General features: G+C 43.7%; 5 protein-coding genes across 8 annotated transcripts; 2 read left to right on the plus strand and 3 right to left on the minus strand.

Annotated features, from left to right (window-relative positions):
• Nucleotides 1-5,202: 5,202 nt before the first annotated feature.
• LOC140908828 (putative deoxyribonuclease tatdn3-A) lies at nt 5,203-29,463 on the minus strand. Its single transcript, XM_078851975.1, has 10 exons — nt 29,404-29,463; nt 24,060-24,092; nt 22,573-22,646; nt 20,465-20,546; nt 17,423-17,485; nt 16,760-16,869; nt 14,369-14,424; nt 13,165-13,277; nt 7,876-7,956; nt 5,203-5,445 (listed from the first exon to the last, which is right to left on the minus strand). The coding sequence occupies exons 1-10, from the start codon at nt 29,461-29,463 to the stop codon at nt 5,302-5,304; spliced, it is 816 nt and encodes a 271-aa protein (XP_078708101.1). The 3' UTR covers nt 5,203-5,301.
• A 6,842-nt stretch (nt 29,464-36,305) lies between these two features.
• Nucleotides 36,306-51,719, minus strand: LOC140909506 (deoxyribonuclease TATDN3). 4 transcript variants are annotated; one of them, XM_073338943.2, is made up of 10 exons: nt 51,580-51,719; nt 47,932-47,964; nt 44,081-44,154; nt 43,110-43,194; nt 42,388-42,450; nt 40,174-40,283; nt 39,719-39,774; nt 38,514-38,626; nt 36,918-36,995; nt 36,306-36,529 (listed from the first exon to the last, which is right to left on the minus strand). In XM_073338943.2, the coding sequence occupies exons 1-10, from the start codon at nt 51,637-51,639 to the stop codon at nt 36,386-36,388; spliced, it is 816 nt and encodes a 271-aa protein (XP_073195044.1). In that variant the 5' UTR covers nt 51,640-51,719; the 3' UTR covers nt 36,306-36,385. The 4 variants fall into 4 exon arrangements, with proteins under 4 accessions (XP_073195044.1, XP_078708398.1, XP_073195042.1 ...); XM_078852272.1 differs by having other exon boundaries at nt 36,918-36,992; nt 51,580-51,713; XM_073338941.2 differs by having other exon boundaries at nt 36,918-36,998; nt 51,580-51,713.
• On the plus strand, nt 51,711-68,533 carry NSL1 (NSL1 component of MIS12 kinetochore complex). Its single transcript, XM_073338939.2, has 6 exons — nt 51,711-51,984; nt 54,353-54,437; nt 59,970-60,100; nt 61,663-61,717; nt 65,660-65,727; nt 66,421-68,533. Exons 1-6 carry the CDS (start codon nt 51,760-51,762, stop codon nt 66,694-66,696), a joined length of 840 nt encoding a protein of 279 aa, XP_073195040.1. The 5' UTR covers nt 51,711-51,759; the 3' UTR covers nt 66,697-68,533.
• A 19,371-nt stretch (nt 68,534-87,904) lies between these two features.
• On the plus strand, nt 87,905-93,949 carry BATF3 (basic leucine zipper ATF-like transcription factor 3). Its single transcript, XM_073335287.2, has 3 exons — nt 87,905-88,304; nt 90,699-90,803; nt 93,295-93,949. Exons 1-3 carry the CDS (start codon nt 88,233-88,235, stop codon nt 93,478-93,480), a joined length of 363 nt encoding a protein of 120 aa, XP_073191388.1. The 5' UTR covers nt 87,905-88,232; the 3' UTR covers nt 93,481-93,949.
• Nucleotides 93,950-125,775: 31,826 nt separating this feature from the next.
• ATF3 (activating transcription factor 3) lies at nt 125,776-137,354 on the minus strand. The gene is made up of 4 exons (XM_073338944.2): nt 137,046-137,354; nt 131,999-132,242; nt 130,545-130,652; nt 125,776-129,032 (listed from the first exon to the last, which is right to left on the minus strand). The coding sequence occupies exons 2-4, from the start codon at nt 132,236-132,238 to the stop codon at nt 128,835-128,837; spliced, it is 546 nt and encodes a 181-aa protein (XP_073195045.1). The 5' UTR covers nt 132,239-132,242; nt 137,046-137,354; the 3' UTR covers nt 125,776-128,834.
• Between the last annotated feature and the right edge of the window lie 6,825 nt (nt 137,355-144,179).

Below are 144,179 nucleotides of genomic sequence, written 5' to 3' on the forward strand. Positions count from 1 at the left end.
GGGTAAATGTTTCAAACGTGCCTAAGTGACTTAGGAGTGTAAGCCCCATTTTCAAATCTAAGACACTTTTGCCAGTATAAGCTGTGTCCACATTGGGAGTGCTTTCCTGGTATACCATACTAGTATACCTTCATCTGCAAAGAACTCATAGGCAATATCTGCACTACAGACCCTATGTCATTATAGCTATGCCAACATAGCCTCCTAGTGTAGATGCAGCATATACTGACAGAAGGCCTTAGGCCTTGTCTTCACTTGCAAGCTATTACAGCAAATGCTTCTAGTGGAGACGTAGCTTACATAGCCAAAAGCGGGCTTTTGCCAATACAGCTTATACCAGTTCCCTGAATAAAATAAGCTATACTGGCAAATGGACATTTTTACTGGTATAACTGCATCTGCAGTAAGGCATTTGGTGGCATAGTGATGTCTGTCAGGGTATGATTTTTTACCACACTAGTAACAGACATTGCTATGCCAGCAAAACTTTTAAGTGTAGACCAAGCCATAGGCTCCTAAATCACTTAAATTCATGAACATTTTCTCACAGATTTTAATCTGATTTAGCCAAATTCTGCCCTTGAATTTGTGTGTGTGGTTCTCATTGAAGTTTGGGGAGTCCCCTATGTTCATCAGAAGACACAATCTTTAAAGCTGAAGAAAATACAAGACCTGATTCTGCTCTGATTGGCTTTTCACCATTGTTACTCCACTGACTTCAGACTTACTCCCGATTTCCACCAGCAAAGCAAAGTCAGAATCAGGCTGTTTGTCACTGTGGACACATCTTAAATTTCACTTCCATGGCAAGCAGACAGAGCCAAAGATTCTGTTTACATGAGGATTTGTTTGCTTTTTTACTAGGAATTCTGCTTATAAGAGACACCCACCTAGATACAATGGGTGACGCAGAGAAAAAGCGCCTGATTGAACTGAACATGACAAGGGACCCCTTGTGTATGGTGGAAGGAAAAAGTGACTCAACCTGGCTCAGACCTCAGAGGAGACACTTCCCTCAAAGTAATCGAAGTTCACTAGAGAACTACAGAGAAAAAGAGCCTGCGCTTGACACTGGCAGGAGCTCCTGGACAGCACTCACTCCTCTTCACCACAAGGAGAGAAGGCACTTTCCAGAAAGAAGTAAGTTATATGCATTACAGAGAAGAAACATGTGGGGCCAAATTCATCCCTGGTGTAGCTCCATTGACCTCAGTGAATTTAGACCAGAGATTAATTTGGCCCACTATGACCACTGGAATATGAGGTTACAGGATAAATGTCTTCAGCTGCCACAATGGTACAGGATGAACCTCTCTAATCCAGCACTCCCTGGTCGGCAACATTCTTGGTCCGGCATAGGCACTGACTCAGTGGGTAGTCAGGGGCTGGAGCACCCATGGGGGAAAATGAGTGGGTGCGCTGCATCCACTGGTGCCAAGCTCCCCCCCTCTGCCCCCTTCTCCCCGTGCCTCTCGCGCGCCGGCAGCTCCGTGCTTACAAACTCTTCCTCCTCCCTCCCAGCACTTCCAGAGCACCACAAACAGCTGATTCATGGCATTCAAGCTCCGGGAGGGAGGGGGAGGACCTGGGGCCGGCAGCTGGGACCCTGGGCGAGGGGCTGGGATCTTGGGTTGGCATCAGAGCCCCGGGGCGGGGGCCACGCTACACTACGTACAGTAACTTTATAAAGTGCTTTGAGATTCTTTGGGATGAAATGGGTGTTGTTCCATAAATGATTACACCACAAATAATATTTTCCTTTTCTGGGATGGAGGAGAACAAAACCTATTGGTTATTCACTGCCCGTACATTTCATTAACACGGAGTTGAGATTGACTGACAGCGTCTCATACTCTTCTAGAACAATCAAGGGGACCTATACTTAAATCTCTGAAAACCAGGAAATAAAGAGGTATGGTACACACCAACCCCACCCGCAATCTTACCTCTGTCTTCAAGCAATGCCCCAACACACCAGTAACACACACACTAGCATTCTACCCTTACAGGTGCTCAAGAACGCTTTGGGAACAACAGTATACAACAGAGCACTATAAAACAGAGACAAACACCTTTTTGTTAAGGCAAAACTCAAGTTAGGTCTCGTTTAGCAAACAGGAGTTCCCTGTACTTGGTCTATATCCAAATACTAAGTCTACTCTACACAGATGACCCCAGACTTGCAGAATGTTACTATCGGTTCACCCTTGCCTAAGGCTTCCTTGTGAGACATTGCCTTCGCTTACCCCTCACTAAGACCCAGAGACTGCTGACATGCATGCCACCAGACTGCTGACAGTCTCCATGGCAAGGAGACATTTTGTGCACTTCTACCAATACAACCTACACAACTGAGCACTGAAATGTAGCATGCTTGATCCTTCAAGATACAGGTAAGGGTACAAGGTACTCCTCATATCAGTGACAGCTCTGGCAACCTGCTCCAACTAATCTTTCTGCCATTCTGTACAGCTACAGCTAACAGTGAATGGCGGTTGGAATGCATGCAGATAAATGATGCAGTGAAAATCTGTGGAACACAAGACAATGGCACATTCTTTTAGTCATGCCTCATGTCTACTTTAGTTCTGGTAACACCCTTTACTGAATCATTCCCAGCAGCTATTGTCAGCTCAGGAACACAAGGTGGAATGATAACCACTTATATTAATACTACAAATTCTGCTTTCACTTGCTCATTAGTCAGGCAGTTCTTATTAACACTATTCAACTGCAGACAATGTAAGACTAGAACTCATGGTCTCCTAGTTCTTAGGGCACTTTCTCCAAGGACAAAGTGGATTTTGATGGGGTGGGAGGAAACATGGATCCTCCTTCTCCTTTTGTCTGTGTCCCATCTGGAGGTTCAGTTGTGTGTGGGGCTCTGTTTCAGAACAAGAAAGGAGGCTAGGTTGGAGTTAGGAGCATGTGAAGTGCATTTGGAGCGTTCAGGGTTTGAAGGGATAAGAGCTAAACAAGTTCCAGCGTACATGTTCAAGCAGCTTTTTCCCCCCTAATGCTTATAAGTTGGCCACATTCCAATGGATTTTCATTGGGACAGCAAAAGGCACCTCTAACCTCGGAACTAGCCCTCTGCTACATGTCAGGTTCCTGTTCCAAACCACAAGTACCAGAGATGTTTGGAAAAAAATCAAAAAATTAACACTTTAAAACAACCTATTTTTTGCTGAACTGTTTTTGCTCAAGCTTAAAAAATCCCAAACAACAACTGAATCTCAATCCAAGACCAAACACTGAAATTTTAACTCCAGACAGTTCAAGTTTGCCAGAGTTATAAAGCAACTGAAACGGCAACCTTATACATTCTGCTACTGCTCCTCCTCCTATAATATAAATATATATTACTAAGAGAGGAATCGATTTTCATAACTATTTTCAAACTTTACTTTTATCCTGCAGATAATGCCATTTTTGGATGAAGCACCACTTAAAAGCGGCCTTCTTGTTTGAGCTCAGGACATTTCACAAAATAAGGAGAAACTCAATATTACAGGGCTGCTTTTAAAATGCGTTTGGATATCTAACACTGGCAGTTAAGCTGTTTCAACAGTAGCTCAGTTCCCAATTAAACTCATTACTAACACTCTAAAGTACATTTTAAAAACAACATAATGTACTTTTCTTTCTCTTCATGAAACTTGAACCTCAGGACAAGACTCAGAAACGAACAAAAGTTGATTCACTGGAACTGTCTAAGACTCTACAATTTTGACCATGAAACCTACTGTTTATTTCTAAACTGAATTAAAATGATAACTTTTATGCATGGTATGCAGATAGGATTTCCAGTTTATTTTATGTGTATTTCAAGCTGTACATTTCAGTCATTAGAGGTTAAATTTTAAAATTAATTTCCAAAGCATGTTAGTCCAAATTTAACTCCCTGTTACAGTTCTCAGTGCAAAGGAAAAATCTAAGCAGCAAAAATGGATTGGACAGCTAGTTCCCTCTATCTCTAAGTGATTTTTTAAAATTTAACAACAAATTTGGGCAACATAATAGCTTTAAAACAAAACCCCTTAAATTTCATATTAGCTAAAAAAATCAGTTTTCTTCCTTGCTTATTTAAAAAAAAAGTGACAAAAATGTAGTGAAGAGCCACAGTATTTGTAGAATCCTGGACTAAGGGTGGGTGAGGAACAGATTGCTGACTGATGTAACCCTCCCTCTTCCTCCCACTCCCTCCCTGATCAGGACGTTGATTGCCCAGCCCCCACACTACTCATCTGGTCACATATCACTTCCCACCTCCGTGGAGGGGTGTTTGGAGTATAAGTCATTGAATGGGGGGAATGAGCAAGTGTTGGGGGTTTCAGGCAATTGTCTGATCCATGAGGTGTAGAGCGAGGTAATCACTGGGGAGGTGGGGGGGAGTTGTCAGCCAGTTATCTCTAAAACTACTTAGTTTGTATGTAGCACGTCATCCATAGATAAGTATCATTATCCCATTTTACAAATTGGGAACTGGAGATACAGAAACATGAAGTGACTTGCCCCAGGTCACCCAGCTGGTCAGTGGCAGAGCTGGGAATAGCATCCACCTCTCCTCCCAGTCCACTGCCAGACCCACTGGGCTGCACTACCTCCAAAAGGCACGAATTATAAAAATACTGCCGTCTTCTGATTGACCCAGTGGTCCACCTGCAGCTCAGGGGAAGCATCTACATTACAGTGGTACAGCTGCAGGGTAGATGTGGCCTGGTACAAAATTGATGGGAGGTCAGAAATTAGGCCTATTGCATTTTCTTATCAACACTAATTGGCAAACAAATATTTCTGAAAGCAATCCTCTGTGGCTCTGGAAAACACCAGCTAGGGGAATGCTGTGGTCTCAATATGCCAATATGATGCAAAAGTTTGGCTCAAATAGCAGAGAAAGGTGCAGAATTATAAGACGTGAGAGTCCAGGTTCAGAAGATTCCTCTTTAAATACCAATGGAAATAAACATTACTGGATTTTTTGATCTATATAAAAGGCATGGAAAGCTGCAGTCTTGTGGCTCTCTTATTTTCCATCAGCCTGCTCTCAAATTATTAATCGTAACTGATTTTCACCTCATCAACAGTAAAATAGCCTACCTGTATAAATACAATAGGTAAAACTTTATTGGGCCTTTATTCTTTAAGATGTCATTTTGGTCATACAAAAATTCCACGTAGCATGAAATATGTATATGTACACTGTAAAAAAAAAGTAATATAAAATAAAGCCCCAAACCACAAACTACAGAGCAGAGCTGTGTTTCGGATGCTCTCATTTTATTGTTGTTTGGCAAGTGTTCATTCTTTCAACCGCTGATGAACTTTGGGGAACAGCTTCAGGGCATTACATGTTGTTACTTCACAGACTGTTTCTACTGATAATCCTTTCACTGCAGCAATGTACTGACAAGCAATCCTGATCTTCTCTGGTTCATTTCTCTCCTAAAAGAGAATTGCCAACAAGGTTACACTATACAAGAAACCAAGTGAGATCAGCCTAGCTTACCCAGGGCCCATAGGACTGAGTCCCTCCCTTCCGTTAATTACTTCAAAAAGGTCACCACTGGCATTTACAAATCTTAAATCACAACTAGGCTCTATGATAAGTTAGATGGAAGAGTCAGCCTGATACTGTGCAGTTTTGGATCTGACACGACCATAGTTCTATGGCAATTTCATTATATTTTAAAGACAACAGCTGGATCAAGCTCAAGAAATTCTACTTCTTTTGTTGCTGAGAAAGAATAAATATTCAGCAACAGTTTCAAGTTCCTGAAACTTCTCTGTGGAGATTATCAGCAGGAAGAAAGCTGTGTTCTTTGAAGTTCTATATATATCAGCCTTGATCCTGCAAGATGTCGAGTGCTTAACTAAAACCCATGTGACTTATTTATTTATTTATTTAAAGTAATAAAAACAATACCTAACCAAGGCTTGAGGCACTCTGACATCACTGATGCTACAATAAAATCCCAGCAGCATTAAGAAATCATTTCACAGGAACTCAGGCAGCCAGAGTCCAGAAACTCCTTTCCACTCTTTTATTGCTGCGGGAACCAAAACCTCAACCCTCTCCAAAAACCTTATCAAAAAACACCTGTTTGAAGAATGGCCAGAACGTCACCAAATTTGGACTATTTAGGGGAGTTAGTTCCAGAGTCCTGGAGCTCTCAGACAGATGCTCTTTCTTTTATAATGAGGGGAGATCCACCTCAAATGTCCCTGCTCACCACAGCTGTTGCAGTGTGGCACAGGGAAAGAGCCAATCCTCCAAGCAGGCCTGTCCCAGGCCATTAATGGCTTTATAGGTCATAACAAAAACCTTAAACTCCACCCGGAGACTAACAGACAGCCAGTGCAGATCCTGGAGTCATATGCTTCTGGTAAGATGCCCCATGCAGTACCTAACATCTCAACTGCCACCGAAGTCAACATGGACTCACAACACACAACATGTTCAAGCATTGCTCAGCACCTTGCGGGCTCTAATCTATTAAAGAGACATTTTCATGTTGATTTCAAAAATTAAAAAAAAAAACAAAACTAAAATGTGGGTTTTGTTTGCGTGTAAATGTTCCTGTGCAGTTTGGTATCCTGAACACTGGCTCTCATGCATTAGCACAAAATGGCAGAACGAGAAACTGACTAGTCTGTTTTCCAAGCTAAATGTAGTGCCAAATGTACACAGACAGCATTAGTGATGACAAATTAGATTTCTAAAATTTGTAGTGTTAATTACCTGTGATGGTGGTAACAATACAAAGGAAACAATTATTTTAATGATCTGATTTCACATGACAGTGCCCCTTTGAGCTCAGAGGCGCCCGGGGGTGGTGTTTGAGATCTAGGTTAAACTATGTATTTCTTAGTGTGTGTCAATGGAGTGACAGCAGTGTAAACCCAGTGAGATAGCAAAATTAACCCTACAGTACAGTGGTTTTCAAACTTTTTTTCTGGGGACCCAGTTGAAGAAAATTGTTGATGCCCATGACCCTATGGAGCTGGGGATGAGGGATTTGGGGTGTGGGAGGAGCTCAGAGCTGGGGCAGAGGGTTGGGGTGCAGGAGGGGGTCAGGGCTCTAGGCTGGGGATGCAGGTTCTGGGGTGAGGAAGGGATGAGGGGCTTGGGGTGCAGGAAAGGGGTTCCAGGTTTGGGGGGGCTCAGGGCTGGGGATTGGGGCACAGGGTTGGGGCGCAGACTTACCTCTGGCGGCTCCTAGTCAGTGGCACAGCCGGGTACAGAGGCAGACTTCTCGCCTGTCCTAGCACCACGGACGGCACTGCACCCCAGAAGCATCTAGCAACAGGTCCGGCTCCTAGGCAGAGGTTTGCGAGCGGCTTCGCGCAACTCTCACCCACAGGTACCGCCCCCCCACCACCCCAGCTCTCATTGGCCGGAAACCAGCCAATGGGAGTGCAAAGCCGGTGCTCGGGGTGGGGGCAGTTTGCAGAGCCCCGTGGCCCCCCTGCTGGCCGCTTCTGGGGCACAGCGCAGTGTCAGAAAAGGTAGGCACTATGCTGCCTTAGTTGGGAAGCACCGTCGACAGGACTGTTAATATCCTGGTCGGCAGTGCTGACCAGAGCTACCCAGCACCTTACGTGCCGTGACCCATGGTTTGAAAAACATTGCTGTAGTATATGCACCAAGAAATATTTTTCTCTCCTGACATTCTTTTGGCTTTTCTTTTTTAATGTGAGGGAAGGGACCTCTCTTTGCATCTTGCATATGGCTAGTAGTCAGGGCATTAGAGAGCATGAACCCCAAATGCATTAGAGTGCATGAACCCTAACAGTCAGTCACTTCATTTCTAAAATGCAGGTTGGAAGGGTTTAGGATTTAAACTAGTAAGCTACATACTTTACTTACTGTACCTCTTTCTTTGGGCCAAGAGAGGGTGAGTCGGTCTCCAAGCAAATGTTCTCTAGTGGAATCTGTCTTATTAACTTTGCTCGCTTGTAAAGACAGGAGAATAAAACAAGAAACAACACAGGTAAGAGTCCGTTCTCGTCGCACTAATCAATATAGAAAGGAGCACACGATACATTTACACACACAAAATCAGTTAATGGCTAACAAGTCTGACTTATTGGCATTTAATAGGCTGTTTAAGCCACTGGGGATAATCCTATGCCTCCAGTGAGCTGCAAACACAAAGGTTAAGCAGAGTATACTTGCCCATCAGAGCCTCTACCACACTACAAGGATTGTGAATATTCATCCCCCTCAAATGTCTGTTAATCTTTTCTAAATGCAAGCTGTCTTTAACATTCTATTAAGTACATCCACTCACCGAATGACACGTTACTGTGGTTGGGAAAGACAGTACAACAGCCAGCCAGGTGCTGGGCTGGTGTTGTAGGAGACCCACAGTCAAGAACATCCTGTGGACTCCTGTTCTCCTAACCATTAAACTAATGACTTCAGGTAGATGGGGTGGGTTGTGGTTTTCTCTCTTTGTCTAGGCAGTTACAGCATGCTCACTGCCATGGTATCCGAGCCCCTCTCAGGGCTGGTGTGAAAAATAAAGGGATTCACTCCACCAGAAGATCAGAGAAAGGACAATGGGGCAGATGGTAGCTTGGACGTGGGAGGGCTCAGTGTCTCGGCACAAGAATTGGTCATTTGGTGTAGGAATCAATAAGTTAACAGCCTTGTGATTCCTTGGATGCTTGGGCCCAATCTTCCAGCTGAGAGGCACCGGCATGACTCATTCAGTTAACACTGTGATCAGCCAGAAGGAGCATGGTTGTGAGCAAGTCAAGGCACTCTCCTCTCACCAAGTAGTTAGTTGTGCTATCTCAGCAGCACTTTGAGCCCAAGTCAGCAGTGCAGCAAGGGACAAGGATAAATTCAGCTGGCACTACGTAGCAGGCCTGGGTATGAACAGGAAGAGATCTGGAAAACCCGTTGTACAGAAATGAAAGATTAACTGCTTTACCGCTGCTGTACTAGGTGTATGGGGAGGAGGGGAATGAACCTCAAATCCTGCCTCAGGTACTTGACACAAGAAGGTAGGAATGAGCCATGCCAAGAGTAACTCCACTGGAGTGTCTTTGATGTAGAATATGTTTAAGTGAGATCAGAATGAGGCCCCTAGATGACAGCCTGCAAAGTCTGAGATTCTTTAGATAGGGTATGAATGTGATCCCACTTCCTGACCTTCAGCGTCCTGCCCCGCTCCGCCTCCCGAGGGGCTCTATGTTCTTAGACCCAGATCCACAAAGGTACATAAGCACCTAACCCCCTGACGTAGGCACCTCAGTCCCAATTTTATGCTCCATAAGACTCCCACCACACCCTGTGGGCACCTAAACTCAGGGAGGTGCACATCAAACTATCCCATAGTTCAGGGGTTAAAGCACTCTCCTGAGTGGTGAGGAGACCTCTGTTCAAATCCTTTCTCCCCTCTAGCAGAGGAGGGAATTAAACCCAGGTGTCCCACAACCCAAATGGGCGCTTTAACCACTGGGCTAAAAGTTATAAAGTGGGCCTGGGGGTGCCCTGGATTTTGCAAGGATTGAGCCAGGCACCTAACTCATTCTTACAAGAAATGACTTGCTGTAAGCATAGGCGCCAACTTCCGCTGGTGCCGGTGGGTGCTTGACCCCCCTCTGCCCCTGGTTCTGCCCCGACTCCACTCCTGCCCCACCCCCATTCCAACCCCTTCCCCAAAGTCCCTGCCCCAATTCCACCCCCTCCCTGCCCATTGGACTCCTTCCCCAAATCCCCACCCTGGCCCCACTTCTTCCCCGCCTCCTCTCCTGAGCGCACTGCATTCCCGCTCCACCCCCCCTCCCTCCCAGTGTTTGTTTAGGTGGCAAGTGCTGGGAGCTAGGGGAAGAAATGGGGATGCAGCGCGCTCAGGGGAGGAGGCGGAGGTGAGGTGAGGCGGGGGGTGGGGAAGGGAGCTTGGCTGCCAGTGGGTACAGAGCACCCACTAATTTTTCTCCGTGGGTGCTCCAGCCCTGGGGCACCCACGGAGTTGGCGCCTTTGGCTGTCAGCACCTAAGTCATCAGCTGGCACCCCGGTGGCAGGGCATGGTGTATCAGGCTCTCATGCTTCAATGGCCCTAGCTGACAACCAGTCTGGTTCTGCAGTAGTCTGCGTCTTCTTGCTGGAGGGCTGAGTCACCTAGACTCCCATCCCTTCTGGAGTAAGCCAATAGTCCCTCAAAACAGGAAAGCACAAAGTCTCATGGCTTCTATGCCAGGCCCTCGGCCCCCGTGTTGGACTCATCATTCCCGTCTCTTCCAATCTTCAAGCCTGTACTTCCCCTCTCAGTCTTGTGGGAGAGATAGGGGAATCCAGGCCCAGCCTCTCCTCTGGCTTCCTGCCCAGGGACCCTGTTTAGGTGGTTATGGGCTTGTTGTTCAATCCCTCGCCACTACCTTGGGTTGCCCCTACCTTTCCCTACTTGTCAGCACCTTCCATAGATATGGGAATACTGCCATGAATTTGTGGCTCCCCACAGCTTCTTCCCAGCTAGCTACTGAGGAGCTTCCTCAAAGTTGCTCCCAGCCTGTGAAATACAGCCCAGCTGCTGCTAAACAGTCCTTCCCATTTACCTCTTTCTGACAGGAGTCCCCCCAGCTCTCCTTCTTGGAGCTGGATTTGTGCTTAAGCCCACTGCAGGGCCTCAGCCACCTTCTCCTTCAGCTAGCTTCTTTTCCCCAGTTAGTCCCAGGCTCAGAGGATCCAGCAGGCCAGCCTTCTCCTACTGATCTGCTCTCCTTCCTAGTCAGCCCCCAACTGAGCCATGTTCAGGCCTTTTAACTCCTCCCTCCAGGCTTGACACCTTTTGCAGGAGTAGTGGGGTAAGGCTGATGGCATCGGCTCTCATTAACCTCTTCAGCTCCAGTGTGAGTTTGTTACACCCTCTCACAGGCCCTAAGCCACCTGACTCCAGGAGAGAGGTTGCCAGTTGTGGATGGCTAGCAGAGATAGGCGCATCCCTGCAGGCTGGACTTAGGTGCCTATCCCTGTGAGAGGAGCAAGTCTTAGGACACATCCCTCTCATTAGCATCCCCCATTGGCTATCTTAGGCAGCTCCCCACTTTGTGTGCTGGCTTTTGTGGATCCCATTCTAAGGCACTTGTCTCTCCCCAGTCAGTGTATAGGGAGTTGAGGCACCTAACTCAACTTTGTGAATTGCAGTGTTGTTCCTGTGATTTACTAGGCACCTAAGAGTTAGGCATTGCAATGCTCAGCCTCACAATGCCTAAGTCCTTTTGTGGATCCAAGCCTTAGGCCCTATCTATGCCAGAGTAATTCTCTGAAAATCTCCCACTGATGTTAACAGTGGTTCAGTTCCACTGGTGTTAGCAACACTGAGTGCCCTAGTGTAAATGGGCCACCAGATACTCAGCAGAGTCATATGACCATGTTAAAAACAGCATTGCTGGGACTGGTAACACTGGTAGAGCTCAACTGATCTTAGCAGCAAGTGCTACAGACCAGGCCTTTGACTGTAAAACTCCTGGCAGCAGGGACTGTCTCCCCCTATGTATTTGTATAGCGCTTATGTAACCCACACACCTTCTGGGTGTGGTGTTCTGTCCCATCTAGTGGCACCAAGACCACTTAGAGAGAAAGTGAGTTTGCTCTACAGCCTTAGCTAACAGCCAGTTGGCTTTTAGCTCATGAGGTAGAGGCTCATGCACTGAACTCCAGAGGCCCCAGGTTCGATCCCGCCCACCAACAACCAGGGTCTGTCGGCATTACACCTACCAGAACAAAGCCTCTAACTGGTGCTTAGGAGCATTACTGCAGCACAAACACCACCACTACCAATTTAGCTCACTTTGATTCTGCCTTTGGGCCAGATTTTGATCTCCCTTACACTGGCTGCACACTCATGCACCTTCACTGGTTTCAATGGACTCACTCCTGATTTACATCCTTGTAAGCAAGAGGGGAATTGTCTTTGTCTTCTTCTTGGAGAAGCAGCTTTTCACATTTTCTCTTGCCATCCTCCATCCCTGACCCTGTCCATGCACCATGCCACATCGCTTTCCTCCTTATTCTAACCCTTCTTCCAAACTCACAACAGTTAGTTAACCAAACCCAAATGTCAGGGATTTAAAACATCAGTGTGTAAAGATCGTTAATGCCATTAACCCCAAAAGCATTTGTTAGGAACGCCAGCTCTAGCTCCATCATCATGTTCCAACCATCGTTCCCCAGCTAAGTGTTCTTCTATAGCCGTAGCCCCATCATTGCTCCACGCTGCAATATATTAAGTTAATTAATCCTCATTTTAAAAAACCCAACAAGAACTAAAAGGCCACATATGTTCCTCCCCGCATCCCTTGCTGAGCTATGGGTGATTTAGACTGTAAGCTTCCTGGAGCAGAGACTTGCCATTCTTCATTTGACTTTAATTCTGTCCTGATTATATATAAACAAACAGAGAAAGTGTCTCTGAGGAAGTATGGGTATCACATGTGCCTATGACACACACTGGGCCCGATTCTCTTTTACACGAAGGCCCATCTACACGGGGTGACAGTGGGCCAGTACAGGCTGGTATGGTGTACCGGTAAGAAGCCAGTGCCCGACTGTACACAGCCCACGTTAAAGAGTTGTGGCAGCAGTGCTTTCACATGGCTGCCCCTTCCCCGTCCGCAGCCCTGCCGGTAGGGACCGCCAACAGGGAAGGCAGAAGGGGCAACGACATTAAAGCAGCGGCCAGAGCCCTGGGCCCTTTTAAATCGCCACCAGAGCCCCGGGAGGTGGGAGCCAGGCAGCGCGGATGGGGCTGGCTGGGAGAGACTGACCCACAGCCCCGCCCCTTCTGCCCGAGACCCCGCACCCTTCAGGGGCCAGAGCCGGCCCCCGTACTGGTAAGAATTTAATATTACTTTCACCCCTTCATCTACATTGCTCTGGAGGAGTAAATGTGCCCTAAAGGGGGTATAAATGTAGTTTACAGATGTTATGTACAAAGGCAATTTACTGCCAGAGTGGCATAAAGGGGCCTTGGTGGGCATGAGAATTCATGTTATTGTATGCATGTCCCCAGGGTCATCCTTGCCCTCTGCCTCACCCTACCCTCCCAAATACCATCCCCCAATACCTGAGCCAATGCAGAACGTCATTTCTCGCGCAGTCCAATTAAAACTATACTGAATCAGAGTCCATGAACTTTCCAGGGACTTACCTGATCATTCCTTGTGACAGCTGGAGGAAAAGAAAAACAAAAGCCAGCTTGTACTCCTTCCAGGGCAACAGAGGGTCTGCCAGCAAAGTTGTGAAGCAGTGCGTTCCAAATACCTGCACCACATAGAAGAAACCCCAAAAGCCTCAAGACACTAAAGCTAGGCTGTACGAGTTTAACAGCACCACAGTAAAGATTTGTATCATGAACATTTTTTTTCTGTTTTAATTGTAAGAGACTTTAGTGCTGGCTCTCAGTCCTGAAGTCCTTTATTTATCCACAGGCAAAATATTCATCAACCATGGCTTTGTAGGATCCCTCCCTGACGAGTGAGAACATAATTGATTTCACCTGTGACCTCTCTGCTGGGCCTGCCAACAAAGGTGCAGACTCTGATTCCCATGTATCCACTGGGAACCGGACCAAGACCACCAAATTCACTTCATATCAACACCAGAGAGCTGTCAGTGGTAACAATTTTCAGTTGGCATCTGCCGGGGCCAAACTGGAACCTGTAATTAGAGGTGAAAGGCTCCACAGTCAATTACCTACCTCTGCAGCCTTTCTGTCCCTCAGCAGCTTATTTCTGTCCTGCTATCATTAATTGTGTTTGTAATATGCACAGAGATGTAGATAAGTAAATATTTTAAACATAGTCTAATTGTATCTTTCTTCACAACATAGGCCAAATTTCAATCTACAGATTTGCTGGAAACAAATCATAAAGAGAAATAAAGCTATCTGGACACCGTACTCTTCTTGCTTCCATTCAAAGAGTGTAGTGGAAGCTGATGCTGAGACAAAGGCTGCTTTGATTCACTCACCAAAAAAGTTACAATAAAAAAAAGAAACAATTCTGTTTCATCAGAGGTTTTCCACTCTGCAGAAACTGTCACTCCTTGAGCATAATACGTAAACTTGGCAGCTCCACAGCATCTTCCACTCATAGTTTCCAAACTTTAATGAATGGAGTTCTAGGACACACACGTGAGGTAGGGAAGCATTATTAGCTCCATTTTACAAACAGGTAAACTGAGGTAAAGGACTCACTTTTCTTCCCAGTTACAAAGGTAAATCAATTGAATTACACCAGCATCTAACTGGTGTAAGAGCAGAAACAGGCCCAGAGAGCAGTTAAGGATTTCTTCGTGCAACAACAATCAGTACTGGTTATAAGGGTTTGATCAGAATGGAAAGCGAGACTTACCTAGCTCCTTAAGAAAAGCAATAGTTTGTCTCCCAGCCGAACGAGAATGCACGTTTCTGGTCATTACAAAAAACATACTTTAGAGAAGCAGAGACACACTGGTGGTTTTTTTTAATATAAAGTGATTTCTTTTTAGAAAATAAGCTCTCTCTCTTAAGGAGAAAACATTACTGTTCAGGAAAACAAGAGTTACAACTGGCACTGCTGGCAAAGTGAAGAGATTTGGTTCTATTCTGAAAAAACAGCTATAGAAAAACGGCACCTTCTTCCTCACCAGGTCTGCACCTCGTGTGTATTTAGAGTCAGATCTGCTGAATTTAGTGACAAAAATAAGGTGTTACTCTTGTTTGCCATGCAGAGCCAACACAGCTAAGGGAGAGCAAGCTGGATTCCTTTCCTCCTACTGCATCATCATCAGAACTATTTACTTAGTACCAACCAGTTTCACTGACATAAACTGAATGAAGACAATGACACTTCACAGTCACTGAGGGCTTCATGTGACCTTCAGAACGTTTATTACTGGCGCTGATGCAAAGAAGAAAAGAACCCAGCTTGGTTTTCAAGTCAAGGGTTGAATCTGAGGGCTGGCAGCTGGGGGGGGGGGGGAAATCTTTTCACTGGTAAACTAAACACATTTGTTCTGGAAATCACTGGGAGACAATAAACACGGCACCCTACCACACAAAAGTTACTTTCATTGAAACAAAGAAAGAATTACAAACCAAGAGATTTTGTTCTCCATCCCCACTTTTTAAAGTTCCTACCATTTGGGCGCAAAATGGGGTGAGGGGTACAGGTGGTTTAAAGTTCTCCTTTGCACTGCCCCAGTGCTGGTGCTGCTCTGTCCAGGCCATTATCCCTAAGCTGAAAAGCTAAAAGGGGCCAGAAACAGTAGTCCAGGATAATCATGGCACAGAGGCATTCTAGCGTCTCTCCCCACTCCTTTCTCCAGCCATGCCCCCTTTTATCTTCTAAGTCAGCTGCAAGGGGATCAAGTACAACAAGTTGGTATTACACCACCCGAGGGCCCCCCCCCCCCGGCACTTGACGAGCCTCCCTGGGCCATTTAAACTGGCTTTATGACCACATTATGCTGGCGGTGCAGTGCAAAGTGGCCATGTTGCACCAAAGGATATGGTCTTTTACTTTTTGAAATATTTTCTTTTAAATTATCACTGCTGACCACGTTTTTTCCAACCCCTTCTTCCTGTCCTCATTTCCCCTCCTCTGTCTGACTTTTAAGAACCAATTGTTTTGATCGGATTTGTCTGTATTCTCCTGTACAGTGCCCCAAGCACCTTGGGAGAGGTACTTGATACATATAATTATCCCCCTCTCCTCCTCGGATGTGGGGTTTGCATGTTGAATACCTGTTGATAGTTAGGAGAATTACACATATAGGGAGAAGAGAATAAAGTAATACGGTCTTTGTCTTCCTGTTTCCTGATGCTGAACTCGATATCATCAAATTAAATATAAAAATCTCAGTTTATTTTAATAATACTCTTATTTCCCCCCTAAATGTTCACTTATCAAGTACAGTGGAAAACCACCTATCTCATGGAATAGAGAGTTCTGGGAGAGATGCTGATTTCATTCATGCCAGTGTAACTCCTCTGACACCGCTGGAATTACACCCACATAACAGAGATCAGAATCTGAGCCATGGTCGTTATTCCAATAAAAGCTCTGGATTAGGGGGCGAGTTTTCCAATGTAAATGACATACATAGAGGCATGAAACCTAAATTTGGACAACAAGGAGTTTAAATAAGAGGGTCTCTCTCTGCTGTGGTGGGTGCATGTGCCGAATCCTGCTCCCATCGAAGTCTGTGGCAAATCTCTCTCTGGTTGAAATCCTGGCCCTAATGAATTGTGGGGGAGCTTTGCCATTCATTTCAAGGGAACAGAATGTCATCCTGTGACTTAATTTGTGCAGAAGTGGGACATAAAATGATGCCTTGAAATAATACAAGTCTAACCCCCATCGAGTTTTATTTGGGGAGCATAGCTCAGTTCTTATCCAAAAGATGAAAAGTGTACACATGGAAAATACACCTCCTTTCAAAAACAATTCTTTCAGAAGAAATGCCAGCAAGTCTCCCACATTTTTAATGATGACTTAGCTAGAGAGGAACATTCATCAGCCCTAATCTCTTGACACAGGCTCTGGCTTCCCAGGTGTAAGCCACCTTTTATTATTGTTATTTTTCTTTTTAACCTTAAACTATTGAATATTTTGACTAAAAATAATCCAAACAACCCATCATTATCAATATGCTTTACCGCCCCTCCTGCACTCCAGGAGCTGTGACTTAGGAAACAGGTGCTGAGCTTAGTTAAGATTTGATATATGAGGAAGACTTTGCTTGGAGGTGTTCTGACTCACACTGGCAGGTCCAGCTGTTTAGCTATATCCAGCTGTAACGCAAAGACCTTCTGCTGCTCCTCACGTTGCTGGGATGTGGACACAAACCATGGAGTGAAGTCTAGACCAATCTGCAATGAGAATCAGTTAAGGGATGATACAAAGTTTATGAAATCTTAAGTAAACTTCAAAATGCATGGAGAATTAATGCTTTCAGTACATTAAACTTCAAATGCTGTAGGCTACTATGAGAAACCACTGTAACTAAGACAAGATTAGAAGGCACTACAATCTCTATATAAGATCTTGTACCTGGGGGTACAGTAGTACATGAATGCAGAATAAACTATATTATATATAAGATAACACAAAAACGCTTTGCTAGGAAAAAATCTATAGCAGCTCAGCTAGTCTCCCTACCACTGTCCTAGCTGCAGGATTCTAGCATATATTTGCGGACCATCTCCAATACTTATTCATAAAATGATCATGTGGGGCCTGATTCTAGTCTCACAACAAGAGAGGAGTTTGGGGTTTGTTGAATCTCAGCAAATATAATTTCTGTCTATAAAAAGAAATGTAAGCACCACAAACCACAGATTGCAATATATTGCACAGGCCTACCAGAGCAATGGCTGAGTCAAGAAAACCCTGATACTAATGAAATCAAATAAAGCACTCTACCTCTCCAATAGCCACCAGCTTATCTTTGTGCTTCTCAAAGAATGGAAGGGCAGGTTCCAAGTCCTGTAATAAACCAGCTACAGCTCACATGCTTCGTTAAAATACCAGTGGGGTAAAAGAGGTCCTGGCATGTCAATGAAATTGCAAAACAGGCATTAGTAGACCATGGTGAGAACAGAAATATAAGGCAGGTATTAAAATTATATACTGAATTGTCTACCAGCTACTGAATGTTTTAAGTACCCATTCTTTAAATAAGACTATAATTAAAAATTAAAAGAAAGCCCAGTCATTCTGCTGGGCTGCCCAGAGCCAGCCAGCCACACAGCCACACTACGGTGGAAAGTACAGGCTTGGGCTGGGGCTTGGCCATAATAGCCAGAAGATGTGTTGATTCAGCATATCTTCAAGGCAGCCTCAGATGGCAGGGCTCCTCTGGAAGTCCTGGGGGAAGTGTAAAGCTGCCCTCCACTGATGGAATCCCCAACAGGGACAGCAGTGGGAATAGCATGGGTCCTCCCCTGAGGATGAATGCCCCAGTATGCAACCTCTCCTGCTGCAATTTGCATCCCATGGGCCAGCAGAGATTAGTCAAGGCCACAGTTTGCAAAGTGCAAAAGCAGCTATATAAATAAAAGGCATCATTATTATCCCATAGGGCTTGCCTACATGGAAGTTAGTGCCCATAAGCTCGGGTCTGAATTTACCAGGGTGGATAAAATCAACGATTTAACTTAAAAAAAAAATCAGATTTTTTTGATAAAAGGTTTTTTCCCCAAAAAGCATGTCTAAAGATAGTTTTAATTAAGACACATTATAGTTCAAAGATATCTCATCATGGAATAGGGATTATAAATTCTAATTCTATAGTGTGAGACAATATATTCATGTAATGTTTAAAAAAAGTTTTGTAAATGAGTTCCAATAGTTCATGGATTAGGGACCCAATCTGATGGGGTTCCAGGGACTTCTGTATAGATTATTTAGGTTAATCTTTCTATCTACCCAATGGGACTCAGTGCTCAGTCTAGAAGATACCACCAGAGATGAGTAGTTTTGCAGTTCTCAAACTGTGGATTTGTGTCTCTGGAGGTAACATGCTTGTTAACAGCAAAAATGTTTTTAAATAAATAAATATATAGAGAGAGGTGAGAAATAAGACCTCAGCTCTATTGTCCCTCTTCAAATTTGTGTACACAGAGTCAATCCCTTACCTCTCTCTAAAAGTGCAAAGTTTCAAAAAGTTCAATGAATAGAAGATTGTTGGAGCGGAATAGATCTGGACAAGGAGAAGAAGTCCGGGGATAAATGTGAGAAGCGAGGGACAGATGCTTGTTTTGTTAAAATATGTGTTTGCTGTTGAAAAAAAAAATCCAGAATACTTAATGTTGTTGTTTTAGTTAAATAAAACAATTTAAATGTCTGTTTGGTGATGTTCTCCTTCTAATACAACATGGCAAGAAAATCCTCCAAATACTAATGATTAACCTGTTGAATTGGAGACAGTTCAATGACTTCATAAATATCTGCTTCAATTACCTTTGGTAAATGAAATAACCAAACAATCATTCATTTTCTGATATAGCTGTGAAACTCATCTGAAAAGTTTTCAAAATAAATCAGTTTAAAAATGTATAGTGGGTACCTTCTAAAAATGAAACCTACATCTATCTCTGAGTTGTGAAGAATATGTATTACAGTTCTAACAACCAACAAGATTGCACTTTTATGTAGAAACCCATGATTAAATCGAGTCTTCCTGACTATTTTTTAAATCAAATCCGGCCTGGACTTTACAGTGCACTAGCTGCTCCACAGTAACTTCCCATATGGACACACTGTGCACTACAGTACCTTTGTGCACTTCAGCTTTTTTTGGTCCAGTAAAAGGTATTCCCCACCTTGCCCCTCTAATATCCTAGGACCGGCACAGCTCAGACTGCACTGCACAGGGAACTATGGCCATCATGATCACACAGCACCCTCTGGAGGCCAGTGAAGGAACTGCCTTCATGTCTATTGACAAGGTGCTGTGGTGATGGCTTATGCAAAAGGCTAAGATTTTGTCACAGTTATTTTTAGTAAAAGTTGCAAGCAGGTCACAGGCTTCTGTGGATTTTTGTTTACTGCTCGTGACCTGTCCCTGACTTTTACTAAGAATAACTGACAAAATGGGTAGGAAGGAGGGTCTAGCATCAACCACTTCTGGCGCTCCAAGGTTCTCCCTGCTGCCTTGTGCCTCAGAGCTGTAGGGGAGCCTGTCACCAGCAGCAGCTGAGAGCTGTGGGGAGCTGCAGGGCCCCTGCCGGCTGACAGCTCCAGCCCCGCTGCTGAAGTGGAAAATGTCACGGAGGTTTCTGGAAGTCACTGATTCAGTGACTTCTGTGACCTCCATGACAAAATCTTAGCCGTACTAAGTTATGCATCAAGGAAGAAAAACAGGATAAAAATCATAAAATAAATGGGCCCTTGCTTGAAGTCTCCTTAAAGAGCTTTTATCATCTGCTTCAAATCCTGCACCTAACCTATTTCCAAGATCTCACCACATTTGCTAATTTTTTTACTTGTTGCTTCATCTCCAAAAAAGGCAAAAAACCTGTAATAACTCCGAGGCCAGCCACGACTTCATAGCTGTCACCAGGTTGCACAGCAAGGGCACTCCGAACTTCACAGGAAAGGAACTCAGACCTTCCTGCTCTGAAAGCACAGACCCTTACTCCTTAAAGGAGAGCTCCCTCCAGTTGTTAACTAAGTAGGGCCTATGCACATATCTGATGCCATCTAACAGAGAGCAGTATCAGACATACACACTAGCCAGTTTTCCCCCCAATAAATTGGTGATAATTACATTATCTTTATTAGAGTTAGGCACAGAAGAGAAGTGTCCATATTCACCCATGTGACAGCTGTAGGCACAACTGCTACCATGGCAGATTTCTGCTCTAAAGACTTGAAGAGCTACATAAGTGGAGTTACAAATACCCATATGAAGAAATTCATTTGATTTAGCAAAATACAGGCATAGGAATCTCGACAAGTCACCTGAACAGTAACACTGCGATGTCCATTTGCACTGCTCTGAATCGGATGAATCCCAAAACATGCCATGACAGACTCTGGATACCTTTAGGAGGGGGAAAACATGTCAATGGGATTAAAACATCTAGCTCAGCAGTGAAAGTAACATCATCCAGTGGCTGTTTGGTGGCCTGTAGGCAATAAGTTAGCGGTCACAGCCAAGTTTCTAGCAGAGAGGTGTCCTCACTCAGGGAACACCCATCACAATCAGCACTGAGTTGTCATTCTTAGCAGAAACACCAAGGACTGAAGAGATTGGGAAGATTGAAATAGCCTTTCACCACTAGAGATGGGATGGTCTCTCAAAGGCCTGTCTACACACATTTTTGTACTAGTATAACTATGTGAGTTAGGAGTGTGATTAGTTAGTGATACCACTATGCCAGTACCACCCCTACTGTGGTCACAGCTACACGGATATAAAAGTGCCTTATACCAGTAGAGCTTATTCCCCTTCACATGTGTGAACGGCTACAGTGATATAAAGCTCCTTCATTCCTACACAAATACATCCACCCTCGTGGAGCTGCACCACTTTAACTCTAGCAGTATAATCAGAATGGTACAACTTGTGTGTGTAGACAAGGTGGGGCTGAGGCACTTTGATGAGGCAGAGGACATCTGCAATGCCACCCCCATGCTTTGTCCATTCTTAGGAGAAAGAGATGTCTCCAGGACTGCTCCTTTGCACACTCAGTTCATACATATGCAGGTGATCAATAATGTTTAACAATGAATACTTAACTTGATCTCTTGATATTTCTATGTTTTACATTTTGCTTTTTTAAAAAAACAAAGAAAAATACAATCTCTCTCTCCCACACACATGCACATACATTATTTTTATAAAAGCAAAAGATACTCTTTGTTAGCCTGTTCCAGTTCTCCAGCTCTCTGCCATGGTGAGTCAAAAACAACCCTCAGGCTCATTTGTATGCAATCACCCTGTTTAAAGAGGCCATATTGCAGTCCATTCTCCCTTAGAATTAGAAGAGGAGAGAATTAAGACATGTTACTTCCCCTCTCCACAAAGCACTCATGGAAGAATAAATATATCTTGATTTTAGGTTCTCACCTCTGTAGGATATATGGTCCATTCCCCTGCCTTACAACAGAAACAGCTTGCTATTCAGCATGTACCCCTCCAATTAAAGGCAAAATCCTGCTCTTATATTCATATGTTCAGCCCATGGAAAGCCCTGTACAGTATAGTCTTAATTTCAAGTATATAGTCAACTTTGCCTTAAACTCCTTTATGCCATCACCTCACTCATCATATGGCTGACGTCCACACTTCAGCAACTCTATGTGATGAAACCCTTCATAATATCTAGACCAAATGTTACAACTTCGAAACAAGCTGCTACCTTGGAGGGGTGAAGAGGTTATCTCCCGCATCCTCATTCACTTTTAGACACCTGAAGATCATTACAATATCACCTCTTTGTTTCTTCTTTTTCAGGCTAAACATGTTTACATTTTTGTCAGCTGACACACATGCAAGGCCAAGATTCTGTCTCATTGCCTTCCCCAGTACTCACCCTGTAATCTGGATATCCTTTTTTAAATGAGATGCACAAAAGTTGCACATGATTCTAAGGACACCATTCGCAAGACTTTATGTGGCGAGATCCCTATAACCCAGTTGCTAGGGCACAGGACTGCGAGTTGCGCATGGGGTTTATCCTTGGCTCTGAGATGCAATCACTAGTCCTGATTCCCCACTACCCTAGCTCCCTGTGTTGTCATTTACACGTGCACCAAGTGGGTGTGAAATGCTACCAGATCAGAACAGTAGATTTACCCTGACCATGCACAGATATAAATGACTATGCAGAGTCCGAGGCAGTGGAGAACCAGGCCCAACAGCATGATCGTGGCCAATTCAATTAATCTCTCTGTGTTTCAGTTTTTCTATCAGTAAAGTGAGGATAATGAGACCCATTCACCTCTGTCCAGAATCTGGAGAGCTAGATAAGACACGTGCTATGGCAAGTGTTAAGTAGAGCGTTATTTCTTTGATCTAAAAGATGTCTTTTTACTGACACAAGGCATGCAGTGAGATAACAAACCTTTCTGCTAGATCAATAACTTCCTCAAATTCACTTTGCTGCTCTGTAACAGAAACAAAGGCTCGAACTCCAGCCTGGATTGAAGAAAAACAAACAAACAAAAACCCCTGTATTTGTTACTGGTGAAAGTTACACTTCCCTCCTGTTTTATGTATGTGTTTCCATTTATAAACGACTTAGCTAGGAACTGCTTTAGGAGCACATTCACTAAACTCACTTCAGTTAAATACATCATTAAATGAGTGGAGGAAAAAAAAATAAAGTAGTACCAAAATAAATGACTTCTCACCTATCCAACCATGCAGGATTGAACAATATATTAGCCACACTGCCTCTCTGCCCCTCCTAGTCCAACCCCATCTCAAAATCCTGAGGGAAGAGCTAATCCTTAATTTGCCCTAAAGTTCCACAGATTCAGGGCTTGTCTAGACTACCGCTTAAGTCGATGTAAATTACATTTGTAGGGGTGTGAAAAAACCACCCCTGAGCGACATAACTTACATTGACTTAAAGCCGTGTCTACGCTACGCTATGTTGATGGGAGATGCTCTTCCGTTGACTTAACGCATCTTCACCAGATGCGCTAAATTGACCTTGCTGCATCGATGCAGTGATGGCCAATTTAACGTTGTAGTGAAGACAAACCCCAAAGCTCTGTTGGGCCAAGGAAGAAAGCAAGCTCCAGAGACTAGGGCCCCTTAATGAAAACACCCTGACGGTAGGCGCCTCTACCAAACCCTGACAGAATAAAGCATTCTTGATTGCTGTTCCTGCGCCCAGAATTTGGGGAGCCCAAATGATCTATGCTAATCCTTCCAGTTGCTTCACACGCACCCCTCCCAAGCCTTTCAGTTGCTTCACCACTCAGTATTACTGCAGTCTTGTCCAATTTGAGTCAGGCAACCAAACTGGCCAGCTGGATGGGATGCAATTCCTGAAGATAATGACAGTCAGCCAAGACACTGCAATTCAAACGTCCTCCCTAGCCCTTCTAATGGCCCTTTCTGCCCATTAAGTAGAGGAGTGGCAAGACAGAATAAAGTTCAGTGGGTATTTCATATTTGGCTCCACTAATAAATAAACAGATCAAAAAACCTCTACCACTTACAAACTGTGCCCACAAATAGTCTAACATGCTCAGGTTAGTGCTACCCCGTCCTCATGCCATCACCTGCGTGTTTGCTTTACCCACAAGTTACATCTTGTCTTGATCTAGGGTCCTGCTCCTGCTACATCTGCAGCCCTCTGTGCCTGTGTAGAATCCCATTGACTATACTGCAGGATCGAGGCCTACAACTGTAAGCTGTTTGGCACAGGAGCGGTCTTTTAATACATGCTTGTCTAGAACCTAGCACAATGGGGCAACAATCTAGTTGAGGCTTCAAAGTGCTCCTGTAATACATAATAAATAAATCCTAATAATGTCCTGAGTAATGAATAAGGGATTCTGGTGCAGAAAAAGTAATAATTTAAAATAAGTCACTAACCTTTCTTGATTTTTCAATCACATCATTTATGTCCTGCAAGACACAAATGATCAGTTATCATGCAAAGCACTGAGAGACCTGATTTTGTTACATTTAAGCGAGGGATGTGTAATAGGTTCCCCCCCGGGGTGCCACCTGGAACTGAGGTATCACTGAGCCCCCCGACCAGGGCTGGCTCCAGCGTTTTTGCCGCCCCAAGCAGTGAAAAAAACTCGCCGCCGAATTGCCGCCGTGGAAGGCAGGAGAGAGAAGCTGCCGCTGAATTACCGCCACAGAAACTCTGCCATCCCTTTCTGACTGCCGCCGAATTGCTGCCGCTGCGGAAACTCTGCCGCCCCTTTCTGACTGCTGCCCCAAGCAACTGCTTGGAACGCTGGTGGCTGGAGCCGGCCCTGCCCCTGACCCACCAGCCTTGGCTCCCTTTACACTGTACTGCTGTGGCCAGCCAGCACTTTCACCAGCACACATACAGATAGGGACACACCCAGCTGCAGTTATATGCAGATGCTGAGATCAGCTCTGCATAGGAAGGCTCTAGCTAAGGAACTTTCCAGCTACGCAGGCACGCACTCCACTCTGGGGTGTAAACCCAAAATTATACCATCTTTCGCTGCACAGGGAACTGTACAGCGTAAGCTCATAAAATTCGCCCCCTCCCTTAATGTGGAGAGGAATATACAAGAGCTTTCTGCCCCGAGTTATGACTCCCACACAAAGCAAAACCAACTTTAACAACTTCAAAAAATAGATTTTAAGTGATTATAAGGCATAGCAAACAGATCACCTAGCAAATAAACAAAACTGCAATCTAAGCTTAATAAACTATATAGATCAGATATGAATAGCAAATCCTCACCCTAAGTGATGATACAAGAAGGCTGCAGACTCTTAAGGAGCAAGCTGCACTTGCTTACAGTTCTGAATCCCCCAGGCTAAAGGGAGTTTAGCCTGCGTCCAGCACTTCCCCCAGTTCAGTCTTTGTTCCTCAGGTGTTTCCAGGTGTCTCTTTGGGTGGGGAGTCAGTGAAAAACCTCGATGATGTCACTCCCCTGTCTTAAATAGCCTTTGCATATGGCGGGAACCCTTTGTTTCAAAACTTGGTTCCCACGCCAGTCAATGGAAAAACACTGGTTTCAGAGTAACAGAGGTGCCACAAGTACTCCTTTTCTTTTTGGAAAAACACTGATATCCCAAGATGGAGTCCAGCACCAGGTGACCTGGTCACATGTCCCTGTAGTGTCACTGAAGCCATGAGTTGGAGGCTGTCTACAGCATCCTCAGGAAGGCTCCCCAACGGGAGATAAGCTTCTTCTAAGGCCTATTGTTTTCTCCTAATGGCTCATTAACCTGAATGGACCCTTCCCAGCCAGCCATCTAGACTGAGAGCCTTTTGCCTAGTGGGCGTTCCCCAAGTGTAAACACATTTGTAATACAGATACATAGTCAATATTCCTAACTTCAGATACAAAAATGATACATGCAGACAAATAGGATAATCATACTCAGTAGATCATAACTTTTCCAATGACACCTCACTTGACTTATCTTGCATAAAACACATTATGTCATCATAATCATGTCATAACAACACTGCTGTGAAGAATGGGGCGGGGGGAGGCCGTGTCACAGGATGGTCTTGTGTTTAAGCTACCAGGCTGGGACTCAGGTCATCTAAGGTTCATTAGTGGCTCTGTCACAGACTTCCTGCATCACTTTGGGTAAGTTGTTTAACATTGTCCTTTCCATTTTATGTATGGGAAACCGAGTCCATGGCAAAGTTTGCCTAGCTGATGGGGGGGTTGTAAAACTAAATTATAAAATATTTTTCAAGTCCTGGGGTGAAAGGTGCTTGATAAGCGCAAAGTAGCATCATTATTATTTTACAAGAATTTGGTGGCATAGCCAGGAAGAGAAGCCAGGTCTTCTGACAGCACAGACATCCTCCCTTCCTCTCCCAACCGTCTTGAAAGCTAAACGTGGAACCCAACTACATCTGTGCTGACCCCTGATCCCCAGTCCTTCTCTTGACACTTTTGTGTATTACCTTGCTCAGATGCGGGGGCATTTCAAATCCTAATCTCACACAAGAAGGAGTCTGAGGCAGCCAAGACACCAATGGGTAACACTGAGTGCAGAAATTCAAATGGAGGTACTGGAGCCGACTTCAGCCCAGATTCAGCTACAGAGAACATCAACTATTGCGGGGTGACACTTTGTACCCCAAAGCAACACTCTAGCACCCCCATATTTAACATGGTGATACAATTATGATATATTTTGTACAAAGTATGCCTTGTGAGGTATCATTTTAAAAGACTTGATCTTTTGAACATCAATATCAAGTTGGATTGGGTGTGCTGTCATTGTATGTGAAGTTATGAAGTTTGCCATGCATGTTACTGAAGTATGTTGTAAGGTTGGGAATACACACAACCAGCCTTTCAGGTACAACAATGGGGCAGCCAGATACTGATGATGGCCCATGAAGGGGAATACACACTCACAAGGACTACCCCAGGAACTGTATACAGTGAAGACCTCTCAGAGGGAGCACAAAAAAAATGGATACTACTTGACTCACCATAGCAAAAGATCTTTCCAGAAAGCTGGAAGAACTTATAAAGGAGGGGAAGTGACATCATCATTTGTCTTCACTTCCCCCACAACTCAACACCTAGAAACATGTTTGGAGAACAAAGACTGAACTGGGTCCCAGGCTGAAGGGGATTTCCAGCCTGTGTGTGGAAGATCTAAGACCTACTTGTATTGTCGATCAGGGTGAGACACTGCTTGATTCAAATCCTGTCTAGTTTACAGAACTCAGATTGCAATTTTTCTTTTTATTTCTTAGGTAACCAACTTTGATCTGTGCACTTACTACTTATAATCACTTAAAATTTATCTTTCTGTAGTTAATAAACCTGTTTTACCCTTTCCCTAAACAATGTGTTTTTGTTGAAGTACTTGGGGAATCTGCTCAGGAACAAAAACTGGTGCATGTCCTCTCCACCCTGAGGGAGGGGCAGACTGGGTAATAAACTTACACTGGCCAGGTTTCTGACCAGGGCAAGACAGTACAGCTCTGGGGTCCTAGGCTGGAGAGCTGTGGGGAATTGGCTGGAGTCTCGCTATTGTTGGTTCATGAGCGGCTGGCAAAAGCATTCATGTAACCCAGCTGGTTTGTCCCTGCCTGTGGATATCTGTGTTAAGTGCAGTATCTGGAGCGGTTTGCAGCTAATCACAGCATCACAGTGTGAGAGGGAGCCCAGGCTGGTAAGACAGAGGGCTCAGTGGTACACCAGTTCCAGGTTGCATGCCGTCACAGTGGGTGTATGGTTTCATGAGATTTGCTTACCTGACTTGTTTAAAGAACACTATTTCTTCAAGGAACACCCACCTCAATAACTTCAGCCTTCTGAAGCAAGAGCCCTGATGTTAGTAGCGTCACTGACAAGCAAATGAAGGAGAAGCCCAGATTCTCCCTCTATTTGGTTAACTCTGTAGCCACGTAGGCAGTGATAGTGATCCTTTTAATAGAGGGACACAGCAGTGACTACCAAACCACAGCACGTTCTATCTTGGTGTCACACACACACTTCCTTCCATTTGCCTCTAATGCCAGCAGCAATTTTCAGGTTAACACAACTGCTTTTTCAGAGTTAAATATAATTGCACAATGACAGAACATTCATGTTAGCTCACCAAGTTCATCCCCTGCAAACACAGACTGTGGTCCCCAATAGAGGACGTAGCAGACATGAGAAACAGACCAAAAAGATTATTAACTAAAAGGCTAGGTGTAATCATTTCTTCCTAATCATACTTCTATTTCAATGGGACCTAGATTGAACAATGGATGCATCACATTTGTATTTACTTTGTCCTTGGGGGCGTCAGGTCATTCATGCCATGACACAGAGTTTTTAATATTCGGGTCATTGGGGAGAATTACGATTGGCAGGTTATTTTGTTCTTCATCAGATGCACAGCTAATTGCATCTGCTACATTCGTTATCAGACCTTGTGTATTGGCACAGAGTAGAAACTCAGAGTTACGAACACCAGACCTATGAATGGACCGGTCAACCACACACCTCATTTGAAACCGGAAGTACACAATCAGGCAGCAGCAGAGACCAAACATGTTTTTAAAAAGTCAAGTACCACACACTACTGTGTTAAACGTAAGCTACTACAAATATAAAGGGAAAGTTTAAAAAAAAATTTGACAAGGTAAGGAAACTTTCTGTGCTTGTTTCATTTAAATTAAGATAGTTAAAAACAGCAATTTTCTTCTGCGTAGTAAGGTTTCAAAACTGTATTAAGCCAATGTTCAGTTGTAAACTTTTGAAAGACCAACCATAACATTTTGTTCAGAGTTACGAACAATCTCCATTGGCAAGGTGTTTGTAACTCTGAGGTCCTACTGTATGTACCTTGGGAGACTGCACTTGTGTAACAAGTTTACAAATGTCTGGTTGCAGCTGTTTGTATCTAATGTTAACCTAGAGAGGCATGTCTACCCTTCTTATCTTACCCCAGCCTGGGTGGCTCTTTTTGGGTTTATCACACGACATGTCCCACATTCTACAGGACTGTCTGGATTTAATTAGGGCCACACAGCCCCCTAGAAGCAACTGCACCATCCCGCGAGTTATTTCAGAGTCCTAATGTGTCATCGTCTTGCAATCACAACAGTGTTATGACACAAGCAAGACCTGAGGAAGAGCTCTGTGTAGCTTGAAAGTTTGTCTCGCTCACCAAGGGAACAGAGTAGCAGCCGTGTTAGTCTGTATTCGCAAAAAGAAAAGGAGTACTTGTGGCACCTTAGAGACTAACCAATTTATTTGAGCATAAGCTTTTGTGAGCTACATGATGAAGTGATGATGATGAAGTGAGCTGTCGCTCACGAAAGCTTATGCTCAAATAAACTGGTTAGTCTCTAAGGTGCCACTAGTACTCCTTTTCTTTTCACCAGGGGAAGTTAGTCCAATAAAAGCTATTACCTCACCCACCTTGTCTCACAAACCAGTTTGTAAATTACAGAGCAGAGCAAAAGGAACCCTGCTCCTAATCCACCAAAAAGCTCCCTGAAGTGTATCCACCACGTCCGTGCTATAAATGGGGGTTCTGCCACGGACTCTAATGGGATCAGGAGCTTCTACAGAACATACACCAGGCTCAGTGACTACAAGCAGGTAGAGGGAATTCCATCACTAGCCTGGAAACAGCTGTTGTTGCAATCATACTTCGCATACCCAGGGCTGCAAACCCAGTAACAGCAGCCCCACAGCATAGGGCCTGTGTACAGAGTGCATCCGCTGCCTGCAGTCTTCAGTCCTACCTGCCTGAACTCCTCGGCCGTGAGGTGGCAATGACAATCGATGAACCAGCACGTCTCCATGTGCCAAGGCTGCTGAAGGCACCCTGAGCAGGCAAGGCCTGGGCTCCGCCTCTTGCGACTCTGACAGACAGCCGAAAGAGGCTGTGGCTCTTCCCAGGGCAGCGACTGCAACCCCTCCCACTCGCCCTATGGCGAGCAGCCCAGCCTAGCCCGGGCACACAGCCGCCTAGCTATGGGGCAGAGGGAGCTCGCGTCTGGTGAGCTCTTCCTCCGCACACAGGTGCGGGCAGTTTTGCAGCATGGAGGCAGGAGTTCCAGCCCCAGCTCTGCACTACAGGAGTATTTACAAAGAGTACGTTTGAGTTTCCGGGGGGGAGAGCGAACCCTGTTGTGTCTCCCCCTGGAGTCTCTTTCCAAATGATTACCATTTACTGAAGCTTCAGCAAAATGTAGCTGCAGGGACACTGGCATTTTAGAAATCACGTTTCTTACAATAATCAGTTTCGATGAGGCCAGGAACGTCCAGAAGCCTCGAATCTTGTTGTCGTCTTCTCAGTCAAACCATAGAAGCTGAAGATTTTGAGTAGATGACACGCTTCTTTTTTATACCCACACTTGTAGAATTAGCAATTTCTTCTGTGTTTTATAGGGGATAATAATTACGGCCTTAGTCCTGAAGAAGTGGTGTTTTACCCACAAAAGCTTATGCCCAAATAAACCTGTTAGTCTTTAAGGTGCCACCAGACTCCTTGTTGTTTTTGTGGATACGGACTAACAGGGCTACCCCCTGAGCCTTAGTCCTGCAAACCCTAAGCATGTGCATACCTATGCTCATGGGATGAGGCCCATTGACATTAGGGACACCACTGATGAGTATTTACAGACATGCTGAAGCCTTTGCAGGACCAGGGCCCTGCATGTGTAATTTGATGTCATGCTATGTTTTCAGTATTGCCTACAGCGACACCATTAATTGTAAAAAGAAAAGGAGGACTTGTGGCACCTTAGAGACTAACCAATTTATTTGAGCATAAGCTTTCATGAGCTACAGCTCACTTCATCGGAGCTCACGAAAACTTATGCTCAAATAAATTGGTTAGTCTCTAAGGTGCCACAAGTACTCCTTTTCTTTTTGCGAATACAGACTAACACGGCTGTTACTCTGAAACCTACCATTAATTGTGTTGAGTGTTTTATTCTTTGTTTATATGTAACTTTACTTTTTTTTTTTTTAATAAAATCTTTCTTAGAATCATAGAATATCAGGGTTGGAAGAGACCTCAGGAGGTCTTCTAGTCCAACCCCCTGCTCAAAAGCAGGACCAATCCCCAATTTTTGCCCCCGCTCCCTAAATGGCCCCCTCAAGGATTCAGCTCACAACCGTGGGTTTAGCAGGCCAATGCTCAAACCACTGAACTATCCCTCCCCGTCAAACTCCTTGTTAGAATACAGCCTCTTGGACACAGTTTTTATATCATGGCCCTTTGAATAAATTTTCTTTTTAACCAGAATAGTTTAATTGGTGCAATCCTTATTGTGGCTGCAATTACACAAGGTGCATTTTACCAGTATGGCTTATTCCTCTTGCCATACACATTAGGCACTTTTATACCGGTATAGCTGCATGCACACTGAGGGGGAGTTATATCACTTTAACTATACTGCATCATTACAACTTGCGTGTGTAGACACAGCTCACTACTTATTGCAATTACTTCAAAATGTCATAACATTTTTAAAAATCCTTTTTATATGACTAAAAATAACACGAGCTAATCAACCTGGATGAATTTTAAAATGTAATTTATCAGTCCTTAACTAAGATGTTTTTCTGTATTGCTCTCTGCGTAGACACTGATAACAGACTTTTCAGTATATTTTTAGTTTATTGTCAATGTTCCATTCCTGGTTCGTCTGTATTGCCTGTGTCATTGTAAGTGTAACGAATTCTGAAGTTAGCTATCTCAGAACACGTAGGGCCCACTCCTTCACTTACTGAAATTTGTTTGCAACATTGGACTGTAATGACATCAAATGTAGGATATTTGTCATGTGTGTTAGTGCATACAGCACAAGGTGAATTAAATGGTGGGTCTCCGCCCTCACCCACATGCTTACATATCTATAGGAAAACATACAAAGACGGGGGGGCTGTTGTTCTTACAATTACCTCCAGAACATGTGTTTTGTTTAAAATGTTAAAGGAAATTTCATCCCATTAAGGATGGTTTAAAAAATTATTAGTAACTTCTAAAGTCTTGTTCTCAGATGCTCCATTAATAAAGGGCCCAATCGTTAGGCCCTCGACCTCCATGGAGTTCAATGGAAGTTGAGGAGGCTCACCATTGCCCAGGGTCAGTTTCAATGGCAATGGTCTGTAGGTACCTGATGGGGCACCCTCAACTTAAATGTAGCTAACTTAAAAATAAATAAATCGTATTTGTACCAGTTGCAAGTACAACCCCTGCCCTCAAGGCCTTGTGTCAGTCTGGGGTTTTGCAGTCACCTATATCGACAAAGAGGATAATCTATGTTCTTCCACTCAGCAAGAGGGGAGAGACCCATACAAATAGCAGAAGTAAGTGACTAATGTCTTAATCCTGAAATAAGAGCCTCAATAGCAGACCCCAGCACCTGCATGTGGCTCCACCTGAAGCCAATGATGCTCCATGCAGACCAAGAGGCACCTGTGTGAACTTGTTTGTGGGATCGGGAGTCTAACTGACTAGATGAGGGAAATTGACTATCCATAGAATGCTGTCAAACTAACAAAATAAACACACTGGAAAAAATAGAGAAAAAATATGTCTCTAATCTTTTCAAGTTATCATCTTAGGCATTACTTGTAATAATGGGAGATAAAACATTTGCACACTGAGGCATGACTTTTAAGTTGAGGGTTTACTCTTAACCATTAAGCAGGTCTAAGTCCATAGGCTGAAAAGAAGAAAAAATGGAAGCTGACAGTAGGGGTGTAGCGTGCACCCATTTCAAAGTTCTCTAGATGTATCTTGAGCTATACACTACCCTTGATCCATGCCCAGAAAATTCTGATAATGATACAGTGGAAGCTGTGCATGCAGGTGGCTCTGTCATTAATTATCCTTAATCAGGGTTCCCACTTAGACCCAAATGTTTACCTATTTGCAGTTCTTCTGTCTATTTCCTGTCTTTTAAAACAATAATACACATTGCAATTTATATATGAATGATTCAAATTCAGAAAAAGACAGACATTTTCTTAACTTGATAAGCTAATTAGGTGCAACTTATCTTAACACAGCCACTATCTGAGGAACAAGTAAAGCCAGCCTCCTCCAATGGTGATGCAGAAAAGTAATCATAGGGATGAAAATGTGAGGGAAAACAAGCACTTAAGGTGGACAGCAGTTACCTTCCATGTGACCTGGAAATAGGCTGCTTACATTTTACCTTACTTAGGGCTCGATCCTTCTCCCATTGAACAACAAACAGCAAAACTCCTACGGACTTCAAAGGCAACAGGCTGTCCCTGCTCTGTTGGCACCATGACTACAATTTGTCAGTCAGACATCCATCGGTGGTTCACAAAAAGCCAAGGATGTCAAACAGGAGTTCAGAACAGTGTTTTGTAAAAGATCTTCCAGAATAAAAAAAAAAAAAAAAGCAGCAGTTAAAAAAACTGTATCCATTAAGGGAGACAAGATTTGACTTGTCTACAGAGTGCGTTAGTCCACATTAGAGGGGTGTAAATTCTAATGCACATACGAGCATGTCATACATTAACTGGCCCATGTGGACCCTGCTGGCATATGCTAAAAAAATCCCCTACTGTGTGTTAATGTCTCATATGAAGGAGAGAGGCAATTCTTGATTTAGTCCTGACTGGAGTGCAGTATCTGGTCCAAGAGGTAACTATAACAGGACCGCTTGAAAATAGTGACCACAATATAACAACATTTAACATTCCTGTGATGGAAAGAAAACCTCAGCAGCCCAACACTGTGGCATTTAATTTCAGAAAGGGGAACTATGCAAAAATGAGGAGGTTAGTGAAACAGAAATTAAAAAGGTACAGTGACTAGAGTGAAATCCCTGCAAGCTGCATGGACACTTTTCAAAGACCCCATAATAGAGGTCCAACTTAAATGTGTACCCAAATTAAAAAACACAGTAAAAGAACTAAAAAAGAGCCACCGTGGCTTAACAACCGTGTCAAAGAAGCAGTGAGAGATAAAAAGACATCTTTTAAAAAGTGGAAGTCAAATACTAGTGAGGTAAATAGAAAGGAGCATAAACACTGCCAAATTAAGTGTAAAAATGTAATAAGAAAAGCCAAAAAGGAGTTGAAGAACAGCTAGCCAAAACTCAAAAGGTGGTAATAAAATGTTTTTTAAGTACATCAGAAGCAGGAAGCCTGCTAAACAACCAGTGAGGCCACTGGACGATTGAGATACAAAAGGAGCACTTAAAGATGATAAAGTCATTATGGAGAAACTAAATGAATTCTTTGCTTCAGTCTTCATGGCTAAGGATGTTAGGGAGATTCCCAAACCTGAGCTGTCCTTTGTAGGTGACAAATCTGAGGAATTGTCACAGATTGAAGTGTCATTAGAGGAGGTTTTGGAATTAATTGATAAACTTAACAGTAACAAGTCACCGGGACCAGATGGCATTCACCCAAGAGTTCTGAAAGAACTCAAATGTGAAATTGTGGAACTATTAACTATGGTTTGTAACCTGTCCTTTAAATCAGCTTCTGTACCCACTGACTGGAAGATAGCTAATGTAACGCCAATATTTAAAAAGGGCTCTAGAGGTGATCCTGGCAATTACAGACTGGTAAGTCTAACGTCAGTACCGAGCAAATTAGTTGAAACAACAGTAAAGAATAAAATTGTAAGACGTATAGAAGAACATAAATTGTCGGGAAAAAGTCAACATGGTTTCTGTAAAGGGAGATCATGTCTTACTAATCTATTAGAGTTCTTTGAGGAGGGTCAACAAACGTGGACAAGGGGGATCCAGTGGACATAGTGTACTTAGATTTCCAGAAAGCCTTTGACAAGTTCCCTCACCAAAGGCTCTTACATAAATTAAGTTGTCATGGGATAAGAGGGAAGATCGTTCCATGGATTGAGAACTGGTTAAAAGACAGAGAACAAAGGGTAGGAATAAATGGTAAATTTTCAGAATGGAGAGGAGTAACTAGTGGTGTTCCCCAAGGGTCAATCCTAGGACCAATCCTATTCAACTTATTCATAAAAGATCTGGAGAAAGGGGTAAACAGTGAGGTGGCAACGTTTGCAGATGATACTAAACTGCTCAAGATAGTTAAGACCAAAGCAGACTGTGAAGAACTTCAAAAAGATCTCACAAAACTAAGTGATTGGGCAACAAAATGGCAAATGAAATTTAATGAGGTTAAATGTAAAGTAATGCACATTGGAAAAAATAACCCCAACTATACATACAATATGATGGGGGGCTAATTTAGCTACAACTAATCAGGAGAAAGATCTTGGAGTCATTGTGGATAGTTCTCTGAAGGTGTCCACACAGTGTGCAGAGGCAGTCAAAAAAGCAAACAGGATGTTAGGAATCATTTAAAAACGGGATAGATAAGATGGAGAATATCTTATTGCCCTTATATAAATCCATGGTACGCCCACATCTTGAATGGCATACAGATGTGGTTTCCTCATCTAAAAAAAGATATACTGGCATTGGAAAAGGTTCAGAGAAGGGCAACTGAAATGATTAGGGGTTTGGAACGGGTCCCATATGAGGAGAGATTAAAGAGGCTAGGACTTTTGAGCTTGGAAAAGAGGAGACTGAAGGGGGATATGATAGAGGTATATAAAATCATGAGTAGTGTAGAGAAAGTCAATAAGGAAAAGTTATTTACTTGTTCCCATAATATAAAAACTAGGGGCCACCAAATGAAATTAACGGGCAGCAGGTTTAAAACAAATAAAAGGAAGTTCTTCAGTCAGCGCACAGTCACCCTGTGGAACTCCTTGCCTGAGGAGGTTGTGAAGGCTAGGACTATAACAAGGTTTAAAAGAGAACTAGATAAATTCATGGAGGTTAAGTCCATTAATGGCTATTAGCTAGGATGGGTAAGGAATGGTGTCCCTAGCCTCTGTTTGTCAGAGGGTGGAGATGGATGGCAGGAGAGAGATCACTTGATCATTACCTGTTAGGTTCACTCCCCCTGGGGCACCTGGCATTGGCCACTGTCGACAGACAGGATACTGGGTTGGATGGACCTTTGGTCTGACTCAGTATGGCCATTCTTATGTTCTTATGAAACGGACACACCCTATAGACAAGTCTTAGGTTTTAAAACACATACAAACATTTGATACATGGAAGACATGGGCCCAGACCACAACGCTGGGATGCAGATTTGAACTTGCCAGAGTTTGGAGCGTTCGGACACAGGGTTTTGGTTCAGGTCAGGTCCAGCTCTGGTGTAGAAGTGTAGAGTGGCCATCGTCTGGGAAAGGAGAACAGATTTTCTCTCGCTGTCCTGTTTTAACACAGTAACTCCACAGAGACCCCACATTCTGCCCCCTTACTCAGCTGGGCCCTAGGAGTAACAATTAGGGTACTATGAAGATAATATCTCTGACTATTGGGATGATATCCTGAGCCTGTTGAAGTTGATGGGAGTTTGGCCATTGACTTCAATAGGGCCAGGATTTTACTTAGTGTTTAGTTAAGTCAGGCAGCCATAGTATTAATTCACCGATATAAGAGAGACCCTTCTTCCATATTTATTTAGTCAACTAATATGAATCTATATCTGGACCAGATATCAGAAGGATGAGTGTGTAACAAGATATAAGAGAGATCCATCATACTCATAACTTTCATTTAAATAACATGTATATTTTCTGAATTATTTGACAGCAAAATTATGCAGGACAGACAGATTTTTTTATTGCACGTTAGCTGTTGGGGCATAATGTAATTGAAAATTTTAAATATTTTTGGTCTATTTCAAGAGACATTTCTGAAGTTTGGGAAACACTTTCAGTGCATTCTGCGTCGTCACTTCTATAACTTCTTCCACTGGGATTCCTTTCATTTTGGCAATATACTCTGCAGCAATGAAAATATTCTTTGGTTCATTTCTCACCTGCAATATACAAAAACAGAGAATAAATTAAAGAATCTGCAATGACAGTGTCAGATTCAATTTATCTTCAGAACCAGTTGTTACAAACAGTTTCAAATATACCATTGATAGGGCTTTAAATGTAATTTCTCTGTTATATTTGTTCATCCTCCACCAGTCCCCTCTCAATCTATTCCTGCAATTGGCAAGAGCCTTCTCCTGTGTAGTCCCTGCCTTTTGGAACTGGCTCCTTGTATCACTCTGCCTTATCAACCTGCTTTCTCTTTTCCAATTTCATTTGACAATGTCTTTCCTTCCTTGACTCTGCCTATTTAATTTTTGCTCTCTGTTACTGTTCTCAGTAAGCTACATTTTTAGAAATGCAGATCTGGAAAAACCAACAATTTACCTGTTTTTCAGGACCTAGTGCAGGAGAGTCGGTTTCTAAGCACATACATTCTAAGGGCAACTGTTTCACAAGCTTCTGCTTCTTAAAGGAAACAAGAAATCTATTAAATGGCTCATTCACTCAACTAGGAAAAAAAGCAGAGAGAGAGAGAGAGAGGGAGGGAGGGAGGGAGGGAGGGAGGGAGGTATGTTTCATGTTAATGGCATGGCAGTAATACACGTGGGGATCTTGTAAATATATTTTTGCTAATTGCACAATTAGGAAGTAATAAAAATGGTCAAGAATATATGAACTACTTTATAATGAAGTCTCCATAAAATACATGATGCCACCCTTACTGAAGCACTCAGCCCATTATTATCTATTAAATCAAGTAATATTATTGCACATTTAAAAAAAAAAACTACATTAGGGTTACAAAGTAAAGCACTCAAAAGCTCAGATATACCAGAATCAAAGTTGCCTTTGCAACCCTAATTCATCCTCTTGTGCAGATGTCTTACGATACAATATTTAATTACATGCTTGCAAACTATTTTTTTCTCCTCCAGTCTTGTCCCACCTCCCATCCCCAGGGTTCTTGTCCCAATCTATTCCCGCATCCTAGTCTGGCTCTTGTCCTTTCTGCATTCAAATCAGGCAGCTGCTTCCTCCTCCAACTGCCTGGGCCCAGTGGGGGGTTACTAGAGCACAGGAGAGACAGGCTCCCTGCTCTCATTTCAGGTGACCAAACCCAGCACAACCTCCAGCGATCCAGGGAAAGTCCTGCTTGGCCTGGGGCTGGAGTGTGCCTAGTGTGGATAGGATCTCTGAAGAATAAAATCTAAAGTCTCTGCTGAGCATGTGCAAACTGCAGTTCTTCATGGACACATAAGTTGGCCAAATTAGGGTGGATTTTCACAGGAACAGCATAAGGCTCATTCCTGGCACACAAGTCTCCCCTTGCCAAATTCTGAGTCCCTACTCCACAGCAAGGGAGCACTAGAGCTTTCCAAAGAAAAGGTCACCAGAAGTTAACATGGGTGAAACTACATATTATAGGGCAGTAGTCGGCAAACTTTGAGAAGTGGCGTGCCAAGTCTTCATTAATTTAAGGTTTCGCATGCCAGTAATAAATTTTACATTTACAGGGCCCCCCCCGACGGAATCCTGTTCCGGCAGCAGGCTGAGCAGTGCCGGTGGCTGGGACCCCAGCTGGCAGGGGCCGGCAGACAGAACCCCAGACAGGCAGCGCAGGTGGCAGATGGAACCCAAGACCAGCAGCACACGGAGCCTCTCAGCCCACTGCCAGTCTGAGGTTCTGGCCGCCAGCCCTGCTTAGCCCACTGCTGGCCCGGGGTTCTGTCCATCCAGGCCGGCAGCGGGTTGAGCAGGGCCGGTGGCCGGGACCCTGGCTGGCAGCAGAGTGCCACTAAAATCAGCTCGGGTGTCGCCCTTGGCACACGTGCCACAGGTTGTCGACTCCTGTTATAGCGGTTTTATTAAACAAAACAAAAAATCAGCATAACAGAAAGTAATAGTTTCTTTGTGATAAACTGAGGGTTACAGGCTGCAATCCCCAAATACTGAGATAGGACTAGCCCCTTTGAACTTTACCTGTTCACTTCTTATAATGGAAGGAGGAATGGAGAAGAAATATCCAGCCTTCACTCCTTCCATCGCCACAGATGGCCTCCCGTCAAATGCATGGAGCAACACCTTTTCAGCGCCTACAGAGAGCCAAACCAATGAGGAAGTAACTATATTCATGGTAGGACTAGGATGTCACCTCCTAGTACTAGAACCCATGGTCTCACTGTACTCTAGGATTACAGTGCTTTGAAGAGGAGCAGAGTCAGAACTGCTGCTGGGATGCCAGCATAGCTGGTGCTTACGGTGTCAGACAGTTTATAGAATAGGTCAGGTGGAGGGGCGGATGTGGAGAAGAAGAGCCAGTTACAAGAGGAGCCATGTGGGGAGATATGATTGGGATTGCAAGCAGAGACAGCCGAGGGAGGGAGGGAGATAGCACCATGGGAACAATTCTAATCTCTTTCTCTTGAAAGCATTGTAGTTTGAGGAAAGCACAGTTGGACCAAGGAGTTTCTGTCAGGAGCGGACATCATCATTCTAACATAATAGAGGCAAACAGAAATTACATTCACTTTCCCTCCTTTCTTATTTTTACAGGTTTCCCCCCATAAGTAAGGCAAATAGAGCAATAATGAAGAGATGAAAAAGAAGACCTATTAAATCACCGTAGTCCATTCCCCTACCAGTGCAGGATACCATCCCCCAGGAGTGTGAATATTTGATATTAAACTGATACAACACTTGATCTTAGTTCAAAACACAAGAGATACCAGAGCCTTAATTTTTTTATCAATCTGTTTTAATAATGCCATGATTCCACTTCATGAGCTCCAAGACTTAAGCTGTAGAAGTATCATATCAGTTAATTGCCTGTAACACTATTTGAGATGTATTTAAAATTTCCACCTTTTAAAAATAAAGTAAAATGTTAATGCCAACCTGGAGAGTTTGATGTTCTGAGCAGATGCTGAGCATGGATATGGATCTGTCAGAAGGTGTATCTGAACTGACAAACTGCTAGTCGCTAAGGCAATCTGAACTGTTCTTCAAACAAACAGTAAATCCCATAAATCAAAATTACAGTACTTTGAGAAGGACCTCCATAACTGTACCCATCCAACTTTGTGTACGCAAACTGACATGCATGATAAGGAGATATGGTAAAACCAAAGAAAGGCTGCTGAAAAAAACCTGAATTTTTAATAGCATGAAGTGACCCAAAAAAGTACCTTGTTCTTTTAGGAGGTTAATGGTTGGTCTTCCAGCTGAACGAGAATGGACGTTTCTAGTGAAGAAAAGAAAAGCTAGTATGAGGAAATTAAGCAGAGTATTTTTTTAAAATAAGATTAACTGATTTGACAGCAATTTTTATAGCACCATTCACCAAGAAAGATTCCCTAAGAACTTTACAAACTTATATAAAGAAATTACTTCAGCCATCATGAAAATACAGTAGCAACAGTCTAGGACAAGAAGAGAAGAAGACTACTATATACAATTGAAACTACAGGGGGTATCCCAAGTAGGCAGAATGTAATTACCATGTTGTAATTTGGCCAAGACAATAAAGTCAATACCTTACTTTTCTAAGTGCTGTGGGCTCTTTAATAACTACAGATATGGAGGAATTTGATTTTAGGTCTCCTCTGAAACACAATAACCTGTCAATATAAACAAGACCTACAAAGGCAAATCCAGTCTTTTCGCTAATTGAATCTGTTTGGTCAAGACTTGTCTTTGTTCTTGCTTCTGTTCATCCGTGCTGGCAAATCTGGGAGTGAAATCTAGTCCAACCTACAGCACAAGAGGAGACATAAGAAAATTTCACCAACCTGGTTCCTTTACATACTAGTCTGCAGTTCAGTAAAGAAACTGTTTTTCAGTCCTGCCAGTCAATTTTAAATGTATACATTTGGGAGAGATTGCCATTAAAATGAGCTCTATAGGAAACGGTCTTATCAACTTAGCTTCAACATTCAATTTATTTTCAACTCTGAAGGTGTTTGAGAGACCCAAGAACTTTATTCAACATTTTAACCTATATATGATTTTTGTGCAGCTATAACCATTGTTTAACAATGATTTCCAAACTAAAGCCCCATATCCAGAGTCCTCTGAATTCCAAGGGAAGTTTGGATTCAGATCTGAACCTGTAGCTCAAGCGCATTTCTAGTGAAGTCAGCCAGCTGTATAGTATTGGAATTAAATATTTGAAGTTGATTTTTAAGTTTGTGAAAGGTTCACAGCTGTACCAGCCGAAGTCCTTGACTTATCTACAGAACAGGTGCATCATGACAAATTTACCTATACTGACATGTCAGTGTGACTCAACTCTGTACAGGGTCAGAGGGTAAACCAAAGGGCATCCAGGTATAAGAGGATCCTTCATACTTATTTAATTCTCTCTGCTAAGACTGCAGGCAAGATTGTCATTTGTTGTGGTGGTTTTGAGATATGACCATGTGTCTGAGCCCACTTCCTGCAGGCTCAGATATGACCAATCACCTGTCACACAAGCCACTGTACAGCTATTCTCCTTCATGTCCTGTAATAAACTGTCATGTAGCATTACCTGTGCTCTCATGTTGCTCTGCTGCATTCCACCCTGAATTTCAGTGGCGATTCAAGTGAACACTATGAATTCCCTATCTATTACACTGTGTTTTGAGGGTCAGTAAATTGACATTTTTAGTTTTATTTCAATACATTCCTACATACATGATTTCTGAAGCACTGTGGAATCCACTGAGAGGAAGTAATAACAGCTTTACTTACATTAATTAAGCAAGCCTCAAACCACAACAGCATATAAAACCACACTACAGTTTAGGACAGGAAGTAAAGGAGAATCCCAGCCAAACAAAACTGCTGAGGCAAATTAGGAAAGCAGAATGCAAGTACCTCAGTGGGAATTTGGCCAGGACACTGAGGTGGACACCTGTAATCTGATGAAACGTGCAATGGGATCTTTAATGAACCAAGTTCGTCAGGACCTTGGTTTTATATCTCATCCTAAAAACAGCAGCTTCAGCAGCAGTGTCCCTGCACCATACCTCAGTTCAGTACTGAGTCACAGGTAAGATATCAGCAACTGAACCATGGACACTGCTTTCCATAGTCCCTAAATGGTCAGTGGAGATCTCCCATCCAAGAACTGACCCAGCTTGATCACACTTTGCTCTCAAAATCACCACACAAGTTGGCAGGGCTGCAAGTGAAAGGTAGTATGTATATTTAAGATATTTCATACCAAGTCCACACTATTAACTAAATATAAAATAAGAAGTAGCTAATAGCTTTTAAAATGTCCTCCTTTTCAGTCAACCTTTACTGTCAAGTTCCATTGGCGCTTTCCTATTGGGCTGAAATCAAAATCTTGAGTTATTCTTAGCAGGAAAAGGCAGCTGCAAGGAGCAGGATGGGTCAGGAAACTCTAAAAATGAGAAGTACAATTGAAAAATCTTGAGAGAAAAAGTGGGGGAACGGGAAAGACTGGGGGCAGAAGAGAAGGATGATAAAAATGCTATTACTGTATTTTTCTTCTATTTTTTTCAGGCTATTCCCTTACTGCTGTGTGAATGGTAATTCCCTTCGCCAATTTATTTATTTGAAGGGCATTAATGGCAGATTCAGAGGTAGACAAAAAAATTTCCCGTTCAGATGAAAAATTAGCACTGCAGAGTAAATGGAAGCTGGGGGAGCAGGGAGCTGCATCAGTGAAGTATATAAAGGAAAACATTTTCAGTGCTGGAATGACAGGTCAGGTTCTCCAGCTGCTCAGATTATTAGTATCACTTTTTGTTTCTACAGAATTGATGATGTGCTAAGTGCTTGTAACTCAGAGGACCTATGCTGGCAAAAAAAGAGGATTTAAACAAACCACAGAACTTCTACTTACCTCTCCAACTGCCAACAATCTATCTTTATAGAGTTCTATAAGTGGCAATGCAGCATCCAGGTCCTGCAAGAAGAAAAACAAAGAAATTAAAGAAACAACCCTCTATCCTTGCAAAGCAAGATCAGGATGAATTCAGTTCCACTGTGATATAGAACCACGTAATCTGTTGCCTGTGTACCTTGAAACATGCTCCTACAGTAGGCTGGGGGGGGAGGGAAGGAACAGGCTGTCAGGTTTTAAGATCCTGCAAGGCCATTGTGCCTTAAAGTTTATTTTTTAGATGAGTGGAACATGTAATTATCTCTTCAAGACAAGATCTATTAATATCCTGAACATGCCAGCTGTTAGTCTGAGTGCAAACAGTCACCAAATATGGTCAGGGCATGGACACAGATGTATACATCTCTCTTTAGTCTTCCACTCCCCATGGAAGTGGAGGGACAGCTAAATGTGCATGTTCATTATGTTGATTGTAAGCAGATCATCCACTCCACTGGAACCCTCTGCAAAACAGAGAGCCAAATGATTTCAGTAGCATTTTGCTTGAGTATTAACAGAATCAAAGACGAGTAAGGACCTTGGGATTTGATCCACAGTGTTTTCTGTATTATGGCAACTTGTACAGTTTAGGTTGGATTTATTTTAAATGTTAAATGAGTCAATTCTGAATGCCTGCTGCTTGGCCCAATCTGGACATGTGGCAATTAAGAGTTTATTTATACCTTTAAAGTAACACTGCATTGTTCCTCTGGGGGAATACCTTGAACTGGATGAACTCCCAGACATGGCAAGACGAACGCTGGGTACCTAGAAATGAGAAATACATTAACAGTGGGAAAGATCACAAAGCATGCTACATCATGACTATTGTAAAGAACTAGAGAAAAAAATATTAACTAATCAATTAAGGCTACAGTACATTCCTTGTCATTCCAATAACCAGCAATCCACTTGAGCAGCAGCACATCTTATGCCTCGTGCCAGAGAATGAAAGTCAGAGCACCTGGGTTCTATTCTTGCCTCTGACTGGACTTGCTCTCTGACATTGAGCAAGTCACAGCCAGGCTTTCAAAAGTCTTCTCTGATTTTTGGATGTCCAATTTGACACATGTAGTGCCTGATTTTCTAAGGTTTGGGTGCTGAGCACCTCTGAAAATCAGACCACGAGTGTTGGATCCGAAGAAATTGAAGAAACTGAAATCAGTAGTCTCTCTGAAAATTTTAGCCTCAACATCTCTGGGTGTCAATTTCCCTCCCTCTGTAAAATGTGGGAAAATAGCTCCTTCACAAGGATGTTGTGAAGTTTAATTAAAGTTTATAAAGAACTTTGAGATCCTCAGTTGAAAGGAACTACAGAAAAGCACATAGGAGCTTCAGTCACAGACCTGGACCCCATTGTGTTAGGCATTGTTCGAACACAGAACCAGAAGACAGTCCCTGCCCCAAGGAACTTACAGTCTAAATAAGGCTTTGCTGCATCCCATGAACAGCCCTTAATCCTGCTCTGTCCTTTGGGTACTGCTCATGTACAGTCGCAACCTGTGTTTTCTTTTTCTCCCTTTCCATAGGACGTGCTTTCCTTGATGTTTTGAATCCCACAGACCGACCTTATCTAACTGCTCTGCAGTCATTTAAAAATAACTATTGTTTTAATCACATGCAAAGACGACAAAGTCGTTGGAATAAACAATACCTTTCTGAAAGATGGATAATTTTTTCAAATTCTCCTGAGTGTTCAGCAACTGCCACAAGGGCCAAAACTTTAGCCTGAAACAATAGGAAATAAAATCTCTGTAGCATAGAGGAGCAAATGGAAATCCTAGATTAACTTCCTCACTTGACAGAACTTCCAGGCTCTCTCATAGTCTGCATTTAATTGATAAAAATTAGGTGGGGATATTTCATGTAAAATGAACCCTTCTCAGGAAAGCTTAGTGCTGGGGTGGGATTTGGGAGAGAAGGTTTAAATTCCATGTGTTCCTAGCAACCAGCCCTGTGCCACCTACTGGTACAAGTACTGAAAACAAAAATCAGAATAGTTTTGAAAAATGTCCATGAATTCAGAATTTTTTAAAGACAACAGGGTATTTTTAAAGAATAGGGTAGGTTAGGTATTTAAGAGTCCAAAACAAATTAATGAGCCCTGTGCTTTTTGGCACATCTAATGTAGGTTAAACAGGGGGAACATGACATCTCAGGGTTTTGGTAATGAGCTATGGAACATTTCAACTCGAGACCACTATCTCAAATACAACTAGATGGAAGCAAAAGCATGCCCGTAAAATCAATGAAAAGACTCCAGTTAATGTCAATAAGAGCTAGGTCAGTAATAAGTGAAAGTTTATTCTATCTGATGGCTGTCATGGTGGTCTAGGTAATAGCCAAATGGTAAACCAACACATTTATTACTTATTGATAGCCTTGTGGCAATCTCAGCACCAAGGACTGAATAGCCATGGAAACTGAAGTACCCAATTGCTCCTAGAATTGGCAGCTCTAAAGTCAGGATGAGAAATGCCAGCATCATACCACAGGGAAGTTTGCATGAGTGCTGCTCCTATTGTAACTCTTCTGTGATAAAGGATTTCAGTTTACTACACTGGCACTAAAGCAACCTGTACCAACATTTATATGAATGATATTAGAAAACCATTACTACATGAAACACACTCAATTTTGACTAATAAGTAAGACAACGAAATAAGAAAAAATAGGTGAATTAGAAAGAAACCCTGCCCTCCTAATAAGGATTTTTCCATAGGATCTATGAAGAAACAGAAATGACAGTTGATTTTCCTGTCCATATAATGCTAGCAAAAGCATCTTAACCATAAATAGTTCCTTTAAGAATGACATGCTACATACAAAGTCATGGCTTCAGAAAAATATAATGCATTCAACAAGATTTGTCTTTCTCAAAATATAACCCCAACTATTTGCCTGCAAAAGACTAGACCTTGATCCTGCAAGTTACTCCATGTAGAGAAACCACTGCACCTGCCCAGAGTCGGTTAACTTCACTGGGGCCGGGTACAAACTGGGTGGTCCTTTAAGGCAAGCTGGGCTCAGCTTTGCCTCTAACCAGACAACTATCCTCAAGCTGAGTGTGATGGAGACTTAATTATGACTAACCCCAGCTGCAAGGAAGGAGGGGAATCAGAGAGAGGACTCCTTAAACAGATCTGGGAACTCAGTCTGGAGAGGAGGAAAAGGGGTTTCCGTTCTATGGAAATCAAGCTGGAAAAGATCTACAGGAAGTAGGTCAGGCTCCTGTGAGGGTGAGCGGAGGCCCTTGGATAGGGCCTGTAAAGAGCAGGGAGATTCCTGAGATGTGCTGGTGCTGCCAGAGTATCTAGCAAGGCAAGGCAGTGGCGGGGAAGCCTGCTGAGGAGATGTAACATAGGAGAAACTCTGTAGGGCCCAGAAATAGGGGCAAAAAGGCAGAGAACTTCAGTGTAGCCTAAGAGGTGCAAAGTATTATTAGTGTAAATATTTATTTGGACTTAGTTGGACCTCTTGTTACCCCAAAAGGGGACTGAATTTTTCAGTGTTCTGGAGGACCCAACCAGACAGGCCCTGGTGGGGCTAAGGAAGTGATCACTAGAGGGGCTAGAAATGAAGACCCCTGCCACCCATCATCCAGGCATGAGGGGGAAACCTTGAGGTGAAGACATGCAATTACAGGGTTCCATTCAGGCATGAGTTGGCCCACAAAGAATGGTAGAGAAGTCAGTGGGGCTCTATGGGAAGTCAGTTGGCCTGGCTGTGCAGAGCAGTTTGCAGGATCAGTCCCCAAGTCACTAAAGTTCCTGGACAAAGCACAGCCAGTGGAGGCTTTTACTTTATTACTAATAGACCCTAAGCCGGGCTGTTGTCTAGCTTGTCCTTCTTCTCAGATGAAATAAACACAGTTGTAACACTCCAGGCCCCCCCCAGGGGGTCCCCATGGGGGAGGCAGATTAGCATTGTATATGCACTGTCTATTGCTAATGCTGTTGCAAGCATTGCAGGGCAATTTGGGAAGGGTTAAAGGTGGGAGTGGAAAATTCTTTTGCAGGCTGCAAAAGGTTAAAGAGGAAAAAAAGAGAGGGCAAAAAACGGGTTAACTTAACACTGCAGCTAGCAAGCTTAGTCCAACAATAAGACTCTGGCCCCAGTCCAAGGTCACAGCGCTAGACAAAAAATTATTTTACCCAGCTACAGCCAGCCATAAAAAAAGAAAAAATACACCGAACCAGGGCTGCAGAAATGGAAAACACTGGCGAGACGATGAAGGGGGAGCAGAGCTTTGCGTCCCTGGAGCCATTGTGTTTTGGGAGAAGCGGAGAAGACCACAAAAAGCTGGTTTGAACTGGCACAAAAAGCACCAGAAACAGAAGTCCCTGACCAAGATGCCCCCAAAGAACCCTAAGGTTTAAAACCCTCCCGAGAGCTAAAGCAAACTGGAGATCACAGCGGACTCTGGACAACCTGTGCGCACAGGACAAAACTCCCGTCCACTCCTCCCTCTCTTCTTCTTCTGTTACACCCAGGCCTGGCCAGCCTCGGGTAGTGCGGGTGTGAGTATTAAAGTAGGTTAGGACTTGGGGCACTAACGCTTTCTTCCTTCCTCTGAGTGATGTGAGGAACGCCCCTCCCGCTCCCCAGCACTCTCCGCTGTTATTTTATCAATAAAGCTTTAAAACTCAGTTACGTGGTATGCTCCGTCATCTCCTCCCTAAAAATCATGCGGCCTCAGCCTGATCACCTGACACCCCAGGCAGATTGGTAACTTAAATCTGTCACAGTTTTGGTGGAGAATATGGTCACTGTCACAGATGACTTGAGATCTGTAAATCAAAATCTCCCAAATTCTAATCTCAGCTCTGACATGGACTCCTATTGTGAAGCTGAATTCCTCACTTCACTTCTCTACCTCAGTTTCCTCCATCTATACAATGGGAATAATAATGAATACTGTGAAGATTACTTCATGTTTGTATAGAGCAGTGGTTCTCAAACTTTTGCACTGGTGATCCCTTTCAAATAGCAAGTCTCTGGGTGTGACCCCCCCTTATAAATTAAAAACACTTTTTTTATATATTTAACATCATTATAAATGCTGGATGCAAAGCAGGGTTTGGGGTGGAGGCTGACAGCTCGTGACCCCCCCATGTAATAACCTTGTGACCCCCTGAGGGGTCCCGACCCCCCAGTTTGAGAACCCCTGGTATAGTCTGGAAGTGCTGAATATTCAGACTTCATTAGGCTTCCTATAAATTCCACCTTTAACCAAATGTTGTGTTGCTAGCCATCCTGTATTTTAAAATATAAAACTTTGTGCTCAGCTAACAGGAAACGTGCAATGTTGGTATAAGGCCCAGATCCTGCAAACACACAAGCTCATGCATAACTCTAGAAATGTGGGTAGCATTATTGACCTCAATGAGGCCACTCATATGCCTAAACTTAAGCATGTGTGTAAGTGTTGACAGGAGCAAGACCCATGTTTAGTAAATAGCAAATACTTTGCAACTATGGAAAAATGCCAGTATAGTTACCCACCTTCTTTGCTTCTTCCAATATGTCCTCAATATCCTGAAAGAGATTATAATGTTTTATTGGAAACCTGAATCAGAGGGGGCAACAAAATTTTTAAAATGACAAGTGTCTACTCTTTTAAGGGCTCTGCAAATAGAGCGAGAGCTGAAGGGCTACAGTGGAAAAGTCATGGATGATGCCACAGGGCTGGAAAACACCCATCTGTGAGATGCAAACCTTCCACTTGGGGGAAAAGCAGCCCCAGCAATCCCTGAGCAGCCCCTCACACACCAAAGCAAGGGCCCCTGATGCAAAGCATTGGGGGTGGGGAGCAAGGTGGAAGGGGTGAGCAAGGGGCAGGAGGGGGTGAAATCCAAATGGGAGGGTTAAGAGTGTAGATAGGCTGGGGGGGGAGAACCTGATAGGGTAGGGAGGGGTAATCAGGGGCAGAAGGGGGTCCCAGTGGGGCAGACCAAGGGGCAGGACAGGGGGACTGGTTGGGCAAGGTCCCAATAGGGTACAAAGGGAAGTTGCCAAGAGGCAAGAGGGGGGTGCTGGTGGAGTGGGGAAGGGGGTGACCAAGGGGCAGGGTCCCGAGGGGGGTGACGGAGGGGCGGGACGGGGGTGCTGGTGGAGTGGGGCGGGGGTGACCAAGGGGCAGGGTCCCGAGGGGGGGTAACGGAGGGGCGGGAGAGGGGTGCTGGTGGAGTGGGGCGGGGGTGACCAAGGGGCAGGGTCCCGAGGGGGTGTGACGTAGGGGCGGGAGAGGGGTGCTGGTGGAGTGGGGAGGAGGGTGACCAAGGGGCAAGGTCCAATGGGGCACGGAGGGGGGTGACCAAGGGGCAGGGTCCCGAGGAGGGGTGACATAGGGGCGGGAGGGGGGTGCTGGTGGAGTGGGGCGGGAGTGACCAAAGGGCAGGGTCCCGACGGGGGGTGACGTAGGGGCGGGAGAGGGGTGCTGGTGGAGTGGGGAGGGGGGTGACCAAGGGGCAAGGTCCAATGGGGCACGGAGGGGGGTGACCAAGGGGCAGGGTCCCGAGGAGGGGTGACATAGAGGTGGGAGGGGGGTGCTGGTGGAGTGGGGCGGGGGTGACCAAGGGGCAGGGTCCCGAGGAGGGGTGACATAGGGGCGGGAGGGGGGTGCTGGTGGAGTGGGGCGGGGGTGACCAAGGGGCAGGGTCCCGAGGGGGGGTGACGTAGGGGCAGGAGAGGGGTGCTGGTGGAGTGGGGCAGGAGTGACCAAGGGGCAGGGTCCCGAGGAGGGGTGACATAGGGGCGGGAGGGGGGTGCTGGTGGAGTGGGGCGGGAGTGACCAAAGGGCAGGGTCCCGAGGGGGGGTGACGTAGGGGCGGGAGAGGGGTGCTGGTGGAGTGGGGAGGGGGGTGACCAAGGGGCAAGGTCCAATGGGGCACGGAGGGGGGTGACCAAGGGGCAGGGTCCCGAGGAGGGGTGACATAGGGGCGGGAGGGGGGTGCTGGTGGAGTGGGGCGGGGGTGACCAAGGGGCAGGGTCCCGAGGGGGTGTGACGTAGGGGCGGGAGGGGGGTGCTGGTGGAGTGGGGAGGGGGGTGACCAAGGGGCAAGGTCCAATGGGGCACGGAGGGGGGTGACCAAGGCGCAGGGTCCCGAGGAGGGGTGACATAGGGGCGGGAGGGGGGTGCTGGTGGAGTGGGGTGGGGGTGACCAAGGGGCAGGGTCCCGAGGGGGGGTGACATAGGGGCGGGAGGGGGGTGCTGGTGGAGTGGGGCGGGGGTGACCAAGGGGCAGGGTCCCGAGGAGGTGTGACGTAGGAGGGGGTTGGTGGAGTGGGGCGGGGGTGACCAAGGGGCAGGGTCCAATGGGGCACGGAGGGGGGTGACCAAGGGGCAGAGTCCCGAGGGGGGGTGATGGAGGGGCGGGAGGGGGGGGCTGGTGGAGTGGGGAGGGGGGTGACCAAGGGGCAGAGTCCCGAGGAGGGGTGACATAGGGGCGGGAGGGGGGTGCTGGTGGAGTGGGGCGGGGGTGACCAAGGGGCAGGGTCCCGAGGGGGGGTGACGGAGGGGCGGGAGGGGGGTGCTGGTGGAGTGGGGCGGGGGTGACCAAGGGGCAGGGTCCCGAGGGGGGGTGACGGAGGGGCGGGAGGGGGGGGGCTGGTGGAGTGGGGCGGGGGTGACCAAGGGGCAGGGTCCAATGGGGCACGGAGGGGGGTGACCAAGGGGCAGGGTCCCGAGGGGGGGTGACGTAGGGGCGGGAGGGGGATGCTGGTGGAGTGGGGAGGGGGGGTGACCAAGGGGCAGGGTCCCGAGGGGGGGTGACGGAGGGGCGGGAGGGGGGTGCTGGTGGAGTGGGGCGGAGGTGACCAAGGGGCAGGGTCCCGAGGGGGGGTGACGTAGGGGTGGGAGGGGGGGGCTGGTGGAGTGGGGCGGGGGTGACCAAGGGGCAGGGTCCCGAGGGGGGGTGACGGAGGGGCGGGAGGGGGGGCTGGTGGAGTGGGGCGGGGGTGACCAAGGGGCAGGGTCCAATGGGGCACGGAGGGGGGGTGACCAAGGGGCAGGGTCCCGAGGGGGGGTGACGTAGGGGCGGGAGGGGGATGCTGGTGGAGTGGGGCGGAGGTGACCAAGGGGCAGGGTCCCGAGGGGGGGTGACGTAGGGGTGGGAGGGGGGGGCTGGTGGAGTGGGGCGGGGGTGACCAAGGGGCAGGGTCCCGAGGGGGGGTGACGGAGGGGCGGGAGGGGGGGCTGGTGGAGTGGGGCGGGGGTGACCAAGGGGCAGGGTCCAATGGGGCACGGAGGGGGGTGACCAAGGGGCAGGGTCCCGAGGGGGGGTGACGTAGGGGCGGGAGGGGGATGCTGGTGGAGTGGGGAGGGGGGTGACCAAGGGGCAGGGTCCCGAGGGGGGGTGACGGAGGGGCGGGAGGGGGGGCTGGTGGAGTGGGGCGGGGGTGACCAAGGGGCAGGGTCCAATGGGGCACGGAGGGGGGTGACCAAGGGGCAGGGTCCCGAGGGGGGGTGACGTAGGGGTGGGAGGGGGGGGCTGGTGGAGTGGGGCGGGGGTGACCAAGGGGCAGGGTCCCCAGGGGGGGTGACGTAGGGGTGGGAGGGGGGGGCTGGTGGAGTGGGGCGGGGGTGACCAAGGGGCAGGGTCCCCAGGGGGGGTGACGTAGGGGCGGGAGGGGGGTGCTGGTGGAGTGGGGCGGGGGTGACCAAGGGGCAGGGTCTCGAGGGGGGGTGACGTAGGGGTGGGAGGGGGGGGCTGGTGGAGTGGGGCGGGGGTGACCAAGGGGCAGGGTCTCGAGGGGGGGTGACGGAGGGGTGGGAGGGGGGGGCTGGTGGAGTGGGGCGGGGGTGACCAAGGGGCAGGGTCTCGAGGGGGGGTGACGGAGGGGTGGGGGGGGGCTGGTGGAGTGGGGCGGGGGTGACCAAGGGGCAGGGTCCCGAGGGGGGGTGACGGAGGGGTGGGGGGGGGGCTGGTGGAGTGGGGCGGGGGTGACCAAGGGGCAGGGTCCCCAGGGGGGTGACGGAGGGGCGGGAGGGGGGGCTGGTGGAGTGGGGCGGGGGTGACCAAGGGGCAGGGTCCCCAGGGGGGTGACGGAGGGGCGGGAGGGGGGTGCTGGTGGAGTGGGGCGGGGGTGACCAAGGGGCAGGGTCCCGATGGGCAGGGGGTGAGCAAAGGCCGCCCCCGGGCTGCTCCGCACCCGCTCAAAGTCCGGCGCCGCGAGGTGGCAGTGACAATCCACCGGTCCCGCGGCCCCCATCCCGAGCGCCCCAGGCCGGAACGGCTGAGGGGTGCCAGGTTTCCACCCGGACAGGTGACCTGAGGCGCCGGTGCACGAAGGGCGGGCTGGTTCCGCTTCCGGCGGTTTGGAAAGCGGGAAATGGCGGCAAGCCCAGCCCGGCCGGGAGTGATGGAGGCGGCGGCGAAGGGGCCGGAGCCGCCGCCTTCCCCGGCCCTCCGGGAAATGCGCGTCCGCTGCTGCTCGAAGCGCTGGGTGGGCGAGGTGCTGGGGCTCTGCGCCCCCTACGTGCGGGCGCTGGCCGACGGGCAGCCCGGCGAGCTCGGGGCCCAGAGCCGGGAGCGGGCGCTGCGGGACGCGCTGTGGGTAAGAGCCACCGCCGCGGGGGTGAACGGGAGCCGCATGCTGCTCCCGCTCGCCTGGGGGAGGCTGGGCCCCGTCCCCGTGGCGGAGAGACGAGAGCACCGCCCCGCCCCCTAGGGCAAAGCGCCGAGGCGGGCAGGTGCCCCTGGTGAGGCCGAGGCACCCCAAAATATTAGCCTTTATTTGCAACTACATGACATTGTTGACTCTCGTTCAGTTAGTGATCTGCTATGACCCCCAGGTCCTTTATAGCAGAGCCACCACCTATTCCAAATTTATAGTTGTGCATTTGATTTTTTCTTTCTTTCTAAGTGTAGTACTTCGTACTTGTCTTTACTATTTCATCTTGTTGATTTTGGACCAAATCTTAAATTTGTGAACTCCATTTTGAATTCTAATCTAAGAACGGTGATAATATTAGACACTGCTGCCCTGCTTTACATCCCTTGATCTCAGCTGCTTCTAAAGTCTGGAGGGGGAAATGTCTCTGTGTTTCAGCCTTTGTCTTGTACATTTTAGTGTGTTTTGTGTATAGTCAGTGTCATTGTTATTCCTGTGCAGTCAATTAGGCCCTGATCCGGCCATCCAACCAGTTGTGTGCACACAGAGCACCATTGACTTCTTTGGGGCTCCAAACTTGCTCAGGAATCTGCCTGTGTGGCTCACATTTCAGGATTGGGGATTGGTCTTGTTTCCCCTATTGCTTGTATGGGTCTTTCATGCAGGGACAGGAAAAGAACAAATACAATCACATTCTCCTTTTTTGTAAGTCCATAAAAACTTGTCAGAAGAACTCAAGGAAACATCTAGTACCTGAAACTAATTTAACTCACTTTTTTTTTTAAACTCTAGTCCACGTTGTTGGTATCCCCTTAAATAGGTTAATGAAACAGGAAAACCATCCTTTTTTTATTTTTGTGGTTTTCATGTTCTGAGAAGTGTCATAGACCAGGGGTTCTCAGATGTTTTCTTTCTGAGATCCCCCCCCCCCACCCCAACATGCTATTAAAAACTCCAGGGCCCAGGGGGAGCAAGGGTGGACGAAGGGCTCTGGGCCGGGGTGGGACCCTTGGGCATAGATGTTGTTTGACTTCTATTTTGAGGAGGCAAGGGCCGGCAGGGCTTCGGCCAGCTCCGCACAGCAAGGTCCAGGGAGGGAGCGCCACCTCCACACCCGGACTCTCCTCAGCAGGCCACTCACCTGTCTGGAGCTGTGTGTTGGTGTCTGCTCCCTGAGGGCTCTGCCGGCCCCGGAGCCAGCTCCCTGCCTGGGCAGCTCTGACCAGCTGCATGAGCAGTCAAAGGGGGCTGGGAGCTGAGGAGCAGCCGCAACCCTGGGCACCAGCAGCAGATGGGGGAATGCCATGGCTGCCCACTCCATGGCACCACCAGCCAGAGAAGCAGCTGCCCCGCACTGCCTGGCTCCGGCTTCCCACCCAGGATCTGGGCAGAGAGTGGGGGTGAGTTGCCGTGGGGACTGCCCCACTATGGGTAAGGAACTACAGTTTTGGGGAGAGGGGAGCAACACCCTTGTGCCCCCTCAACTCTGCCCATGGGCTCAGGGCTTCAGCCCTGCTGCTCCCAACCTCAGCAGGGGAGAGGGTGGAGCTCGGAGTTTCAGCCCACCCATCCCCCCGCCGCTCCCGGCTTCGGGATGGAGCTCGGAGTTTCAGCCCACCCCCCCGCCACTCCCGGCTTTGGGAGAGAGCTCGGAGTTTCAGCCCCCCGCCGCTCCCAGCTTCAACCCTGGGGGGGGGGGTGCCCCTGGCTTCAGTGGGGCGGGCCCCTCTGCCCTTCTGAAAGGGCTCATGGACCACCAGGAGGTCATAGACCCTGGTTGAGAACCACTGTCATAGACCATAAAGAAGTGGCCAGTACCCAACCTCCACAAGAGAAGTAATCTTCTTTAGAGGTGAGAATTTGTAAACTATAGACAAAGGTAGCTGCATGGCTTCCCTCCTTATCCTCACTAACTCCTCCTGGTGCCAAGTCCGGGAGAGGAGGCCAGCGCTTCTCCTTACTCTGCAGCAGTTTCTATTTCTGCCAGACAGGGGGATGGGCTACAGCATGCTCTCATAATTCTACTTTCTTTCAGTTTTTTCTTGCCAGTCCCGTCTTCCTGGATGTGTAGAACAAATGATGCTCCTAAATAAAGAGACCACATTCATGTGTTTTAAACTTGAGTCGAGGTACCACATGGGTCACAGAAGGAAAAGGGGAAAAAAAAAAACCTCAAGGGAACGTGGACGGAATCCTTGCCTGAATGAAAATGCTGAACAAGTTCTTTAAATTCAGTTGTTAGCTGTGTTATATTACATTGTTAGGTTAGTAAGCATAATATTTCAAACATTTTGATCTGAATTTCTTACAGAACTTTGAAACAGCAGTTCAGGAGAATATTACCATTAATGGACACCAATGGCAGGAAACTTCAGATGATGCTGAGCTTCAGAATGGTGTGTGTTTGGTTTTTAATAATGTCTTCACTTTAGTCTAAGCACTTAGCATATTAATCAAGCAATTGTTCCTCCTGTTGTTGCTAATATATGTGATGCTGTGGGAAAAGATCAGACTGAACCCAAGCTTATGTGTGTTCAGATTAATGAGTTACACACACCTTTTCAATAAAACCTTTCCCCTAAAACAACCTCCCTATATAAAAAGAGGAAAAATAATCCATGAACATGTAAATTCCTGTATCCCTGTGACCTGGAAACAAATGGGGTGGGGGAGAGAACTCAGTTTGTTCTGAACATTTCAGTTTTGTTTAATACTCAGTTATCAAGATGATGGGTGATTTATAAATAATAGGTAAATCGCATTTCAAAATAAAGAAGTTTAAGTTTATATAACCAATGTCCAGGGTAATTATCCTGCAAAAGGGTTCATAACAAAAGGACTAATGCAATATTTACAAAATAAGATTTAGTTTGAAAAAATAATCCTCATTTTACATGATCGCTTGTTTTACAGTCCCATTCACTTAGTCTTGTTTCTTCTTATTTTTTACTATCTAAATTGAATAGGACAAATGGAAGGGATGTTATTTTTTAAGCTTTAATGCAAAATAAATCAGATTTAACAAAAAAATGAAACTAATGTTCTTCCTAGTAAACTCTCAACCTTTTTTTACTTTGCAATTTTTTTAAATCATGGCACCCCAGCCTATGATGTAACTCCCTCACATTGATCGTAAGAGAAATACAGTAACAGTTAACATATAATAGAGCAGGGGTTCTGAAACTGGGGGTCGGGACCCCTCAGGGGGTCACGAGGTTATTACATGGGGGGTCGCAAGCTGTCAGCCTCCACCCCAAACCCCACTTTGCCTCCAGCATTTATAATGGTGATAAATATACAAAAAAGTATTTTTAATTTATAAGGGGGTCGCACTTAGAGGCTTGCTGTGTGAAAGGGGTCACTAGTATCAAAGTTTGAGAGTTTCCAATGGATGCAAAGTAATGAAAGTCCCACCCCTGCAAAACCACCAGCCAAAGATTAATGACAAGCTAAATTCCTTGTGCATCCTAAGGGAGCAAAATTGATGTTAGGTAATACTACTGTAATTTCCTATACTATCTTGATGGTTGTTTGGTGGTATCTCAAGCCAGTTCTTGTGAGAAAAGTCTGTTTACATCACAGAGATTGGCATCCTTGATTATATCCAGAGACACAAAAGTGGGTGTAATGAATAGATGAATGGGAAAAATGTTTATTTTGCAGTGTAACGGTGCTGCACTCACCTCTTGCGAGCACCCCCTGGCTGAGTGCATATGCCTATGCTCTCTCGGTTTGTGGTGGGTCTTTGCTGACTCAGCCCTCCGGCCAAGTCATCTGTGAGATAAAAGCAACTTGAACCCATTTTGGGGTACAAGTCCAACAGGGGCTTCTCTCAGTGCCCTCTGATGTCTCTGTTTGTCCCTGCTCCGGAATAGAGCAGTGGCTCAGGGCTCCTTCCCTGGAGGCAGTGTCTTCACCCTCTTGGGGCTTCCTGGCTACAGGTCTCCAGCTGGGCCACTATAGTTCAGTTCCCTCCTTCGGGATGTCTCACTGTCCACGCCGCTTCCCCCAGTGGCTGTTGGTAGGGTTGGGGGAGGACCGGGCCTGTCCACTACTCCAGGTCCCAGCCCAGGGATCATGTAGATAGCTATCAGCCTTAGATAAAGGGACACAGCAATGTCTACACTACCGCAGTAAGTCAGCCTATGCTACGCAACTCCAGCTACATGAATAACGTAGCTGGAGTCGATGTACCTTAAGTCAAGTTACCATGGGGGGTCTGCAGGAGAAACTCTCCCGTCGACTTACCTTACTCTTCTCGTCACGGGTAGAGTACAGGGGTCAACTGGAGGGCGATCTGCTGTCAATTTGGCAGGTCTTCACTAGACCTGCTAAATTGACCACCGGTGGATCAATCTCAGAGCGTCGATCCTGGCTGTAGTGTAGTCCTGCCCTACCTAAGTCATGTTGCTGCTCTAATTCCTTGAGCCACTTCACCACAGCCCTGTGCTGTCTTCACCCTTACGTCAGGACCTTGTCCTGATGGAGTCCCCGCAATCAACTCAGGGCTCCTTCTCACTCTGCCTGGCTTCTGGCAGCACGACCTCATCCGAGGTCCTATAGCTCTGTCAGCCACCCACACACCATGCACATTCCTACAACTCCAGCAAGGAACTGAACTTGTTCTGGCTCTGCAGGTCTTCTTATACTGACCTGTTGGGCCCTGAGTGTCTGCTTCCCACACAGCCACTCTAGGCAGCGTGGAGGACCCCTCTGCTGCCCTTTTCTGGAGTGGGGTGTGGCAGGATCACAAGGCCTCCAGCAGGGGGCCTCAGGGCCTAGTCCACCCAGTCACATGCAGTTACTGCTTTTAATATCTTTTAATTTGTAATAATGGGGATTCTTAGCATCCTCTAGTGTTCACAGAAAACAGTCAGTATGGTTCAGTTGCATATACCTGTTAGTGAGTGTCAGGTATTCTTCCTCACATGCAACTTAATGGTTGAGTGAAATTGGAAACACAGGTATGGACTTGAATGTGGAGGAAGAGTTCCCTGAGCTGCTACTTGGTCAGCAAGCTCTAAAAACGCTGCAACTGATGACCTAGGCTGAGGAGACAGCAAGCTATGTTCTGGAATCACTTCCTCTTGGCTGAAAGTTTGGATTTGAAGAAATGGATTCTGTTTTAGAGAGTCTTGACTTAAACCATTGTAAAAATAGTGTTTTTCAAGTTTGCATCATCTTGGAAACTTTCTTTATGGAAGGATATTTTTGTTTCTATTTTAATGTGGATCAGTTTTTATTGGAATACATTTTTCTTTATGGAAGACTTTTTCCCCCTGTTTTTAAAAAAAAATCAAACAAAAAAGGTTTGAATTTAAAAAAAAAAAATCTGAAAATTCTTACAAGTAGGTAGAGAAGATTCACCCTAACCCACTTTGGATCATTTTGAATTAATGTCAGTGCTAGTTTCTTATTGGAATATCAGTGGAAACATGCCAGAAATGCTCAAGTCAGCATTTAAGTTTGCAGTTAATACAGTTGTAGGAGAAATATTTATTTTAACATGTAAACTATTGATTTTCATTACAGTAGTGCAAAATCTGTTACAAAAATTCTTATTTTATAAGTCTTGTGAATTTTGTGTGTGTGTGTATAAATAACCCACTTATTTTGATGGGAAACAAGGTTGGAGCACAACATTGGTTGTTTGCTCTCAACAAATCAAAACTTCAGGGTCGGATTTAGAGCTATTCCACTTTGTATAAATAAGTACATATTTATTGGACCAGAGACAAACTGATTTATGTAGCCAAAGTAGAACAGTTCCAACAGGAAAGATTGAAAGAGGAATTCCCTCCTCTACCCCAAATAGTCGTCAGCCTGGTGGTCAGAGCACTCGCCTGAGAGGGAGGTGTCTGTTATTTTGTGAAAATGTTTGGAAGGACTTGGTTTTGTCCCAGTGCAGAACAGGAAATGTTTTGAAATCTCATAAATTTTCATGGGATGGGAAAACAGTTTCCCACCCTCTCTATTGTTTTGCTTATTGACATTTCTTCCACATCCACTGATGCTGCACAGATTGATCAGTAGAGGGTGCTGAATATCCATCTTTCCCTAATACACTAACATCTAAAATGTGCTCAGCCTTTGGATCACATGCATTCTAGGATACAGGAATGGAACTGTTACAAAACAGAAGGAAATGGGGTTAGGGTAACTCTAGTTTTCATAGTCTGTAATGATAGAGGATATGACTTTAAATAACATAGGCAGCTGGTTAAAGTTTGTCTGAAGCCTCAGACAAATCTAATAGTATTTAGCTTTAAAAATTGTCAATTGCAATATTTGAGAAGCTAAGAACTTATTTTGGACACTAATACTGCAAACACTACTCACATAATACTTCTCTCCGTACTTTACAGCCAAAGGAAAAATGCCTTGCATATTTTGTCTGATACTTTTAAGAATTTGCTCTTAGAAAAAAAATTTTGTATTACAGAAAGATCAACTCGTAAGTGTGTGGTGTCTGTATAAGTACAGAGATAAAATATAATTTTTCTATATTTCATTGCATAGCTCAGTGTCAAGATTACCACCCTTCATCTCCTCAGAAAATTTAATTATTTTTTTTAAATGTAGTGAAGAATAGCCGCCATTACTGCTGGAAGAAGAGCATTGTCTTAAAAATAGCCAGCCTTTGTTCTGAGTCACAGTATAGTTACAGCACACCTTGTAATAATTCTCAAGGAGTACAAAATTTGTCTGAAGTCTAGCATGTGTCTTCAGGCTGAATACATGTCTGAAAGGGCTGCCACAAATATCAAAGTAATGGGGTTTAATAGATCTGACAAAATACTTGTCAAGCTTGAGGTCCTGATTCAATGCCCATCGAAGTCCATGGGAGTTTTTCCATTGAGTTTAATGGGCTTTGGATCAGTAATCACTTCTAATAGCTAGTTGCTCCAATGTATACTATCTTTGCTGAAGGGAGCTGTTTCTTTCATGAGAACTAGCCTCTTAGAACTTGTCTACTCACAGAAGTTGAATTGCGTTAACTATACTAGTATAGTTATAGCAGAACAATCCCCCTAGTGTGGATGCAATTATAGTGGTATAAAGGAGCTTATACTGGTATATCTTACTCGCAAAAGGGAATAACTAAGGGCTGCCTTGCTATAATTACTTTGGAATAAAATCCCACCCCTGACCGAAATAGTTATACCGGTATAAAACTACAAGATGTGTAGCCCATCTCTTAGCAACAACCAATGCTCTCATAAATCTGAAGCTTCTCAGAAGGATTCAAGGCATCCAGGAAATTAGTATCGTGTAAGATCTTGTCTATACGCAGTTATAATATTAAGCTGACTTTCAGTGTTAGAGTTCTAGAAAGCAGTTACTTTTGGGCAGTCCCACGTCATGTTTGCCTGTGAATCAGTCTCTATTTATATTATATTCAGTGTGGAATCTGAGCATTTAGCACATGTACCTTTAGCAGCTTTACACTGCCAGCATGGCTTCGCTGTATTGTATACATTTATGAGGGGATGGGGCATCCCTCTTATAGGCTCACTTTACGTGATTTAGACTAATGGATGCTAACTTCTCCAAAAAACATGAAACACAAACCTGACCCCACCCTCTGTAGCTAACTAAATTTACTTAGATTGTAAGCAGTTCAGGATAGAGATCATCTTTTCATTTTACATTTGTACAGTGCCTAGCGCAGTGGGGCCTGATCCCTGATTGGGCTCTCTAAGCATTGTTCCAGTACAAATAACACTTGTTGAGCCAGCTACCCTGAAACGGGATAACAGTAAGGAGACTAAATGCCATGAGAAATTTCAATGCCTGCTGTTAGGGGGAAGGACTGAGCAACATTTTGCTTTATTTTTCTTTAGTTTCCTGTAATAATTTTAGTATTTTTTTTAAAGACACTTAAAATAACTATGTACTGTGTCACCTTGTTTTTCTTGTGAATTTAGGTTCTGACATCAAAATCCTCGAAGATCAGTTTGATGAACTTATAGTAGAGACAGCTACGAAGCGTAAGCAGTGTCCCAGAAAGATATTAGTACATGTAATCAAAACCATGAAAGCAGAGCAAGAAATGTTGGTAAGTATCTTTATTTTGCACTTTGTAAAGATGAAGTCTTAGTAATAAGACTTTATCGCACTCTACTATTAAATCTTTGCTGAGATGCAGCAAGACTGTTAAGTTTTTTGGGGGTTTTTTGCAATAGTTAATGTTTTCAGGTTACAAAGTTAATGTTAATTATGATTTACGGTAGTCCTCAAGTAATTTCCCCAAAGAGACCTCTCCTCTTACTTTTGTAACTGGTGGTCCTTTCAGATTTTGCAGTAATACTAATTAAATTATTCTGTTCTACCTAAATTTTTCAGCAAAAATTACGAAGTTGTTAAAATGTGGCATCACTATACATCACTTTCAACCACTTTTGAGCAATAGTTTTTTATATTTTCCTCATCTTTGGCTGTAAGGCATCCTCATGGGCAGCACAACTCCCGCTACCGCCACTGTCTCAAGATATGTGTCTCGAGGCAGTGGCTTCATATAATAGCCCATAGCAATGGAGATTCAGGGCTTCCTTACACTTTTCTCCAAAAACACTCCTCCTGAAGAACAGCTAAACCTGCTCTGCACAAGTTTCAATCTCCTACATCTGCTAAAGGGAGGCTGCCTTCTTTAAGGCTCTTCAAGTCAATCCATTAAAAATGCTTGAGCAGTGCAAGTTTTATACTTCCCTCAGTTGGGACTGTTGCCTTCTGTATTTCCAGACTTGCTAACAAAGTGTGTGAGCCACAAGAATTTTGTTCCAATAGTGACTAATGACACAAAGAAGTGACTCTCTTATCCTGATCTGCTCACAATTTTGAGAGGTGACTTGTAGTGGGGAAAATATTGTATGGGTCAGACTTGAATATAAATGTTATTCACCTTTCCCTTGTATTATAAAAACGAAAAACATTTTCTAACTGTTGAAGATGTTAGTATTGAAATAAGTTTGTTTCCTCCCTCATAGCCTCATCACTCAACCTGAAGTAAAATCCTAATGCTGAATCTACTGTTACATTCATTTCTGCTACAACTGTTTGATGTCAGATCACAAGATTCATGGCAGGGTCAAATAGCAGGAGAACCTGAGTTTTGAGGGAGAATGTTCTTATTCATACACAAATACCTGCAAAGATAGAACAGTGGAAACTGACACTGATTGGCCATATTAATAGCTTTCTGTATAAATGTTCCCTTTGTTCCAAGTTTATCCAGGCTCCATGAAGGGTTACCTAAGAGTTGCTCTGCAGTTCTATTTCCTAAATCATGTAGAAGATGGCAATGCTTCTCCCAAAATACCTAGATTTCAGCTAAAAATCTTGCTTTCCTCTGCACTAACAACTGAGTTTAGAGTTTGGCAAAATAAAGCTTAATATGGTGACTGTGTACATTTAAATAAGAAATGGACTGACAAAGCTAATTAGATCACTGTTTCTAGCAGTTCTCTGTATTGGATGTAGAGCACTAATCCCACTAACCATTTTTATTACAGTAGTAACTTGTTGTGCTAGGTACTGTGAAAGACATAGATTAAGACACTACTTAAACCAAGGAAATATTTCAGAGTGAAAAATATTTTGAATATATTTTTGTGTATGCAGAAGCTCTACCAGCCTGTTGTAAAGCAACAAGAGATAAAACCTGAGCCTTCTCAAGGTAAGTGTTTGTCATGACAATGCAAATGTATAGAGATAACACTACCTAGCACAGGGGTTCTCAAACTGGGGGTTGGGACCCCTCAAGGGGTCATGAGGTATTACATGGGGGTTTGCAAGCTGTCAACCTCCACCCCAAACCCTGCTTGCCTCCAGCATTTATAGTGGTGTTAAATGTATTAAAAAGTGTGTTTAATTTATTAGGGGGGGTCGCACTGAGAGTCTTGCTGTGTGAAAGGGGTCACCAGTAAAAAAGTTGGAGACCCACTGACCTAGCAGAATCACCAAATGCAATTTTTTAAATAAACACCAATAAAATTACTCTCTTTCAAGTGTGACTTTCAGACAAAGTTCATTCTGTTGGCATAGTTATACAAGTGAGAACTTGGTTATTTGAATACACTTCTATTCTGGATGTAACTGTGCAGACAAAGAAGCTTGTAGTAGCTGAGCATACTACTACATTGCTTTATTAGCACACATCTAGTTCTCTTGTCCTGAACCTTCATGCTATTACGGGCAGGACTTTAGGGCAAAAATCAGCCACTAAGAAATTATGGGGGTTTGGCAAATATTTTCTGTGGGTCAGATTATCCAATAACTGTGGCAGAGTTCCTTGCATCTTCCTCTGTCCACTGTTGTAGACAAGATACCAAACTCAATGAATCACTGGCTTCATCCATATACGGCAATTGCTGTGTTCCTATTCATGTCTTGTGAGACTACCACTTGGTTCTCAACATCAGTCAGTAGGCAAGCAATTGCTAAGAACTGGCTGACCTGGTAAAGAAGCATAAAGTACACATGTTTGGACATGCTTTTATTATTCAGTACTGAGTGGCATAGAGTGGATTTTCTTCTTAAAAATTATAACACTCAAGTCACCTTTTAAAAGTATAACATCAGTGGGACACATATGATATATAAATTGTAACTGTTAAAGCAGAAATTAATTGTTTAATCAGTGTCCTAAGTTTACTAGGTACAGTACTTTTGTAAACAGGACACTGTCCCTGCCCTAAGGAACTTACAGTTAAGAACAAATAAAACATTAAGGGCCATGAGTAGGATGAGTCTTTCAAGGCTTGTCTTTATAAGCTGGATTATCTTCACTACCCTATTTTAAAAGGGTATTGGTTTATTTCTAGCATTTTGAATGCAGTAAATCATACTCTGTGGTTACAAGGTCTTCAGTGTGTTTTGGCGGCACAATGTCATTCACACAATATAAAAATATTTAAACAAATTGAAACATTAACTAGAACTGAGGTAAAGTTTTGATAGAAGCTTTCAATTCTCAAATTGCTGATCTGACTTTACTTTAGGCAATGTTTCCTTTTTGTAACTGAGAGGAGATTGCTCTCAGAAATGCCAGCTTTTGTAGCTAAGGTGACAGCAGAAGCTGTAAAGAACTTCACTTCATAGTTGAGGGTTTTTTTCAGTGGTGGGGTTAGTGTCCACATCTACAGGTTTAAGCATGGATTAACTTTTTGAACAATAGGCAGTTTTTATTTTGTTGCCCTTTTTAAACAAAGCAACAGCAAGTTATTAACAAAAAGCATGTAGTTTGTGCTGAATCTTAGTATTTGCATAGTTGCTGGGAAGTTAATGCATCCCAGTTTACTAAGTGCAGTGGCCAGAAACCAAAAATGTTTAGATTACTCAATACCTTTCATATCCTTTTTTCATTTCCCTGTGTTTTGGAAAGCCTAGAACAATGAGGAATATAATACTCTCCTTGTAAACCTAACCTTTAACCAATAGTGACATGTTAAATGTACTCAATGTGCCATTGTTCCTGATTACCTAGAGGGGTCTCAAGTAACTGCTTTTGTCTTCTCCCTCACAATTTGGGGGAGTCCTTACTTTGTTCAGCCTTCCATCACTCTGTATCCTGTCATCAAAACTTCCTATCACAGATATACCAGCCTTTTGGATGAGTGTCCATTCATAGTCCACTGCTCTTTCTTTAGTTAGAGGGGTTGCTGTGCAAATACTTTCCCTCCCAAGGTCTGAATAATCCTGCCTTTTGAACATCCTTTGCCATTCCTGAATTATGCAGCCTGACACCTGGATAGGGAATCAGATTAGGTCTCCACTAGTAATACTCTTCCCAGGACAGAGTGCTCATTTTCCTGCTATAGCAGACAAGAGTCCAGAATTGCTTTTGGTAGACTGATGAGGAGCTTGATAGGTCTATTATTCTAGCTTGCAAATTATTCCAAATTTTTTATTTTCCTACTTGTCAGAGTGATCACAAGAACTAATTTTGCATAGAGACTTTCATCCTGTTTTTGCCACAGTATGGTAAAATGAAAACGTTTCCTGCATTCTTCATCTACTGTGCAACTTCATTTCTTCCAAACTTCTCTCATCTTTCCAAATTTATCTAATAGAACACCTTCCCATTTTGTTTATAGTGAGTTCTTAATTTTTCTGGAGTAACACTTATCACTCCAGTTTTGCTGAGTGGAAAAGGATAACTGTAACTCTGAATTCTGAGGGCAGCAATTCCAGTTGTATAGCAACAACGAAACCTTTCCTCAAACCTGCTACTTTTGTCTAACTTTCCATTACTGATCTCTTCACATTTGTTGTCTTCTGCCCTACCTTATTGTCTAATATAATGCAATCTTTTAAGCTTCATAAACATGTCACAACAAATAAAACCTAGAAACTGTCTTCCTTCCTTCACAACCTTGTGTTGTCATTGTTTCCTGTGTTTGTCTAATTTAGGTTGCAGACCTCTGGGGCAGGGGCCTTGTATCTTGCTTTTCCTGTCTGCTCCTTGGTGAGGCCTTCAGGCAACATAAATGAGTAGGAGTAATAATGGCAACATATAAAACTTAGCACAGAGAGTTATAATTTTAGAGGTGGAAGTTGGTAAATGACCATCCACATCCAGGTTTTTAGTATTTGCATAGTCGCTGGGAAGTTAATGCATCCCAGTTTACTGAGATGTAAGACCTATGCTATAGGTGAGTTTAAAGACATTTATGCAAGGCCATACTATATTTTCAGTTAGTAGCTCTAACTTTATACAAGTTGCTTACAAGTATTGTGGTGCATGTATGGTAAACAGCAGCCTATCTATACTGGTGGATAAGAAACAATAGAGAGTGCCTCTGGACTTCCTTTGTGGTTTCATGGAGCACATTTACTTACACATGTTTATCAAGAAATCCTAAGATACATACCATTACTTAGCCTTCTCTGGTCTCTCAAAAAATGTTTAAGAGGCTTCAGTCAAGGAGACTTTGAGAACATGGGGTGTGTTGGTTATTTCTCATAAGGTAGCATAAAAGGTGAACAGATAAAAGTAATAAGTGTGAAAGTAAATAGCAAAATATTTCTCATTTTGTAGGCTCATATTCGAAGACCCTAGAACCATAGCCCTTAAAAATCTTTAGTTCAGTTCAAAATTAGTTCAGTTACAACATCTGCAAATGTATATAACTAACAGCTCCTGGGTTTGATGTCAGTGAGGGAAGATTACTTGTAAACATTTCTTGTATATTTTTCCTAAGTGAATAACGCTGTGACTGGCTTGTGGCAACCCTCTGAATGTGGAAACAATATTCTTCTCTAAACACTAAATGAGAAAAATGGGTTGTACAATATGACATGAAGCAGTACTGGCTTTAAGTGACGGGAAATCTGAGGGCTGCATATTTTTTTTTCCTGCTACTGGATAACCTATCAAACTATTATTAATGGGATCACTAAATTTACAAAGCAGTTTATTCTTTCAGTTCCCTGTTATATAAAATACTGAATCACAAAATGCCTTAGAAAGCAACAAAGCAGATGTTTAATAATTTTTAGAAGTATTTTTACAGTTCCCCTTGGAGATATTCTCCTGCTCTTTTTTTTTTTTTTTTTTTTGGGTCACTTCATGATTCTGGGGGAATATAAAATTTTTGATGTTTGTGTTTCTTTGCAGCTTCTCACATGGCAAATCTTAGGCAGGTAACAGGGGTCACATCCAAGCAGATTAGTGAAGCAATGAAGGTAAGATTTCTGTGTGCCTGTTGGGAAGAAATCTTTCATTTAGATTTTTGTCATTTAACATTTTCCATCAATGCTGTAAAACGGCCTGATGAAGCAGAAATTCTAACTAGCCAATATATCCTTTTTTTTTGCCATCTCTATTTGCAAAATTACTGACTCTACATCTTTATCAGTCGTAAGTGCAGTAGAACCCTTGCTTTGGACTAGGTTTCCTTTAAGACTCTCTCAGTGAAAGACCTGTAGAAGTATTCTTGTAATTTGGAATATCCACAGTGTTGGAAAGATTTAAAGATTTCTGTGACTGCAGTGTTTGGAACATTTAAACCATCATTTTAGAATAATGGTATTGCCTCTATCTACTAAATAGCATTTTATCACTTTGGTAAGAAATTTGAAATGAGCGATAGTATTTCCACCTTATTTATTCTTGATAAACTGTTCATATGTTCTTCTCTTTAGTCTTTAAACTTGCACTGAAATTTCCTTACATGAGCTGCTAATGCAGACTCTTGCTATTATTGCTGTATGAATTAGTGTTGGTAACTCACAACTATAATTCCAAAAGATTGTGTTAGGTGGGGATTTTATGGATGTCAAATTCTAGTTAACATGTTTTTTCTACCCATAATTAATAATGTTAGTTTAATTATGTAACTTGGGATTGGAGATGCTTTGTTGTTTTTTTCTTTGTAGTCCCTACCAGCATTGATAGAAAGAGCAGAGGGATTTTCCCAAGCGTTAACTTTGCAGCCCATCTTAGAACTATGCAAGCTTCGCCAAGAAGTCTTTGCTGGCTGTGAGGCTAAGGAAGAAAATAAAATCCAAAGCTTTATAACACAAGTGGAAGTCACACCAGCAGAGGCTGCTGCCAGTAAAAATTCTAATCTTATCCTGAAAAGAAAGAGAACCGCAGATTCGCCACAGTTGAAATACTACCCATTGAGACGAAGAATTACGTTGAATACGTGAAAGTTTTTCTTACACTTACTTTCAAGCTTGAAAATCTACTCTCCCCATTTCCACAGTATAGTTTAACTCTGTTCTTTTCTGACAGTGAATTACAGGTTTTTCAACAAGAGAATTCTTAGTGGCTGTGTAGCATTTAATGTTTTTCTATATTTTCTCTCTTTACTGTTACATCCTAGTCATGTGAAAATGTGTACATTAGCAGTGATGTTCATCAGAGTGCACTCATATTCCTACAAATTTTTCTCTGTCCTTCAAAATAGTAAACTCTATAGATTAGCCTATAATTCTTTCTATATTCTTTTATTGTAGGGATAAACTCTGGTCTTGATCCTTCAGTTGCTTGCACAAGTGCATAACTTTATGCATGTGAGTAGACCTATTGTGTTCAATTGGATTATTCATGCATAAAGCATGTGTATAAAAGGATTGGAGGATGAACCTATTGTATTGCTCCTTAAATATAGCTAGCTAGATAGCTGTTGATTTCTTTAATTGTTGAGGAAAAGTAATTTTAAAACACGTCCGTCTCTGTATAGCAGAAATAGTTTTCATTTATGAAATTCGTGTGCAATTGCAAAACTGGTCCTTTTTTTAGTACAATTATTTTTATTCTAAATTTGGGTGGGTTTGGCTTATTTTTTTTATAATCCATGTTATACTAACATGGAATTTTAGTAAAATTTGTATGCATTTATGTGGTATAGTTTTTGAACAAAAACCAGGCCTTTTCGGTCTTGTAATCTGTAACATATCGGTATTTTCATGTCCTCCTAACTACAAGTGTTTAAGTGCAACTACTTTGGGATCCCTAGAGGACACTTCTTCATGTTAGAGGATCTCCAAGCAGAGTGAGTGTGTGTGTGTGTATCTGTAACTACAGTATTTTTTACTAGACTTTTAAATCAAAGTAGAGTAAAATTAAATTAATATCAAGCTGAACTGTCCCACATCTGAGTTTCTTCATATTATAACAATAACTAGAAGATCGCAGAGTATTAAATTGAGCAACTTGCCTTAATAATTTATATTTCAGATGTTTCAGAAGTCAAAGCTATTAATATAACTTTTTCCTGGCTTACGCTTGCAATATAACCTTATCTCTATTGCATGCAAAGTGCTTTCTCATACTGAATTACTTTAATTACTCTTTATTGGAGAATTTCACTGATCAAGTAGACTCAGTAAGAGGGAAAGGATAGGCCCCACATAACCCTTCAGAGACTGAAAATCTTTAAGAAAAAATGTGTGGCAAATTTTAGTTTAAAATATTGTAACTAATGCATATAAACTTAGTACAGAGTGAGAATTTGTATGTTGAACATTTGTACATAAATATTGTTTTTATGACTTGTATATTTATAAATAAACATTTGTGGTATTGTACAAATCAAATAAAACTGTAGTTAAAAAATACTATATGAAATCTCAATTTAGTTTATTTACCAGTTCAAGAGTAATTATCTAATCTGGGAATATGTAGTGACTCTAGTGGGCTAATGTATTAGTACCTTTGGAAACTAGGTTCAGATTTTGTCTTGGGTACCAGTAGGTGACCAGATAGCAAGTCTGAAAAATTGGGACCAGGGCACAGGGTGTAAAATAGGATCCTAAGACAAAGCCCCTAACATCAGGACAGTCCTGATAACACGCTAGGTACTGGTCCCATTCTGGTTCTTATTTATCCTCTCCAAACCACGCATAACTCAGTATGGACAGAAGTATCTACTTGAGAGGCCCAGGACTGGGATTGCAAGAGTGTTGGGATTATTTTAGCATGTAGAATATAGATAGGAAAGAAGAATACAATCCACCTGCATTATGCAGGCTTGTGTGCTTTTTTTTTTTTTTTTTTTTTTTTTGGTGGGGATGAGAAGACACCAACCGCCCCATTCCTTCACCCAATCATTGATCCACACGTATTCTTTTCAGTTCCTTCTGCCCCTTTTCCCGCAACCCCTCAGATAAAAATCTTCCTTTTCTACTTGTAAGACCGATATGTGAGCACTATTTATTTTAGGATTTTGTACTGGCATATATCCCTAGTATCTATGCATCTCCTAAGTTAATAGAATGGCATAAGAAAGTCTCTAGTTGGTTTCAGGAAGCCTTTGGCTCTTCTTCCTTAACAGTTGTAGGTAAGCACCAACAGTGTGTTTGATTTGTACAAATCAACAGACTTGACCCCTGACCCAAGGAACAAGAATTCTAAAAGTCAAAAATCAGGTAAACCCCTTAATAGAACCTGAGCGAGGCATCTTGGAGCTACTTTTATAAACGGATCTGAAGATGGCATCATATTGACAATGTTTGAAGGTTCCATGAAAAGTGGGATTTCAAGAGGGATATGAATTAAGTGAGTATGGATGCTTGGTGTTCTGCAGCAGGGAGAACATTCCAAGCACAGGATGTGGTGTGGAAGAAGACCCAAACCTGAGTGGTAGGGGAAAAAGAGGTTAAAGGGAAACTTGGTAAGAAACAAAAATATCACTTTAAGTCTTGTGGATAGGCTCCGTGTCTGAACAGGGATGCTCTATGAAGTTCAGGATATCCGATGACAACCATGGGCCAGACTTACAGGCAGAGGACATGACAGAGGCAGAATGTTCCGAAAGGCTTCTCTTTGGAGTGGATGTTGTGGTAAGATGAACTACATGGTAAATATGTTGCTGTTTATAAATATGGAAAGCTTCTTAATGCGAACCAAAAAGTGACCCATCATATTCTTTTGCAGCGTTCCTTGTGCATGGCCTCAATATGCAAAGTGCTTCATTTTTCTGTCTAAGATACTTTTTCCCTTCAGTGAACTTTCCATACTTCCAACTTTCCAGTGTTGCAAGGCAAGTGTCTGAAGCGTGCATTTACTGAAATGTCACAACAGTCAAACTTTTATTTTTAACTTAGGGTAAAGTGGTATTGCATCAGGAGACGTCTGGCAGTTCTTAATATAGCCTCTGAATTCTGCAAGAGATACCTACTCCATAAAGGAAAGACTGTTCTTGATAGTTATAAGTTCCAACCACATTTCCATTATAAACTGGATTTTTGACCCATTACATTTTTCATTTTAGATGTAATATACCTTACATCTCTCAAGCAGCAGTAGATATGGGGAGGGGCTGCAGATCCACTCCCCATTGGAGGAGAAATCAGTGATGCAGAGTCTGGGTTTATTTTTGTGGTAACTCGTTTTATTTACGCTTTACATACTGGTTCTTGAACAGAGGTGATCACAAAGAGCATGTAAGTAAATTCCCTTTTCAGAAGTCTCTACCCAGTTCCTAAGAAGCAACACTTCCACAAGAATTTACTCTAGTTGGAGAGGTTAAGAAAGAGAGCAAACTCTTGCTGGTTGCCACAGCTCCCCCAAAGAAAATTAACAATACAACATTTCTGCAAGGACTACGTACTGCTTGCACACTAACCGCTGGTCTGCATGGTGAGGTAGAGTGTGGCGAGGTAGTGTGTGGCAAGCCAGAGCGTGAACCTACAGCATATTGCTAATTCATTGTGTGGGTCCTGCTAGAGCACAGTAAAAGTTCTTTTTTAAATAGATGCAGCTTAGGTGTGCTTACCGAAGCTGGAGAAATTTGTGTAGCGGTACTGATAGAGGGATGGTGCTTATGACTTGCGGCCATATCCCCTCCCCAGGCTATATGAGGCAGTACTGTCCTGACCCCCTCTCAGTTCCTTCTTACCACTCCTAGTTGGAGATGGAGCTCTGTGTAGTAGAAAAATTGTGAGGTTAAGAACTATTGTTTAGTGTATTTCCTAGTTGTATGTAGTTAGTAGGGAATCTGTTAAGTCCAGTACTGATGAGAGTGATGCTGGCACTGGCTTTTTTCACACCAGCAGACAGCCTTTGCCTTTCCATCCCAGCCTCTCCCTTGGTCCAGGACTTTGCCAAGGCTACATAGTTTATAGCGTCATTGGTTTATGGGCTGCTGAACTTTTGGGTCTGTCGGCACCACACCCCAATGTTCACCTTCCGCAGTCTGTGCAAGCAGAGCTGGTGCTGGGCTTGGTGCAAGGGACTGCCTCGGCACCATTGCATTAGGCATCACTGATGTTTCTGTGGTGGCTCTCACCACACTCCACTTCAGCATTGTCACGTACTTTGCTGCTGCTGCTGACTTTGGGGTCAGCAATGGGAACAACGGAGGGAACAACTGGGAACAACAGAGGTGTACTCAGTGCTGACAGTACCATTTCCACTGTCAGCTCCAATGGACTCCTTTTTGGGGGACAGATGAGTCAGACCAGTTACTTGCCCCTTCAGGGCTGGCTCCACCATTATCCGCAGAAACTCAAAGCTCCTTGGTGTCGAGGCTGGGCTCTTCCTCCTCCCATTCTCCACTGCCTGGCCCTTATCAGGGGCTGTTTATGGAGCACCATGGGTACCAGAATTGGCGCTCGTCTCACTGTTGGGACGGGGGGGCCCTGGCCCAGCACCTACTGGCCACGAATGTCTTATCCTTATGCTTAGTGACCTCCAAGACTGCGCTGGGCTTTTAGGCAGAGTTTCTGCAGAACACCCCTAAGTTGTTGGATATCCTGCAGCCGTCTGCTCCTGGGAAAGTGGCCCTCCCTATAAATGATGTGCTCCTAGAGCCTGCAAAGGTTCTTTGGAGCATGCCGGCTTCAGTACCACCTATTGTGAAGCACATGAAGAAATGCTACTTAATTTTGGTGCAGAAATTGGAGGGCTTTTACTCCCAACAGATCCCAAATTCCCTGGTATTAACCACAGTGAATGATCGAGCCCAGCAGGGTGGATTAAAGTCCGCTCCCAAGGACAATGACTGTAAAAGATGGACTTAATGGGAAGGAAAATTTACACCTCCTCCTCCCTGCAAATACAGATTGCGAACCAGCAGGCATGTCCAAATACAACTCTGTAAAATGGACTGCTATGTCTAAGTTTGCAGACAGGCTGCCTGAAACCTCAACAGAGGAATTTTGGGTGTTGATCACTGAAGGCTGCTTGGTGGAAAAGATGTCGTTGCTGTCCACAGTGGATGTCGCAGTCACTTCATCCGGAGTTATGGCCTCCATGGTGACCATTAAAAGGAAGTCCTAGCTGCAGAATTCGGGCATTGCTCCCAAAGTGCAGCAGACTGTAGAAGATCTGCCCTTCAATGGCTGGGTGCTTTTTTTTGGACAAGACTGATGAGACTGTACTCCTTCAGGGATTTCAGGGCTATCCTATGTTCCATGGGGGTGTATGCACTGTTACTTCAAAGGTGCCACTATGATGGTTAACAATACATGTAATGACATCCGCAATGCATCTGTGGGCAGCTTTTTCCTCTCCCAAGACAGTGGGACTACCCCAGAAAGGGGCGTAGGGCCCAGAGGAGAAGGAAGATGAGTCCAGGGTTCAGACAGTCCACATGCTCTCCCCGAATGTCCCCCAAGTGCCCATTTTGATTCCTTGGTCCAGAACAGTGGTCCCAGCCATCCCTCCCTGTACCCCTCTTCTGTTCAAGGACAGGATGTCTTGCTTTTACAATGTTTGGGACTCCATTACAACCAACATCTGAGTCCTAAGCACAGTCAGTTCAGGCTATGCTATCCAATTCCTCTCCACTCCTCCTCCTCCCCACCTTTCCTCCCCATTCCTCATCAGAAACCTCTCTCACAAGATACTACTCAAGGATACTACTCCTTGAGCATGTCCATTCTCTACTGGCTTTGGGAATGGTGGAGGAAGTTCCTCTGGAACACCGGGGCCAGGGCTTCTATTCCCAGTACCTACTAGTCCCCAAATCCAAAGGCGGGATAAGACCCATTCTCTACCTTCACAGACTCAATAAATATATCCGGTACATGAAGTTTGGAATGGTCACCCTATCAACTATACTCCCCATGTTGTCTCAGAACGACTGGTATGCTGCTCTGCACTTTCAGAATGCCTATTTTCATGCAGCAATTTTGCTGAACCACAGAAAACTCCTCCAGTTTGTCATGGCAGAGTGCTATTTTCAGTACGCGTTGCTTCCTTTTGGCCTGTCTTCTGCCCTCTTCTCCCCCCCCCAGTTTTTTAACAAGTGTATGGTTGTTGTGATGACATACCTCAGAAAGAAGGGTATTCATATCTTCCCATATCTGGATGACTTGCTGCTAAGGGACAGGTCCAGAAAGGAAGTTCTTTCTTTCTCACGTATGCACTACACTGTGCATACTTGATTGTCTGGTCTCATCCTAAACACCGGGAAGTCAATGTTGGTTCCCACTCAGAAAATCAAGTTCATTGGGGCCCTAATAGACTCTACAGGTTTGAGAGCATTTTTGCCAACCTACCATTTTCAGACGATTGACCACCTTTGCTTTGATCTGCAGTCCAGCATTCCATAACAGTTCATATATGTCTGGGGCAGAGGCAGATTAGGGGTTTGTGGGGCCCTGGACCAGAGCAAGTGGGGTCCCCTCCCCACCCCTTCTGCCTGCAGTCCCTCCCACGCTGCACACCTACCGGGGGGTCTGGGCAGGGGTGCTTGCCGCCCCCCCCACTTCCCTTGCCCAACCAGCACTCCTGCCTGGGAGCGGGGTCTGGTTGTGGGGGCTTCCTCTGTTCCCCAGCGGGAGTGCTGGGTGGAGCAGGGCAAGCCCCCATGCCCCGACCCCGCTCCCTGGCAGGAGTGCCGGTGGGGAGGGGCAAGCCCCTGTGCCCCAATCCCGCTCCCCAGCAGGAGCGCCAGGCTGGGCAGGATGCAGGGCACCCATTTTTCCAGGGGCCCCCAATTGGCCAGAGCTCCAAGGCACGGGCCCCATTGGCCCAGTGGCTAATCTGAAACTGCTCTTGGGCCATGTGTGTAGTTGCGCGTAGGTGGTCCATTTGCAAGGTTACATCTTCGACCCTTTCAAATGTGGCTTAGGACAATTTACTCTCCAGTTCTTCACTCTGTGGACAGATTGGTCCATATCCCTCAGTTGGTCCTAGACTTCTTGCAGTGGTAGATGCTTCTGGAAACTGTATGTCAGTTGTTCCCTTTGTCTTGCCCCTACCAACTAGGTCTCTTGTCACTGATGCTTCCCTGATAGGCTGAAGAGCACATCTGGGGTCACTGAAAGTTTAGTGTCTGTGGTCAGAGCAGGCAATCTCACTGCATATCAAAATGCTAGTGCTTCAGGCCATCTACAATGCTTTTGTCATGCTTTTCTGAACCACATTAGGGGCTGATTTCAGAGGAGCAGCCATGTTAGTCTGTATTCGCAAAAAGAAAAGGAATACTTGTAGCACCTGCATCTGATGAAGTGAGCTGTAGCTCACGAAAGCTTATGCTCTAATAAATTTGTTAGTCTCTAAGGTGCCACAAGTCCTCCTTTTTATTAGGGGCTGAGTGGTTCACATACTTACTGACAATAGCACTGTGATGTATTATGTGAACAGGCAAGGGGGAGCACACCAGGGTGCTCCGCCAAGAGGCGATCAGGTTGTGGCAGTTCTGCATTGACAAAAGTATCACTCCAGTAGCTGAGCCCTTGCCTGGAGCCCAGAATCATCTCATGGACTATCTCAGTAGGAATTTTTCCCTAAGGCATGAGTGGTTCCTGAAGACAAGCATCCTGTGGGTCATCTTTGCAGCTTGGTCCATTCTGACGATCAGCCTGTTTGCTGCAAGAGACAACACAAATGCCATCTGTTCTGCTCTCAAGGGGCCCTCGGTCTGGGCTCCCTCACTGACACCTTCCATCTCAGTTGGCAATCGGCTCTTCTGTATGCATTTCCTCCAATCCCGATCATTCGACGCATCATCCTCAAGTTGAAAGTGGATCGGGCCACACTTATCCTCATTGCCCCCAGCATGGCCAACAGAGTGCTGGTTCTCTGATCTTCTTGCACTGTTGATTCAGCCTCCCATGTTCCTTCCTCTCCCTCCTGACCTACTCAAGCAGAATCCTAATCACACCTTGCATCTTGCTGCGTGGCTGCTTCATAGTTGAATGAGGAGGAAAAGTGTTGATTGGTGGCCATTCAACAGGTTCTATTCAACAGTAGAAAATTCTCTACCAGAGTTGCCTATTTGGCAAAATGGAAGCAGTTTTCGGTGTGGTCAGCGGCCTGCGGAATTCAGCCAACACTGGCCGCTATTGAGGACACATCCTGGAGTACTAGCTGCATCTTCAGTCTTTGGGCCTTGCACTTAGCTCATTGAGGGTGCACCTGGCAGAAATGTCAGCATTTCATCTCCCCATTGATGGAAGATCAGTCTTTTCCAATGCCATGGTAGTAAGAGTCTTAAAAGGGCTTCTTCGTCTCCATCCTTCAGTCTGAGACCCAGTTCCTCTGTGAGACCTTAATACAGTGTTGGCATAATGGGACCTTCATTCAAGCCTCTATCATCTTGTCCCTTTCTGCTTTTGTGTCAGAAAACTGCCTTCCTGGTTGCAATAACATCAACTGGGAGAGTCTGTGAATTGCAGGCTGTGATGGCAGAGCCTCCTGATACGCAATTCTCCCAGGACAAAGTGACTTTATGGCCACACCCAAAATTTTTATATAAAGTAGTCTGAGTTTCATTAGAACCAGATGGTATATTTACTCGTGGTCTTCCCAAAGCCACATTCATCTCCAGAGGAGCAGCTTCTCTATGCATTAGATATCAGGCACTGTCTTTTATCTGGACAGGACTAAACCATTTTGTGGTTTACCTCCTCTGTGTCATATGCAGCTTTTATGAAGGGGCAAGTGGTCTCTTCCCAAAAAATGGCTAAATGGATGACATCCTGTATCAAGTCTGCATATAAAATAGCCTCGATCACATCTCCTCAGCAGGCACGAGCTAATTCTACAAGAGCTCAAGCTATGTCAATAGCGTTCCTCAGTGACGTCTCAGTATTGGACATTTGCAGGGCTGCCACGTACTTTATGTACTTTTACAAACCACTATGCCATTACTGCATCTTCCAGAGCCGATGCAAAATTTGGGAGGGCAGTCCTGCTATCCCTGTGTAGATAGATGCTGAGCCCCACCTCCTGTGGGCATTCCTTGTGAGTCACCTAAGTGGAATACATAGCTGCATCTACTCAAAGAAGAAGAAATGGTTATTTACTGCAACAGTGGTGAGATGCAGAGATGTGATGCAGACATGTATTCCATGACCTTCCATCCCCTCTGTATCGGAATCTAGTGTGTGAAGGAACTGAGGGGAGTTGGGGCACCACCGCCTCATATAGCCAGGGGAGGGGATATGGCCATGAGGCACAAGCACTGCACCTTTATGCCTAAGCAAAATTCTCCAGCTCCATTGTGCTGAGTGCACATACCCCTAAGTGGAATACACGTCGGCATCACATCTCAAAGACCCACAGTTACGATAAGTAACCGTTTCTCCCGTAACATGCTTTCTGTACTTTTAGGTCAAATACATTATGGATCTTTTATAGACAAGTAATTAGAAAAAGAATTTGTAAGACCATTAACAATGCCATCTGGTGTTCTCCTGCCCTAACAATACTTTCATATGGCAGGAATACCAGTATTTTTCATTGAAAACATTCTTTAAAAAATAGCAAAACAAATATGTCATTAAGGTGAAGTTAAGGTTATTAAGACATAGAAATTGTGTGTGTATGTAAGTGTAAAAATCTTACTGGAATGTTGAAGTTTGAAATAAGGTGAAAAATTTAAATTATTTTAAAATTACTATATACTATAAACTTTACTATTACTATATTACTATTACTATATATTATATATAATTACTATATTAACTTTAAAAAAAATTTAAAGTCTGAAAATATGGAATTATGTCAAACTTAATTCTGCCTCCCTCCAGATCAGCCATTGCATGTGCATTGCCTATAATACTTCAGCGTTTCTCTCTGCATACTATAGTGTGAATAGTTTGCAAGTTAACTCTTTGTAAACAAATTGCTGCTAAACTTTCACAATAAAAGTTTGTATGTTGTGTTGTAAACCCAAATGACTAGTCTTTGCTTTCTGGATTCCCTTTCTCTTTGACAAGTTTTCTCATGCACATGGGCTTCTGCTAAAACAGTACTTCCAATCCACAGCAGCAGTTCCTTACGTATTTTTGTAGATGTAGTAAAGATGTTTTTAACAAGTCCTAAAGCACTAAACAGAAGCTTGCTCTGCAAAGGAAGTTTTGACCCCCTTCATTTCCTGTGTTGTTGTGAATGAAGGAGACCTTACGCAGCCAGATTTCTCAAGGGGATTGTCTCTTGCAGTATTGTCTGACCTTCTGGAACCTCTTGAAAACTCTCCATTGTCAGAGCTCCAAAGGATTGTTAGTCTGCCAGATTTGGTATGGGTTGGCTGTAGCAGGGGACTAACTTCTCTCCCTATTATGTTCACAGCCAGAGCCATCCCTTGGGTGGGGAAAATCAGGGCAACCACTCCAGGCCCTGCGCTTTGGGGGCCCTCACAAGCCAGTGCAATTGGCCAAATCTGTCACTTCCGCCCCAGGCTCCAGCAGCCCCCTAGGGATGGCCTTGTTCACAGCATACATACACAGAAGTTAGATAAACATACAAAATGCTCTTGCTGAATGTTTGTACTATAACACTACTTTTTCTCATAACTCAGAACCCTAACTCATAAGAACCCAAAAACAGAGAGGCACAGCTCACCCCACCGTACTCTAGGCTGGCTTATCTGCAGACTGGCTGCACAAGAGCGATGCAGATTGCGCACACTTACAGAGCCCCCGAGGCTGCTGGCAGGATCAGGAAACCACTTACACTTAAAGTGATAGCTTGCAATTTTGACTCCATTTTAAATACACCACACTCCTCAGCACTATTGTCTCCAATAACAGATTGGGTATTAATTAATTAGTGCAGTGCTAACTTTTGCTGGATCCCCGCTGCAACTACATCTCTACCCCCCAGGGAGGACCAAAATCAACAACAGCATAACTCCTGGAAAAGATGTGCTGGTGGAGAAGCAGGAAAGCACCGTAGAGGGAGGAGTCCAGTGTGTCTCTGCATCCTCAATAAATGGGGCTTTCCCCTACAGACCCACATATATTAGTCCAATTACTTACTTACACACACACACACCAGGACAATCCCTTGGAAACTCCTCAGGGTTCTCTGTCCAAATAACCTATGTGGATTTCTTCACAGGAGGGGATAAGTTTGTCCTCTGTTTTAAGACAATACTGTACTAAAAAGAGTGCACCTATAATAATGCTTCAGTGTGTTTGATCTCATTCTTGTACCTGTAGCTCAGAAAACCATCATGCAATCTGGCATAGCTGGTATTCTCTGCTCAAAGTTGGAGTCCGGGACTACCCTGGCATAGTATAACCAATGTCTGCGAAGGTACATTGATGCAGTTACATATGTAAAGCATAAACACTGCTTGCTTGAAACAAGCATGTTTCATGTCTACTACAAGCCCCTTGCTTTCTTGAGCAGCAGTTGTCCTTGCAAATTTTAAGGAAAAAAACGTTGCAGTGCAGAGCAGGTGGTGAGAATAGAATTGTTTTAAAGTCAACCCTCTCATCTCTTTATGCAGTAAAGTAGCCTTCCTAGTGGGTTTGGTAATTCTCAAGTAAAGCTAGTAAAATATTGACAGATGAGCACAATTCTCAGGAGGACAGTTGGCATCAATATTTGATTATCTTAGATTCATGGATTTTAAGTCCAGAACAGAGCAGTATGATCATCTAAACTGAATTCCTGCATCATACAAGCCAAAGAACCTCACCCAATAATTTTTGCAGAAAACCCAAAACTTCTGTTTAAGCCATTTTACCACCCCCCGTAACTTAACTGCTAAGAGGCTTCATAACAGGTCACTGGAGGTCAAACCAGGAACCACCATCTGTGTGGTGTTTAGCTGCCCACCAAACAAATGTTCTCTGGCTCATCCTTTTTGGAGGCCAATTGTAAAGATCTTTGGCAAACAGCAGCAGATTGGCAGTGCTGAGAAATCAATCCTGCTGCCAATTGCCTTTATGAGAGTCTGCATATAGCATTACACACCACTTTCCCACAACATTTCAGATTTTTCCTACATTTGCTAATCTAGCTGTGTGTTTATACTGATGTTAGTTTACAAAGGGCTGAATGCGTTTTTAACAAGTAAACATCTGCTACAAAGTTTGTCTCCATCAGTAGAACGTGGTTCATTGCTTCAGTCTATCAGCCAAATTTAAAAGCTCCATCCTGCCCATTAAATATGCTATTGGCCTACAGTCTCTGTACAATGTGTACATAAGCAAGATCTGAACAGCTCTGCCCATTTGAGTAGAGCTAGGGGAGAATGAATGTGTTCCATATCCTTGGCATTCAGAATATCCCACCCCATTGTGGAACAATCTTTTAAAATGTCATTCTGAAGAACTACAATGATTTTCACAATTATTAAAATATATTTTCTATTTTCCTTCTTAGAGCCACAATTTATTTGTTCCCCTGTTGCATGATTTTATGTGAAATCTGAAGGTCTTGTCTGATCTTTATTTCTCAGTTTTTGCTTTTGAAATATTACAAAATAAAATCAGCTTTACAGTTTCAAAATCCCCATTTAAAATACTTGAACTGGATTATAATAATTCAGGGGCTTTTCTGTTATTATTTGGGCCTCAATCCTACTCTCAGGTAAGTCAATGGAAGTTTTGAACTGACTTATAAAGCAGCAGGATTCTTGTGTGCTTAGCCAGAACTCCTAAAGAAAGAGGATTGACGATGTCTACATTAACAAAAAAAAGTCCCCTCTTAGAATTTACAGTGTACTAGGTGTGTAATATAAAAGTTTTCCCCCAGTTTTAACCAAACCAAATTCTTCAGTGCAATTAAGGGTATGTCTGCACTGCAGCTGGGATGTGTAATTCCCAGCTCAGGTAGACATATGTGCTCTAGTTCACCTTGCATTTGGATAGTGCAGCTCAATACTTTTAGCATCAGTCATCTGAGGTTCAAATGTTGTGACACCACTTAGGTTCTTTGATACAGCTATGTGTTGGTGCAATACCCATTTTGCAGTTGGGTAAAATGAGATAAGGGATGTTTAAGCTGCTTGCCTGAGCAATACAGTAAGAGCTGGGAATAGAACACAGGACTTCTCTCTCCTAAAGTCTACTTAACTCCCTTAAAATCAATTTAGTTAGGTGTCTAAATACTCTTGAGGAGCTGGGTCAAAGTGACTTGCCCAGAGCAAGGAGTTGAGTCTGGGTCTCTAGGGTCCCAAGCTAATGCACTAACCAGCCTTCCTTCTGACTTCCATGAGTCCTGGATCAAGCCCCTAGCCTTCTACCTTTAGCCATTAGAATATAATGCTTTATATTCCATATAATTGAATTAATATTTTACATTAATTTGTGAGCTGTATAATTTAATATTAATTTAAATTGTATGAATCATGTGAAAAGATCTGGGAATACCAGAAAATGTAGATGTACACAATTAAAAATGTAGACATACCCAATCAGATCATTATGATAGATTAGCTGAGGCTTTACAACTACAGCATCTATTGGGTTTTTTCTTGGGCTTGAATCTATGAATTTCATAGCTGAACAAAATAATGTGTACTACTAGTAAGATATTTAGATATTCCTTCTAAATATGCACTGGATGTGCATAGACATTTTAACCTATACAAATATCCATTGCCTAGTTTAAAGAGGTGTGGGAAGAATCAATATGTTAGTGTCTGAAAAATAATTTGAAGATGAAAAGAAAAATTTAAGTGTTAAGGACTAGTGCTCCATAATGTTGTTAAAATATTATTTGGATAATAAACATGGAGTAGCCTTTTAATCTTGAAACAAAAGGAGTGCATGTTTTCAGCAATCAGACTAGATTTGTCTCTAAATGAAAAATGTGCTAAGTACTTCTTATAAAGGAATATGACTAGTGCATGTGGAAAAATGGCTTTTCAAACGTCTCACTTCATGATCCCTAGACAATACATGCATAGTATTTGGCCCACATTTATCTCTGGTATAACTGCACTGAAGTCCACTCCACTTCTGATATCAGTGTTGTTACACCAGGGATTAATTTATTCCACTATGCATAAGGAGTCTGATCCAAAGTCCACTGATGTCAGTGGAATCCTATCCATCCCCATAGTGAATATGAGATAATGTGGGAGGTTTAGCTGGGATGAGGTTGAAATGGCTGTATTACCCATGAGGGGTGAAGCCACAAGTGAATTATTCAGATTATCCCAAATAGCAGTCCATACAAAGGTAATATCACATTACGTCACCATATCTTCAGTATCCACCCCTCATGTTTAGAAAAACTACTTTAGAAATGTTTGAGTTGTTTCATATTCCTCCACTCATAAAGCCAGTCTGCCTTAGGTACCATGAGACCAACTGCACTGTTCTCTGATAAATGAGAAAATTAATCATACATTTTGGAAACCTATAAAAGTGCCCTAAAATAGCTTTTCTATATATATTTCTGAACCTACTGAAAATAGAAACAAATGTAGGTTTCTCTTTGCAAAGCTGGGGATCTTCCCTTTCAGTAATACCAAGCTTCCATGTAACCTTGAGGGATCGCAGAATATCAGACCTCAAACCTGTCAGAAGTGCAAGAATTAATATTGCTTATCTTGAGCCTTGGATCAGTGTATTTAGTGGGGAAAAGAATTTGGGGGAAACAGAGAAACATTTTTCTTCTGGTTATTTTTAAAAGAGAAGCAAAACTATTGACTCAGATGCTCAGGAAGGAGTTTGGAATGTAAAACCAATATATCTTCCTTTTAAGTAGCATGAAACATCTTGCATCTGTAGTAGTATATCATCACCAAGTTTCATATAGGTCATGATAAAGGTATATTAAATTTAACCTCTTGAACTTTTGACTTGTACTAATAATTTTTCAAGAAAAACATTCAGGGAGCTACAGCAATGCATGTGTTGATGAAAGGAGATCCTCATGAATGATGAGGCCAGAGGTAGCTTCCAGGCATAGCAAGATATCGATTGTCCCTACATAATCTTTGTCTTTCTAGTTAGATAAGGTGCAAGAGGTAATATATTTTATTGGACCAGCTTCTGTTGGTGCAATAAACAAGCTTTCAATCTCTTCTTGTCTGGGAAACTGAGGCCTTGTCTACACTACCAAGTTTTGTTGAAAAAGGTGATGTTGACACTCAGAAGTTGGCATAATAAAAATCAGAATGTCCTGTTCACACTCGCTCCCTCTGTCAGCACAGCACATCCACAGTTGAGGCACTATCATTGACAGTGTGAGCAATGCATTATGGGTACCTATCCCACAGTCCAGCTTCACACCTTCTGTCACTAGGTGGCATGGGAAGGTGGAGTGGATAGCGGCGCATCTTGGAACTGAGCTCCATGTCCCAGTTGCTTTCTGTCCCAGCACTCCATGGACTTTTGGCTTTCTTTTGTGGTATTTTTCAATGGCCCTTCTTTGCTGTGCACCCCAGCATCTTTGTGAGAAGGGATGGATCTTGCATAAGCCCTGTTAACTGTCATGAAGACATTGCAGATGGCAGTGCAGTTAATCACGAAGTTCCTAACTGAAGCAGACTCCCAGTTGCCTGACATGCTGTGTGATATGGATAGGAGCAACTTTAGATTGCTTTTGGCATTCACAGAACAGCTGCATAGGGTACACCATTGCTTTTTGGCTCAGGAAGCAAGCACTGAATGGTGGTATCATATAGTCGTGCAGGGGTGGGATGACGAGCAGTGGCAAGCCACCTTCCTGGAACTGTGTGTAGAGCTCACCCCAGCACTGTGTTACAAGGACACAAGAATGAGAGCTAACCTCTCAGTAGAGAAGCGTGTGGCAATCGGTGTGTGGAAGCTGATGATTCCAGACTGCTACTGGTTGGTCACGAATCAATCTGGAGTTGTGAAGTCCACTGTTGGTGCTGCGTTAATGCAAGTGTGCAGGGCAATTAATCGCATCCTGCTACAAAGGACCACGACTCTGGGAAATGTGTGTGAAACAGTGGATGGCTTTGCAGAAATGGGTTTCCCTAACTGTGGAGGGGCAATAGATGGCACACACATTCCAATCTTGGCATCAGACCACCTTGTGACGGAGTACATTAATAGGAAGAGGTGCTTCTCCATGGTGTTGCAGGACACGGGGTGGTCTGGAAAGGTGCATGGTGCATGCATCTTCAGAACACCGGCCTGTATAGAAAGCTATAGAAAGCAGTTTCTTTCCAGAAGATTACATTGGGAGATGTTGAAAAGTCATAGAGATCCTGGGAGACCCAGCTGTGACTTGTGAAAGCTTACACAGGAAACCTGGACAGCAGTAAGGAGTGGTTCAACAACAGGCTGAGTAGGTGCCAGGTGACAGGGGAATGTGCTTTTTCCAGATTAAAGCTGCACTGGTGGTGCCTTTATGGCAGGTTAGGCCTTAATGAGGATAATGTTCCCATAGTCATAGCTACGTGCTGTACATTGCATAATATTTGTGAAGATAAAGGTGAAAGGTTTGCTCAGGGGTGGAGTGTTGAGACAGACTGCTTGGCTGCTGATTTTGAGCAGCCAGATACCAGGGCTGTCAGAGAACCCCAAAGGGGGTGTGGGGGGGGAGGAATTTGAAGCAGGGAGGCTTTGAGGTAACACTTTGAAAATGAGAACCAGTAATGTATATTTCTGATTGGTGCTGCAATGTTACATTACATGTTGTTTTCCTTGGAAGCAATGGTGACATTTGGGGCCTTACAGTCAAGCAAGCACATGAATTAACTGCCCATGTATGTATTGGTAGTGCCTGCTATCTCAGTGTGTAGAAAACAAATAAAGATGAGTTACCTTTCAAAAACTTTGCTTTTATTGCACAAGCAACAACACACACAAAGATGCTTTGTGGGAAAGGAGGTCCCAGGGAAGGGCAGACTTTCATCATTAAAGTTGGACCTACACAGAGCTCTGAAAATTGTCTGAGGGGGTGGAGCAAAGGCGAAACCAAGAAGTCCCAGCGAGTGGAAAGGACTGTGTGGGCGGAGTTGTGGGTGGGGGGCATGGAAAAGCATTCTGAATGTGCGGCAGGGGAGAGCGGGCCCGGATCTGCTCAGTCTGCAGCATTATTAAGGACTTCAGCATCTGCGTTTGCTCCTCCATGACTTTAATCATCTGCTCACTAGCGTCCTTAACAAACTCCTGATTTTCTTTTCTGTCCTGCCTTTTGGCTTCCCACCACTCCAAAGCAGAGAAAAGGGAACGCAAGGAGAAGTGCAGGACCTCCCGGAACATGTCATCTTCGCTCTGTCATGGGGACTTCCTTATGTGGCAGAGACGCTCGGCTGGTGTGTGTGTGTGTGTGTGTGGAGCGGTGTTCCTGAAGGCCATATCTGCCAAAGCACAAGGAACAATGCACAGAAGCATGATTTTTAAATTCACGCACAGCATTGAAACATTACAGTAAAATACACCTTTTGCAACATACGCTCACTTTCTCACTGATCCTTGGCAAGCACATATCTCTGCGAACACCCAAAACATGGTGAGTGGGGGTGGGGGTGCTGCACATGGGGAAAAGACCACTCATTCTGCAAGGGTTGTGATGCAGCTGACTAGGAGAAAAAATATAAAATTCTCCCACGCTTTTCCACAGGCAGGGGTCATTCTAGCAGATATCTCACTGCTATGGGTAAGCAGGGAAACGCTTGTGCCTTCCACCCTGGTCCCTATGCTGCTTGTTTGTGTGCCGCTTTGGTTCCTATACAAGTGATTGCCGAATGGTGTGGGAAAGTTTCCTACAATGGGGGAAGGAACAAAGCAGCTCTGCCACGGAACCGTCAGCAGAGGATTATTGAGTACTTTCAGGAAACTTTCCTGGAGAGCTCTCTGGAGGATTCCCGTGAGATCTCAGCATTCATCAACATCCTGTTCCGCCACAGTGATTAGCTACACAGGGAAATGTCCAGCTCACAGAAACACAGCTAACCTCCCACATTTCTATACCCTGAACCTACCTTCGCACTACACAAACCAAGCCATTTACCAGGCATCTCTTCTCCTGCTTCTTGCTTGCCGGAGAGCAACTGCTGAGACTGGCTAGATGCCTCTGGAGTGGTGAACAGTTCCTGGCTGCCTGCCTCACCGGCAGACCCCCCCTGGGAGTTCCACATCATCATCTAACTCCACCAGGAGCGGCGAGTTGTATGGGCCTGTGGCACCTGTGCTCCATCAATATGAGAGCACCGGGCCCTGGCTCCACCAAAGTTCACAGCTGGGTCTCTCCCCCGGCCCCGCCTGCCGCCCCCGTGCGCCTCCCCTGGAGCATCCCCCCTGGCCCCGCCTGCCACCCCCGGGAAATTTAAAAGGGCCCGGGGCCCCCACTGCCACCATTGGCAGTGGAACAGGGCTAAGGCAGCTTCCTGCCCACCCACTTGCTCACCTGCTCGCCCGCCTGCTCTGCTTCCAGAAGCAGCCGGCACATCCCTGCAGCTCCTGGGGGTGGGGGGCTTGTCTCCGAGCATGCCTCCGCCCTGAGCTGCAGCCAATGGGAGCTGTGGGGATGGTGCCTGTGGGTAGCAGTACATGGAGACTCCTCCAGCCCCCAGCCTAGGAGCTGCTGCCAGAGGGGGTGCAGGTCACTTTTGGGAGCTGCCCGAGGTAAGCACTGCACCCCTCACCCTCTCCTGCACCCCTGCCCCAGCCCAGATCCTGCCCCTAAACTCCCTCCCAGAGCCCGCACCCCACACCCCCTCCTGCACCGAAACCCCCTGCCCCAGCCCAGACCCCACACCCAAACTCCCTCCCAGAGCCCATCCCCCGCACCCCATCCTTAGGGTGACCAGAGGTCCTGATTTTATAGGGACCGTCCTGATATTTGGGGCATTGTCTTATATAGGTGCCAATTACCCCCCACCTCCTGTCCCAATTTTTCACCCTTGGTATCTGGTCACATACCCATCCCGCACCCCAACCGCCTGCCCCAGCCCAGACCCTGCACTCAAACTCACTCCCAGAGCCTGCCCCCTGCAGCCCAACCCCTTGCCCCAGCCCAGAGCCCGCACCCTGCGCCCAAACTCCCTCCCAGAGCCTTAGGCAGGTGGGAGGGGTGATGGGACTTGGACCTGTTCTGGGCACCACCAAAAATTATACAAACCTGCTGCCCCTGAACTCCACTTCTTCATCAATGACTTCGTTCTCCAGGGTAGGTTGTCTTTCCAGTGTCTAGGCCCACCGAAGTATCCATGGGGCTCTTGGTGATGGAGGTGGGGTCACCACCAAGGATACCATCCAGCTCCTTATAGAACGGGCAGGTCTTAGGTGTAGCACTGGAGTGATGGTTTGGCTCCCTCACCTTATGGTCCACCTGCCTCGGCTCCTTTATCTTTGCTCTGCACTGCTGTGTGTCCCGATCATAGCCCTTTTCACACAAGCCTCGAGATATCTGCCCGTAGGTATCAAAATTCATACGGCTCAAGCACAACTGGGACTGCACAGCCTCCTCTCCCCATATACTGAGCAGATCCAACAGCTCTGCAGTGGTCCAAGCGAGGGAGCGTTTGCTGCGATAACCTGCCATGGGCACATGGGAAGATGCAATGAGACCTCTCCAGGCTGTGCAAACAGGAAACGGAATTTCAAAAATTCCCAGGGCTTCTAAGGGGGAGGGGGGTGGATGGTTGTTTTCCTGGTTGCAGGGCAGTGGAGTCCAAACTGCTGACCAGAGCGGTCACCATGGGCATTGTGGGACACCTCCTGGAGGCCAGTTAAAGCGGTAAAATCAAACGTGGTGTCTACACTGCCACTTTCAGCACTATGACAGGTTTCAGAGTAACAGCCGTGTTAGTCTGTATTCGCAAAAAGAAAAGGAGTACTTGTGGCACCTTAGAGACTAACCAATTTATTTGAGCATGAGCTTTCATGAGCTACAGCTCACTTCATCGGATGCATACCGTGGAAACTGTTTCCACGGTATGCATCCGATGAAGTGAGCTGTAGCTCACAAAAGCTCATGCTCAAATAAATTGGTTAGTCTCTAAGGTGCCACAAGTACTCCTTTACTTTCAGCACTAAAACTTTAGTCGTTCAGGGGTGTGAAAAAGCACCCCCTGAGCGACAAAAGTGTTAGTGCTGAAAAGTGCCAATATAGACAGCGCTTTCTCACCAGAAGTCGTGCTCACGGCGATAAAGCTACTACCCCTCATTTGGGGTGGTTACTTTTTATTGCCAGGAGAGCTCTTCCCACAGCAATAAAGCATGTCTATGCTGCCCATGTCACAGCGCTGCCATGGCCGCACTGTAACGCGGGCAGTGTAGACATACCTTAACCTCTCCTTGGGGTGGTTATATTTTATTGCCAAAACAGCATTTTTGCCACCAAATGTCGCATTGCAGTATGTACGCACTCACTGTTTTGTCAACAAAAGCTGCCTTTTGTCAACAAAACTTTGTAGTACAGATAAGGCCTAACTCAAAGTGTCACAGCTAAATACCAGAGTTGGACAGATTGTTTAGCATAGGTAGTTAACACATTGCAAGGGCCCATTCAAAGTGAATTGGCCTGTTAACACCCCCCCCCCGTGGGAGGGAAGGAAAAGTGGGGTTCAGGCAGCTGGGAGGGTTGTTAGTGCCTTATACATTCTTATAATAAGCCACATATCCAGTGTGTCTATTCAGGCCATGATTTTTAGTAGTTAGCAAAGTTACGAATTTAAAACTCATCCTTCTTGCTAAGCATTTATACTGGTCTCATCACTGTCCTGGTGGCGGGATAGACCCTTTTTATATACAGGAAATGGTTGTTTTCGCTGTCCCACTAAAGAATCCATCTAATCCAACGTATGGCGGTGCAGGAAGGAGTGTGTTAAGGATTGTGATCCTGTTTCCTCTTCCTCTTTTCACTCCGCCTCCTAGACCTTAAAAAATGTAATTGTAGAAATGGGCCTCAGTCCAAACTCCGGATCTGAGCACCCCCTAAATCCCTGTCCCCCTGCAGAGCGGGAGCTGAGTTTTCTCTCTAAGGAGCTGAACTAAACCCTCCCGTCCAGCCCCCTCTGACATGTTCTCTCTTTACTAGGTAGTTAGTGGGTGGGGAAGTTTGGCTCCCATCGCCAAGGAATCGCTTTCCGGTGCGGGTGTAGCCTTCAGTTCTTTCCCAAATTGCCCTCCCCCGCGGTGCTGGGGTATCTATCGCTCGGAGTATCGCTCTCACACGCCCGCCGAGGCGTGCGGAGGAAGGGAGCTCTGGCCTCCCCCCGCCTGGCTGTGCTCCGTAGCCCCTCTCGCTTCCCCACGCAGCCACCCTTGCGGTTTCGCAGCTAGTTCCCTCCTAAGTTTCAAAGGGCGCCACGTGACTTCCATGAAATTGACAAGCGAGAGCTGCCGCCGCCGTGAGTGCGGGACTCCCAGGCTCTGCCTCCCGGAGGCTGCGGCGGCGGCCGGATCCGGGCAGAGGGGGCGGCTCCTCCCCGGGGGCTGGGGAAGCACAGAGAGCGTGCGAGCCGCTGCAGCCAGGTGCTGGCTGCCGGGATGCCCCGGGCCGGAGTTTCCCCCTAGCGAGGCTGGGGACAGGAGTGCGCTGGCAGGGGCCGGGGTGCGGGGAGCGTGGCTGCTCTTTGGGCTCCCGCCGCGGCCCTGGCCGCTCAGCAGCTCCCGGGATGTCGCACGGTGTCCCGGCTTCGGGCAGCGTTCTGCAGAGAAGCGCCTCTTCCGATGGGAATCAGCCGCAGGTACCGGGCAGGGGAAGGGGAGGATGAAGGGTGCAGGGCAGCGGCAGCGGTAGTCAGGGTCCGAGTGGCACAGCAGCCGGGGCTTGGGGCGGGACACCAGCCGGGCAGGAGCAGGCTGTGGAGAAGCACTGGAGGGCGTGGGCCGGGATGTCAGAGCAGCCTTTCCCTGCTCTCATCCCATTGCCCCTGTACAAAGGTGGCTGAAGCCCCTTGTGTGCGCCGAGTGCTTTTCTTCAATTTGGCACCGACTTGCCTCTGGTCCTCTCTCTCTCTCTTAATTTGAGCAATTGTTGCTTATTCTTTATGGACTCCCTGCAAATCACATCACAGGAGGAAATGTTTTCCTCACTACCATAGGTGGCATCCTTCACCCCCACGTTTCTGAGGCTGTAGATCCGGGGTCCAGCATGGGGATCACTTTTGACAGGACCATGTCCTGATCTATGGCACAGCTGGAACTGGGTCCCAAATACATAACGCTGAGTCCCCTATAACATAGTGACCACAGTCAGGTGGGAGGTGCAGGCAAAGAAGGCTTTTCTCCTCTTCTTGGCAGGGCAGATTCACAGGATGGCAGCCAGGATCAGGATGTACAGGTAGGAGACAGGATGATCAGAACTGTAGGGCTGCCAGTTTTAGCTGGACATATTCCTGGAGGTTTCATCACATGACATAACCTTTAATTCCTGGAGATTCCAGGACAATCCTGGCGAGTTGGCAACCCTAAGAGAAATGGCTGCTTCCCTGCTTCCCAAGATGAAGAGCAGCATCTCATTGATGTTGGTATTGGTTGTCCTGAGCTTGTCTTGGGACACTAACTCCTGCCTGGAGATGCCTGTGCTGTAATCTCTAAGCCCCTAGGGAAGATGCAGAACAGAGCAAGATGCCCTCTTTCCATGGATCTGTAATTACCATGGGCGCTCCTCTTGCCCACTGTAGCCCTTTCTTTCATGAAACCACACACAGACATATGTCTCTCCTGAGCATGTCTGACACATGGGGTGGAATTCATCACTGGTGCGACTCCACAGTGTTACCTCAGAGATTAGTTCAGTTCACGGACTTTATCATAAATCTTCCTTGTAAGAGAGGAAACAGTGGTTAACTTGACGTACTTTGGAGTAAACATTGCTAGGAGCAACAGCAGCCACCGCTGCCAGCAGCCTTAACACTGTCATTGACATGCTGGGATGAACTCTGTGTCTTCTTTCTAAACCAACATGAAAGGCAATTGATCATGTCCTGTTACAGAGCTGTAGGGAAATACTTGCAGCATGCATGGGGAACTCCTCCCCCTGCTCTCCAATCCCTGCTCACTCTTCTGCAGAATTTGCTGCAGCTTGGTGATGAATGTTCTTTCTCTGGACAATAAAAATCTTATTGTCTTCTAAGTCGAATGTGACTTAGATCTGCAGACAACTGTTGCTGGGCATTGTTAGCTACCAGGAAGGCTTGTTTACTCGATTCCTTTAATGTATATAAAATTCTGCTCTAGCCTGAGAGGAAGCAAATGAAATTTCAGACCACATGGAGAATTTTTCAGGTATGCAAGGGAGGGTTAATCATTGGATTTATAATGAAAAGCCTCCTGAAGCCTCCACAAACCATGATCAAGACTCCATAATGAAAACAGAAAGTTATTTTCTAGGTTGTGAGTGGATTTTGTGTGTGAACAATACACGAAAACATTAATCCAAAACAGGATCTCTTAGTAAGATATTTTGTATAGGAGATTTTCCTTTCTAAAAAGCTAAAACATCTGTGATGGTGTAAATTTCAAAGATACTGTGGCATGTGTATTATATGCTATTTATGTAATCAACAAGGTTGTTTCTGGAAGACCACATGGTCTACTGGATTAAATGGACATAAACGCTATTATTCTGATTGGTAGAGTTAGGGCAAGATACAGGCAGGGGTACTGGAATAATTTTTATAGTGGGGGTGCTGAAAGTGGAAAGAATGAATTTGGTTGTTATTACTACTTCAAGCCAGGGGGTGCTGCTACACCTTCAGCACCCCTAGTTCTAGCCCCTTGGATGCAGGGTACCGCAGAATCAGGCCTCTCTATTTTTTAGTCCTGGTTGTGCCATTGACTTGCTCAACAACCCCAGCTCCCACTGATGTCAATAGGAGCTACAAATACTCAGCACTTTTGAAAATCTCCATGCCTCATTTTCCCTGTCTGTGTAATGGAGATAATGCTACTTACTGACCTTTGCAAAGTGCTTTAAGATGTGTGGATGGAGAGGATTATGTAAGAATGAAATATTATTATTATGAAGCACACCAGATTGTTTGCTTATTTTCACTAAAAGTTATTTCCTTGCTTTTTGAATCTCAGTGCACTTTTTAAAAAAACAGCAACAAGATGTGTTTGGTTTGGTTTTTCAGAGTCCTGAAGAGGATGATAGGAAGATAAGACGGAGAGAAAAAAACAGAGTCGCTGCCCAAAGAAGCCGGAAGAAACAAACGCAGAAAGCAGACAAACTCCATGAGGTGAATGGGTACTTCATATGTTGCTGTTGTCTTTTGAGCGTTGTGTGCGGAATTTAACCATACTATGCATTTCTTAAACAGGGATATGAAATGATTTTTGTACTAATCCAGCATGAGGAAGTATGGGTTTGGTGTAAAAACATATGAATTACCATACTGGACCATGCTGGTGAGCTGTCTAGTCCAATATTTTGCCTACATTGAAACATCTGGAACTTGCCAACAGTGTTAGATCTTTATACTGAACAATTAAGGAATAAGCTTCCCATAGGGGAAGCTTCTCCTAACTCCAATAAGTCACTGAAGTATGAGGGTTTAGACAGTTTATATATATTTTATCCTATCTTAAACTGTGGATGTTTCCATTGTGCATATAAATGTCTGATCCTTTTTGAAATCCTATTAACAAGCCCTCAGCATCAATAATATAATATGGTAGTCCTATTGTCTGTTCAGTTGTAACTCTAACAGGGCAGGCATGTCTCTTTTCAGTGTTTGTACAGCAGCCAGTACAATGGGGCTTCCGGCTCGACTGGGGCTTTGGGCACCACCATACTATAAATATTTACTACTATGCTACTAATGCCTTTATGTAAGTGATGCAGCTTCAGGGCCCAGTTCAGCACAGAATTATCTCTATCTTCTACATTGTGAAAATAAAATTTATCCACAGAAGACAATTTTTCATGTCTTTTGTTCTTGCAAAACACTGTGAAGTGCAGGAAATACTTGTACTAGGGTCACCATACCTGGGTTCCACGATACCAACTTCTAGAGATGAAATGCCAAATTTCTGAGCTTTTCTTCCCCTGGTGTCTACTACAGAATGCCTCCAAACTCTTCAATAATTCAGTTCAGTTAATTCATTCCCAGAGGCAGTCTCTGCTCAGGTAAGAAGCAGGACTGGAATAACAGGAGTGTGGGTCAGGATTGATGTGGGTGCAATGGCAGAGCTGTGTTTAGAAACCAACATCGAACCTACCTGCATATTTGATTCTTCATAGTGCTCTTGTGAGCATTAAATTCAAACACATTTTAAAGGGGGAACAATAAAGATAACTTCAGAGGGAAACAGTTTGTTACACTTGCTGGATTGTGGGATATTTGCATTTTCAGATAGGAAAATATGATGAATGATTATTTTCTTGCAATATAAGCACACTGGTCATGGTGGTTGGACAGCCTGTGTTGATCTAGATATGAACTTCTGTGGAAGTTAACCCTGCTAACACACATTCAGTTGAAAGTGAAAACCAGAGAATAACTGCAGTTGCACTGAAACAGTGATCCCACAGCCTTTTCATGCTGATCAATATCATCTCACTGTATTCCCTCATCCGTCTGTTGTCTCTTGTCTTATATTTAGATTGTAAGCTCTTTGGGGTAGGGACTGTGTTATTGTTCTGTGTCTGTACAGCACCTAGCATAGAGGGGGTACTGGTCCACGAGTGGAACTCCTAGGTGCTACACTAATACAAATAATAATAATAATAAATTAATAATAATACCCCTCTCCCCCAGCATATATACCAGTTCAGTTTATATTACAAGGTCTCTAGCAAGTTAGTCAAGTCCCAGAAGAGCGGCAGGTGACAGCAGAAAATGAGGGGCTCACAGATGTTTTCCAATTTTGTAATCATTATTTTATGTAGTAGATAATGTAGAAAGAAAGTAGTGCTTAGTTTCGTTCTGAAACATAAATGCAGAATGTAGAGCTGAGTTAGCTGCTCTCAGGGCCAGACTTTGGGGTCAGTAGCTTTCATGGCATTACATGGCCAATCTGGGCTTCGCAGCCACACAAGTCATTGTACACCTGAAAGGGAAGAAACTCCAGGCACAGATTTAGCACTTTGGCAGTTGCCCAACTACTCACGTTTCCCAAAGCAGACCAAGACTCTGCCCAGTCTAACTTAGGTACTTTTCATTTTTTTAGGCAATACAAAACTGCCTTTTGCAGCCTGCAGAGGATGGTGTGGAACTCCTAAACCACCCCATCCCTTCAACCAGTGCAGAGGATATGGTTGGGGAAAGAAGCTGGGTATCCTGGTCACAGCCCACACTCCTGAAATCCCTGGTTCCCAGAATGGTCCCTTTGGGCCATTGCCAGCAAGCACAACCTAGAGCACCCTTAGGCTACAACAGTTTGTGATGGGAGAACTAGAACAAAATAGATTAGCCCAGGATCAGGAGAATGCAAAAGTGGCTAAATGCTAGCTTTGCAGTCCCCTCCTGAGTGGGACTACATGCTTCGTGGCCACAGCTCAGGATCTGGGCCCACAACAGTAGCTCAGTAAGAACATGGATAGTAACAGTTGTATTGTAACGAACATCTGTATTTATTAGGCTAGTTCAGTATTTTGATTCTTACATTAGATTTCAAAACATTAAATAAGCAGAAATAACAATTTATTCTGCTATCGTTTGATTAAAAAAGGTGAAGGCACCGAAAGGAATGTTTTTATTAGCAGTGGGCTTCCTTTTTTCATTCCAGGAATATGAGTGCCTTGAACAAGAAAATACCTCCCTGAAAAGAGAGATTGGGAAGCTAACAGATGAGATGAAACACCTGAGCGAGGTGTTGAAGGACCATGAAAAGATCTGCCCTTTATTGCACTGCTCCATGAATTTTGTGACCATACCCAGGCCTGATGCCCTCACCAGTTGCCTGCCAAGATGAGAGCTCCTCCTTATTGCCTTTAAATGCTGGTTATTGTTGCACGTAAATAGGAGAGATTTAAAGATCCAGCTTCTTTTTTTTTCACCACAATGCAGGTATATCCTCCCTTTTGCAGAGGGATGGACTTGATCTAATAGGCCTTTACGTCTCTAAATCCTCTGAATATCAAAAAGGTCAGTGTGGGAAGAACAAGACTGAGCTACAATTTATTTCCTAGAACCTGTAATACACTGTTTCATGTTCATAAATGGCAAAATATGATACAATCTGCTTTTACAGGATGGAAACTCTGGAGAAAAATAGCAGTCTAGGCTAGGATATGATTTACCCCACACTATGCCAGCTATTATTTCTGAGTTGTTAGGTTGTCATCCATAGTTCTTATATATATAATATCCTGGCTGCTCATTTTTTGTTTACACTCGGGTTTGGCTAATAAAATCAATGTGCTCTTTTTCTCTTTATGGTGTCTCCCACCTTCTTCGATATCCAATGCCTTTTGAACACCTTTACATTTGCTCATTTGTCAAATCCAAAGTCTAATGCTAATCTCCCTGCTTTCAGTGTGCCTTATTATTTGCTTATCACCAGCTTCAGGATGTTTGAAAAGCTTTATTGGCTTCCCTTCTGAAGGTTGTGTAACAACTGAGTGTAGATCATCTTCACTTCCCTAATCACCAATCCTCAAACCATCAATCCTCAAAGAGTTTTATTCCCATTCTTGCATGACGTGTGTGCCCACTTTCCAGGGAGTAAATGTAGAACAGGCAGTTTGGGGTCCAGTTTCATCCCAAGAGCAAAGCCACTGTAGCCAGTGGAATTCTACCAGGGGGAATTCCCTTTGGGTTTTTTTTGTTTTGTGGTTTGTTTGTATGTTTTGTAATTTACTAGTTGCCCTTTTCCACATTATCCATTACACATCTAGGGCTAGATTCACCAGGGTGACTTTTAGGTGCCTAACTGCCACGTTAGATGCCTAAGCCCAACATTTAGGTGTCACTAGCATTCACCATATCCCCAAGGTGCCTACATTTTGGCAACAGGTGTGCACAGCTGCCTCAATCCTGCCCCCATCCAGTGTTTAACTTTCACCTAAGCCCCAGCATGATGGATCAACTAGGCATTCCCCTGTCTATGTTGCCTTTGGGGCCTGATCCCATAGGTGTACTGATAGCATGCCTAAACCTGCACAAAAGATGCCAGAGGAGATGGTGGTGGTTTCCCCCTTTTGCCCAATAGCCCAGTGGTTAGAGCACTCACCCAGGATGTTGGAGACCTAGGTTCAAATCACTGCTGTACTGCCTCCTGTCTCCACAGGGAAGTTGGTGGTATGGTCGGTAGATAAAAGCATGGCTGCAGGATGGAGACCTGCCTGACTTTTCAGCCGCTGAACAACCAGCTGGCTGCAATGTGAGCCTCCTTCCAGCAGGGGATCCCTTGTACTGTCTGACCAGAATTACAGGTATCTAGGACAGGGCACTGCTTGGAAGGGAGTTGGCTGCTGAGGAGTAAGAGGCCTAGAGCTGAAGCTGCCTGATGCCCAGGTTTTCCCAGACGTGACCTTTTTTTTGGTAGCCCACCCTCCATCCGGGCACATTTTTCAAATAAGAGGCAATGTCCAGGATTTTTCATTGCGGAGCAGACATCGCTGCTCAGAGAGAGCCATCTCCACTCCCCGATTGGTCCCTCCCCTGCATCCACAGATGCCAGATCCTGCCTTCCCTAGCCCAGCCTGCCAGGTAAGTGGAGCCGCCAAGCGGCTCTCGGCCAGGCCACCTGCCCCACCGCGGGGCTTCAGAGCCTGTCTGGGAGGGGTGACAGGGCCAGGCTTTGGTTCCCTGCCCTACAGAGGGGGGAGGCGCTGATTGACAGGCTGGTGCTGCTCTCAGGCCTGGGCAGCCTCCCTGCCACTGTGATAGGGAGCATGACACTGCTCCCCACCTCGACAGTGAGACCTCAGGTACCCCCTCTAACACTTCCCAGGTACTCCTCCCAGTACACACACACCCCTCCAGCACCCCCAAATACCCACTCCCAGTACACATGCACTCCCCATATACCCCTTCCATCACCCCACAAATACCTCCTCCTAGAACACACACCCCTCCAGCAGCCACAAATACCCCCTCCCTGTACACACACCTCTCCAGCACCCTCCCACACGCCCTCCCAGTACACATACATGTCTCCAGCACCCCCAAATACCCCCTTCTAGTATACACACCCCTCCAACACTCCAAAATACCCCCTTCAGCACCCCCAAATACCCCCTCCCAGTACACATAAACCCCTCCAACATTCCCAAATCCCCTTCCCAGTACACGCACCCCTCCAGCACTCCCAAATACCCTCTCCAGCATCCCCAAATCCCCCTCCCAGTAAACATACCCCTCCAGCACCTCCAAATACCCCCTCCCAGTACACACACACTCCATCCAGCACCCCAAATCCCCCTCCAGCTCCTCCTTTCCCTCCCTACCCCCCAACAGTGTCCTCTAGTTGGGAACTTGAAATATGGTAACCCTATGCCCAGGTAAAGCCCCCATCCCCACTCTTGCTCCCCAGCAACACTAGCTTGTGTTCAGCAATCATCCAGAATCAAATTAGCAGGAACTCTGATTTTAAAAGCCAAATTAAAGAGTCAGGCCAGGGATCTTGCTCAGCCACACACACCAAAATAGATCAAGGCATCATTTATTGAATTGTTTCTGCTAATTTGAATAACAATTAAGTAGTAATGGCTGCTTCATTGTTTCTCTTTGATACACTGTCAAAAAAGCAGAGATGTTTATAAAAGGACATTATAATTGAACATTGTAGGCTTCCCTTTGGCATTTATTTACTATGGAATCCAGAAATAGAATAATAGACTCATATAAATGAAGGGCTGGAAGGGACCTCAACAGGTCATCCACAGCACCCCATGTGCTGAAGCACGGCCAAGTATACTTAGACTGTCCCTGACAGGTGTTTGTCCAAACTGTTCTTAAAAACCTCCAGTGATGGGGATTCCACAATCTCCTTGGAACTATTATGTTCATTATGTAAAGACCAAAAGGCACAATAAGTGGCAGACAAAATGGATTATTTTTCCAGCTCTGTCACCAAAAGTGTGTATGATATTGTTGACATTGATGTTGATGCATCATCCTCATATTTAATAATAGAATGGCAACTTACCAAACTTTTTGGTGCCCAATATTCAAAGGCCTTTGGGCATCTTAAAAATAATTAGTTAAAATGAACAACATTCCACAAATAAATTCAACATTGCTGTCTGTTTATAGTTAGTTTGACGTTTGAGTCCACACCTGGCAAGAACGGAGCTGAGCTAATAAAGCAAAGTCTCACATGGGATAAATAAAAAGATCGACATTGGGGCTACACTGATTACAAAAACCGAATGAATTGTTCAGGAGGTATAGGTTTGTAATGTATTTAAAAATAGAAATTTATTCTAGAGGCTGGGATAATTGTATTGTTACAATAGAACAAGAAAGAAGAACACAAAGGAAAAGGTTCCTTTGTAAACTAAGCAACAAAAATATCTTGATCAAATCCAAACCTCCCCCTTTGGAGCAGACTAACTCACCATTGCAATATATATTCTAGATCTGTGTATGTGCTAAAATGTCCTGTCCTAGCTAGTCACGTCCTAGCTTTAGAAAACTTCCAAAATACTTTATTTGTTCCCTGTGAATCTGAGTTATTTTGTTTTCTGATGTACAGTATATGTGAGGGATGTGTAGTAAGTGGGAGCTGTGTTATCTTCAGTTGTATGGCATATATGAGGGTTACCATGTAGTCATAGCCTTGTTGTATATGGATGTACAATACATGTGAGGGTTGCCATGTGAGTTTGATTGTGGTTTTCAAATGCACAGTGAAGTTTGCCATCTGTCCAGATTTGGCTATTATGGTCGTGAGTCTTATGTTCTGTTTATCACAATGAAGAAGCAAAATGCATGATGATCAAGTCTACCAAAGTTAAAAAACATGCTATCAATTAACCAATTGGGCCCAATCCAGCGCAGTCTTTCTATTAATTTTGGTGATGTCCAGAATGACTGAAGTTTCTCTCAAAACCAATTTTAGCCTTAAAAGGTGAAAAATCAACAGAAAATAGTAGTCAAGCCCTCTGAAACCTTTAATTTGATAATAATAGATGCTGACTCTGTACCTTGAGCTAGACATTTAAAGAGAAAAAAGGAAACGACTTCTTCCACTGATCTTCTATATGTATATTTATGAATATTTACAACCTTCTAGATGCGATTTCAGTGCAGCTTCTTGTTGACTGCTCCAGAAGGTGATGGGGGCATATAATGGATCAGTTTTTATTGTGCAGAATTCAGCAAGGAAAAGTGCTGTGATAGTCACTCTGTATTCCATAATGAACTAGGGTCAGGAGAAATATACTATCAGGGTAGTTTTGCACAGCCATTAAACACCCGCTGCTGGCCTGTGTCAGCTGACTCGGGCTCCCGGGTCTCAGGCTGCAGGGCGGCTGAAGAAGAGCTCTGTGAGGCTTGAAAGCTTGTGTCTCTCACCAACAGAAGTTGGTCCAATAACAAATATTACCTCACTCACCTTGCCTCTCTGAACTGCAGTGTAGACATTCGGGCTCAGGCTGGACCCTGAGCTTTCGTAGCCCATGTGTGGGGAGTGTCCCAGAGCCTGGGCTCAAGGCTGAGCCCATACATCTACACCACAGTTTTACAAACCTGCAGCCTGAGTCAGCTCACTTGGTCAGCCACAAGTGTGTAATTGCTGTGTAGACATACCCTCAGTGGCCTGTGATCTAATTAGCTACATTCTTGAACTCACCCATCCCTGTGATATCGGAGCACTGCCTTCCCCTGCAAAAAGCCCTGTCCTTCAGTCATCTCTGTAGCTTTGTAAAATTGCACCTAGACAGCACTTCCGACTGTGCACAGTTGAAAAGGGGGAGGTGGGGGATGGGGAACACGCATCACTGCTTGTAATGTTTGATGTCCTCGTGAGTACATTTTTTGTAAATCAGAAGGCAGCTATAACATATTCCCCTCAGTGACATTTCTCTGACCTGAACTGCTCCTCTGGGTGAAAATAAAGGAAAACCTTTGAGTCTAGTATAGTATAAACTGTCATGAACAGTAAGAAAAAGAAGGTGGCCCTTCCAGGCTCAGGAGGACATGGCTATATCAATTTACACTCTCTTCATGTTTTCAAAGGTACCGTCATAACCAGGAGCCCTAAGAATATATTTTTGAAAATTAAAACCCGGACTCTGAAGCACAGTGCTGTTGCAGTGGACGGGAGGGGTGGATTCTGTAGCTGTGGAATCTTGGAATCAGGGAGTCTTGCTGTTGATACTCTGCTGTACATAACAATATCCTAGTGTTGCTCCTTTTAATGACTCCTCCCTGTCCTGCCTTGATTGGCTGACCTGGAGCTCCATTTCGACTTCTTTCAGGTAAATGTTTCAAAGACGGCAGGGCTTCTTTTGGGAAAAAGAGCATCCTTAAATCCATCTCTAGCTCTTCTATCTCCCTCCTTCACTCAGACCTTCTATTTGGGTTCAGAGTTTATAATCTTTGTGTTATTCTTGATTCCAAACTTTGCTTCCCCTCTCACCTCTCCTCTTTCAGCAAATTTGCCTCTTCTATCTCTGTAGCTTTGCCTGTGCACACTCTCTTGACTCCCCCTGTGCTGAAATCCTCATGCATGCCATCATCTTCTCGAACCTTGGCTATTGCAATTCCCTTCTTAATGGCTTCCAAAACCCCACCCTGTTCACCCTTCTGCATGTGCAGAATACTGTCTTCACCCTGTCACATATACAAAAAGTCGTAACCACATCACACTCATTCTCCACTGGCTGCATAATCATTTCAGTATCCAGTTCAGAACTGCCCTCTTTATATAAACCCTCCATGGAGCAGCCTGTCCCACCGACTGTCTCTCTCTCTCTCTCTCCTCCCTTCCTTGCTATCTCTCATAGATTAGCACTGGTCTACTCTCTGCTCCTCCTCTAGCCCCTGCTGGTGTGAGAATGTTCTCCTCTGCAGCTGCTATCATCTGGAAAGCCTACCTGTATCTCTCCATTGAATTTCAGATGTAATCTTTTTGCCTCTGCTTGTATCTCTTAATTGCTTTTTGGTCCTATACCTCTGTAACTCTATTACTTTGTCAGTAATTTTGGAACACAGTTATTCTGAAGGACATTATACAAAGTAGAGTTTTATCATCCAGGTTGTACACTGTGATGGCAGGTAAACGTGTGCAGTTGGTGCTTGTCACTTGGGTGTTGAAGGAAGAAGTCTGAGAACTTGCACTTCCACTCAGTGTAGAAATATTTAGAAGTGGCATAACCTTTAGCCTATAAAACCACAATGCTTCCTGTCCAAAGGCAACAACTCTAGTGCACCACGCTTGGGGTTTCCGTTTGTGAATCAGTCTAGAATTTCTTCCTAAGCGCCTCAGTGAAAGTGATGAATAAAGCAAACATAAAAAAATCCCTTCTCTCCTCTTCCCATCAGTGTAGTGGTATCATTCCTGTCACAGGAAGGAAGCATGTCTGATAAGCAGGAGAACTGGTGGGTTTGATTTACTGTTACACAGACTGTTATTCTCTTGAAGGAAGGTTAGCAGATTACTGTATGTATACCCTGTGTTACTGTCATACAGCCGTAGGAGAAACATTTTACAAAACTCTGGAGAATTTACACACACACACAAATTAAGCAGTGTGTACGTGTGTGTGTGAGAGAGAGAGAATTTAGAGTTTAATCCTGTGCAAAGATGTGGGGTTTACATTTACTTCAGTGGAAGAGGGATCAGACCTGTGAATGCTTCAGAAGGGTCCCAGGGCTCCTGCTAACAAACTTCAGGCTAGGTAATATTTAAAGCAAGAATAGTTACAAACTAACTTGGAGTGAGTGCTGCTTAATAGAAAAACCATAGTAAAAGTTAGCCCTTTGATTACCCAGGAATGAGCCGGATACTCATTTGCTCTTTCCCAGATGGTTCCTTATGGAAAAACTTATAGAATTTAATAGGAAAAGTTTTTTCTCGGTAGAATTTTTAAACTATCCTGTAGAATGTAATAGAGAATGGCAGCCCTGCTATAGAGATCTATACATGTAGGTTGCTTTAAACATTGTATAGAAGTGATCTCATTATCTATTGAATTATATAAATTTATTACATTTCTGTAGAACTTCTTGATCTCGTTCCTCTTATATTATACAGGATATTTCCATCAGGATTAGATCTGCCCTATACTGACCTCTCAGCTATCTCTCACTGTGAGGGAACTCTCTCATTTACCTCCATGCCACCCTGACCTGATGTTGTCTAGGTTTTGTCACTGTAAATTTTTATATTCAAAACAGTAGATTCATGAAATGGGCATCAGAGTCCAGAAGTTCTAAAGCTGGAGTCTTAGGAGACTTTCTTGGGAGCAGAAAAGTGCCTGGATTTTTTAATAATAAAAAAATAACATTTTGCAAGGTCTTCATAAATGTATTTGACATAGACTTGCAATGTTTTTTAAACAGCAAGACCACATTAAAAAGACCTGCAAACTACAGTTCTCCCCTCATTGTCCACAGGCTCATTTTGATGGGGGAACTAGGATTGGGGCTGAGGAGTGGGGAGAGGTAGTACCTCTTGTTAAATTAAATCAGTTAGTTTAATCTGTCTAAGGAGAAGACAGAAGAGAGTGGGGATTCTTTTTGTTAACATGGTTATTATTTGAACTATGGTGGAATAAATTACATTCCTTGGTCAGTAAACCTTTCACAGGCAAAACAAAAGCAAACAAACAAACCAAAAAAAGTCACAAGAATTTTGTGAATTTCTCAAACTGTGTTTAGTTGCCTACAGTCAAAATGAACAGTTGTTCTCATTCCACTTGTGGGACATACAGTCTTATAGAGGACTGCAGGCAATTTCCTCAATTTCTCTTATGTCCAGTTCATTGATTAGATGTGTAAACAGGATGCTGTATCTTTAAGAGTAGAAAGCTCTAAAACAGGATTTGATACTAAACAAGAGTCAGTAGTTCCCTTTTAGCTGTTAAAGTTTCATCTTCACTTATAAGAACTGTTTTAGGGGACAGTAATTTCCAAGTGCAATACTGGGTTTGTGGGGTAAAGAATCTCTAGAGATGAATATTCTTTTTCTTTCTTTTTTACAGTAAATGACCATGCTATGTAGTGCTAAAAAATTCCCCATGTGAATTCTGGTCATCCCATGTATTCACTGGGTTCCAGTATGGACTCAGGACTTGCTCTGTCAATGTGTAGAGGAGTTATGCTTCATCACTATGGCCCTACCAAATTCACAGTCCACTTTGGTCAATTTCATGGTCATAGGGTTTAAAAAATCATAAATTTCATGATTTCAGCTATTTCAATCTAAAATTTCACAGTGTTGTAATTGTAGGGATCCTGACCCAAAAAGGAGTCATCGGGGAGGGGAGGCGAGGGAGGTCACAAGATTATTGTAGGGGGGTTTGCAGTATTGCTACTCTTACTTCTGCGCTCTTGCTGATGACGGTGCTGCCTTCAGAGATGTGCAGCTAGAGAGTGGCGGATACTGGCCGGGATCCCAGCTCTGAAGGCAGAGCCGCCACTAGCAGCAGTGCAGGAGTAAGGATGGCATGGTCTGGTATTGCCACCCTTACTTCTGCACTGTGCTGGTGGGGCACTGCCTTCAGAACTGGGCGCCCAGCCAACAGCTGCCACTCTGCGGCTGCCCAGCTCTGAAGGCAGTGCAGAAGTAAGGGTGGCAATACCGTGACCCCCCCTCAAATAACCTTCCAACCCCCTTGCAACTCCTTTTTGGGTCAGGACCCCCAATTTGAGAAACACTGGTCTCACCTGTAAAATCTGTATAGTATAGGATAAAAACACACGAAAGATGAGGTTTCATGAGAGGAGACCAGATTTCATGGTCTGTGACACACTTTTAATGGCTGTGAATTTGGTAGGGCCCTATCCATGCCTATCTAGAGGAGAATTGACCATTAACTGTGTTTGAGAACTTGGCTAACGGCTAAAGTGCAAAAAGTTTGGAGAAGACTTCTTATAGTAATGATAGTGATAGTAGTGATTTTAGGGTATTCATTATTACTCTTTATTATTTTTACAGTACACAAAATGTGGAAAGGTTCTGCTTTACAGACAAATAAAGTATATATAGCACCTGCCTCAAAGAGCATGTAAACTAAGGCCTTGATATTGCAGACTGCTCCATGTAGGCAGACCCCTGCTCCTGCCTGGAGCTCTGTTGACATCAATGGGGCTCAGAACAGGTGTAGGGGTCAGCCCAAATAGAGCAGCTTGAAGGATCAGGACCTAATTATAGACATGATTCAAACAGTAGGATATAAATAAGGGTAATGGAGGATGAGAATCATAATAATAGTTACAAAATGGTTACTTAAGTTTGTTATGGATTTTTGTAGATGACATTTACAGGCACACACACACACACACATCATATACATATTTACCATTATGTTAATAAACTAAATAATCAATAATTTTTTCTTTTCTGTAGCTCATATTCTTTCCCTAGTTGTTGAATTTTGCCTGATAATTCTTTTCAATATTTCACTAAATTTACAGCTAAACTAATTTCCATATTCTTCACTGATTGATTTTATCCCACTATTTGTTTCCATTTTTTTTCCATTTTCCAACTTTAAATGGAAAATAACTATAAAATTCCAGGGGACCTGTGTATAGTTCTAGATGAGTTTCCATGTAAGTGATTATTATTTTTTAAATTTCATGTTTGTAGTTTTTATTAGGGTTAGTGAAAATGAGATTTTTATGAAGAAATCTTGTTACTTTAAACAGTTTAATTTTTTCTATTTAAGGTTAGACATAAATGATCTGTGGTGTGTTTGTCATTTTGTTTTGTTAACAAAGTATATCATGCTAGGATGGCACCTCACGTACCCATTCACTAAATTCAGGCTTTTAGTGGCTTTGTTGTATTGTACAGTGTGCTACCAGAAACAGGGACACTGTGCTATTATTAAACACTAAACTGTTTCTTTGATCTCTTAATAAAAATTTCATTAGACAGCCTACTTACCTGTTCCATTAAATAAAGAGTTTCAAACTCTAGGGCTGTAATTCAACTACTGAATTAATATTTTAAAAAATTATCAATTCTGAATCAATATACAACATCTACATTTCTCCTATATCAGTGGTTTTCAACCTTTTTCATTTGCGGACCCTTTAAAATTTTCAAATAGAAGTACAGACCCCTTTGGAAATCTTAGACATAGTCTGTGGACCCCCAGTGGTCCACAGACCACAGGTTGAAAACCACTGCCCTATATCTGTAAATTTTGGTATCATGACAAATAATAATACTTAGCATTTTTAGTATAGAGGTTTATAAAGTTCTGTTTAATTATGTACTGGGGGGCATGGATTCATGTTCAGGTTGCATGCCCCATCAGTACCTGGGCTGGGCCTGGCAGGGAAGCAAATGCTCCAACCAACGGACCGAATTCAGTATGAATCCTGGTCACATGCCATCTGAGGCATGTTGCACATACGCTAAGAAGAATTATGTACTAACTCATCCTTCCAACACCTTTGTGAGGAACATTATTTTGTGTTATTAATCATAAATAAATGCTTACCAAATGGACAATTAAAATTCTTACCCCATTAATTTTTTTTTAGTGTCTATGCCTGAAGTATAAGCTTTATCTATAACTCTTTCCCTTACCCTACATCTGTCTTGTCTGTTTGCATGGTGAGTTTTTTGGAGCAGGTACTGTCTACTATTCTGTGTTAAAAAAGTGCCTAACACAACAGGGCCCCAATTTTGGTTGGTCTCTAGGTACTACCATAATACAAATAATAAATAAATACTTTGATTGTAGTATTAGTAAGGAAAGCATCCTCAAATAACTACTGTACTGGAGCAATTTCAGGGTGATTTCCTAACTTGCAGTGCTTTCCTGGTTTGTCCATGCATTGATCCATTCTTGGAAAATTTCCCTTTCATTATTCATGCTTGTTATGCTATTGTGAAGAAAACCGCAACACCTGAGCTGTAGTCCCTTGTTCTGAAATGGTTAGCCATATGTTTTACTGGTAGATTCTAATAATTCAGTTATGATTTTTAAATCTATCTATCTATCTGATCATTAACATGCCCATCAAATATGTTCCTGTTAGTTTTTCTACTGTGCCATACAATACACAGTCCCTGTTTTTACAGTGGTTAGGTTATCTGAGGTGCGTTATAACAATTCACTATTATTTCATTTTCTTCTTGTTGAAATATTTTCTTAAATACAATGTAATAATATCAGTGCCATATATTTCTAGAACCAAATTCTGTTCTCACAAACCCTGTGCAACATCACTGAAATCCAAGAGGCACTAGTCATCCACACTGATGTCAAAAGACAGACTTTGCACCAGAATGTCTTACGCACAAATATTTCCATATGTATCAAAAATAAGGCTTTGATCCTGTAATATGCAGCATTCAAACTGACTGCTGTGCCCGTGCAAAGCTCCACTGAAGTCAATGTGGCTCTGTGCAGGCACAGCAATCTGTCTGCAGGCTGCTCATTAAAGGATAAGGTCCTACACTGATATCCTCTTGATCCGAGAAATGAGGAGATTTCATTTAGGGGATTCCTTTTTGTTCAGATGGCATCCTACATGATATTTGCTCTTTTTCAAACACTTCTATAGTATGACATATTTTCCTATATATTTTTAAATGGTCCCCATATGATATATAATTTGTCTGTCTTATTTTTTATACTATGCATCACTGTCTCATTATTCAGGTTTCAGAGTAACAGCCGTGTTAGTCTGTATTCGCAAAAAGAAAAGGAGTACTTGTGGCACCTTAGAGACTAACCAATTTATTTGAGCATGAGCTTTCGTGAGCTACAGCTCATTATTGCTTACTAGTGCCAGTAATTCATTCCCTCCAGAAGGCCCAGTTTAAGCCCAAGTAATAAAATACAGATAGAAGAGTATTAGGATTGATGACAATTCATTTAATGAAACTCTTACCAATACTCTCCAGAGTATAGAAAATTGGCAGAATGCTATTAATGGTAAGTTTGGGGCTGCTTTCTGATGTCATTCAATTAACAACTAATGGGCTATTCTCTTGGGTTATCATTTCACAATTTAGTGCAATGCAGGCAGATTTCTTTTTAGTCTTCAGTTTTCATGAGGAATAATAACAGTTGATTTAATTTGTGTGTATGTGATTTGAAAGTGGATCTTCTTAGATTACAAATCAAGGACCATATTATCCTCTAATCATAAAAAAATAACATTTTGAGATGTTTACATAAACATTTGACATGAGACCTGTAGTGTATTTTAAATAGCAAGACGTATGTATGTATGTTTTTTAAACTACAAGATGTATGTATGATTTCTGCATACATATCTCAATTTGATTGTTACCACAATTAGTAATAGCTGAACTGCTGGTCATAAACATTTGGATATTGGTGGCAAAATTGCAACCACTGATTTCCTGAAATTACCACTTTCACAGATTAAGATGATAGCATGATTTCTCAGCACTACATTACTAATATTTGTCATTTCTCTGGAACTTTATTGACTTACATGTGGTATCCTGGAATAAACCTTTCTACCTTTCTGATCAAGGCTTAGGAACAACCAAAGTAGAGACAGCCCTGAAAAAAATCCATCTCGGGTTTTACACAAGACCAAGTGTATTTAAGGACAGGATTTTGTGAGTTATCAATCATTCAGTGTAGAGTTTCAACAAAATTGGATTTTTATCCATATGAAATTGCTAGTTCTTTATCCTAAAAGTGAGTCTTAATATATCAGTTCTAATTTCCCAGTAGCTTTGCACATACCAACAATATGAGCAACAAAAAGCAAATTGTAAATTGTCAGGATCATGTGTGAATTTATAATTTCTATGTTGTGTTTGTGGATTTCTCTTTAAGCCTTTAAATATTACTACTATTTTGCATTTCTGCCTCCTAGCCCTAATCTTTAGCCTCAGAGTTTGAAGTTTTAATGGTGATTTCTTGGTGTAATATATAGTAATAGGGCAGTATCTCTTTAATAAATAAATAAAAACTGCTAGAAACCAGTCAGAGCAGCAATCTGTATGTAATTAGGCTTTGCAGGTTTGTGCATATACACTGGCCAAACCAGACGGTCTCTACGCAAAAGAATAAATGGACACAAATCAGACATCAAAAATTGTAACATTCAAAAACCAGTAGGAGACCACTTCAATCTCCCTGGACACTTAATAACCGTCTTAAAAGTGGCAATTCTTCAACCATAAAACTTCAAAAACAGACTTCAATGAGAAGCTGCAGAACTGGAATTAATTTGCAAACTGGACACCATCAAATTAGGCCTGAATAAAGACTGAGAGTGGATGGGTCACTGCAAAAAGTAATTTTCCCTCTGCTGATACTCACACCTTCTTGTCAACGGTTGGAAATGGGCGACATCCACCTTGATTGCACTGGCCTCGTTAGCACTACAAAGCAATCAACTGTTGAGAATAGGCCACTTCCATCTTAATTGAATTGGCCTCGTTAGCACTGACCCCCCCCCCACTTGGTAAGGAAACTCCCATCTTTTCATGTGCTGTAATATATATACTGTTTACTGTATTTTTCACTCCATGCATCTGATGAAGTGGGTTTTAGCCCACGAAAGCTTATGCCTAAATAAATTTGTTAGTCTCAAAGGTGCCACAAGGACTCCTCGTTTTTTCTGATACAGACTAACATGGCTACCACTCTGAAATTAGTAAACTTGATTATTTTGGAGCCAAATGTACACTTGTGATTTCTTCAAACTGTTGTTGTAAAAAGGGCAGAATAATGCACAATAGCAGGAAAAGAACCTCTTTCAGAGCATCAGAGTGCTTCATGTGCTAGAGGAAGGCCACCATAAAGAACCCTTAACACTTGGCCCTGAACCTTGCTTACTTTTCATTTCCCCTATATTCTGCATCTTTCTTTCTTCTGGCACTTAAGAAACCTGCTGTACATCTAAGCAAATGCTAATGTCCTGGGGATCTGTCCTTCAGATTATTGACCAGGATTTTGCAACACTGGAAGGAGAAACCATGCCCAGGAATCATTCCAGAATTTTCCCTGAACCCACTGTCTGCTGGGACAGGACTTTGGGAATTTGTTCAGTGAATACTCATTACTCATGCAGAGCAGACACAATAAATACAACTCATAGTTTATAGGCCTCACTATGAAGGCCCAGGTCCTCAAAAGTATTTAGATGCCTAAACTCTTATGGGAGTTAGGCATCTAAATATCTTTGAGGATCTAGGCCTCAGTACCTTGATTTAAGGAGCTCCCCAGTAAATGAGAACTAACCAGTGTTAGCTACAGATGTGGCAATACCTGTACAAGTGACATACTCAAAGTTGTCGGATGAGATTGCTTGAACTTAACCACTTTTTTGAAAAAGAGATGGCATCTTGTGTAGTATAATAGCCATTTCCAATGATGAGAGGAAGATTTTTAGGTAAAATTATTAAAAGTGCTAAAGTTACTTAGGAATGTAAGGACCAGATTTTTAAAGGGATTTAGGTGATGCTCTTCTCAGCGTTGCCAGGCCTACATGACTTAGGCTGCTAAGTCCCATTTTCAAAAGTGACTTAGGCACTCAGGAGCGTAAGTCTCATTGGAAGTCAGTAGGACTAAGCCCTGTTCTACACTAGGAGTTGAGGTCGAATTTAGCAGCGTTAAATTGATTTAACCCTGCACCCATCCACAAGCCCTGTTCTACACTAGGAGTTGAGGTCGAATTTAGCAGCGTTAAATTGATTTAACCCTGCACCCGTCCACACGACAAAGCCCTTTTTTTTGACTTAAAGGGCTCTTAAAATTGATTTCCTTACTCCACCCCCAACAAGGGGATTAGCGCTGAAATCGGCCTTGTTGGGTCGAATTTGGGGTACTGTGGACACAATTAGACGGTATTGGCCTCCGTGAGCTATCCCAGAGTGCTCCATTTTGACCACTCTGGACAGCACTCTCAACTCAGATGCACTGGCCACGTAGACAGGAAAAGGCCCCTTGAACTTTTGAATTTCAATTTTCTGTCTGGCCAGCGTGGCAAGCTGCAGGTGACCATGCAGAGCTCATCAGCAGAGGTGACCATGATGGAGTCCCAAAACTGCAAAAGAGTTCCAGCATGGACTGAACGGGAGGTACGGGATCTGATCACTGTATGGGGAGAGGAATCCGTGCTATCAGAACTATGTTCCAGTTTTCAAAATGCCAAAACATTTGTCAAAATCTCCCAGGGCATGAAGGACAGAGGTCATAACAGGGACCCGAAGCAGTGCCACATGAAACTTAAGGAGCTGAGGCAAGCCTACCAGAAAACCAGAGAGGCGAACAGAAGCTCCGGGTCAGAGCCCCAAACATGTTGCTTCTATGATGAGCTGCATGCCATTTTAGGGGGTTCAGCCACCACTACTCCAGCCGTGTTGTTTGACTCCTTCAATGGAGATGGAAGCAACACGGAAGCAGGTTTTGGGGACGAGGAAGATGATGATGATGAGGTTGTAGATAGCTCACAGCAAGCAAGCAGAGAAACCGGTTTTCCTGACAGCCAGGAACTGTTTCTCACCCTGGACCTGGAGCCAGTACCCCCCGAACCCACCCAAGGCTGCCTCCCGGACCCGCCAGGCAGAGAAGGGACCTCTGATGAGTGTACCTTTTAAAATACTATACATGGTTTAAAAGCAAGCATGTTTAATGATTAAAGGGGGGCCTGACGATATGTACCCAGAACCACCCGCGGCAATGTTTTAGCCCCCTCAGGCACTGGGATTTCTACCCAGAATTCAAATGGGCAGGGGAGACTGCGGAAACTGTGGGATAGCTACCCACAGTGCAATGCTCCGGAAGTCGACGGTTGCCTCGGTACTGTGGACACACTCCGCCGACTACATGCACTGAGAGCATTTGTGTGGGGACACACACAATCAACTGTATAAAAAAGCTTTCTACAAAACCGACTTCTATAAATTCAACCTAATTTTGTAGTGTAGACATACCTACTCCTAAGTGCGTATGTCACTTTTTAAAATGGAACTTAAGTTCTTAAATTGCATATGCAGTTTTTGAAAATTGTCTCCTTATCCTTTTTCTTTTTTATTTAAAATATATGTTTTTTAAATTGACCAATGCTGTAAGAGCTCCCTTGTCTGTATCTTTCTGACATTGTTAAGCTTTTTCACTCACTGTTTAGGTCCACCAAGACTGCTCATTTATGGTTCAGAGTCCTTGGTATCACTCAAATAGCTCATGAGACTATTTCCTACCCTTGCAGTAGAGCAGACTCAGTGATCATACAGGTTTTGTCCCACTGCAACCAGTATAATCCTGTGATCTTATTGTCATAATTCATTGACAACATCTTTGGTTATAGCTGAAAGTCATGAGAAAAGACCAATGAACATATTCTATTAGTCATGAAATGTGATCACTGAAGTATCATTAGGGGCTATCCATCTAGTTAACACTGGTAAGAGCTTTCATTTACAAGCTCTGGACTTGCTGAAATAAGGGGAAATCCCTGTAATCAAGTCTTGGAAATCTACAAATCATTCATTGTGACTGGAAGTTACTGTAAGTGCCAAATTCTGCCCTGATTTACACCCCTTGCATCCATATTGATGTGGAGAGGGCTTCATGGGTTGTAAGTCAGGGCATAAGTTGACTCTTATTCTGTAGCTCCTATTCTTATTCTGTGGTCAGAAGAAAACATGGTATCAAGTTCTGCCCTTAATTACGCATGTAAAACCCCACTTAAGTCAATGTGATTGCATTGGTGTAACTGAGAATTGGACCATAAGTCTAAATCACAATGAAGCTGCAGAGAGTGAATTATAAATAACGTTTAAAACATGACTGGCGGGGTTTGGTCATAGGTACCCAACATTATACCAGTGGAAGTGTGGCATACGTATAAAACTATATGCATTTCAATGAGCATTGCTGCCAGTTATGCCATAACAGAGCATTAGGTTTACTCACCCCTGAGTAGTCATCCCTGGAGGATGAGAACTGAGATCAGCCCAGTTTCTCCTATGGGGATTTCTGACTGGCAAGTGGGGCCCCAGTTGACTGGATGAGGAAAGCAGAACTCTAGGTGTCTCTCCTCACTCCAGGTGAACTGCACAGCTGTCACTTCAACTGCCATGGAACATTCAGGCCCCAGCATTCCAGCCAGAAAATCTTCAAATCCCCATCCAACTGCCACAGAACCTTCAGGCCCCAATGTTCCATCTGACATGACACCTCCCCATTTCACCCCTGTCTTTAGAACTCTTTGAGTGGTTTTTAAGCAGCAGGGCAGAGGGAAATAATGTTATCCACGTTATCCCCTTTTTTCTTTTTGGCCTTTTATCTCTTTCCCTTGCTCTCCCTAGCTCCTGCTTCCTCATTATGGCCATAAATAAGGGAGAAAGGGAATATGACTAGTTCCACAGCGATCTCTTCTATTCTGACAGACGTACATGAGTAATAAAAATATATGTAGTTTATACACTTATGTTATAGGGGTGGTATACATTTTTCAGATTGGTTTCATGTGAGCTCATATATTGATTCATATATGAACTATTATGAAAGTGTCCCTTTACAGTTATTACTGTCTAGAGTCATATGTATCATATATGAAACATATGACATATCTATGTAGATTAAAGACAACTCTGTTAACTTCATTAAGCAAAAATTCACATGACTTTCATTGCAACCTTTAGAACCTTATACTGTTAGCTCTGTAAAGGTCAACGTTACAGAACTATTACGTAGTTGATGAAAAATGCCTTCTCTGTGTTTTGGAAAATACTTCTGTGTCATTCCATTAGTTCTCATTATATCATGATTAAAAACGTGACTTCAAGGAGCACAGCCCAAAGCAAGGTATCCTGAGTTATAGTGTCATCTAGTGGCAACTGCTATGTAAGTGCTTGAGCTTGACAAAAAAGTGAAAGTGTTTCAATTCAAGTCTAGGGTTTTGAAATTACAATAAAAGAATCTGATTTTTACCTAAGTACCTATTCCTGATGAATCAGAGCAAAACACACACACAAAGGCCCCAGTCCCACAATCTGATCAGTCTGAACCTTGTATCAGCACAGAGTCTCATTGAAAGTCCATGGCAGTCAAAGTGCAGGAGCGATGACAAAGTTATTAAATTGTTGTCAGACAAAAATAGAAAACTCTTAAATGCTTTTCCAATTTACTTGATTTGGCTTATAACTTTTGGAAACACTTTTGAGTTACAAAAAGTTAATTTTTACAAGATTGTCAAGCCTGTTAAAAGCAGCCAAGACCAATACTAGCTGAGCAGTTAGTCTGGGTGACTGTTTAGTGTTGTTTTACAGTTAAAGGGCCAAATTCTGCTCTGATTTACCTCTCATGAAACAATATCCCATACTGACAAAAGTTCTAGGATCCCCCGTGAATGGTGGAAGGCTTGCAAGGATAAATTATTCAAGGTTTAATGCAAGAAATATGCAAGGATCATGACTCGCATATTACATTCATGATCCTTGCCTCTTCGCTTCCTGTACATTAAGTACTTGGACTTTGCTGTATGAAGTTGATGTCAGTGGAAATGTACAGGATGTAAAATCAGTGGAGAATTTGTTCCAAAGAATTGTGCTATTGTTTGGGGGAGGGTAGTACTTAGTTATTAAGGGAGAAGGCTGCTGTGAGCAAAGTGCATTAGGGAGTTTCTGTTTCAGTTCCGCTCTGTGCTGCCTGCCATCCACCAAGCAAGTGTCTGGTTGCAGCTTTTGAACAGTTCACAAGAGCTCATCTAAGGACTGTTTGGTAAAAAGTGTGTGGTTGAAATACCACATTTCATAGAAGGAGATGCTGAACGGAAACTCCGCATTTGGACTGTTGTCTGCTGTGTTTCTTATTCACCACAGAAGGAATGGTAAAATACCTCCACAGCTTTACATGATTCATGAAATGCTACTCTCAGATAAATGCCTACAGCTCTTGTTGAAGTCAGTGGGAGACCCATGCACATACGTGTATTAAAGACTCTCAGAGTCACAGTTATTAGTATATATTTTCGAGTAATCAAATTATATATCAGAAATAGATTAGCCACTAAATATGAGTAAAAGACATGGGTTCATGAACTGAATTCTGCCCTCAATTATATGCCTGTTAAAAATCTGCTATCAATTTCACTCCTATCGAAGTCAGCCATTGTAAGTGAGGGCTGAATTTGGCCCCTTATCATTAATACCAGCTATGAGAAGAACTAATTCAAGAATGTGTTTTCCCCAACATATTCTCCAATACTCCAGCAGAATCCCAAGGATTTCTTGTGTTCCCTTCTTTATTCCAACTACCCTCATCCATATGCAGGATAGCTATCCTTCTGATAGAAGAAGATGGCATGTAGTTTCTCAGGTCTATCAATGTCACTCCTGAATCAGCCAGAAAGGTCACTAGATGCAAGAAGCTCGCTCTCTCTCCTCCCACAGGATGAGTGTGTTGTTGCCCAGTGATTTATTTGAAGTGAGGGTAAACCAGGGAAATCCCCTCTTCTGAATGATCTGCTTCCTGGCTGTAAATGTTCATTTGTTTCCCAGCCCCAAAGGATATATTTTCCCCCAGGTCATTTTTATATTTTTCTGTGGTTTGTATTGTCATTTGCTGATTATGACATGTCATTGATTTCTGACAATTGACTTAAAATGTTGTATGGCATTTCTTCCTTTGTCCCTGAAGAATTTCACACAGGAATAATTTATACTACCACTACAATGCTTCCCATCTCTGCCAGCCCAGGATATTAGGACCTGACCCAGTCCCAAACTCAGATCCTGGTCCCAAATCTTTTAATAAATGTTACTGGGTCTCTCTGACAGAGATGCTTGTAACAATTTGTCCTTGTCTTTCCCAGGTACAATAAAGCATCTTCTTTCATTTTATTACTCAAACAGAGATTCATGACAATGGTGGTGAAAAGAAACTGGCTAGCTCAAGTTTATGAAAAGCTAGTTACGGTTTTCTGACTCAGTATTTAGTTTGAAGCTGCATTTCTAGCTCACTAATTGTTGTTCATGTACCAATCTAAAATATTACCTGTAGGAGACTGTGTCTAGAACATTTTAATGAGAAGATGGCAGAAGCCCCTGGAAGATCAGTTAAGCCTTGAACTCTCCACGTTAAAAAACCTCACCCGGAACCTGTTTAAGTCTGAGGGTCATTACTTTGTCTTGACTTGTTTTCTTAGCAGGGAGGTGAAGAAAGGGTGGTAGGAAGAGTATTGAATGTGTTTCCAAGACCCCAGAATCTTATTCATTCTCCTATATACAGTCCCAACTCCCTCAAGGACCTTGATCATAGTGATTTGTTTGTTTCTGTCTGGTGAGAAAACAATTATGTAGCAATCAGAGCTAGTCAAAAAAAATTGAAAACTAGTTTAGTAAATATACTTAAAGTTATTTTCAGTTCAGAGGATATGGAAAAGACGCATTTTCATGACTTTTTATTAATTGTTTTTCAAAACATTTGTGAAAACCAAAAAATGTTATCAAACTTATTTTCAAAATGACACCCATTGAATACTTTAATTGTCCCCCAAGCAGATTTCATCTATCTAAAATAAGAAAACCACTTCTTGTACAGTAAGCCCACCCAGTGGGTCACTAGAGAGTAATACAAGGCCCTCTCTGGTCCCCACGTGTAAAATGGGGATAGTAACACTCCTTTCTTCCACCGTTTGTCTCTCTATTCTACTTAGATTATTAGCTCTTCAGAGTAGTGGCCTCTCAGGATGTGTTTGTATAATGCCTAGTACAATAGGGCCTTGATTTCAGTTGGGGTTTCTAGATGCTATTGTGATAATAAATGAAAATTATAATAATATTTATTACTATATTATTACTGTATTATTAAGCATGTTGGGCCACATTTAATGGTGACTTAAATAGTGTATGAGTTACTCATGGGGGGAAATTGGTCCTAAAATGAGTGTATGTGATAAAATGCAGTAACGTGAGTTGATTTGGTATGCAGTGGGTATGCAAAACAAGCCTAACAGATACTAAAGTGGAAGAAAGGTGGTAAAGAGGGACATCAGCTAATGGGGGACTGTAATATACAGAGTGTGTGTTTAGTGAGGACTTTTCTACTGCCAATCTCCTTTTAGTGGAGGTGGCTGGTTACTAGCCACTAATGGGGCTAATCTGCAACAATAATGCTGCTAGCCACACTATAGGCACCGTGTAGCAAGGCAGCATGCAGTAGCACCTGCTGCCACAGGGGGACTCCTGTTGGGGCTCTAGCAGCCTGGCTACCATTCAGAGGCAGCAGGCCCTCCTCATAGTGACTGACTGCACCTGAAAGGGAGGCACACAAGAGGGAATGCAGCCTCTCTGCAGGGGCTCCCTGCCATTAGAAGACCTGGTGTCCATGGGCTGAAGGTAGAGGCAGGGGGAGAAAAGGGCTGAGGGTGGGAATGAGCTTCTTGAGCCTGCAGAGTGGTGGGTGTGCTCTAAGTTGTGGTGGAGCATGTGGACAAGGGTGCAGTGCTGGTGGGGTGGAATGGTTAGAGGTTCTTTCTCCCAGTGTGGGGAGGATAGGATGGTGTGCGTGGGGTTTGAGATGGAGGACAATGGGGAGGTTCTGGGTTGAGTGCAGGGGGGAATGGTGTATGTATCAGAGAGAGATGGTAGACCACTACACTGCAAGGGGAGAGTGGGGACCAGTATAAAACAGTAAAGGGTCACAGAGGGATAAATACTGTTTTCTCCTACACTGCTTTACTGAAAAGTGTCCCAGTTTTTCCTTTGGAAAGGCAGAGCGGTGGGTGCCCCATTCTCCTCCCACTTGCCCTCTTCTCTTCACCCTCATCTGCCACCAAAACGGTTCCTTATAATGTCCCTGGTACAGTGTCACTGGATTTGACTTTGAAAGTATGATCATCCTGCAGGGGAGGGCAGAACAGTGTATTTGGAAGAAGATAAGGACAATGTGCTACCTGCAGCCACATCACTTATTGACACCTGCCATTACTGCCAGGGCCGCCTCTAGGTTTTTTGCCTCCCCGAGCAAAAATTATTTTTTGTTTTTGTCCCGGCGTTTTAGCCCTATAACCGCTGGCACCGACGTGACACGGAAATTGGCGTGAATGGCGCCGATAGGGTGGCACAGTACACACAAGTAATCGTGATTCCTGATTTAATTAATCAATAACTGTTAACATTTACACATTTACTCATGTTCACATTATGAGTGACCATGTCACGATGTGACATGATATTTTTCACGTCACGATCCTGTCACACTACTGGGGATTTTTATGATCTTCATGTATTTTTTTTTGTTGTACATTGGTGGATTTTTCTGAATGCCGCACCTGGAAATGTGCCGCCCCAAGCATGTGCTTGCGTTGCTGGTGCCTAGAGCCGGTCCTGATTACTGCCTGTTATATCTCCACTTTCTGCCCCTTGGCATATAAATTACATTCATGTTGTACCCCAACAAACGGCAGATTTGTGCAGGTTACTCTGCCCTTTCCATGTGTTTATGAGCAATGTATAACCAGCAGGCTGATTCCAATCTTTCATACTCAAGTAAGACCACTTAAGTCAATGGAATTACTAGGCTTGCCAGTTTTGGTTGGACGTATTCCTGGAGGTCTCATCACACAACATAATCTTTAATTAAAGATTAATCTTTCATTCCTGGAGACTCCAGGCCAATCCTCGAGGGTTGGCAACCACCCTAGGAATTAGCCCTGATTTACTACAGTCTGACATCAGGATCAAGCCCAACATATAACTTACCCCACCATTTAGTCACCATTTAACTTGGCCCAGAGACTTCCAGACCTGTATGCTTACCCCATTTCAGAATTTGGCCCACTGTCTCCACTGTTGTCATGGGGGCTGGGTGAACAAGAGACAACTTTCAGAGATTGAATCTAGCTCACTAACACAGTGTAGTGCAGCACAAACAACACAGACTCACTCGCCAAACTCGGAATTTTATTTTAATATTTTAATTTGAAATCTGATTGCACCAATCCCTGGAGTTATTTTTAAATGATTAACATTATTCATGATAGCTCATGCACATTTAACAGTTGTATCTCTGAAAAGGTTTATTATTCTAATATTTCACATCTCTGGCAATAATTCTGTGTTAATTGCCCAGAACAGTTAGTCACTTGGGGATTATAAATCAAAATATGACACTTAATGTTTTTTCAATTTACATATATTGAACGTTCAATTAACCTGACATTACAGAGCACACAAGATAGTCGGTGAGTGTCCATTTTACTCGATGAATGTGGATTTATTACCATGATTTAGAGAAACAGAATTACCTTTTCATAAAGTTTGGGTAATCTGTCTTTCCATGCAAGATGCTGCTATGGTCACCTAAGTGATGTTACGAGAGTGACCCAATAAAATTAATTGGGTCCTTTTATACAGAAATAATTTTTAAAGGAGTCTGGGCATAATACTCACCTTCCATTCTTTTAATAATACATGTACTCATCTATCTAAAATTAGAAATACTTTCTAATTTCCCAATTCTTGTTACTTAGCATTCAGATGCCGTTTTAATACTGTTTCTTAACAATATTTAACACTTATTTAGAGATTTTTATCTCCAGAAAACTTCACAAACTTTAACTAGCCAAACCTCCTGTAGTCTGATTTTATAGATGGACAAACTGAGGCACAGAAGTGACTTGACCAAGGCTGCCATGTTAGAACTGGATTAGAATGAAGAAGTATCTGGTGTCGGGTCCTGTACTCAGACAACTAGATTATGAATGTCTCTTAATTCTGAACTCATGTACACAATGGCTTGTGCTTTTGATGCTGATGGTCCTGGTTCTGAGCCTGGTTCCAATGCTTTTGGAATCTGTAGATATTCATGGCACACACAGGGTGTGGAATCACCAATGTGGCCTTTTAGTGATCGGTCCTTCAATTCGTGCAGACGAACTGAGAAAGTTCCACTGGATTACAGCTTTCCATGACCTTGGAGGAAGTGAGGACAGCATTTATTTCTTCATTATTATAATTATTTTACTGTCATTAAAGTAGAATAAGCAATGGCACAGTTACATTATTAGCAATAGCAGGTACAACTCAGAATTTTAAAAAAGATAGGACAGATTCTTACCAGAATAATAACTAGTAATGGCAACAACTGGCTGTTTTTAGTGGCATTATGTATATTTTTTCTTTTAATTTAATTTAATTAAGTGTGTCGATGTCACGTGTAATGATGCAGACAGAAGGTTTTAAGAGCTCATCAGGCATGTAGTGTACGGGCAGTCATGTCACCTGGCTGTATCTCAGTTACCCCATCTGTAAAATGGGATACTGGTACTTGCCCACTTTTATAAAACATTTTGAGATCTGTGGCACTTAAATAAAAGCAGACTGGTTTTTCAACGGTTTAGAGTCCCAGCAGTTCCCATTGTCTTCATTAGGATTCATGGGTACTCAGGACTTTTGAAAATCAACTGACCCATCCAACCCACCCTGCTCCTTGTCCCCTGACCACCCCCTCCTGGGACCCCCCGCCTCTAACCACCTCCCTGCGACCCCACCCCCTATCCAACCCCCCCCCGCTCCCTGTCCCCTGACTGCCCTGACCCCTATCCACACCCCTGCCCCCTGACAGGCCCTCCAGGACCCCCGACCTACTTCTTGCCCCTGACACCCTCTCCCGGGATCCCCGTCCCTAAGTGCCCCCCCAGGACCCCACCCCCTATCCAACCCCCTCTGCTCCCTGTCCCCCCCCCACGGGACCCCCCAACCCCTATCAAACCCCCCCGCTCCCTGTCTCCTGACTGCCCCCCTCCCTGAACCTCCGCCCCATCCGACTGCCCCCTGTCTGCCCCTGGGGACCTCCTGCCCCCTTGCCATGCTGCTCAGAGCGGCAGGACAGGCTTATTGGAAAGCCTGGGAGGTGGGCGGGTGCAAGCCATGCTGCCCATGTGGCAGCGTAGCTGCAGGGACTGGGGGACAGCACGGGAGGGGCTGGGGGCTAGCCTCCCCAGCCAAGAGCTCAGGGGCAGGGCAGGACAGTCCCGCGGGCTGTAGTTTGTCCACCTCCGGTCTAGAACCTTTGAAGTTCATCTCTAAGAACACAGGCTTTTCCCACTCCTTTAGTAGTAGTAGAGAGCTCCTTTAGTAACAGGTTCTATTTTCTATCTGTAGGACAGCCACATCACTCTCATTGACACACACAAAGTTGCCTAGCTACTCCTGGGAGCAGGAATCTGAGGCAATGTCAGGAATGGCAGACTTAACTGAATGTCTTCCCAGCAGCCAGCTCACTGTTCACGTGCTTGTGCTTGTGGAAGAAAAGAATTCGAGGCTTCCAGCTGATATACTAGAGTAGAATCTTATCTCCCATTCAGTATCAGTGAGCTTTCATAGTGAAGGGGCCAGCTATAGTAGTGGCCAAACTGTCCTCTTTTTGCTTAAGACAAACTCTGGTTTATCATGTTGATGCTTCTGCAACTCAGGGATGGTTGCAGGTGCCTTGAGTCCCTAGGCAAAGATGGAATTTGAACCTCCTCATAATCCCAGTCATTCCCTGTTCTACCCACCCAGTCACCTGTGACATTTTTTCACCAAGTCATTTGTCTCTGTTTCCTGCCCAGTTATCTGCGACAGGAACCTTTCGTTCCCAACTGCATCCCAGAATCTTTCCATTGACTGCCGTGGTACCACTGCAACCAGTGCAGCCGGATTCTGGGGCTCACCTGAGACCCAGAGGAGCCTGCTGCTCATGAGTAAACAGGATGCAAGGATCATAGGCGGCGACGTCTATGGGCCCATGGTGCCTGGGCACCAGGAATATTCCTGGCCCGGGGCCCAGCTCCAGCACTGTTTGAGGTCAGGTCTCTCCCTCGGCCCTGCTTTCCACCCCCGGGCGCTCCCCCCCGGCCCCGCGTGTCCCCCAGATGATTTAAAATGGCCCCAGTCCCCCACCCACCATGGGTAGTGCAGTGGAGCTGAGTGGCTTCCTGCCTGCTTACTCCATGTGGCTGCTGGCCCCTCCTTGTGGCCCCTGGGCGGGGTGGGTTGGGTCTGTGTCCACGTGCGCTGCTCCCACCCCGAGTGCCCCTGCGGCCAATAGGAAGCTGCGGGGGCAGTGCCTGGGGGTAGCAATGCGCGGAGGCCCCCTGGCCAGCCCTGCCGAGGAGCCCCAGGTAAGCACTGCACCTCCCCCATCTCCTCCCAGAGCCTGCATCCCTACCCCTTTCCCACACACCCCCTCCTGCCCCCAAACTCCCTCCTAGAGCCTGCACCCTGACCCTTCGCACTCCCTCCTGTCCCCAAACTCCCTCCCAGAACCTGCACCCCCAGCCCAGCCCAGAGCCTGCACCCAAACTCCATCCCAGAGCCTGCACCTCTCAACCCCTCCTCCTGCACCCCCACCCCTTGCCCCAGCCTGGAGCCTGCAGCCCTCACCCTCTCCTGCACCCCCACTCCCTGTCCCAGCCCGGAGCCTGCACCCAGCACCCAAACTCCATCCCAGAGCCTGCACCCCTCCTGCACCTCAATCCCCTGCCCCAGCTCTGGGCCTGCACCCTAGACCTCCTTCCCCCACCCAAACTCTGTCCCAGAGCCTTAGGCAGGTGGGAGACAGAGTTGGGGGGGGTGGAATTTAGGGGGGGGCCTCTGGGTGTTCTGGGCACCACCAAAATTTCTACAAACCTGCCACCCCTGGCAAGGATAACACATTTCTGGGAACAGGGAGGATACTGGGTACACAGAAGCTCCACAGACAGATATGTTCAGAACTGTCCTGATGGTCTGGCTGTGGCTATTCCAGTGGTGATCCAGTGCCCCTTTAGACCTGGTGCTATAGACATCCATTTACGTAGCCTATGCTTAAAGCTGCTCCTTCTGATACTGTGGAAGTGGTAGGGAGAACTTGAGGGTTTGGCTGCAGTGCGGAGAGGGGAGAAGAGGAAGAGTGAAGGAGGAACTGAAGAGAAGGAACTGCTTTTTTTGCAAGGGAATTGAACGTTCATTTGCTGGAGAGATGTATGTTTAGTTTAGTTCATTGTTAGGAAGGACTTTTTTCACATCCTCATCTTCTATCTCCAATCCCCATTCAACAACCTCTATCACAGCGAGGTATCCTGGCCAAGGAGGGCTGGATATGTCTCCTCTGGAGTACATCGATATAGCTTTTGGCTCAGCTGGAGGGGAATCAGTTAAGAGCCACACAAGGAGCTTGCAGGAACTGAATGCACTAACCTCTGCAGTCCTTCCTTTCCTCCATCGCCCTGGGGTTGTATGCATGACCTCCACAGTACGTACAATGATATGTTAACTTGCAGTATATTATTCAACCATGAGATGTCTCTATGCTATACAGTTTCCAACGAGGTGTGGTCATAGAATCATAGAATCATAGAATATCAGGGTTGGAAGGGACCCCAGAAGGTCATCTAGTCCAACCCCCTGCTCGAAGCAGGACCAATTCCGAGTTAAATCATCCCAGCCAGGGCTTTGTCAAGCCTGACTTTAAAAACCTCTAAGGAAGGAGATTCTACCACCTCCCTAGGTAACGCATTCCAGTGTTTCACCACCCTCTTAGTGAAAAAGTTTTTCCTAATATCCAATCTAAACCTCCCCCACTGCAACTTGAGACCATTACTCCTCGTTCTGTCATCTGCTACCATTGAGAACAGTCTCGAGCCATCCTCTTTGGAACCCCCTTTCAGGTAGTTGAAAGCAGCTATCAAATCCCCCCTCATTCTTCTCTTCTGCAGGCTAAACAATCCCAGCTCCCTCAGCCTCTCCTCATAAGTCATGTGTTCCAGACCCCTAATCATTTTTGTTGCCCTTCGCTGGACTCTCTCCAATTTATCCACATCCTTCTTGTAGTGTGGGGCCCAAAACTGGACACAGTACTCCAGATGAGGCCTCACCAATGTCGAATAGAGGGGAACGATCACGTCCCTCGATCTGCTCGCTATGCCCCTACTTATACATCCCAAAATGCCATTGGCCTTTTTGGCAACAAGGGCACACTGCTGACTCATCCAGCTTCTCGTCCACTGTCACCCCTAGGTCCTTTTCCGCAGAACTGCTGCCTAGCCATTCAATCCCTAGTCTGTAGCGGTGCATGGGGTTCTTCCGTCCTAAGTGCAGGACCCTGCACTTATCCTTATTGAACCTCATCAGATTTCTTTAGGCCCAATCCTCCAATTTGTCTAGGTCCTTCTGTATCCTATCCCTCCCCTCCAGCGTATCTACCACTCCTCCCAGTTTAGTATCATCCGCAAATTTGCTGAGAGTGCAATCCACACCATCCTCCAGATCATTTATGCAGATATTGAACAAAACCGGCCCCAGGACCGACCCCTGGGGCACTCCACTTGATACCGGCTGCCAACCAGACATGGAGCCATTGATCACTACCCGTTGAGCCCGACAATCTAGCCAGCTTTCTACCCACCTTATAGTGCATTCATCCAGCCCATACTTCCTTAACTTGCTGACAAGAATACTGTGGGAGACCGTGTCAAAAGCTTTGCTAAAGTCAAGAAACAATACATCCACTGCTTTCCCTTCATCCACAGAACCAGTAATCTCATCATAAAAGGCGATTAGATTAGTCAGGCATGACCTTCCCTTGGTGAATCCATGCTGGCTGTTCCTGATCACTTTCCTCTCATGCAAGTGCTTCAGGATTGAGTCTTTGAGGACCTGCTCCATGATTTTTCCAGGGACAAGGTCCCTGGTAAACAAGGGAGACAAAGCTGGAACACAGGTTATGTGGAAGCCTGTTTGTGTCTGTAGTTGTAGTTTTCTTTTCGAAATGTCTCCCGTGTAAGAATGTCTTTGATTCCTTATATCATGACAATGAGTTGCTTCTTGTAAGAAGCCCTTGCCTTATTTGCTTCACATCTTGTGTGAATATATATATGTTCATGGGCTTCGTTAGTGTGGCATATAGAGAAGTACAAAAGTCTACAAGACACTGCATATGTGTATAGGTGGTGTAATTATTGTATTATTTGAGAAATAATAAGTGATCATGTAACTAAAAACTATTGTTTGGGATATACAGAGGGGGGCAAGGTTAAGCTTCTGCTTGCAACTTAATCATTGACATTTCCTGACTTTTGAATGCTTGATTATGCAACCTTAATGTTGTTTAAACTTCCTGTGGAATGGCTTCTAAACATGATGGGATGGGATGGGATGGTCATAAGCAAACACTGAAACATTCTGTTCATTCAAGTAACAATCTCTAAAGTGAAGTGAAGCGGAGGGTCAGTGCACAAAGAGACAGGAGGCTCAAGAATGCAACTGAATGCTGCTATGGGAAATAAGATAAAAATAACTACTAAGATAAATGTACAATGAAATAACTTTTCTCACTGCTGTTGGTGCAGAGAGCAGCATGATGTTTGCATGTTACTTTAAAAACAAGTATAAATCTTTGACAACACCCAACTTTCCCCCCCTCACTTTTAGCTGTGAAGTCTAGTCTTTAGACACTTTCAGAATCTCCACTGATAACTGATTTTTCTAACAGCAGCATCCTTAGGATGTGTCATGCAAGAAAGAGCATAGAGTGCCTGCTTGTTAGAGCAGGAAATGTAGCATGGACAGCCCCAAGCACTCTAAAATCATGAGTAAGGCCCAAAAAATCGTGAGATTTACTTACAAATAATGAAATTTTAAAAATATATATATATTGGGTTCATTTTATTTGTCTTGTCATTTCTAAGCCTTTATGATAACTCTGGTCACATTGTCAAGCTTTTCTCTGCAACCATGAGCACTGAGATGCTCACCTAATTGCATGCTTGTAGGATCTGGAGCTTTAAGAAGAACACTCGTGATAAAATCACAAGAGTTGGCAATACTGGGACTGGGAGTTAAGACTTCAGGGTTCTGCTATTAAATCCACCACTGGCTTTCTGGATTTCTTTGTGACATGGAGCAAGTCACTTACTCTCTCTGTGCCTCAGTTCTGATTAGGTTAAAGTAGATTTAAATAGGATAAAGATCTCTCACTACACCAGCCAAGGAGGAGTGGGTGCAATGGGAGAGCACTGTTTACACAAGCCAGGGAGAGCACGGTCCCAGTGGATTGCACTCCAATCCACATGTGAGTTCCATTGAAGTCAGGCATTTGCAGAATTTAGGCCAATGCTAGTAATATGGTCCTTTCTACTGAACTGTGTTTGACAGTATTAGTGAATGTCAGTTGCAAGCTCTTGCCACCTGCTGCGTAAAATAAGAGAAATGTAGCAGCAAGTCCACAGTCCACATTGTCAACTGCAATCTCAGGGCCCAGTCCTGCAAACACTTGTACGTTAGCTTAACTTTACTTTCACAAGTAATTCCTTTGATTTGGGGATTACTCCCAGTAATAAAGTTAAACACATACATAAATATTCACAGGATTCAGGGAGGGGAGGAGGAGAGAAAAGGACAGAGAGGTGCCTAATTGTGCGCCTTTTAACAATTTCACAAGATTTGAAGATGGCATGTGAAGTTACTGCTAACCACCACTAGGTGATCTCCATCAGTAACATTTAAAAAGCATAGTATAACCATAACTAGTTATTCTGTTTTTTGCTTTTGTTCATTTTAACATAATTTAGATTGTGTTTCCCTCCTCTAATTACATTTGTGCGTGATTTCTTTCTATGAGTTTTGTAACCATCTATAAGATCTTTCTTCTACAAAAACATCAAGACCAGAACATCTGCTATCTGTGATCTTTTAAGATTTTAATTGGTAAAGCTACAAACTTATAAAATGCCAACCTATACTCTTAAAGTCTAAAATAGCCCCTTAATTTGTTCTAAAACATGGAATTAATGGTTATTTTTATTCAGTTTATGGGAGCTTCTCCCCTTTAATTAATTTAATTGACGTTCTGATTATTTATCCCAGTGTTGTTGAACTTGCTTTCTTGGGCAAAGTGTGTAAAAATAGGTTATGAGGATAGAAAAGACACAGAACAAAATACACTCATTAGTGGGTCTTAGTCATAGTGAGCCCCATCAAACTTTTGGAAAGCCCCCATTCTGCAATGCACAATTAGATTTTTTCAGATCATATGTTTGAAAATAAATATATAATATAAATACAATTAACATCAGCAATGTCTAGTCTGTTGATGAGTCTTTTTAAAACAAACCTGTGATTAATAGTTTGTGTTGAAGGTAAGTCAGAAGACAAGAAGGTGGCTTACAAATTTACCAAAGATAAAATGAGACAGGAAGTCAAAACCATACTAGCTAAAGCATGATTGCAATCCAAATAACAGCAGATAGAAGAAAATGGGTGAGACTGAATATATACATGTTGGCTGGTGCAAGTCTTTTAAAGGGATATATTGATAAGGAAGTTCCATTTATAAAGAAAAGAGATGCTGTTGAAATTGGTAGCCACAAATTCCACCTATCTATCCAATGTCTTTCCTAGTAGAAAGTCCAGTTGAAATTTTAAGCTGGTTTCAGTTGGCCAACTAGGTTTTGGAATGTTGCAATGGATCTCTTAGTCTACTGGATTCTGGGGCTACTGATATTTAAATAACTCCAATCTACTGGAATTTCCACTGTGTTGAGGGTTTTGCTTATTTGCAAAGTAATCAAGCTAAAATTTTTGGTCAGCACGAGTAAGTGCCAGTACACTTTCATTTAGAAACTGTAGTATGGATGTAGGTGCTCAGTTCTGAATATACAAGCTTGCATATTTTAGCCATGATTCTTAATGTTTTCCCAAATAAACAACCAACAACAAAATCCCCAAATCCTCAACCTGCAGTTTAACAGTTTGCACTTATATAACACATTCCATTTTATCATCCTAAAGCAATCTATAAATATGAAGATCTATAGCAGCCCTCTAACATATGTATGATCCCAATTTGGCAGATGAGTAAACTGAGCCATGGAGAGCTAAAGTGACTTGCCCAACACCTCACAGCATATAAGTTCTGGCTACGAATCCCATGATGCAACTACTATGCTATGTATAAAACCAGCAGCCTAGCATTCCTGGGTAATCCTACAATAACAAAACAGTGTGTATACCTGGAGGAATACAGAGTTCAGTAAACCATGCCAGTTTCAACTTCCAAAAACTTGTTGTAAACCTAGAAAACATTTTTTAAAATAGCTTATTGTTCTTCTAAGAAAAGAAATTGTTTCCAGACTTTGAATGAATCTTAGAATGAAGTCACACATGAGCAAATGTATATTAATTATTTTTTATTAAAGTATCAAAACATAACCTTGAGAATAGAAAACAAATTGCTTTTAATGCTGTTTTAAAGATTCTCCTGAATAAAGTAGACATTTACTAAACCCATGCAATGCATTCCTCATGTCTAGACATTTTTGTAGACATTGCTTTCTTGGGTATATTCAAATTAACTTCAGTACCATAACTTATGAATTATACTTGCACATACACACGGGTGCACGCACGCACACACACACACACACACACACACAGTGCAAAGCAGCTATGACCAAAGAGTTAGACATAAAAGCAGAATATCTTCTGACAAAAGTAGTGATACCACATTAACATTTGGCATGCTAGTAAATAACATTTATGTTTAACTCAAGCAGCAAATGCAGGACGCCTGCGTCACCATAATACAGTTAAGAGCAACTGTACAAAATTCCTAAAGAAGAGACAAATTTTGTGATTATATTGAACAGTAAATGAAGCCAGTCCCTATACTAATACCTCATAACAGCATAAGTGACAAACTTTTTTTTATTTAGCCTTTGCTGATATTTGATGCACAAAGGACAAAGCCAAGGAGTTTGTATCTGGATTATGCCTAGATCTACTGCTTCTATATTACAGAAGTCAAATGCTAACGAAAATTCATTTGACAAGGTTATTGAAATACATTCTATGTATTTCCTGTGTCAGACAAACAATGGGCCAAATTTATCCATTGTGTAACTCCAGTTAAGCCAGTGGAGTTGCATGAGGGGGCTCTGTTCTCCAGCCACAGGATCTGAGAAACTCTCATTGAAGTCATTGGAAGTTCCAAATAATATGCAATGAGAGACTTGGTCCCCAGGACTGAACGTGGCCAAATATGTTGTATTTTATACATTCACCTTTCAGGTACTTGAAGTACATATTTGAAACATAATATAGGACATTACAATATAGGACATTACAATATCCAGATCTTAGGAAAGTGTATTAAGAAGTTCTGTTGCAGAATATAAAAATAAAAAAAGGATCTGGTATGATATCTGTTTTACCCATCTGGGGCTTGCAAAGTAAGAAGCTGATGGTTGAGGTATCTATTGGTTTAGCCTTTAATTTGAAATTGTATTTAACACTGCAGAACTGGTGTAAAATATTATGTACTGTAAGCTCCATTCTTATGGTTTACTTCATTTAAAATGCATTATTAAGCAATTAGACACCACTGATTGAGATATGAACTCTCTGAACCCAATCCTGCAAGATGATCAACACCTCATGAGAGGCAAGGATCAGGCACTTATACTTTTTAAAAGTGGTGTCCCAAATAGAAGCGTTGAAGTTTAGAAATATATAATATTAGACACCAAAAAGTAAAAATAAAAAAACAGTACAACACTTGTGTTTTCAGTTTTGTCTTGTTTGCAATATTTATTATTTCAACTTCTTAGGAATATTAGTGATAAATAAGGATAATATTTTCTTTTACAGAAAACTGTAATGATAATATTGAATAGGATTAAACAATCTGAGGATTTCACAGAAACATCAGAATTTAAACAAACACTCATAACTCTAGCTCTTTAGTCCAGCAGCTCAACTAATAGTTCAAAACATCTCAGGTTAGATTTTTAAAAAAGTAAAAAATAGTTACTCACTACATCACCAAGTTCTAGGCTATTCTTGGATTCTAAATAGCATTTTGGTTGGCTACAGTTACCACTCAAATGTGAAAGAAAATTACTACAATCAGAATTCTTTCCCCTGTATAAATCTGGCAATAAGAAATAATCCTGACAGGGTGAGAGACTTCAAACTGTTGCTCACATGAGTAAGAGCTACCTGTGGGACTACTTGTGTGAACAGGATTGCTAATTTGAGTAAAGGTGTGCATAATCAGCCCCTATGTGATCTAATGCAGTAAGTCTTTTCCATTTCTATTTTCTGAGATTCACAAACTTGGGGTTCAATCCTGCAGTCCTTATTCAAGCAAAAGTCTTATTGAAGTCCCTTCCTGGTTAGTTCCCTCTTCCCAAAAAGTGCAATTCACCCATGTGCAGAGGGCCAGCACAAGGTGGATGCATTATTTAAATTACAGTTATAGCGTCAAAATAGGGCTTACATGATGTATAGCCCTTGCACCTGCCCTCTGCACAGGGGTGAATTTCACCCAGAATGAATGATAAATGGGAGTTTTGCCTGAATAAAGATTGCATGCTCAGAACCTAAGACATCAGGGAATCATTATATTTTTCAAGTCTATTTTTACTGTAATTTTGTTTCCATAAAGTTCTTTGAAATACCACACATATGAGATATTATACTTTGGGTGCGCAAAGGCCAAGGTGCTTTCCTATTTTTCATGGCAAAATTGCAATTCCTGAAGAACAGTGAGGGACGTTCCAGTTCAGTAATTGCAAACTTAGTTACATGGACATCTGGCAAGAAACTGACACTTGTCACAACTATCAGATTTCTCAGAATCTGCTGCTGAGTCATAAAAAAATCCACACAAGTGTTGTGAAGAAAAAAAAAAAAGTACAATGTTTAGTTTGAAACTAAAGTCTTTGCAGCATTACGTTAGACTACAGTCCCATCACATAGCAACACATTCTGCCAGAAAGCATCATTCTGGAAACTGCAACACTTTAAAAACAGTCTGAGTGTGCTTTCCCTACCAGCAACAAGGAAAGATAGTGTCCATCCAGCACAGCTGTCGGTACAATGTGCATCACTGGAAGTCATAGTGTTCTAACACAAACATCATGAGTGCAGGCACTGTACACTAGCAGAGACCTAAAACTTCCGGAGCTGTTGTCTGTAGCTTCTAGGAACACCAAGTATGACAAGTACTAAAACCTAGAGTTGAGGCAGAGGACTCTGACTTGATGGAGACCAAATCTTTGGAGAGGAAGAATCACAGCTAAGCCAACATGATCCTTCCTGCTTAACAAAGCAATCTCCCCTGCCTAATGGTTCTAGGCTAAAAGGATCCTACAGATACACAGAGTCAAATCCTCCATGGTTTCTGTTTTTTTGGTGTAAAGATGCACTATGAGAACTCTTGGTTTGCCTTAACCCTGCAATGTTCCTTCTTTGATCTGTTGAATAAAGAGGTTTCTTTCATCCTCAGGTGTCCTCCCGTTCTGTGCTCGAACTATGCAAGTGGGCCTGTGGAGATTGAGCATGTATATCAAATGTTGCTTCTCGTTCTTTAGCTCTTCAATCTGGGCCTTTAGTTCTGCGTTGATAGTTTCCAACTTTTCTGATTCCTAGCCACAGAGCACAGACATAAGTATTGCAGTGAGTATTTTACATAGTTAACCATAATGTTATTGTGATGGTTGCCACCCTTTATTGGCAGCAAAGCATGATGGCTGGGTTGGAAAGAAACTACCTGCTTCTCAATTAGTCATAATTATGCAGCTGTACCTCACCAGTATATAATGGTCTAGAGAACAGATTCAGACAATGGCCCTCTTTGCCCTTTAAAGAAATATGACAGTGGTCACAAAGCCAAATTCAATAGAGCTACCTGCCAAACATTGCTTTGGCCAAAAGGAAGCTTACTTGCCACCACACACACACAGACACAGAGCCATTATGAACTCACTCGGCCAGTCCAACGGCCAAGTGGAAGTTCCAGTGAGCTGCACCCCAGGATCTGAATCCTTGCTTCTAGCCTGGTTCCTTGTTCCCAGGCCAGGAGGGACTTAGAGCATGGGGAGGCAGAGCGTTCATTTTGGGGTAGGATGATAAGAAGCGGCACCCTGCTTTTCTCTGATAAGCCGCTCTGACCAACACAAGGAGTGATGTTAATGGGCTCCCCACGCTTTTCTGAAGAGACAGTCACAGATATGGGGCCTTTGAGAGACTGTTTAGTACTCTTAATGCACTAAATACTAAACGCTTCTAATCACAAACTTGCTAATGGAGACAGACATTAGAACCGTAAGGGATACTTTGTGCCTATTCTTGTGTCCTCTGTGCTACCATGTGTAAATGCTCTTGTCTATAGGACTTTTATGACATCATTACTGTTTTGCAGTGGCATAAGCTTATGGTATCAATAAGTAATAGTAATAGTACATAAGCTTGTGATTTGTAAAAGTTACTTCTCTGAAAAGTTCAATCAGAAGTGTTAATTATAAACCAAATGAGATGCAGCTTTAATTTGTTAAGCTGCTACATCAGTGATCATTTCTAACTGGAGAGCCATTTCATAGAGAAATCAAGTTTTGGTGCATGGAGTAAGCATAACTTATTAGAATCTATAATGTACATTATGTGAAATGTAATTTTAATTCCTCATGTGTTCCATTTACATTTTCAGATTAGTATTATCCACATATATAACATTATCACTCACTAAAATTGCAACAATTTTTTCTTCTCCTTCCACAGTTATTTTTCATCTATCTTTCATTGTTAATAAAATGTGATCTAAAGGCATTTGGGTGAAATTTACCCCAGTGCCCTAAGATTTTGCACAGGCCTTGTGCCAGTCTGCTTCACAAAGATGAATTTAACCCATTGGTGAATTCAGCTTTCCAACACTCAAGTGAGGTGGCTAAATATCTCCACTTTACAGTTGGGGAAAAGAGGGCAAATGACTTGTCCAAGATCACACAGGAAGCCTGTAGCAGAGACAGGAACAGAGTCCACATCTCCTGAGTCCCAGTCCTGACCTTTAGCCCGAAGACATTGTCCAAATAATGGAACATTATTGTTCCAAATAATGGAAAGAGGAAATAGGGTGAGAACAGTCAAAGTCAGTAACTTACTTTCTGCAAACATTCTGTTTTCTCCTTCTTTTTGTTGCGGCATTTTGCAGCTGCAATTTTGTTCCTTTCCCTTCTTCTCTTTTTCCTTTCATCTTCTTGGGGTGAAAACTAGCAAGATTCAAGATGCACATACTCAGCATGATGCAGTAAATGCAGAATAATCATGTTGATAATTGCCGACTTTTAAAATAATGGTAGCACTAATATGTTTGTGACCAAGACAGAGCATCAGACACCCTAGAGGTATGCTTCTGATCTCACAACAGTGTAAATCAGGAGTAACTCCTCTGAGGTCATCATTGTAAACCTGGTGTAACAGATCAGAATGAGGTCCTCTATGTGTCACATTCTGAAGATATATTTAAGCCAACATTTTTAAATTAAAAATATATTCAGATTTTATTCTACTGACTAATGTTTAATTCCCTGAAGTCAGGAGGAGTTTTGTCTGAGTAATAATGATGTGTAGAATCAGGCCCCTAGTCTGGTGGTTGGATAGCAGAGTACTATGCCAGTGTCTAAGATCTACTAGCTGTACTCAACCCAGCCATCTTTACACATTGAACGCCCTCTGACGCCAACAGGAGTGTGGAGTGGGGATCAATGGTTGTGTATGGAATTCACAAAAAGTTCCACTCTTTGCACTCAATTCTGCTCTCAGTTACTCCAGTGTAAACCCAAAGTAACTTTGGCCCTACGGACCAGAGTCTCATCTCACTTGGATTTTACACTGGTATAACTCCATAGATTTCAGTGGAGTTACTCAAACTTATACCAATGTGCATGAGTTCACAATCTGGCCCCCCACGAGGCTAGGAATGGCACAACTAGTTTCTTCAGAAGAGGAAGAATTATACAGCTTATTATACAGCTTAGTGCTTTCCTTTTGGCCACCTGGTACGTTCACAACCAGAAAACTGGTTTACAACCAATTCACGGCTACTGACCAAACTTAAGCTATGTCTTCACCACAATAAAAGGTGTCTTTTTATATTGAGATAGTGACCTTGATATAAAATCCTAGTGGTTGATTTTACTTCGCTGTAGCGAGCTGAGGAAAGTCAACCCTTTACCTCCCACCTGCAGATGACCTCAACTAACTAAATCAAGGTTAAATTGCAGTGACTTGCTCCAGGCCCTACAGCAAGTCAGTAGTGAAGCCAGATCCAGAGTAGCCTCTAGAGATACTCCCTTCCATTAATAAGGGAAGTTATTACTTGTGTCAGGCTAAAAATAAACTGGCCCTAACTGAAATGAAAAGTGAAATTGTGTTTCACAGTAGCACGTAAAGAAAACAGAAATAAAGAAACACTAGAGCACTGAACACAGTGACAGATTTAGTCCCCTGAGGACTGCCTGTGTTTGAGTTTATATCATTCTTGGTCGTTGGTATATTTAGTGGTCCATTAAATCAGAACACTAATCAAACGGAATTATCATCGAAGGAAAAATACCTCTGCTTTCAGAACAGACATTTCAACAGGTCTTTCCAACACTGTCACTGTATCCAATGTGGAAGACATCCTGTGGGATAGGCACTTATTTTGGATGGCAAATCTCAATTCTTCCTTCACCAGTGGGGTTAGATTTGTGAAATCCTCAAACCCCAGTGATGCTGTAGGAGACAAACAGGGAACAATTGCGGAGGCGCTGACTTCTGATGCAGATACCTGGCTTGGGTTTTGGAGCATCATTTTGCTGAAAAGGAACAAAATAAAAACATTGAATAGTCTTTCAATAATCTTAAAAAGCCAAACAGATTTGACAGAAGAGAACTGCATTTTCCATAACTATGAACCAATCCCTGCATATTTTTTGCATAGGTTGAGGTGACATTCTTACACTATTTATACACATAAATAGTGTATATGTATACACACACATTTATAGATTTTAGAGTCTCATGGAAAGGTGTGTGAGTTGACACTGTAGTTCACGATGGTTGCAAGAGAACAGTTACTGTCTACTTTATAAGGAGTGATCATGCATTCCTTGAGCAATTCAAACTTCCATTGAAATCAAGCAGTGTAGGCTCAGGTCCTAAGTGAATGCATCTATATTTAATCAATTTTTAAATGGATGTATGTTTTTTAGATTCTATCTCATTATGCAAGTCCATTTTCAGGATCTTTCTGCAAAGTAAAATGGCATTGTGAATCCTTCAAGCATGGCAGGCTGTGTGACAATAATATTGGGGTGTGAGGGAGGAAAGGAGAAGGACCCGTAGAAGGAAAATGGCAATTGAAGAGGTTTTAAATTTTAAAACTGTAAAAAGACAAAATTAATGGTTCTCTCATACTAAGAGCTGTACCTCTATATTCGAGCTTGGAAGGAATGGGATAGATCCTGGCTTCAGTTACACCTGTGTAAATCCAAAGTAACTACACTGGATGCCTAGATTTACATGGATGTGACTGAGCGAGATTAGAACCTGGTCCACAGTTGTTCAGATCAAAAGATAAATTCCTGAAAAGCAGTTTGTAATAAAAGTTGGCACAAGCATAAAGAGCTATATATGCTCAGAGGTATCAAGCCAGAGGTAGAGTTGGAGGGAAGGAATAATGCAAAATGTGAAGTATATTTTATTCTTTTACTCTTGTGAAATCTGAAAGTACCCTTGCAGACCCTTAAAATTAAGGTATTTTAAATGATTAAACATTTATGGCCAGATCCTCCATCACTGTAAATTGATGTACAGTAGCTGTACTAAGTTCAATGGAACTATGCCAGTTGACACCAGTGGAGGATCTGACCCTTATTTTTTAAAAATTGGATAAAATTCAGATTATTTTACCATCTTGCTTTTTCTACTTCCTCACAGCATGCAGTCAACTGTATATCTTGTAGTCATGGGGTTACTATAGTATTACCTGTTCTTGATTCCTTTGGTAATTATAGTAAAATCAGTTGCAATTAACTCCCTAGCAAGTAAGTAGACAACTGCCTCAGGGCATCTCTGTACGTAAGTGAAGGCTCTATGTAGTCAGCCTAGATTTGTGCACTCACCTTTATGTCAGTGCTATAACTTTGCAGTTTTGGGTGTGGTTGAAGATTATGTACTCTAGCAAAAGGCCAGATTCCTCTCTCAGTTATCCAGAAATTTACTCTAGATTTACACTGGATAATTGAGAGCAGAATCTGGGCCAGAGCTAAATATTTGAAAAGGGTAAATACAAAATCCTAAGGTTAGTGAACTACCAATATGTAGAATTCCCTTGCCCTGGCCACCAAATCCCAGGTTTGGAGGCTTTCCAAAAATTTTCTCATTTTCAATAAAACTAGAAGAACTGAGGAGTTCCCAAATTCTCCACATGAAATCCTGGCCCTACTGAGGTCAATGGAAAATTCCCACTGATTTCAGCGAGTCCAGGATTTCACCGTCATTTATTAAAGAAGGGAAAATTCCCTGGAACTATTTGTTATTCCAACAGACCTTGGGAAATTTATGTAAATTTATTCACTTCAGGAAGCCCCTGCTCATGAGTCACATCTTAAGTATTGATACCCATTAATCCTATAATCTCAGAGAGCTAGAGGATACTCATCTCCAGCAAGTTGGAAACATCCCTCTGATTTCCAGCTGACAAACCAACAACAGCATTTACCATTTAGCATTTCACCAACACATTCAAATAGGTTCTATTTTCCAATGGGATTGAACCCATCATTGTCTGTGGATAGAGGAAGCCTTAGCCATGTGCATTAGCTGTCACTATTGTTTTTGCTCATGGTGATAGCTTAATTCTATATGGGTAATTCTGTTTAATTCACTCCAATCAGAGATCTAAACAAAGCCATTTCTCCAGCCCACCCCAAATAATTAATTGTGCTAATAAATTTTCAGTGCTGGTGGTAGGTCTGTTTTTCTTAAAAAATAAGTGGATAAACTTTTAATTAAAATCAGCATTACCACCAAAAGAAACCAAGAATATTCAGAGCTTTCACGGAAAATATCTTGAGAAATATTGTCCATGCTGGATTTCCATTAGTAATTTAAGGAGTTATTTTCAAATATCCACTAGCACTAATGAAATTCTGCTAAAATCCCTTTGATAACCCTATTTGCTTTTACTGGTGTCTCCTTGATTTAAGAGTGCTGGGGAAGTGTTCTCTATGGGCACCCTTGACTTTAGAACTTGCAGCTCCCCTTGGTCTGAAATAACCCAAGTCTGTTGACCTTCAAAACGGGCTGGAAAGCATCTCTACTTACTCAGGCTTTAGGAAAGAGAAGTGTTCGAAGGGGCTGAGGTCTGTGGGTGGGTAGGTTTGTGGGAGTACCGTTTTGGGTCAGTTTTGCTTTAGTGGGGTTTGCTGCTAGTTTCCGCTTGTTTTTTGTAACCAATTTTGTAAACTCTTTGGGTCAGGGACTGTCTTTTTGTTCTGGTTTGTACAGTGCCTAGCACAGTGGAGTCCTGCTCCATGCCTGGGGCTCCAGACGCTATGATAATACAAATAATTATAAATCAGAACTACAACAGAGGTACAGAGAGTGCTAGATAGATACCTTTTGTATACTTGATAAAGCAACATAAAATTGAAATGTTGCTATTTTCTTCTGTTCAAAAACATTTTTTCTTCAAGATGAAACATACAACTTCCTATATTACACTAGTGTAATAAGAGTTAAAAACTTGTTTTGCCTCCCTTTTTTCCAGTCATCTGTCTGTACATTATCTTAGGCTGTAAGTTATTTGGGGCAAGGGCCTGGTTTACTCTGTAAAGCAACTAACACACTTTGGCTTGTTCTATAATTAGCCCAAGAAAACAATCACATCTAGACCTTTTTGTTTAACTACAGTTCCATACAACTGCATGGATCCCAATCTGGTGAGGTGCTGAACACCTTCATCTCCCATTGAAGTCATTGGGAATTGGAGGTGCTGAACACCTCACAGAATAGCACCACAGAGGCTCAATTCATCTCTGACACAAGAGCAAGCTACTCCATCAGAAGCTTATGATCAAGAAAAAACAGTATGTTTCCTGATGAAGATCCCATTCCACAGTTTGTGTAATGGTATTTTTCTCACCACTTTTAGTTTTCACCTCTCACATTCTGACATTTTATGTGTCAGGGCACATTCTCCATTCCAAAGTCCAAACTCAGCCTTTATGTTATTTAAAGTGTCCTTCAGTTTAATGCGAATATTAAAAATGAACACTTCAGGTCACCCTCACTCCTAACTTTCCTTTAATTTAACTGCAGATGAATGATTTAATTGTATTTCCTTAGATGAATTCATTTCCCTCTGCTGCTGACGCAATAAACCCTGTGAGCCATACCGGTTAATCTGAAACGGCATTAAGAGCAATTATAGTTCACAACCTCTGCGCACTCAAATTGACCTTTAGGATTCTGATATCCCTTATCATTTCTGCCTCCGCATCTGCTGGCTTCGAACTTCTCTGCTGTTGTTGCTACCAAGTAAATCGATTTCACACAGGAAACTCGTTCTGTGTAACAGTTTTTCTGTTGCGTCGTCACTCAACCCTGCTCAGTTAGGCAACAGGTCAGCAACTGATCTTGTTCATGTCAGTCATCGGAGGGGGGGGGGAAGAGACTATTGTTATCTAATTATTCCCCACCTTGCAGGATGATATTACTTCTCGTCTGTGTGTCCCCTAATCAAATCATCCAAAGAGGTCAATATTTCCCCCAAAATAACATCAAGGAGAATAGCTCCACCTGGGACCTTACAACACTTCTGTGTAGCCCAGCCCAGGCTCAACAGACACAGCCATTGCTGGGTGACCCCCCTTAACAGAAGGTGCTTTGAGCTCTTGGTTCCTAACTTTTCTCTCTAGTCTGAACGACTGTATCGCAGCACAACCTGGGCCGTAGCTTGCGGGCGCCGGGCGCGCCGAGGCACGGGAGAGCCGCGCTCCCTGCTGCCGAGCAATGCGCCGCCCTGTGGGCTCGACCGCTACCCCCAGCCCCAGAGAAAGGAATGAATCGGGCACTAAAGCGACCCGGGCCGCCCAAAGGGGAGAAACCCGGTCTCGCGAGTGAAGGGGTGGGGGGCAGATGCGCAGCCCCCCCCCCAGCGAAGCGGCGCCCCTGGCCCCAGCGAGAAAGCGCCCGGCGGGTCAGACGCGCGGCTGAGCGCCCCGGGTGAAGCCGAAGCGGCGGCGGCTCGGGCGAGCCGCGATCGCCCCGTCCCAGCGGGCTGCGGAGCGTGTCAACCGGGGGCATGTCTCGGGCGCGTGTCAGAGACGCCGAAGCGGGAGAAATGGGGGTGGCGGGGCGTGGAGGGGGGCTTTTTTTCTTGCGCGGGGCCCCAGCCGGAGTCAAAAACTTCGCTCTCCCGAGCGCACTTTTGCTTTCAGTTGCGTGCTCCGCGAACTGCCCAGCCCAGCGAGCGAGGCGAAGAGGAGGGTGTCCCCCCTCCCCCCGCCCCGGCTTTCCTCGCCACTGTCAAGTTCCTTAGCAAAGTCCTGCCTCCCCCGCGGCGAGCCGAGTCCCCGGCTCCCCCCGCCGCTCCCCTTTCCAAACTCACTCACCTTTCCCCCGCCGCTTCTCACGCTGCCTGGCCGCGGCTGGGAGAGGCGGAGTGGGACCGAGCAGGAGCGAGGCAGCGCCGGGGAGCAGCGGGGCGGCTCGCTCGGTCTGCGCGGCTCCCTGCCGGGCGCTCTGGCTGGAGCGGCTCCCTGCCGGGCAGTTCCGAGTTTGCCGCTTGGAGAGCTGCGGCGGCTGCTTCCCGGTGTGTGTCTGAATCTCTGGCTCGGCGAGAGGTTGCATCACCCTCCTTATATAGGCGAGTGGGCAGCGCTGGTATTTACTCTGGCGGCGAGTCCTGGGCTGATGTCATGCTATTAATAGCTTCGCCGAGAGAGCGAAGGAAGGGGGGGCGCAGCGAGCAGGGGGCGGTGATGCAAGGCTCCCCCCCGTCCCCACCAGGAGGAGGAGCAAGGGAGCTGGCTCGCCTGCACACACGCTCCATAACAGGACTGCAGCCGCCTGGGCTAGCCGCCAGATGTGAACTCCTGCAGCTGCGTGTCAGCCTCATGAGCCAATGGTGCCCAAGCCAGCTGCATGACTCCAGATCGCTGGCATCCTGCTGCAACGGGGATGGGCAGTAACGGATCGGGGGGGGCGGCGGTGGACTGAGGGGGCAGAACTGGTTCGCTGAAGGGACCTTTTAGGAAAGGCTTTGTCGTTTTTCTGTAGCTATTTAAACGGCTTGAAAATCATCCCCCCTCCCCCGCTTAGATCAGCCTGTGTGTGTTTGTGTAGGGGGGAGAATGTGTAACTGTGCATCAGGCATCTGTGCCGGCCCTTTTGGGAGGCAACAGTGTGAGACTCCCTAGCCCCGTGTGTGTGGTATTGTGTGTGTGTGTGTGTGTGTGTGTACGCGCGTCAGCCTTACCGGGCTGCCCCTGTGCAAGGGGAACAGCGTGAGCCTCGCGCGTTGCCACAAAACTACTACAGCCCGCCCCGGTGTGGCTCTCCGAAGAGTTCGTCTCCGCTGGAGATCCAGCGGACGGGATGAGAGGCGGGGACGGGTCTGTCCGTAGCATGTGGGGATGGGGAAGGGGCATTTCTAACAGAGAACCGAATTCACTTTGGAACGTAAGCCTCCCCTCAGAAAACTGTCCGATCCGCGGGTGAAAATTGAGAAGATTTCTAGAGAAAAATCACTTCCCCATTCTCTTTCCCCCGTACGGCGCAGATGTGCTTCCTGAGATATTTTCGGCATGATCTGCTGTTTGGAATTCCGTACATTTACAGGCTTTTACTAGGAATCGGGTGCGTAGGTGAGTGGGGCTTTTTAGTAATAAAGGCAAAGCCCGTTTTACGGTAATGTTTGAAGGATTATGAAGTTTTCAAAAGAACTGAAAATGTGACCCCGTGTCACTGAGATGTAGTTCCCCCAATTTCAGGTGCCACCTAAACGTTCAGTGTACAAATTGCGTGGGCTGACTTTAATTTTTACCCATAAAGATTAAAGATCTCTTTGCTGACACATCAGGGAGCTTAAAAATACCTTTCCTTAAACAAAGCAACTAACAATATCAGACGAAGCCAGAGGAGGAGGACTTAAGGGGAGGAGAACGTTTTCCTTTTTTTCATTTCACATCATGCTAATTTCTTAAACAACAAGAATTAAATTCTAACAGCCACAACACAAAGCTGGGAGACAGAGTGTTTAATGTGCTTCAGTATTCACAAACACACACACACACACACATATACACAACATAATATAATACTTACATAATACATATAATAATAGCATGAACACAACTTTCACTTGCAAACTCAGGCACTCAAGCCATGTTGACTCAGCTACTTTGTGTACTGAGTGTGTACATGCATATCATGATATACATCAATAAATATATACAATGCATTAACAAGCAAGAGTACTACTTTAAGGTCTGAATTTAATAAGGGGCTATATATGTGCATTTGGGACAATCTAACCCTGATAATAGCCTTAAATCTTGAAATGTCATGACTTTTGCATGCTTGATCTCAGAAACTTAACACTTCATTAACAACGGCATTTTGTTAATTTCCTACTTTTTTTAAGGAGAAAGGGTTGGGAACAGAGAAAGAAAATCCGGCTTGCACAGTTTAGAAGATCATATTTGCGGTGTGTAGGGACAGTTTGTTCCTCGCTCAGCACTTATGTGGTGTGTTCAGTTTATAGATTCTAACGGCAAGTTCTTTATTCCACACCTGATCAGTCTTTAGACTCCTAGCAAGTTCTAAAACACTGATTGCTGCACACTACCTAACTATGCACTCACACAGTGGTCACCTCTCTTTAAGTGCACACCTACAGACACTGGGAAAAAAATCTCAGCCAGCTCACACCCTTCAAAGGATTTTATCTTTGTAAATCCAAAGCAATTATCCTGACACCAAGCAAAAAGACATTACTCTTTAATGGGGACTGTGGGGACTTGTCTATGACAAACTTCAGCTCCGTTTTCTGGGGTAGCCCTGTCGTTAAATTGTTTACACAGCAAAGGGGTATTTTCTTCACTCATGCCATATCCGAAAACAGCTGGAAGGACTTTGCTCAGACTTACAAAAAAAGGCAGAGGCAAACATGGAGAATTTCATCCCAAAATGTAAATGTTATGGAAAGTTTTGAGCAGGTGGAAACAGGGAGTTATTAATGGAAGCTGTTTTGCAACATTAACTTGAGTGGTCATGACCAGGTGCTTTCTGTAATACAGACAGAGAGTTTTAGCAACTATCCAGGGTTATTTAACTACTTGTATTATCCATGGAAATTTATTTGGAGCATTTTTAATTAAATAGAGCAAAGTCACACAAATAAATAGGGGCAATTAGAAAGATTAAATACATTACTTCATCTTTCAGATTGGTTAGAAACACCTCACAAAGATAAATATTGTTAATCTGTTTTAAGTGTCACTAAAAATTACTTCATGATCACAGTGTTTCACAGATATAATATAGTACTAATCAGACAGATGCTTATGCTTCATGTATCTTCATTACTTCTAGTATTATCATTGACAAGGAACTATGTTTAATATGAAAAATGCTGTTGACAGTAAAATAGGTGTGTTATTTACCAAATCCTTGATATGAGAGAGCTCCTCCCCTGAGAATAAACATAGAAATAGCAAACGTGCATGTTTTAAAATGAGCCCACTGTAAAATGTCATGACATGACATTCCTCAGTAAGAAAGAAAATGAAACTATAATAAAAATGAAACCAGAGTTTTACCTTTAGTTTTGTTAACATACAGGGCCCCATTCTGCTCCCATTTCAATCGATGTCAAACCCTCATTGACCTCAGCAAGGGACGTAGGATTGGGACCAGATTCAACTTAATACAAACGAATATAGCTATCAAGAATATCAGGAAGTAAAAGCAAACAATAGATACACAAGATGCTTAAAGGCTTTTGGTAGTTTTACTTTTCAACTTTTCAAAAAAAAAATTTCCACCTTCTCTATGTATCTCCACCTGATCCTTTTAGATTTCCTCTCTCTAGTGTTACCAGAAACTGCAGGAAGGAATCTGACTGAAACAGTAATAGTTTCAGTGAGATGAAGTCAATTTTAATTATTACGGCTGTGTCTTGATCTAGGTGCAATATATGATCACCAGAGCACCTACAGTATTACTCATTGGGTATTTCTACAAAGAACAATAACCTGCTGCTCTGTTATTGTGAACTCTCAGAAAATCTCTAACCTGAATTGGCACAGAGAAAAGGATTCTTTCATTCACCATCTTCTGGGCCAAACCCTGCCTCCTCCATCCCCACATCTCTTCATTTCCAGTGGGTATGTCCGTAAAGTAAAAATATGGCCTCCAGTAATATAACTAAGCAATAAGGCTTAAATTCCTGCAGCAAAAGCTTTCTGTATTCCCCCTTCTACTAAATTTATGGAGCTGTGGGATATCTGCCAGGGAAAAGCTATATAATCTAGGGGACCAATTCTCATCTCTCACTTGTTTTCTAGTGGTGTAACTCCATTATGCAGTGAGGTTACCTATGATTTCCTCTGGTAAATATCACAGGCCTCATGAAATATAAATATATAACATTTACTTTCCTAAGTATCTGTCCTGCTTAGTGACTTCTTAGGTGAAATTTGGTTTCCTGAGTCCTTTGTGGTTTTACTGCTGTTAATATTTGATATTACTATAAACATAACAGGCCTAAATTTCCTCTCAGTTGCACATGCAACTGAGGAATAACTTTGTTGAACTCAGCAGGGTTACTTACAGCAATGTAAAACCATTACAGAACTGGGCTCTTTGACTGTGCCAGCAGAGCTATTCTAGAGTTCCATGCCAAGCAATCACTTTGCTATGATTTTTCCTATACAATATATTTCTGTTCCAAAGCTGTATTATGAGATTCCTATATTTGCTCTTGCATTTGTATTGGCATAAAATTCCCACCTCAGATGCTTATGCATGTGTTGTCAGCAGCATAAACCTGGATCCATTTTTCTCTGTATCACAGATCTCTACTGCTTGGCCGAAAGTAGTAACTCCTAATAGTAGCAGTAACAACCATTAAGAAGGCTATGTCTACACTGCACATTAAGCCCTGGCTCTGATTCAGGTTTGAGCCTAAACCCCCCTTCCGTCCCTGCACATCAGTCTGACTTGGGTCAGCAAGCACTCAGGACCCAAGCACTAGGACCCCTGCTAAGGGGATGGGTTAAAGCCTGAGTCCTTTGATGCTGGTCCAAATCATTTCTCAAGCTGCAGACCTGAATCAGAAGATGTATTTGGTGCAGTATGAACATATTAGCATTGCTGTGAGACCCGGGTCCAGTAACTGTAAGCCCAGGTTTATATGCAGTGTGGATGCTCAATTGCAGTCTTGGAAAAACCAAGTCCATAAACCTGGGTCCCACAGACCTGGGTTTACAATGCAGGATAGACATCTCTTAAAGGATCATGCAACACAAACACTGCCAATGTGCTACATACAGTCCTACTGAAGTCAATGGGATTTGTGTATGTACACCTCAGGGGGAACGTTAGCATGTAATAAGTAAGGGATTATTGCCACTTGTATTATTAGCAGTAAAATATTTAAAAACAAGATTAGTTCACATCAGTTTTGTGGGCATCTTCTCTTGCTTTCCTCCTGCTCCCTCTGTTTATGTTTCTTTATTCACTGTCTCTACTTCCATCTCTATTTTTTATTCTCTCCAACTTCATTTTCCTCCGTCCTGTCTTATTTTATCTCCTTTTCATATATTCTCTCCTTTCCTGGTCTCTGTTTTGCCTTATGTTTGAGCAATAGCACTCCTCCCTATTTCCTGACTACAGAAACTTCTCCTTTTCTCTTCACCTCTTATCTCTTCTCTATTTTCCCTCCTTTCACTTCTCTCTTTTCTCCCACTTGTGCCCCAACCTCTCTGTCATTCCTCTTTCGTCTTCTTTCTGTTCCCTTTTTCCTGTTATTTTCTCCCTTGGTCCTTTTAGTCCTGCCTCTCGAGCTTCCGAGCTCCCTGAGTGTTGACAAATAATTTTACCCTGTGTTCCTCAGTTTGCCCATCTGTGAGATGGAGATAATAATACTGTACTTACCTACCTCACAGGGATGCAAGGAGACTTAATTACTAGTAGACCAAACGAAAATTGTGGCCCAAAATTCGTATTGACTTCAGTGGGAGTTTTACTCAATTTAAAGACACCAGATTTTGGCCCATTATTATTATATGAATGAGTGCTTTTGGGTATTTGGGAAAAAACAGTGCTGATGGTCATGCTCTTTGGCTGAATGAGCCAATTCACTGTTTCCTTCCTTTGAAACCTTCCTGAGGTTTTTATCACATGGACTTAGCATGCTTGCATAGCAGCTGGATTATCACAATGGACTATGAATACTCCTTTGGAGCTGATATGGTCTATCTAGTCAGTAATCAGCAAAGAAAATTTAATGTGATGGTCTCCTCAGGAGTTACTAGGGTCCAGCATAGAAAAGATCCACTTCTCATAAAGTGACCAAATAAACTATATTAGCTCCAAAAGAGCCATTGTGTCCACTGAATAGGCAAAATAGGAAGCCAGATGCACCAATGCTTATGCAGGCCAGTATAGATTACACCTCCTACATCTGCTGCCATTGGATCAAGTCCTCAGTTACAACCCTGCAGCATTGTTCCCCCCAAGGGAGAGAAAGCTATCCTCACTCGCTACGGTCACAACTCCTCATCCCCAGCAGATTTTACATTATGGGGTCCCACATTATAGTTTAAATTGGTGGAAGCAGTAATAAACCCAGATTGAGTTTGGCCCAGGGATTATATGTGTACAAAAGTATCAGTAGTGAAACCTGATTTAATCAACTACCTAAATGTCTGATTCAACTGTCATTGAAGTAAATGGAAAGATTCCCATTGACTTCAGTGGGAGCTGGATCCAGTAGAGATGGTTCTTAGCTACATACCAAAGTCTCCTAGGGCCTTTACTGTAAAGGAGTATTTTAAGATAGGAGTTGCTTGTTGGAGATCCAGGTTTCACTGTAGTGATCTGATATAATAAGGGATCCAACACATTTGTAATCTACCAGATAAAATACACCCACCACACATGCACTCTCTCCCACATACAAAGAATTTTTGTATTTTTACACAATGTAGATTACAAATGCTTTGGACTCATTATGGTATCAGTCACACCCATGATGAGGTATATTCCTACCTGTCTGTAAATGTATACTTTATAATCTTCTCTGGTCATTACAAATATATATTTTAAGCATTAAAACAAGTTCATTTCTCGACAGATACTCATCTTAAATAACAGTAATCTCCAACACAGATTTACAATCTCCAGCAATTTCAAAGTCAAGGCTGACATTTTATCTTTCAGTCAGATGATCATAGTGCCCCTTCCCCCACAGTAGGTGAGAGTTTCTGCAACAGGGACAAGTGGGTGAGTCTTAACTTTCAGTTTCTTGACAGTGCTGACTTGTTTTGTGGCTTTAATTGTACCGTAACGTGTCCAGACATGAAAGGACAAGGCATAGGAAAATGAAACAAAAATGACTGGATGAGTTTTTAAATTGGAAGACCTTAATTACAAATGCAAAAGCATTCTGCTATCATCTGCACAACATGGCTAACCCTGACCCCTCTCCATGGGCATGAGGAGCTCTGGACACAGTGGTA

The sequence above is a fragment of the Lepidochelys kempii genome, chromosome 3 (genome assembly GCF_965140285.1).
Source record: "Lepidochelys kempii isolate rLepKem1 chromosome 3, rLepKem1.hap1, whole genome shotgun sequence".
Taxonomy (NCBI): Eukaryota; Metazoa; Chordata; order Testudines; family Cheloniidae; genus Lepidochelys; species Lepidochelys kempii.

Coding starts and splice junctions, on each gene's coding strand:
- BATF3 (XM_073335287.2), top strand. CDS start 88,233: ATGTCGCACGGTGTCCCGGCTTCGGGCAGCGTTCTGCAGAGAAGCGCC. Junction 88,305..90,698: donor CCGATGGGAATCAGCCGCAG/GTACCGGGCAGG, acceptor TTGGTTTTTCAG/AGTCCTGAAGAGGATGATAG. Junction 90,804..93,294: donor AAGCAGACAAACTCCATGAG/GTGAATGGGTAC, acceptor TTTTCATTCCAG/GAATATGAGTGCCTTGAACA.
- NSL1 (XM_073338939.2), top strand. CDS start 51,760: ATGGCGGCAAGCCCAGCCCGGCCGGGAGTGATGGAGGCGGCGGCGAAG. Junction 51,985..54,352: donor CGCTGCGGGACGCGCTGTGG/GTAAGAGCCACC, acceptor AATTTCTTACAG/AACTTTGAAACAGCAGTTCA. Junction 65,728..66,420: donor AGATTAGTGAAGCAATGAAG/GTAAGATTTCTG, acceptor TTTTCTTTGTAG/TCCCTACCAGCATTGATAGA.
- LOC140909506 (XM_073338941.2), bottom strand. CDS start 51,639: ATGGGGGCCGCGGGACCGGTGGATTGTCACTGCCACCTCGCGGCGCCG. Junction 44,155..47,931: donor TATTGGAAGAAGCAAAGAAG/GTGGGTAACTAT, acceptor CTATTGTTTCAG/GCTAAAGTTTTGGCCCTTGT. Junction 36,530..36,917: donor CACTAGGTCCTGAAAAACAG/GTAAATTGTTGG, acceptor TGTATATTGCAG/GTGAGAAATGAACCAAAGAA.
- LOC140908828 (XM_078851975.1), bottom strand. CDS start 29,463: ATGGAGACGTGCTGGTTCATCGATTGTCATTGCCACCTCACGGCCGAG. Junction 24,093..29,403: donor CGGCCGAGGAGTTCAGGCAG/GTAGGACTGAAG, acceptor TGTGTCTTGCAG/GACATAAATGATGTGATTGA. Junction 20,547..22,572: donor GTTATTGATCTAGCAGAAAG/GTTTGTTATCTC, acceptor CCCCTCCTAAAG/GTATCCAGAGTCTGTCATGG.
- ATF3 (XM_073338944.2), bottom strand. CDS start 132,238: ATGATGCTCCAAAACCCAAGCCAGGTATCTGCATCAGAAGTCAGCGCC. Junction 130,653..131,998: donor TGTCTGTTCTGAAAGCAGAG/GTATTTTTCCTT, acceptor GAATCTTGCTAG/TTTTCACCCCAAGAAGATGA. Junction 129,033..130,544: donor AAACAGAATGTTTGCAGAAA/GTAAGTTACTGA, acceptor CTCTGTGGCTAG/GAATCAGAAAAGTTGGAAAC.